This window comes from Dermochelys coriacea, chromosome 6 (assembly GCF_009764565.3).
Source record: "Dermochelys coriacea isolate rDerCor1 chromosome 6, rDerCor1.pri.v4, whole genome shotgun sequence".
Lineage (NCBI taxonomy): Eukaryota > Metazoa > Chordata > Testudines > Dermochelyidae > Dermochelys > Dermochelys coriacea.
The window spans coordinates 41,692,103-41,836,281 of record NC_050073.1 but is presented as its reverse complement, the minus strand read 5'-3'; the positions used below and the strand labels follow the sequence as shown (position 1 = coordinate 41,836,281).

Sequence of the window (144,179 nt, the reverse complement as noted above, 5' to 3'; positions counted from 1 at the left end):
TGTCTACACTGGCAAGTTTCTTCGCAGTAAAGCAGTTTTTTGCGCTCAAACTGCAGATGTGTACAAACTGCCAAACCACTTTGTGCGCAGAAACTCCTCAGTTGCAGTGCTGCAAAAAAAAAAAAAAGAAAAAGAAACCTCTATGAGAGTCGTAAGGCTATTTGCACAGAGGCTCCAGCACTCTGTTGCCAGTGTAGATTGCTTTCTGCACTGTAATTGGCCTCCGGAGCTGTCCCATAATGCTTCAAGTGACCACTCTGCTCATTGTTTTGAACGTGTGTGTGTGTGTGTGTGTGTGTGTGTGAGAGAGAGAGAGAGAGAGATTGTTGTGCAGAGAGCCCAGGGAGGGAGATGGGGGCTGATGTCAGGATTTCCCACTCCCCCTGCCTCAGGACTGGTTGCTTCCTGCCGCTGTCTGAATTTACAAGACAGCATGCTGATACACTCTCTCCCCCACTCCACACACACACACACACATTCCCTGTCATACACTCTGCTCCTCCCTGCCGACTAAGTGGGTATTCGCCCACGTAAGCTTATGCTCCAATACGTCTGTTAGTCTATAAGGTGCCACAGGACTCTTTGCCACTTTTACAGATCCGACTAACATGGCTACCCCTCTGATACTTAAGATGAATAGTACACTATGTCTCATTGGTGATGATGGGCCTGAGCCTCTTTTTAGTTTTTCTTAAGAGACATTAGTGCAGAATGAAGCTCTCAGCAGTGAGGGGGAATATATTGGATATTAGGATAAGAAGCCTGGGGGCATGCTGCTTTGAATTCAGGGAACTACTATAATTTATACCAGGTGAGGCTCTGTCTGAGATTCTTTTAGTTAGGGCATGGGACTGGGACAAAGGAGATCTGAGTTCCATTTCCATCCTTGCCTCAGACATTCAGTGTGGGTTTGGGCAAATCATTCAAGCTCTGTGCCGCAGTCCTTCCCAGCCCCCACAATAATAGCTGCAAATAAATCACAGAAAAGTAAAATGGAAAATACTTATTAACTCATCTTACCCATGCCTAGTCCAGTGTGGGATTGTTTCATGCCAATGTATGGGATCTCAAGTTTTCTGTTTTGTTGGCTCAAGTTACAGCTGCTTCTGCAACCCAAATAGAGTACATCATTATACAAATATTTTTAAAAGTGTTATTTTGTGGGAGGTCACATAATTGGCATCTGGACAGTAAAATATCATTGGCAAACAGTATCTTGACTAGTTTTAGTTTAGGATCCACTTTTTGTTCCTTTAAATATTAAATTGGCATCATCATCATCATGGGCTGAGTAAGAGAAAAGAGAGAAACGTTTTCCTCTTTGCATCAGTATCATTCCTATTGTTGCCTATTGACAAAGGAGGGCAAGTAGGTTACAAACTGTTGTAAGGAGCCATCAAACCAGTGTCTCTGTTGAGCACATGGTTTTTGCAGAGATGTTAATTGCCCACTTCATTTAACTGGTCTCCTGCAACATGTGTTAACACTTTATGATTAACAATCTGTCCCACCTCTGACACTCTGATTACTTTTTCCAGGCCTGAAGATGAGCTACACATAGCACATAACACATAACAGAAGTTGGTCCAATAAAAAATATTACCTCACCCACTTTGTCTCTCTAATATCCTGGGACCAACACAGCTATAATCCTGCAAACTACAAAGGAAGTCAAGTTGCACACTTGGGAGTATAACCCAAATGCCTTGACTCCCATTCCTCTACTTTAACCACAGGATGACTGGATTAAACAGAATCTGATGTAATACAAGGACAAATAGAGGAGTTCATAACAACACTAGAATGCCCCAAAAGGAGGGACTCGCAAGAAGGGCAAAATGTGTATAGTATAAATTGAATGTACAGTGAACCCTTTTAAAGAGCCTCATTAAATTAAAGTCATCTAGCAAGGCAGCTATTAGCTGTTGCACAGTTCATTGGTCAACATGTTAAATAAATTATTGATTAAAAATCCTGCTGGGAACAATAGTCGTTAGGCTTTGTCTCCTACTGTAGTTAGTTTTGAAGGATCTTAATAGAAAGAAGAGGCTATTGATGTATATTAGGATTATTTAAAAAATGTATTAAATTCTATCTTAATAATAACTATCAGCTGTCTCTTGGTCTACAGTAGGAGACACCTGAATTTTCAAGAATAAATTTACCTTCCAAGTATAGTGAATTGCTATTTGATATTGATTTCTCAATAGGTTTTCACTACTCTTTCCTGCCATTTCACCCATAATAATCTGGGATTGTTTGGTCAGCATATAGGCATGAGTAATTCAGATTTATACTGACAGTGCTAAATGCAAGCTTTTCAATTAGTCTGTGTTGCAGTGAAAATCATATGTATTTTTTAATATGTGTTTTCTCAGATGCAGATGACACTGGCATCTCTGCTGCCATGGAAACACAGGAAGGGAATGCAGGAAGAGAGAACACAGGAAACCCTTACTGGAACAGACCAATGGTCCATCTAACCCAGAGTCCCATTTCTGACAATGGCCAATACCCAGTGCTTCAGAGAAGGGTGCAAGAAAGCTCTGGTAGATAATTTGGGAATAAGCTGCTCGGGGGGGGGGGGAGTAGTTGGTTTATGCCATGAAGTGCTACTGTTTATATCCATTTTAATTTTTTTCCCCAACCCATCTATAGGTTCTCATTATGCTGATAGTTGGCAATACTGGGATTAGTTAAACTCCCATCCTCCTATAAGCTATTTTATTGATATGCCACTCTCAGCATCTAAGTTACACTAGCTCAGGCTCAGTTAGATCTCCTTCTACCCATTTACCAACATATATATATATATTCACTCCCATTTTTTAAAAAATTAAACTTATTTTGGCAGGCGGTATGGTCTCATGTTCCAAACTGCACTGGCTACAATCTCTGTGCAGACAGCAAATTGTCCCTTTTTATGTATGATTTGAAAGGATTTATATTTAGCTCTACATCTCTTTGGGTTTAGATTCAGGCTTTCTTATAAGCAAATACAAAGATCTTACTATCTCCTTCTCCTATTCTCCCTCCTCTGCTCAAATAAACTCTCCCCATCACATTCCTTTATAGAAGGAAATTGAAGTCTGAGGTTGCAGCACAAGCAAAAGCACTTTTTACAAGCTAGCCCATCACAAAGACAGCAATGCAAGAGATTTCTACAATGCACCCTGTGCAACATCCGTATTCTCAAGACCCAATTGCTCTCCTCAGTTATTTCCTTTTTTTTTTTTTGGAATCATCAGAAATCAGTGGCCTTGATTATGTGTTTGTCAAATAGATTGTGATGAGGTGAACTGCTTGGAAGGATATTTGACTAGTTCTGCATTTGTGCTTTCCAGCAGAAACAGCTCATCAGCTTGGCTGATATAATTCGGCAGTAAGGGCTGGACAAAATGTCATGATGGTGTACAACATTCTGTTGAATGACTTGAAAGGTTTTCTGACCTAATTCACTTTAATTTTCCTTTTTTTTTTCAAGTGGAGTCTGCCTTAGTAAACCTAATATCTGACTTACTACTGATTTGGAAGTAAAAATTATAAACATTACTTATGTGAATTACCATGAAATTCATTGAGTGGCAAGTCTTATAAACAGATACTGAAATAATCTTTCATTAAATGTATATTAGATGCTAAATTAATCCAAGACACACATTACACTTTGTATGTGTGTGTGTATGTATATGTCTGTCTATCTATCTATCTATCTGTATGGGGGGAAATAATACATAAAGTTAGGCGTTTGTAATCTATTATTTAAATGGAACATTAATGTAATAGAAGGTATTTGCTTGTATCAGCAAGACTACCATCATAAACTTTACAGAGTAATCTCTTGCCGTTAATAGCATTTCACAAGACTCATTACAGAGAGCACAAGAAATGTATCCATACACATGTAGAGTGATACCTCATGGATTTTCCCATCCCATAGAACAGATTTGTTTCAAAATTAGAAAGTGGCCTGAGGTGAAAAGTTCAAACTCCAGATTTGGTTTTGCATCTCCGTTTCCCCCAAAGCTTGAGGGTAGGGTACTATTCTGATCCCAGTTTTTGGTTCAACTCATAATAAAGATAGAGGACTACAGTGAAATTTAATCTGGTTCTGACCATCCACTCAAGTGGAGGAGTGTGTTCAGATTTGGGCTATGGATCTGGTTTCACCTCTATGGATAATAATGCACCTGATTCTCCTTTCATTTATACCTGCCAGTGCAGATCAAGAACAACTCCACTGAAGTCTGGGGCCAGATCCTCAACTGGTGTGAAACAGAGAAGCTTCATCGACTTCAGTAGAGCTACTCAGACTCACACTAGGTGAGAAGTTGGCCCACTGGAGTTACCCAGTGTGAAAAGTAATGTAAGTGAGAGAAAAATCAGATTAATTATGTGGCCTTTATGCTTGGCCTGACAAGGTAAAGTACCAAATCTTTGGTTTCAGAGTAGCAGCCATTTTAGTCTGTATTCACAAAAAGAAAAGGAGTACTTGTGGCACCTTAGAGAAATTTGTTAATCTCTAAGGTGCCACAAGTACTCCTTTTCTTTTTACCAAATCTCTGTAATTTTACCAGTCTGCATTGTATGCTCCCACTAATGAAGCTATGAGGTGCATTCAGCAAACTATTACCAAAACAAAATTTATTTGTATTCTTTCAGATTCTGAAATACCTAAACTCATTGCAGCCTGCTGGCTTTTAGTTCAATGTGGCTTTCTCATGAGCACCCTGGTGAGACATCCTGGCTATCACTACAGCATGGAATTAGCCCACAGCAAAATATGGAGAGTGTCAGGGCCAGATGTTCACTTACATTAAGGAAATGGAGGGAAGGGGGTGTTCCCTGACCTCTCCTTGCTTGTATTCTTTCCTGGGTTGCTTTTATGCTCCAGTAGGATTCCACAGGTAGCTGTGATGCCATGGACTGACATTACATTATTGTAATGACTAGATAGAAAATGTGCTAGTTATGGACTTTTGGGACAATAAGTGTTCAGTGGATTTCCTGGGGAATCCTTAGAGAGCAACTAATGAAAATTCCCCACCTCTGGTTATGCAAAAACCCAGCAAGTCTCCCAGTCTGGATTAACAGACTGGGTTTGCACTAGCGCTCTAAAAATAGCTGCGTAGCCAGAGTTTGAAGTTTCAGTTCAGGCTGGAGCTCGGGTTCAGGTTGGAAGCTCACGCCCCGCCCAAGGTTCAGAGTCAGAGCTCCAGTCTGAGCCACAACATCATCACAGATATTTTTAGTGAGGTAGTGCAAGCCCCGCAAGCCTGAGTCTGTTGACCCAGGCTAGGAGGTTAACTGCCACGGGCGATATAAACAAACATATCCCTAGACAGTTTGGCTTACTAGGGATATCACCATGTACTTCTGGAAGCTGTGCAGATTTTAAAACCCCAGTAGGAGGAAGTGAGACGTGGGTGACACCTGGGGTGAGGACTGGGAGCCAAAAGCCTCAAATTGGGTGCTCTTGGTGGACCAGAGAGGGGAAGTACAGGTTCAGTTGCATTGAAACTGTGAAACTTGGTATTTGGGACATTCATCCCAGACCCAGATAAAGTTACTGACTCAGCTTTCTATGGCACCTTTAAAAGCCCCTCAGGACAAGAAAATAAAACTAAAAGAAGATATTGATCACTCATATTATAACACTAGAGATTAATTATTCCTATGACACCTGGCTTGAAGATTGAGCCACCGTGCATATATCCTGGAAATTTCAACCAAAGAGTGAGAAATATTATTTTTGAATCTCATGGTCCTTTTGTATCCCATTTTATTTTGGACCAGGTTATTAGATTAGTTGGGTGGCAGGATTTTGAGCTTCTGTTTGTAATAAGCAGGGTGGAAAATATAGTTAATATAGGGACAATATAGTTTTATGGGAACAGGACATTTCAGAGAAGCGGGACAATAAAAACTACATGTGATTTGATGCCTTGTCAGAGAAAAGTTGTCATTGAACTAAAATTAACATTGTTCTCCTTCACCCACTGCCAGCTTTTATCTTTGTGTTAGTGGTCAGATCTCTCTAGTATACTAAATGCAATAAAAGATGATGATCTCTGTGATGCCTACAGAGTTCTCACGTGCACTGCAAACAGCAAGTCAAGATTTTAAGAGACTTTCTTTTAATTTACTTTGAAAGAATTAAAATCATTGCTGAAATGTATAGTCAACTCCGTTTCTTAGGCTTTCCCCAAATGCATTATTTTTTACTTGAATGAACTGAGATGAGTGAGAGATTCCCCTGCCTCAATTTTTACGCAACCATTGCCTATCATGTCTAATCAGGCATGGCTTTCACTAGTGACTGTTTTCCCACAAGTCCAGGTTTATTTCAATTTGTACTATATCCAGCTTTAGGGAAGGAATATGGTCTACTGGTAAAGGACACTGGGAGTCAAGACCAACCTAGTTTCAATTCGCAGAATCTTGCAGTCACGTTGATTGGATATTGGAGAGAGAGTCTATTCCGTCTGTCTTGTCTTAGATTTTAAGCAATTTGGGCTCTCACAAAAGTGTTTGTACAGAGCCTCGCAGAAGGGGGCTCTCATCTCTGTAAGGACCTCTCTTCACTACTGTAATACAAATAATAATAATAATTATAATAAATATTTCTCAGTACTGCCAGCAATGTGTTGTATACTTGGGGCAACCTATCAGTGCCATAGTTTCCCCATCTGTAAAACTGGTATAATAAAGTTTACCTACCTTATGGGGTGTCACAAAGTTTACTGTATTAATGTTTTTAAGAGCTTTGCACAAAACATCTACTGTTAGTAAACTTTTGTTATTTCTAAACAAGTATATGTGTAAAATGGTGACCCAATTCTATGTTGCCTCAAAAAAGGTCTTAAATCAGGTAATTCTATAGAACAAAGTGCCATGTCATAAATGAACAAAATGCTATTATTTTTTCCTTAAACGTCTACACTGGCTGAGAGAAGTAGAAAAATGTCAGATCAGTGCTAATTGCAGGTTGTTGGGAATTAGTATTTTTTCAATACTCAGGAATAGTAGGGCCAAACTGACCTCATTCCCACTGAAAACAAAACTTGCCTTCTCTTTTCTGTGACTTTGGACACACACTGAAATGCCTTTGTGCTATTAATGGGACATTCTTTTTCAGGTACACAAATTCCAGAATATTTCTGGATTAAATTTCAAGACAGTCATAAATCTATTTTGGAAAATACCTTGACTAGCTGTATAGTGCATGTGTCTACATAACACTAAATAGTGTTACATAGCAAATTATTGCTTCAAAATTTAAGGGCCACAATCAGGCTATAATAATCAGGAGCAATTTAATTGAAGTCAAGAAGGTCCATTTACACCACATCTTTATTTCATCCTAAAACTTTAGGAAATATGGATAAAATTTATGACCATGACACTCAGGGCCAAATCTTTAAAGGGATTTAGGCACCTAACGAGACATGTGCCTACATGTAGGTACAATACACCATGTAGGAACCAACCAAACTACCTGTTGGCATTTTTAAAGCAGCCTAAGCCTTGCTGCCATCCCACAGCTAATAAGCTGTTCAGAGCCGTAACTCAAGCTGAAGCACTGGAGGCCCTGGAATGGGATTTTTTTAAAGGCGTGTGCGTGGAGCAGGGGGAAGTGTCCAATCCTATAAGCATGCACAGAGGAGAAGCAGGCCACCGGTTCTTTCATCTTTAGGACTGAAATTTTCCATGTTTCATGTTTGTTCAAAGGTAATTTATTTTTGCTTCTTATTCTTGTACATTTGTGCAAACTCCCTTAAGCTTTTGTGGGACCAGATATTCAAAAGAGCTCACCTCCCATTTAGTTATGTGAATAAGGACCAGATGTTCCAAAGTACACCCAGCAGCTCCCATTGTGATACTTATAGCCAGATTTTCAAAAAAGCTTGGCGTAAGAGCTGTCCAGCGAATGGAAATCTGTTCCTGTGAAAAAAATTTGCATTTTTACAATTTTCTCTCACAAATCAAAATGAAAACTCAAAAATGTTGAATTTTTTATGGGAAGGGGTTTCTAGGAAAATCACTTTTTGGACAAAAATAAAGGTATTTCTCCCAGCAAGTGAAATTGGAAATATCCTTCCAGGCAGGCAGATGGGCAATCTGTGGAAAATTTTGATTTTCCAAAAAGAGCATTTTCTACTGAAAAATTATTTCACCAGAAAATTCCTGTCCAGTTCTGTTTAGCATGTAAAGTGCTGAACTCTGGATAATCTATCTGCTTCTTTGGGTGCCTGCATAAATGCCAGCTGAACGCTTTTAAAAATCCAGCCCTTAGGGTTTTTGCAAATGTAAAAGAACAAAGTTTTCCCATATAACATATATATATTTATTATATGTAATATATAAAATGTTAATCACATTGATCATACAAATACGCCTGAACCTCGAAACAAGAAGCTTAGAGCCTGATCCTGCAAACATTTACAAATCAATGCAACATTAAGGAATGCATCTAGTAAGAATATATAGGATTGGGCCCTTGGATTGTAAATAGTCCTCACTGAGACATATTTTCGTGAGTAAGTCTGAAAACAATTAGTTGACTAATAGTAATGTTTGACTAATGAAGCCCCAGTGCAATGGCAGAGCCTGATGAAGCCCTGTTTCCTTTGTGACATGAAGGTGCTTATCTGATCAAATGTCTGAAAGCACAGATGTTGCTGCTCTTCAAGCTACTGCTGCTGTGACAATTTATCTGAGGAAGACTGTAAATATCTCTCTGAAATACAAAGCAAAATTTTCCAAAAAACAAACAACAGAACAAACTCTGCCTTAGTAGTAGAAGCAGGAGATAATCATGTGTGCAAAATTGTCAAATACCTCCATTTCATGGTATCACCACAAATTTAGCTGCATTCTCTAATAATTCTATCCTGTCACTTAAAAATATTTCTCTTTTTCAGTTGCCAAACTACAGCCACATAAACAGACACTCTGCTAATGTAGTGTTTTAGGAAACTGTCTCCAGGAGGAGGATCCAGTGGCTGGGAGACAAGTCTTGGCCTTGTGAGGCTGGGTTCAGTTTCCAGCTCCGTGTGACTCTGAGCGAGTCTGTCTGTGCCTACATTCCCTGTCTATGAAATGGGGATAACAGTACTAATCTGCTTCAGAGGGGTGTTGTGAGGGTAAAAACATTTAAAGACACTGAAGTGCTCAGACACTACGATAATGGAGGCCATATAAGTACCAAAAATAAATGATAGGAGAACAACAGCAAGAGCAAACATGCTGCACACTTTACAGGGCTCCCTCACCTAAAGTAAAATGCTTTTGTTCTTTCCAGTTCTTTTATGATGTGTAATGCAAAGTACTCTACTTAGGAAGGAACAAATCAGTTGGACACATACAAAATGGGAAATGACTGCTTAGGAAGGAGTACTGCAGAATGGGATATGGGGATCAGAGTGGATCACAAGCCAAATATGAGTCAAGAGTGTAACACTGTTACAAAAAAAAACAAAACAAAAAACCTCAACCCCCCAACATCATTGTGAGATGTATTAGTAGGAGTGTTGTAAACCACACATAAGAAGTAATTCTTCCACTCTGCTCTGCACTGATTAGGCCTAAACTGGAGTGTTGTGTCCAGTTCTGGGTGCCACTTTTCAGGAAAGTTGTGGACAAACTGGAGAAAGTCCAGAGAAGAGTAACAAAAATTATTAACAGGTTTCAGAGAAGCAGCTGTGTTAGTATGTATTTGCATAAAGAAAAGGAGTACTTGTGGCTCCTTAGCGACTAACAAATTTATTGGAGCATAAGCTTTCGTGAGCTACAGCATTCATCTGAATGCATCTGATGAAGTGAGCTGTAGCTCATGAAAGCTTATGCTCAAATAAATTTGTTAGTCTCTAAGGTGCCAAAAAATTATTAAAGATCTAGAAAACATGGCCTATGAGGGAAGATTGAAAAAATTGGATTTGTTTAGTCTCGAGAAGACTTAAGGGGGGACATGATAACACTTTTCAAGTACATACAAGGTTGCTACAAGGAAGAAGGAGAAGAATTGTTCTTCTTAACCTCTGAGGATAGGACAAGAAGCAACGGGCTTAAATTGCAGCATGGGTGCTTTAAGTTGGACATTAGGAAAAACTTCCTTTCAGGGTGGTTAAGAACTGGAATAAATTGCCTAGGGAGGTTGTGGAATCTCTGTCATTGGAGATTTTTAAGAGCAGGTTAGACAAACACCTCTCAGGGATGGTATAGATAATACTTAGTCATGCCTTGCACGCAGGGGACTGATTAGAAGACCTCTTGAGGTTCCTTCCAATCCTAGAATTCTATGATTCTATGATGGAATTGTGGGGCAGTTTCTCTGCTGTGTCCAGCTTCTGCTAGGTAAAGCTGAGCAATTATAGCTTCCTGATTCCCTGTGCTGGCCCCAATGCAGGTAGGAGGAATCTGGAAACTGCTCTAAGTTGTGCCAATTGGGTATGGTTATACACCAGGATAGCTGAAGTGCATCGCTCCCTGACCAAAAACACTCCCTGTCCCCTGACCCAGGACTGCAGAGAGAGAAGGATAGGAGCTGGCTCTGTCAGTTGTCAGCTTGGTGGGGCTCCCTCGTGCTCTGGGTATCAAGTGGAGGACTAATGGGAGGATTTTGCTCCCATGAGAATCTGCAGAATCTGCTTTTTCTGCTGTTGTCTTACTGGTGTCATTTTAATGAACAAGCTGCATGCCAGGGATAGAGGAAGTTGTACTGCACAACCAACTATTATGGACCATTTTAGTCAATGACAGAGCAGTTTTGAATCATAAGGAAAGGAGGTACGCCGTCTTCCTTAGACTAAGAGCAGTGCCAACGACATGGTGTTCTGCATAATGTTTGTTCTGTCTCTATTCTGCCTTTGCTACATTCAAAGGTTCCAGAGAGGGCCTTTGGTCCTGACCCAGGCATGGGATGCTTCTTCCTCTCTTTCTTTTTGCTATATATAGAAGGAAGATGACCCCTAGGAGGCAGCAAGAAATATATGATCACAAAGCATTTGGAAAGGAAGCCTTTTGGGATGGGGGTGGGGAGTGGGGGGTCGGGGCTGAGTTACTTTGCCTTCGCACTTCCTCAAACAAAAGAGATTTTAAGTTTCAACCTTCTGTATATGTTATAAAGAAAACAATCAGTATGTCCTAAAATACTTCCATCACTGGCAGTAAACAGCAAATTGCTGATATGTGAGAAATTTTGCAAAGTTAATGTCAAATCAGACAATGGCACCTTGAGACAAACTGTGCCATAAAATGACCATGACAGTCCTCATAACAAGGCCTTTGTACAAAAAAAGGAGGCAATCATCCAAAGAGGCATAAACTCACATGGCAAATAAGGTGTAATGGGCAAAGTCGTACATGAAATTTTGCATTGTTTTTTTAAGCAGAACAAATTGTGTGGATTATGATTTATGCTAAAATTGATCAACTATCAAGTCTGAGTAGACTTGGGCTAACACCAGTCACCTTTGATGGAAATTTGATTCTATGCAGACTCTCTTTGATCCAGGTCAGGCCTTTAAAAGAAATTCAAAAATAAAAAGGAACATCCATTTTTACCCTGCAGTTAATGTTAAAAATTATTTGCACTGTATTACTAAACATAACTTTAAATCTAAAGAGGACATGTAGAGGGGAAATGTTAAGTAGTGTCCACCCCAAATTTGACCTACTTTAACGCTGACCGAATATCTTGACGAATAATTGCACATGCTAAATATCTTTCTGTGCTTGTCCGAATAAAATGGATAGATAGCATGTTGTTGGATGCACAAAACAATCAGTGAGCTCCCCTTGCTGGTTCTGCAGTAGCATTAAGCCAAGAAACACTTTCTTCAGAGAGCTGTCCACATGATGAGTGAGGCCAATGACCAAATAAGGAAGTAAACAAAACAAGCCCTTTTCATCTTAGCACCATTAGGAACACAAGGAAAAAATAACCATGGCCAGATTTTTAAAGGTTTCCATTTGGAAACACCACAAACCAGATTTTCCAACTTAGACACATACAACTACATGCATACCTTTGAAAATGCCTTAACCTTGCAAATACCCACTGGCCACATATGGCAAGTTTTCTCCCTATGTGGACATGAATAGAAAGATAAGATGATCATGTGGCTGACACTAGACATCTCTCAGAAGACCTGGGTTCAGTTGCCAGCTCTACCCCAAATTCCCAGTGTGACTTGAGGCAAGTCATGTAATATCACTCGGCTTTAGTGTCCTTCCTATAAAATAGGGATGATATATAGTATTTCCTTGGTTAGTATTGTCTATTCAGATTGCAGAGTAGCAGCCGTGTTAGTCTGTATTCGCAAAAAAGAAAAGGAGCACTTGTGGCACCTTAGAGACTAACAAATTTATTTGAGCATAAGCTTTCGTGAGCTACTGCTTACTTCATCGGATGCTTTCGGTGGAAAATACAGTGGGGAGATTTATATACACACACAGAGAACATGAAACAATGGGTTTTATCATACACACTGTAAGGGAAGTGATCACTTAAGATGAGCTATTATCAGCAGGAAGGAGGGGGGAAGGAGGAAAACCTTTTGTAGTGATAATCAAGGTGGGCCATTTCCAGCAGTTAACAAGAAGGTCTGAGGAACAGTGGGGGTGGGGAGGGGGCAGAAATAACATGGGGAAATAGTTTTACTTTACGTAATGACTCATCCACTCCCAGTCTCTATTCAAGCCCAAGTTAATTGTATCCAGTTTCAAATTAATTCCAATTCAGCAGTCTCTCGTTGGAGTCTGTTTTTGAAGTTTTTTTGTTGAAGGATAGCCACTCTCAGGTCTGTAATCGTGTGATCAGAGAGACTGAAGTGTTCTCCGACTGGTTTTTGAATATAATATAATTCTTGACATCTGATTTGTGTCCATTTATTCTTTTACGTAGAGACTGTCCAGTTTGAGCAATGTACATGGCAGAGGGGCATTGCTGGCACATGATGGCATATATCACATTGGTAGATGCGCAGGTGAACGAGCCTCTGATAGTGTGGCTGACGTGATTAGGCCCTATGATGGTGTCCCCTGAATAGATATGTGGACAGAGTTGGCAACGGACTTTGTTGCAAGGATAGGTTCCTGGGTTAGTGGTTCTTTTTCTATTCAGATTGTAAACTCTTGCAGACAAGGGCTATCTCTTGCTATGTGTTTGTACAGTAGCTAGCACAATTACACCATGTGGTTGGGGACTGTAGACATTATTGTAATATAAATAAAAATATTTGTGTTTAGAAGTTTGTTTTGAGCATATGTATAAACTACATTGCCTGCACCAGAAAGTTGGACCACTTGCTCTGAGACAACTGCCAGTATGTACTATGCATATTACATAATTCCAAGCTACTGCCTACTTGCTAGCTTTATATCATAAGGTGGGGATGAAGTGGGCACTATAGAAACAGGGCACATCTCTTCTTTCCTGGGTCCTCCCATCCATTGCCTCTGGCTTATTTCTGTTTAAAGCCCCTTCTTGGACCTTAAGACTCCTCTTCCTTCCCATACCTGAACAAAATGAGGAAAAACTACACTACACATAGCAGCTTTCGGTATATATTGCCAAAACTGAGAATCAACATTTCATAGAAGCAGTTCAGAGACAAATTGAGCTTCTGACGCCGCAGCATCTGGTGTATCCTGCATTGGCGTATGACAAAAACACAGAAATAAATCAGTTACCTATATCACTTTTACTTCTTAGCTGGAGATTACAGTGGAAATGTATATTTTCAAAGTCACCATTAGTGTCAGCACTTTGTTTCCACAATGGGGATGAAATGAGAAGAGCAGGCAAAGAAGAAACAGTGAGTAAATGGGATTCTTTGTAAATTGGGACAGTTTGAAATAGTTCCATTGTGTTTTCCTAAAAGGTTATTAGTCACTTGTAACAGGATGCACTTGATAAAACTGAGATTTAAGAGATGGGGAGGTTTGAGTTCTAGAAAGTCAACACTTCTGCTTTCACTTCCACAACAACAACAGGAAAAAAGTGACTTATCTGTCAAAAACTCAACACGAAAAGAAATCTGAGTTGCAAATGGATGAAAAGAACATATAAGAGCTAAATGGAGACCATATAATCCATCTTAGATTTAACCTCAATAGACTGATTCACACAACAAAAAAACCTTCTCTTCTTCTTGCGTACACTATAGAAAGGGATGCTATTTTTACTAATACTAGCCCAGCATTGTGGATTACAGTAAATTGGACCCATTCTATGCTCACTGCAGGCTCTATAAACAACACTTTTTGGTACATATCTAGTTATCAGTAGTCTGGGGATATCTGATGAGTACATTTATCAATGTCATCTAATTGTCATTTAAGACAGTCATTTAAGAGTATTACTAAAGTCAGTAGAAGAGACTTGTAAAGAAAAAAAACAACAGATCCTCAGAACACTGTTAGTGCATACAGACTATGTCAGACAGCTCTTCCAGATTAGAAACTCTTGCTGCAGGCACACATTGTCTGACTGAGCGCAAGCAGCAACCATCCTCCTAATAACATTTGAATTTCACTCAGGAAAGCACAAGGCAGAGGCCACCAAATTAACCAATTTCCCCTTTATTAGACGCTCCAAGATTTATTACTCACTTTTCAATTTGAAAAGGTTCCCCCAGGTAATTTCTAAGGAGTGCTTTATTATTAGTCTTTATTAAGTTGGACCATTTGACAGCTTGTGTGTCACGTTTGAATAACAAAATCTTTGATAGGAGAGGATCAAGTGACCTCTGGTGACTGATATAGAGGAAATCAATTTGATTTGAGCACAATGCTCCTAGTTCCATGTTAACAGAATACAAACAAGGCTAATTTACGATATTAGTAGGATCCCTGCACACAGTATGCACAAAGGAGTCTGTCTGGGTCAGTACTGCAACTTTCACTCATGCAAATACTCCTTACTTCCACAAGTAGACCCACCAATTTCAATAAGACTACATATATGAGTATGGATTACTCATGTGAGTAAGAATTGTTGGTTCCTAAACTTCTGTGTGTGATTCCACTGAGTACGATAGAAATCTTTTTAGAGCCTGATCCAAAGCTGACTGAAGTCAATGCGAGTCTTCACTGGTATATTTAAGGACAGGACACTGAATGATATGTATATTTGTATTATGTACTGAAGCCTATCCAATGAAAAATGCATTGCTCATTAAACCGAAGTTGAGTTTATTATGTCATTGGCAGTGAATGCATCAGAAGTTTGGCTAGTTTTATTATTATTATTGATACTCAATAAAAACAAAAATAGTTTGGTTAGTTTTATTATTAATTATTGATACTCAATAAAAAACAAAACCATGCAGTGAAGTGTTACAGCACAATTTCAATTAAGCTCCAGCTGGCCTTTGGGTAGACAAGTTATATATCTAATCAAATGGGCAAAATCTTCTGTCTTTTGTCTGTGCAGCCCCACTTCAGTGGCCTTGCCTGGACCTGACTGCTGAGTTTTGCAGAGAAGTAAAAGTAAGAAGCAACATGGTGAGTGGATGGCTCATTATACCAGGAAACCTGAATTCTATTCCTGGATCTGTCACTGATCTACTCTGTGACCTTGAGCAAATCATGTCACCCCTCTGTGCCACTGATTCCCATCCCACCTCTCGTCTGCTTAGAACATAAGCTCTTTAGAGGTGTAGTACTGCCATGTAAACAATAGTTGCACTGAAAAAACACACATTAAAGAATGTAAAAGTCAAACACATAAAATTAGGATATGCCAGAATTATAGGTGCTCATGCAGACTTGTGCTCCTCTATTATGATACAGGAAAAGACAAGTTTCAGGATCAGGAGAAGAAGAAAAGAAGAGTGTGGCAATGGGAGCTGGAGCAAGAGAGGCAGTCCCAGTTGCAGAAGGAGGAGTAAGGCACTCAGCTCCCCAGCCCCAGAGGCTTAAAGCATCATTATAATAAAAAAAGGCATAAAACACAAGGAGGGAAGTGAGGAACCTATTATCACAGGTATGACCACTGTTGTGAATGGCCCTCTCAGAACCCTGATGAGAGAAGAACAGGCACCAGTTATTGTGAAGGCCAATCCCAACGTGGGAGAGAACTGCAGTTCCTTCATCTGTCGTCTCTCCCCTCAGGAGAAAGTGCTACATGACTTCTCCTGACTGAGCCAGGAGGACAGGAGCAACATATCCACAAGAGTAGGAGACTGGTTTGTCACAAAACTACTTAGGTGCCTATGACATGCATGTCAGGCCCAGAAAGGAGCTTTGAGCTAGAGGTAAAGATGATGACTGCGTATGAATGTATGGAGATAATGGACACCCACACTGTGAAAGAAAGAGGGGATGTACAGTTCTGAGAGCAGCTCCTGAAGAGACATCATCAAGAACTAAGGGTGCATCCCAAACTGCCCCTCCAAACTGCAAACCTCAGGCAAGCATGAAATTTGCCCCCAACACACAGCCCTGTTGGCCTAAATGAAGTCCCCCCACCCAAGTCAAACTACACCTATGTCTCCATTCAAAGGCTGCTTAGCTGGCGGAGTGAATTTGGGCATAAAACCCTCCAGTGCTTGAGGGAATGATGAGGGAAATAAATCAGGACACAAAGACAGATCCAGGCATTGATTCAATTATAAAACCGACTCCAATATACAAAAGCACAGATTACATTTGGTAAGGAGACCACACACTCCAGGCACATGCACAGGCTCCATGTAGTCATGTAAAGACTGCACCAAGACAGTACATTGTTTTGCTAGTTGATGTTCCATACCCACAGGCTATATGGGCTGCCTCGAGACTTGTATCTTGTAGGTCTTCCTCATAGTTTACTGAATAATGACCAAAACCAGCAAAGTTCTGACTCCTCCTGGGCCAGCTGACTTGGGGTGGGATGGCTCTGGCAGCCTTGAAGGGGGTGAAATTAATGGGTTGTCTTTCTCAGGTAACAAACTCAATTCATTAGCAAGCATTTGAATACAGGAACTAACACCAAGGACTATCAGTCTGGTTACACTCTTTAGATCCTGTCACAAGATGAATGTTAAATAACAATAGCAATATAATAAAGTGAGAATGAGCCTCATTGGGTTGGAGCAGTTGGGATCAGGGTGCAAGACTGGCACTACAACTGTGAGATCAGGCAAAATGCAGAATGCCATGTCCTTCCTTTCTAGGCCTTGGAGAGAACAGGAAACTCTGCATTGCTGTCAACATGCTCCTAACACTTGCAGCTCTGCAAGCAGCCAATTACTATAACCAGATCTCATGTTTTAGGGCTACAGCTGCTCATTCACAGCATCAGCAAGGATTTTTTTCCCTCTGATGCACAATTGGCAAGATGCATTCTGGGGTCTTTCACCTTCCTCTGAAGCATCAGCCATTGTCCAGAATTGCAGGCAGACAGAGGGACAAGATGGGTCAATGCTATGTGAAGATACAGGGCATCCTGTGTGCCTAGAAGTTCTGCTGGATAAATCTTGCTCACATGCTCAGGGTCTGTGGATTGCCAGATTCAGGTTGGGAAGGAATTTTCCTTGAGGACAGCTTGGCAGGGACTGTGGTGGTTTTTCATCTTTCTCTGCAGCATGGAGCAGGGATCACCTTCCAGGATCATCTGGACATATTTCACTAATCAGTTCCCTGCCAATGAAGGGGCCTCAGGCACTCATGGCATGTTGGTCTCTCCTGTTCACACACTGTGGCACATAACAGTTTTGCCTTCTGAGGACTGGAAAATGGGCAAGGTATTTGCCTCTGATTTGGTCAAATAGTTGGAAAGATTCAGAAGTGAGTTGTCTTTTATCCCTATTTATTTCTAATGTGAGGAACAGAAAAGGCCAGGGATTTACCTTAAGTCACCCAGCAAGTGAGTGGCAGAGCTGAAAACAGAACCCCCAGTCCTGACTCTGAGATGCACTAACCTTAGACCTGGAGAATTATTGACAGGAGGAAAGAATATTCAGCATCGAGAAAGACAGAGGCAGTGGGAGCAGGAGAGAGAAAAGCTGCCCCATTGCATCAGAAACAGTCAGTATACTGGCAGTTCCAGAACCGAGAGAGGAGAGGGGACAAAAGCAGCATGAAAAAGAACAGGCACAGAATTCAAGGGGAAAATGTGGGGTGGACAAATACAGATACAGTCCTGCTATTAAAATGGCCCCCTTGAAACCTTGACAAGGGAGGGATGGATGGACACCAGTTAGTGGGAATTTGGAAAATTGTGTATCCAGTTCCAATGCAGGAAGGAATTGTGGGGCCTTCATTTCTCCCCACTCCCCTCAGGGGAAAGCTTTCTCTTCACTGAACCAGGAGGATGGGCATACAGTATCTATGTAAGTTAAAAATGGGGTGTTACAAAGATACGAAATACCCATGGAAGCTTATGGGAGACATAGTTCAGGCCCAGAAAGGCCAGGGAAAGAGTTCTGAGATAGGGACACAGATGGGGACCGTATGGATGAATGGATGGAGATGGTGGATGCCCACGCTGTGGAGGTAAGAGAGGATGTAGGAGCAGGAGGAGTTAGTGCAGTGGTGATTACACAGCCAGAGAGATGAGAGGGTATTCCAGCATGGTAGAACAGCACAGGCCCAAAACTCAACAGGGAAAATGTGGAGGCCCATGAAGGGACAATACCCTGCCACATCCCATTTTCTGTGCAACCTTAATTGGCTCCCTGGTATAAATGCATTATAATACAGTGTTTAATTACATGATCAAATACTTTTCCCACAAGACCCTGGCCTTGTGCAGTGCTCATGATTAGCTAATAAAGTGTTTTTTTATCCTCATTATTCAGTGTGTTCCTCTTAAGAATGTAGCTTAGTTGTATACTGTGCAAATAAAAATTGAAGAAAGAATTAATTGGCAGCAGATTGACTCATACAAGTGTTACAGGTTATTATATCTAACACCCTCTTTATCCGATCCCTTCACAGTTGTCACAGTATTGCCAACCCCAAGCATTCAAATATTGTGAAAAAAAATCAAGACTGTCTTAAACATCATGATGTTTTTAAAAAAAATTATAGATTTTGGGTGTGACGGGTTCCCCCGAGTTGCCACCTGGAACTGGGGTACCACTGAGCCCCCTGACCCACCAGCCTGGGCTCCCTCTAACAAGGTACTGATCTGACAAGCTGCAGAGCCCTCCAGCCTGCACTTTCACCAGCACACATACAGGTAGGGACATACCCAGCTGCAGTTACATGCAGGGTCTCTGACCATCCCCTGCATAGGAAGGCTACAGCTAAGGCAACTCCCAGCTCCCTAAGCATGCCCCCCTCTGGAGTATAAATCCAAAATTATACAGTCTTGTGCTGCACAGGGAGCTGTACAGCATAAGCTCATAAAATTCACTCCCTCTCTCAATGTGGAGAGGAATACGCAACAGTCCTTTGCCCCTGTGCTAAGATTCCCATACACTTCACTCCAATTCATTGGTTTGAATAAAACAAAAAAAAAAGTTTATGAACTACAAAAGATAGATTTAAGTGATTATAAGTGATAGCAACAGATCAAAGCAGATTACCCAGTTGTGACAAGCTCTGTCCTTGCCTTCGTGGGTCCTGCATTTCCGGGCAGATTTCGCTAGCCTCAGAGGCTCACTGTGACCCTCCACGTAACCCTTCTTTCTCTAGAGACAAGGGTCACAGTCTACTGAGCCATTTTCATCATAAGCCAGCGAGGGAGGTGAGGAGAAGTTATCCTTCCTTGCACAGTCTCTGTTGTCTCCCAGTCTCAGTGATTAATCAGGGGGCAAAGGTGCGGGGCGGGGAGCCCAGGCCCACCCTCTACTCCGGGCTCCAGCCCAGGGACTCTAATAGTATCAGCTATGGTAGCTGACCTTTTAGAAACGTGACATGTACAATTCCCTGGGCTACTTCCCCCACAGCAGCCCTCACTTCCTCAAGCTCCACTTCACCCTTACCTCAGGCTCTCCTTCCTTGTGCCTGATATGGTGTGTACTACTCAGCCTCTCCAACCGCGCAACTTCTTTCCACAGCTCCTGACATGCACACCCACCTGACTGACTTGGAGGCTTTTAACTAGTTTCAGCCAGCCCCTGATTGGCTTCAGGTGTCCCAATCAACCTAGCCTTCTCCCTGTCTTCTGGAAAGTTCTTAATTGGCCCCAGGTGTCTTAATTGACCTGGAGCAGCTGCCATTTCACTTATCCTTGTACCAGGGATTTGTTTAGCCTGAGCTAATATATCTATCTCCCACTACTCTTCAATAGCCATCTGGCCTTGCCCCGTCACACTAGCAAATAAACAAAAACACAAACTAAGCTTAATGTACTAAATAGATTTGATATTCTTACCCTAACAGATGATACAAGCAGGCTGCAGTTTCTTAAGGGGCAAGCTTCACTTGCTTTACAGCTTGGAATCCCCAGGTGTTTCATTCACAGGCTAAAAATCCTTTTAGCCTGGGTCCAGCACTTCCCCCAGTTCAAATTTTGTTCATCAGGTGATTCCAGGAGTCTTCTTGTGTGGGGAATGAAGAAAACCAGATGATGTCACTCCCTGCCTTATATAGCTTTTGCATATGGCGGGAACCCTTTGTTCCCATAGCTTGGTTCCTAGGCCATTCTGTGGAAAAATACTGACATTCCAAGATGGAGTCTAAAGATATGTGGTCTCATCACATGTCCTTGTACAGTCATAGTAGCCATTACCTGGAGATTGTCTGTAGCGTTCTCAGGAAGGCTCCCCAGGTAGGAGATAAGCTTCTCCTAAGGCCTATTGTTTTTTCCTAATGGCTCATTGCCCTGGATGGGCCCTTCCCCACCCACTATATAGACTGAAAGCATCTTGTCTAGTGGGCATTACCAACATGTAACTATATTTGAAATACATATACATAGTCAATATTCATAACTTCAGATACAAAAATGATACATGCATACAAATAGGATAATCATATTCGGCAAATCATAACTTTTCCAATGACATATCTTGCATAAAATACATTATAATTATGCCACAATCATATCATTATAATATCACTGTGGAGAATATAGGGTGCAGTGTCATATTGAGATTCTTTTGATTTGCTGTCTGGTTTCTGAGAAATGGGGTGCACATCAAGCTTTTCTCTGCAATTGTGAGGGTTAGAAACTTCCATTTATGAAAATTCAAGCTGAGATTTTCCTGTAATCAGGATACACCAGGATCTGGGATGTTAAAATTAATACTGCAAGACTCATGGTTATTGTGAGACGTGGCAACATGGCATTCATCCCTATCAAGGCTATGCAATGGGCCAAATTCATCCTTGGAGTAACTCCTTTGGATGGGGAAGGGTCATGTATTTTAGAGTTTGTTGGAGAAAATAAATTAGCGGAGAATATCTGTACACCTCCTCTCGGGAGTTACTGCTTCTTGTCTCTCTATATTGGTACAACTCCCCTGACTCGGGTTGACACATCCCTGATTTACTTCACTGGAATGAGGCCACAGTCTGGATCCCAGTGCCCTTCTTTCCTAACTGGAAGCATTGTGCCTGTCAGCCTGGAGTTGCAGGAGTCATATGCTTGCTGTGTCCTGGCTAATGGCAAAAAGTTAGCGAGTGGCTGTGATTCTCTAAAACAGACAGAACATATTATCTGCCATTTGCCCCCCCCTTCCCCCGCTCCAAAAAATGATACAATATTGCATTTCTTCCCAACAAAACTCTGGCTAGGCTACCAATAGGCAGAATAACAACTCAAGAGAGAATGTTCTGCAATGTAATGCAGTGCAAGTCTATTCATTACGCACTATAATGCCTCAGCGAATGAAAAAGACCAGGCATGAATGCCTTCTTGAAAGGTATCTAAACAAGGAAGCAAGGGAGGAACCACACCTCTTCAAATTAAACCAAATCATAATACCATCCTCAAAATGCTTAGCTATAAATGACTAGGCTTGTCAATTGTACCGGCATATTACGGAAAGCTATAGTCATTATGATATTGACATCATAAAGCAAGAACCACTCTGAAACTACAGAGCAGCACATATGATCAGGCCTCATTCAAGAATGATTGAATTACTTGCAAAGAAGTAAGAAATTACACAGGATAGCTCTTTCCAGGGACTGCATTTATTACTCATATTTTTAAACCCAAGACAAAGCCTACGATAATGTTGTGAAATATTGATTTAGAAGAAGTAAAAATCACTTTAAACCTGTTGGCATCAATACCCTGCACTACAGCCCTTTCACTCACAATTCAATGTTCGCTCTTCTCAGTGATATTTATTTTTTGGTTCTGCCTTGTTATTTAAGATGCAACCTCTGTTATCTAAAAATGAATACTTTGGACATTCTTCACTCTTTTTAGGTTTAAGTTTCAGTGATGTTATTAAAGGGCCAATCTGAGGAATTTGCTTCAACAGGAGTTTGGCCTGAGTAAGGATTTCAGGACTAGGCTCAAAGTGTCAGACTCCGATACCTTTACTCATGATGAATACTATTTTACTCCACATTTGTGGGAGCATGTAGGGGTACCAGAATCTAACCAATAGAGATAAGTTTCAGCCAAGCTGTCCTGCACAGACTCAAGAAAATGGGTACCAACCTCAAGGCATACTGTTAAGAAGGAGGGTACAAACCCCGAATTGTTTGTGAGTTCTATACTTAGATTTCACCAACCAATTATCAAGTGTGAACTCTTCAAGCCACTATAACTACCTTAAAGTGGAGTCACAGATAGTCCCTTGGGGTACTCCAAATTATCCTGCCCCGCAGATAAGCTTACTTTTGTGACAGATGGTCCCTAATACCAAAGATCATAGCAATATTCAGGTTACTCCCAGTCACAAAGGATCAATCACTGACCCAGGTCAATTGCACCTGAGATCTCTAAGTGAGATTGTAGCCAATTCTATAATAAACTGGCTAAAGATGTATTAACTAGGAATATGAAATAAGAGAGCTATTTACAAGGTTAGAACATGTAAACATGTATACACACAAATGAGTTCCAGTCTTAAGTTTCAAAAAGTGATAGAAGCTTCTATAATAAGCAAGCTCTAGATATCCTTTACGGCTAACCCAGGCCAAACACTGGGGATCTTTTGTTTATACTTAATAATCCTTGCCTCCCAGAGTCCACGCAGCAAAAAGTTACAGTTCGTTCTTGTTAGGGATTTTTATTCCCTTCTCTTCAGAGTTCAGGATGATGGGATGAGTTCATGCACACCTCTCCTCTTCATGGGGGAAGGGGAGGGAGGAATGCAAATAACAAAATCATTGTTCTTTGATGTTTCACAGTGGCTCATTTGGTTTCAATGGGCCTTCATGGTGGGCAGGACCTTATACCTTCTGTAGGAAGCCAGCATTTTACATTAATTAATGTTTTTTTCCTATTTGATGACTTACACAATTAATGAAGATTACATGCAAATGCTTAATATCACCTTATATCATGCCGTACAATTGTTAGGAGATTAATATGTGCAGCATCCTATATGCATTTCATAAAGTCTAAACAATAAACAAATTTTTATAATTCTAATATCTATTTTATCAACACTAACACACAGACTGGCTCCAGCTATGTATTTGTTAGTGTTCAATTGAGGACTAGGGGACTTTCACAAATTGGCACCTGGTCTGCCAGCATCATAGTTTCTACCACTGAGCTTGGTGGAAACTGGAAATTCCTTATATACTTAGAATTCAATTCAGGTTCAGGCAAAATGAGTGCAGACAAATGAATGAGTCTGATTTCAAAGGTGACATAAACAATGGGGCACATTATATGCCAGTATATTGGTATATGTGTATACTATTGCAACTTTCACCCTGAATGGGTCGATGGGTGAGATTGTGGGAGTAAAAGCAACCAACCAGAGAGTGTGACATGATAACAGAAGATATAAGAGAAAGTAGGGGGTGGGAACCTGCCTTGCTTTGGGTTGTTTTCTATATAAAACATGCTTCAATTTGGACAATTAAGGGAAAAATTAAATGAAAATACATCAAGTCTTCCTGACAGAGCAAGTACCCTCTGGAACAGCCATTTTGAAGTGATTCACAGAACCATCCTCCACAAGCAAGAAATGGGAGAATTTAATGGTGATGGACACTGAAAACAGAATCATAAAAGCTTCTTTATGTTAAGTTGAGGATATGTACCTCACTCAGTTCTTATTTAGATCCTTCTGTTGGAAGATATTTCATACCTTCTTCTTCCTGATCCTTGTTCAATCCTTGGCCTCTCTATTGGTCCAACCAACTAGACCTGGTTGAAAAAGGAGGCAGAGAGGGTAATGAACTTTTCTTTCAAATATTTTTCCCTGGGTCTTTTTGTCAAAATTTTGAAATATGTATAATTCCTGCTGTGCTACTAATAAGGGGACTTAGTAGTGCAAGTTATCAGGGTGGCTTTGTGAAAGTGAGGTAACATTCTCAAAAATGCCTCAGTGAAAGTTAATGGGATTTAGGCTCGTAAATAAATAAGTCACTTTTGAGAATGGGACTTGGGTTTTTTCAAAACTTGTACACAGTAAAGGCTGAACTCACTTCTCTTAAAGCATCAGAAGGCTGTATGTGACTTACTGTACAGCAGACCTGAAAGGTTGTTCTATCACTCATAAGCTGTAGATCCCACCTAAATCAGCCAATCTCCCTAAGCTTCCAAATTACTCCAGTAATTTAGAGCAAGAATGTGGCTTGCTTTTTGCCCTGATGCAAGAGAATAAGGAGGTGTAATACACTCACTTAGTTACCTGTGTGGGAAATGTGCACAATGGATCATACCACAGTGGGGAGAGCAGCCTCTTCCAAGCTGCTATTCTACGTCCTGTGCAGGTGGGGGGGACTGGGTGGGCAGGGACAGGGATGAGAGGACATTTGGCTCCACCCCCGAAGTACTAGCTGAGCAGGAGCTGAGAGGGAACTAAACTGTGGCAGGAATGGGTCTGGCAAAAATTATTTCCCTCTAGGACCAAAGAGATCAAATTGTGAATTTCTGAGTAATAATTCAGTCCCTAGTCTGCTCCTGAGTCAGCCAGCTACATGTTACCCTTACTGTGAGCAGATTTCATTCTTACAATCTAGCTCTTGCTATTATTATTTCATGAAAAACTTCCATACTTTTATTATTTGATAACAATGTCTGTATTAACTGTTTATTTGTGATATTTACCTAGATCTCATTTCATTAGAATTGTGACAGTTTTCAGAGATACTAATATTTCACTGATTATTATTTTTTTAAAAATACACATATAATAACACTTGAAAGCTGAAAACAAACTTACCACAGATAGAAGAACATATGACTGGTGGAAAACTTTATAGAAAGACATCCATTTGTAGGCCTTGATCCTGCCGTCAGGAGGAAAGACTTGCATGCATAAGGGTTTTCAAAATTAAGTCCATCGTTAATACACATCAAGGACCTGATTTTTAGAGATTTAAGTCAATGGAAGCTTTGGATGTTCACAACTGCTTAAAATCAGGCTCCAATCCTACTGAAAGGTGCGAAGTTTATCCAGTGTAAAACAATTATTATGGCTACTACTTCTCCCTCATGAAGAATCTTATAAACAGAACAGTAATGTGCAAAGCATTAGACAACTAATTTATATTATTATTGTTGTTGTTAGTATTAGAACTTGGGAGTTTTGTTACAGCTTAGTGGACTTAAGCAAACGTTGGGTCTATAATATAGAACAGGTTGTAATGTTACACAAAGTCTTCCATATTCATTTTCTTAGCATGTGAGCAAAGGTTCAGTCTAGGACCATATCATGTGTTCATTTTACTGTGCAAGTTTCGGTGTAGAGGCAGTGGTCCTTGGAGAATGAGCTGTGTGAAAACAACTGGAGAGTTTGCTCTCTGCTTTGGTCTCTGGTTGGTTAAGTCAATTCTTAAAGCTTTCTGGAAACTGTCATTGGTGTTGGGCTGAGTTTCCTGAAACAAGGACTTGCTCTTTGACTACCTTTGTTCTGAGATTGATGTAAATAAAACAAATGTAAGCAGGGTCTGAATGAGCTCTCCCCTGACACACCTAGTGAGGAGCCAGGGGAAAAGACTTCAGGAACAGACCCTGTTTGCATAGACTTGCCTACTCTGTCTAGCTATACAACATGATGAAGTGCCAAAATGATCACTTTTGTCTGGTGTTGGGTACTTGAGTGCAGGGGTCATGAACTCATGAAATATTGTTATCAGTGCCGGGTTTACAATGGCACCAGTGGCTCCCTGGAACCGGGCCCATGCTCAGACTGCTACGCTTGCACTGTGCCCCGAGACCTGCTGGCTCCCCCAGTGCACCACTTGCTCCTCTCGGCCCGTCTGCCGCCTGGCCGAGGTCTCCTCTCTGCCCCCTGGTCCCACTCCCCTACTCCTCTCTGCCTCCTGGCAGGACCCCAGTGCACCTGTGGCTGCAGGCAGTCTCTGCTTCCCACCACCTGTAGGGCCCTGCCTGTCTCCCCGAAGCTGAGCCGCTTGGGACTGGTGCAGAAGCCTGGCCAATCTCAGCTACGTGTGAGGAGGGACAGTGGGGTGGGGGTGGGGTGGGGGGATTGGCTGGGCCCCTCCAGGCAAGTGTGTCTTGAGGGAGCCCACCAGGTGCAGGCCCTGGCCTGGTTGATTGCACCACTCCCAAGGGGCTGGAGTGACTCCCGGCCCCGGGACTAGCCCTGGCTGCACTGCCAGCTCATCCCAGCAGACAGTCACCTCCCAGCAGGGTTCGTGAGTGCAGCCGGGAGGCAGGGCATGGGGGAATGGGTCTCTTGGAGGTCTGGGGCGGGGAGGGTGCTGGGCTGTGAGGGAGCACAGAAAATGTGTGTTGGGGCACTAGGGAGTGCGGGTTCTGTGGGAGGAGCTGGGCAGTTGTGGTGGGGTTGTGGGCAGGGGGGCACTGTGCAGGGGTGATGTTGTGCAGGACGTTGTGCATTTGCGTGTGGGGATTGGGGGGGGGGCGCTGGGCATAGTAGGTCCGGGGGGACTCTGACCATAGGGAGTTGGGAGGGGTATTGGGTGGGGGGGCTGTGTGGCGCGGCATAGGCCCACCCCTGATGGGAAGGGGCATGCTGACAGCACAGGGCCGGGTGGGCCACTATGTGTCTGACAACTTCTGATTTGTAAATAGTGACCTAACACTGGGCCAAGCGGGGCTGCCCCTGCCATGCCATGCCCCATTGCCTCTGGCTGGCCCCCTCACTCTGGGGACTGACCTCCCCACACCATGCTCCATTGCCTCCATAGGGGCCCACAAATATATTTGGTGGTGGGCCCACAAAAGGTTAATATGGCCCTGATTTGTTATACTTAGCCAAAGAGTCCTAGCCACCATTTGTCCTTCCCCTCTCCAGTGTTTAAAGACATTTGATTGAGAATCTTTGTTTATTTTCAGCAAGGACCAGAGCTGAATCATTGATAAGAAGGTCTAGGGGCTCTGCCTTAGACCTGGCGTCAGGACAGTGGTGAAAGGAAAGACAATGGGGAGGCTGTACTGGAAGTGAGATTCCCTGCTACCTGGTAAAATCACTAAGAGCTGAAATCACTTAGCAATGGAAGCTCAGAACATGGCATCGCAGAAATGGCAGTGAGTGTCCAACAGCGTCAGCATGCAACCAGCTGCAGCAGAGAAAAGAAGCGGCATCACGTAACTAACAGCAGCAGAGAAAAGCAGTGGTCGCGGTGGTAGCAAACACACACTTGCAGAGGCACACAGTCACCATGGAGACATTGATCAATGCCCTCCCCCGCCTTTTCTGGAATGGGAGATGAACACCTGAGAACACATTTCTGAACTCTGGGTCTTCGCTTACCAAGGACAGCCAACTGTAAATGGGGTGCAGTGGAGGGATTTGTTAAAAAGACATATGTTCATCAGACTTTCCCACCTGAAGGTGGGAAACGGAGGCAAAGGACACTGCCCAGTGCACTGTGGGGTCGAGTTTTTGCCTATCGTTGCATGTGTTTGAATGTGGTTGTGGTGTTTTCCCAAACTAATGCTTGGTTCCCTTTCCCTTATATTAAAAGTTCTCTTTTGCTATACACAGAAACAGTGCTTGTAAGAGGGGAAGTATTGCCACTTAGAGGCAGTTAAGAGGTTTTAGAGGTGGTGTTAAGTTTTCTCAGATTACTGGGTGGGGGCTCAAACTGGTTCTGTTTTCTATTCAGAGGAATCCCTAGATATTGAATCCGGTCCTTGTTACCGCCAACTCCCCCTGGCAAAAAGGTTACACAAGTCACACTTAGAGTATACCCAGACTCCCCTTCCCTGATTTCTCCTCCTCTGGGAAGCAGACTTGCAGGTCTCTGCATATCTGCTACATCTTGGCCGAAGGTTAACATTGGTATCAGAATGGGACACAGGTGTCAGAAGAAGGGGCAACAATATCTTTGTTTAGTTGGATGTGTCACCAACTTTCATTAAATAAATAGGAAGTGAGTGATATACTATATGCTTTGTTTTGTCCAAATGCAATAAAATACCTAATGAGATTGTATAGCTTAAAAATTGTGATAATAGGTTTGTGATTATGCATTGTGAGAGTGTCCTGTATATGAGCTTAAGCACGAATCCTATAAACGGATCTGTGGAGTCCTACTGGAGTACAAGTGTGTTTGAAGGTCTAATTTGATCAGTATATATATTGAGAGGGTTATTGTTTTCTGGCTGAGCCACTAAGCTCTTCACTTCATTTTAATACTCTGGCTTTTATACACAGAAGCCCCGTTCACTCTGTTCATAATCCTCTGTTTATGAAACAAATACATTACTTTAGTTGGTAGCCAGTAATATTCATATCCAGAACCAATATTTAACTAGCTATGTGTTCTTCATATCTATATGTGCACAGTTTATCCATCTATTGCCCTATGTAAATTAACAGACATAGGTATAAATAAACTCATATAAAACAAGACACACAGGTCAACAGATCCAGCCTCTACAGGAAAGTACATTTTCGTTCCGCCAGAGGGTGCTAAATACTGAAAAAACAGAACTATCCAATTTGAGACCAAACAGAGACAGATTAATCTTTTCACTAGAGGATGGAAAGTGAGTTCAGTAAAAAGGTGCAGCCTCTAAACTTTATGTGGTTAAATAGGCTTTGCCTATCAGAGCTTTGTAGATAGAATTTGGTGATTTGCTAGGGCCTTACCTTGCACTCAGTGAAGTCAATTGTTGCTTTTCTATTAGCTTCAATGGGAGCCCAGGCAGATTTCTAGTGTCCTATGAATACAGCCATCTAAATAACCCACCAGAACCTAATTCTGATCATGCTTGGACTAGTATTAATTAAGAATAGTTCACCTGATGTTAACGGAATTACATCAGTGTAAAAGTGATGTGAGAACAGAATCAGGCCCCATATGTTGTTAATAAATTATGAATATAAAAGAAACTAAATCCAGATTTTCCCCCATAAATGGACCTTTCTCTACCAGCGTGGGAGAGATGGAACCCACCCCCCTTCCACTCCATGGGAAATCTATAGGAAAGTGAATTACCTGGTGTGCCTTAGGGTTTCTTTTGTTTCTGTGGAACTTCCCCTTTTCAGGAGGTTCTGGAGGCAGCTGTGCACTGAGGACAGTCTTGCATACTCCTTTACAGCTCAACTTCAGTGAAACTGCAATATCAGAGAGCACAACAGGGACCTTGATCCAGAAGCACAAGACATGTGTGTAGATTCCCTTGGTATCTGGTGGATCTCCCATGATGTGTGTGGGTTTCAGGAGAATAATGAAATTGGGGTCTAAACCCCCTGGTTTTTTTTTCATTGGGGCCAATCCCTCACAAAGATATAATTCAAAACAAGATCTACAAAGTCAGCATCATATAATTTTCTTCTGCTGCGGGACTATGCAATCTGGGACTCTGCTTTCACTTAGATTGGTCACAGTGTAAATCTGGAGTAATTTAGGCAGAGAAGAATTTGGCCCATAAACTGAAAAACCATCACTTTACAAAAATCTCATTTTTTTCTTTTTGCACAATTTGTTTTTCAACCCAGAGCCAAGATCACAAACTGCCAATAACTGATCAACTGAAAAGTACTGACTTTGAAAAAAACATAGTGGATACTTATGTGCCTATAACTACCAGGAGGAACCCTTGATTTCCTTTGAGAGCTGTTTACAGCTAACTTCTCTTTATACAGGAAATCTTCAGTATGCACTGTCATTATTACTATTTCCTGTAGCTTACAGAAAGATTATATACTGTGGTACCTAATTTAAGCAGCTTTCTTCAGAAATGTAGCATATTATAAACAAATACATCTCATCAACACACATTACTATATTATTCCAGTCAGAATTAGTGTTTAAGTGTCTCTTCAGGTACTGTATATATTCAAAAGAACCAACAGGCTCATTAGGATCTCAAATTAGGGATCTTTAATCTTTTTGGTGGGAGCACATTCATGATATTGGAGTAGGAAACTATTAGTTTTAGCAAAAAGAAAAGGAGTACTTGTGGCACCTTAGAGACTAACAAATTTATTACAGCATAAGCTTTCGTGAGCTACAGCTCACTTCATCGGATTCATTTGGTGGAAAAAACAGAGGAGAGATTTATATACACACACACAGAGAACATGAAACAATGGGTTTATCATACACACTGTAAGGAGAGTGATCACTTAAGATAAGCCATCACCAACAGCAGGGGGGGGAAAGGAGGAAAACCTTTCATGGTGACAAGCAGGTAGGCTAATTCCAGCAGTTAACAAGAATATCAGATTTCAGAGTAGCAGCCGTGTTAGTCTGTATTCGCAAAAAGAAAAGGAGTACTTGTGGCACCTTAGAGACTAACAAATTTATTAGAGCATAAGCTTTCGTGAGCTACAGCTCACTTCAAGGGCCTGAGGAGGGAGTCTACATAGCCAGACAATCCTGCTGTCAGGGTGCCAATGCCTGAGATGATAGGGCGTCCAGGATTTCCAGGTTTATGGATCTTGGGTAGCAGATAGAATACCCCAGGTCGGGGCTCCAGGGGTGTGTATGTGCGGATTTGTTCTTGTGCTTTTTCAGGGAGTTTCTTGAGCAAATGCTGTAGTTATCTTAAGTGATCACTCTCCTTACAGTGTGTATGATAAACCCATTGTTTCATGTTCTCTGTGTGTGTGTATATAAATCTCTCCTCTGTTTTTTCCACCAAATGCATCCGATGAAGTGAGCTGTAGCTCACGAAAGCTTATGCTGTAATAAATTTGTTAGTCTCTAAGGTGCCACAAGTACTCCTTTGTACTTAGGGAGTACTGGCTGTGTAGACTCCCTCCTCAGGCCCTTCGTTACCAGCACTCCCAGCTATCTTCGAGACACCACCGATTTCCTGAGGAAACTACAGTCCATTGGTGATCTTCCTAAAAACACCATCTAGCCACTATGGATGTAGAAGCCCTCTACACCAACATTCCACACAAAGATGGACTACAAGCCATCAGGAACAGTATCTCCGATACTGTCACGGCTAACCTGGTGGCAGAACTTTGTGACTTTGTCCTGACCCATAACTATTTCACATTTGGTGACAATGTATACCTTCAAATCAGCGGCACTGCGATGGGTACCCGCATGGCCCCACAGTATGCCAACATTTTTATGGCTGACTTAGAACAATGCTTCCTCAGCTCTCGTCCCCTAATGCCCCTACTCTACTTGCGCTACATTGATGACATCTTCATAATCTGGACCCATGGAAAAGAAGCTCTTGAGGAATTCCACCATGATTTCAACAATTTCCATCCCACCATCAACCTCAGCCTGGACCAGTCCACACAAGAGATCCACTTCCTGGACACTACGGTGCTAATAAGCGATGGTCACATAAACACCACCCTATATCGGAAACCTACTGACCGCTATTCCTACCTATATGCCTCTAGCTTTCATCCAGATCATACCACTCGATCCATTGTCTACAGCCAAGCGCTACGATATAACCGCATTTGCTCCAACCCCTCAGACAGAGACAAACACCTACAAGATCTCTATGATGCATTCCTACAACTACAATACCCACCTGCTGAAGTGAAGAAACAGATTGACAGAGCCAGAAGAGTACCCAGAAGTCACCTACTACAGGACAGGCCCAACAAAGAAAACAACAGAACGCCACTAGCCATCACCTTCAGCCCCCAACTAAAACCTCTCCAACGCATCATCAAGGATCTACAACCTATCCTGAAGGACGAGCCATCGCTCTCTCAGATCTTGGGAGACAGACCAGTCCTTGCTTACAGACAGCCCCCCAGTCTGAAGCTAATACTCACCAGCAACCACACACCACACAACAGAACCACTAACCCAGGAACCTATCCTTGCAACAAAGCCCGTTGCCAACTCTGTCCACATATCTATTCAGGGGATACCATCATAGGGCCTAATCACATCAGCCACACTATCAGAGGCTCGTTCACCTGCGCATCTACCAATGTGATATATGCCATCATGTGCCAGCAATGCCCCTCTGCCATGTACATTGGCCAAACTGGACAGTCTCTACGTAAAAGAATGAATGGACACAAATCAGACGTCAAGAATTATAACATTCAAAAACCAGTTGGAGAACACTTCAATCTCTCTGGTCACTCGATCACAGACCTAAGAGTGGCTATCCTTCAACAAAAAAGCTTCAAAAACAGACTCCAATGAGAGACTGCTGAATTGGAATTAATTTGCAAACTGGATACAATTAACTTAGGCTTGAATAGAGACTGGGAATGGATGAGTCATTACACAAAGTAAAACTATTTCCCCATGGTATTTCTCCCTCCCACCCCACCCCCCACTGTTCCTCTGATATTCTTGTTAACTGCTGGAATTAGCCTACCTGCTTGTCACCATGAAAGGTTTTCCTCCTTTCCCCCCCCTGCTGTTGGTGATGGCTTATCTTAAGTGATCACTCTCCTTACAGTGTGTATGATAAACCCATTGTTTCATGTTCTCTGTGTGTGTGTATATAAATCTCTCCTCTGTTTTTTCCACCAAATGCATCCGATGAAGTGAGCTGTAGCTCACGAAAGCTTATGCTGTAATAAATTTGTTAGTCTCTAAGGTGCCACAAGTACTCCTTTTCTTTTTGCGAATACAGACTAACACGGCTGCTACTCTGAAACCTATTAGTTTTAGGAGTGCAGTTTATGAGCAGTAGAATCTCCGAGCAACAGGACTGTGGATGATTTAGCTATCTGGGGAGCAGTTAAACATTACAAGGAAAAAATAGCAAGCTGGAGATGAGACTAAAAGGGAAATCAGCTACTCTCCTGTTGCCGTTAGTTCTATTTCAATTCTTGTGATTACATTTTCTAAAGTATGTACAGATGGAGCCTTGCAACTTAGATTTGCACACAGTGCCTGCTTTGAAAATTCAGTCACTCTGAAGTTGACTGAGAAGGTATGATTAGGGAAAACATTGTTTCCAGGCCCCTTGGAGGAATGCAACTGTTAGAATGATTAATTCTCTGTCAGAGCTATGTTGTTTAAACTATACAATGTCATCTAAGATTCTGAGTGCACACAATACCTGGGATCCTGATTGTTCATGGTACTTGAGAAGTACAGAATGCATGAGATCTTGAGTTAGACACCCACACTCTCCTATAAAAGGCATGGGAATTGCTTAGGACAAGAATTGCATCCAGAAAAGCCAGCAGGCTGAGCAAGGAACTGCCCAAGCTAGCCAATAGAAAAGGCCAAGGAGAAGGTGTGGCCTAAGCCCCCTGCCACTGAGGGCCTTAGGTGCCTAATTCTAGGCCTGGAGGGAACTATCTCCCTTTGCTTAGGATTCACAGCCACATACTCTTTATTGGAGTTAGGCAGCTAAGCCCTTTCTTGCAAAAATCTAAGAGGGAGAAAGTGTTGGTGGTTACCTCGTATAACTCAACAGCACCTAAGCAGTTTAGATCCTAACTCCTGTGCTTTGAAAATCCCCCAAGCACCTATCTGCATCTCTAGTCACCTAAATAAGCACTTAGGCACTTTTAAAATTTTCCCCATAGAGAATAAGAGTCTAGAAGTTCTAACACTTAACTGAACTCCTCCTTTAGCTCACATATTTGAGGCCTCATCTATGACAGTGAAGGTCCCAGGTTCAGTCCTTGATGATATGTGATACTAGTGGTCATTATATATAATATACCCTGAGATTTTCTACTTATTTCCATTCTAAAACATACTTACATAAAGCAAATATATCTGCTAAAAATGTTTCAGTTAAATCCCACCAATTATAAAGGACTACAGCCTCTTTTAAGAGACTGGGGAGCACAGGGATTCCTTCCTCTTCATAATAATGGGGGAGTGAATCATGCCTCTTGTGGGGCTGAAGGATGCCCCACTGGTCTGTGGAACTGCCTGGCTATGGAGAGATGGGCAGGGAATGTCATTTTAAGGGCTGGTACAGCATGCACACTTTCCGGTGCTCTTGGAGATACTCTTGGATGGTACAGCTCTCTGCCTCCAGCATGGGACACTGTGTAATTTACACGATCTGGCCCCATACCTCAATAAATCATAAACAAGTTCAATTACAGAGGTTTATTCTTGGAATTCCAAATACAGTGTTTAGAGCTGTATAATAACATATGGATATAATACAGAACAACTTGCAGCACATGTTGGGTGGAGGAGGGAGGAGACAGCAGATAATTAGAAGACCAGCAACCTAGTTATAACCACTGGTATTCTTGCCATCCCTTGCTCTTGCTGAATCTTAGCATTATAATTGTGCCCCCTGTGTACATAAAACATGCCCCCTGTATTTGAAACTGTGATTAAATTAAAGGCTTAAAGAAACTGTGTCTTTTTAAAGAAAATATTTTGAGTCAGTGAATTGTAGGCAGTAACATGCAGTTTAATTGCCTTCCTCAACTCACCATGAGCGAGCAAAGTACTTAGGCAACTTTAAGCACATGAATAGGCCCGTCAGGGGAACTACACTTGCTTAAAGTTGGACACATACTTATATGCTTTGCTGAATCAGGTCCATAGTGCTTACTATTATGAATTTATAATTCATTAATTATAATTTATCACTACATTAATTAATTATTATTATTATTTGTATTGTGCTAGTCCTGTGAGGCCCCAATCAGGGCCCAGTTGTGTCAGGCAGTATATAAGCTTAAAATAAAAGACAGCCCCTGTTGCAACGAGCTTACAGTCTAAGTAGTGTGCTCAGTAACATTTCTAGTTTTGAGCCCTTATTTTGTATGGCATCCTTCACTGGAAGCTGTAAACAGATGTCTACATGGTGTAATAAAGCACATTAGAGGGGTGTGATTTGTAGAGCGCGCTAATGTGCTGTGCTCTAACTGACCCTGCTGGCATGAACTAAAGTGGCATAAACCAGGTACCTTTTAGTTCACACCAGCAAGCTCTACGCAGGACAGTTAGAGCGCAGCACATTAGAGCGCTCTACAAATCACATTCCCTAATGCGCTTTATCATGCTGTATAAACAAGACCGACGTTCAGTAATATTGAGCCATACTATGACGTCCATTTTTAATTAGAACAATATGACCCACAATAGAGATTAAATAAGGGAAGAGGGGAGAGAAATTAAGAGGTCTGAGCAAGAGAAGAAAGAGCATAGATTTTTCAGATCAGATTTGAAAAGGGATGGATTCACTGAGGCCAAAAATATAGGAAGCCTGTTCCAGAAAACAGAAGTGCAGAGAAAGTATACAGAGACACAAAAGAGATGGCTAATGTTATATGGGTGGGAGAGAGACATGAATAACAAGAGACTGGAATCAATTTTCAAAAGCCTAAGTCCCATTTTCATAAATGACTTAGACTATGTTTACACTACCACTATGTTGGTATAACTTACGTCACTCAGGGGTGTGAATAAGCCACCCCCAAGTGACATAAGTTACACCAATCTAAATGCTGGTATGGACAATGCTATGTAGGCAGGATAGCTTTTCCTGCCAACATAGCTACCACCACTCTTTGGGGGTGGATTAATTAAGATGACAGGAGAGCATCGGTGCAACTGCGCCACTATAAGCTTCTAGTGTAGCCATAGCCTTAAGCACTTAAGGCCAATTTTCAAAGGTATTTAGATGCCTAAAGTTACAGATAGGCAACCCCCAGGATTTCCAAAGCATCTAAGCTGGTTAGGCACCTAGCTCCCATTGAAATCAATATAGGTCAAATTTTTGAAGAACTTCAAGAACAAGCAAGCAATTTTGAGCTGAATCCTGAAATGAATTGGGCAGTAGTGGAGTCTGAGGATGGGGGTGGGGGAAGGGAAATGTGATTTTGCTTCTTACTATACAATGCCTTTATCTAATGCAGCACCTACAGTAAAGATTATATAGGAACTATCAGAACTGACTAAAAAGATTTGTAGTGCAATCAAACAGAATGCATTCCACATAATAATACATCCCACAGTTCCCCCACTAAAAATAATTATTCTTTTTGATGTTATCCACATTGACTTTAGAGTGTTCCAGTGAATGGTCCAGTGAATGTGTAGAACTGAATGGCTAGGGTAAAAAAATAACTTTGTGGTTACTTCAAATGCAGTAATGGTTTCAAGTAATGTACTGAAACATTAAAAATGGATTAATGGAAGAATTTTTTAGCCAAAATGTAAAGAAATATTTCACTTTCTTTCCCTTCTTGAAGCAAAATAGAGCTAATTAAGTCTGATGTTCATGAAGTCTTTCTTCTGGATAAATCTTTATCTGCTCTAGGCTTTGTTTGAGGTTGCTAGTATTATATTTTGACATTTCATTATGTACTTAATTGTAGTCTATGAGACATATAATAAATACATAGATAAAACTTTGTGTGTATCTTATAAATACCTCCCAATTGCACCTGACTTTCAAAGTTACTGAGTTATAGATAAGCTTCTTGGCATTCTCCCCTTAAAACAATTTTACTGGACCACTCCATTCCAAACAGGCATCTCAATTTATTTAATTAGTCATTTTGTAAGAGTCACGAATAATTTCAGATTTTTTCTTCCATGTATTCCCATCCTTCCATTCATATTTACATAGCATTTGAGGCCAGAAGGGGCCATTAGGTCATCTAGTCTGACTTTCTGTATATCACAGACCATTAAATTTCATCCATTACCCTTATATACTGAGTCCAATAATTTGGGTCAGACCAAAGTATTTCAGTCCTTGAGAGTCTAAACTGTTGTGTGACACAGGATAAGAACAGGAGAGACCAAGGAACACCAATGCTGAAGGCCCCTGCAATGGTAGGAAACTGATTAGGAGAAATATGCTGTGATGATCCTAGAACCTAGCAAGTGATCCACATTTCATGCAGAGGAAGGTGAAATCCCACCAAGGTCCCTGACAATCTGACCTGAGAGAATATTTCTTCCCACCCCCAAATCTGATGACCAGTTAGACTCTGTGTATGTGACCAGCCAAGCATTGACAAAGAAGATTCGCGGTATCACCTAAGAGCACTTGCCCACCCTGTTCAATGTCTCTGTCTCCAAGTGTGGCCATCCCTGATGCTTCAAAAGAAGGCAAACGCTCTCATTGCCAGAAAACATCTATCTAATTGTGCATCAGAGAAAAAAAAATCCTTCCTAACCATTGCATGTGAATAGTTGAAGCCCTGGAGCATGAGATTTATTATAGTCATTGTCTTAATGCAGAGCTGCAAGTGCTATGTACATGTTGAGGGCAATGCAGGCAATTGAGAGGAGGAACTCATAGATTCACAGGTGCACAGACTCCCAGGCCAGAAGACTCCAAGGTCACAACCATCCAGCCTGACCTCTTGCACACACAAGCTGTAGAATTTCTCCCAGAAACTGGAGTTAAGCACATCTTTTTTAGAAGGATATTGACTTTAATCATAAACACTCCCAGCAATGGTGGGTCCACACCCTCCCCTGGTAAGCAGCTCCAAGGTTTAGTCGCCCTCTCTGTTATTTCAGTTTATTTCAAGGTTGAATTTATCTAACTTCAACTTCCAGCCATTAGATCTTGTTATGCCTTTATAAGCAAAACCAAAAAGCTCCTCCTACTGTCAGACCACTATTTCTTTCAGGGGGAATCACTTCTCAGTCATTCCTACTAGCTCTGCTTGGTCTAGATCAGTGGTTCTCAACCAGGAATATGTGTACCCTTGGGGGTAATTAGTGGTCTTCCAGAGGGTAAAGCAACTCATCTAGATAGTTGCTTAGTTTTACAACAGGCTACACAAAAAACACTAGCAAATCCAGTACAAACTAAAATTGTATACAATGAATTGTTTATACTTCTCTATATACTGTACACTGAAATGTAAGTACAATATTTATATTCCAATTGATTTATTTTATAATTACTTTGTAAAAATGAGAAAGTAAGCAATTTTTCTGTAAATGTGCTGTGACACTTTTGTATTTTTATGTCTGATTTTGTAAGCAAGTAGTTTTTAAGTAAGGTGAAAGTTGGGGGTATGCAAGACAAATCGGACTCCTGAAAGGGTACAGTAGTCTGAAAAAGTTGAGAGCCACTGGTCTAGATCCTTTGGATAAGGATGAGAGCAGACACTGCATGATACAGGGCTTAGTCCTTTATTAGCTTCCAGTCAAACTCCATGTTAGTCCATTTGCAAGATCACCTGGTACAGGAAGCATCTGGCATAAAACAAAAGCCTTGAGGGGGCCATTTAGGGATCTAGGGCAAAAATTGTGGATTGGTCTTGCCTTGAACAGGGAGTTGGACTAGATGACCTCCTGAGGTCCCTTCCAACCCTCATATTCTATGAAAATAGCCCAAATACCATATATACATTACTCAGAGGCATGGCAGTCATGCAGGTTACAGGGTTTCCCTGTGTGGTTGTCTGCTCCTCCTTAATAGGTGCAGCCAAGAATAATAAATGTTTAATCCTAAACACATTCCACGTGCTTAATCCTTCAATAGTGTTCATCCTCCCTAAGGGGAAATTCATTCTAAGGGACTACACCAAACTGTAACAGCTTCTGTATGATGCCAACTTTCGGGCAGCACCATGGTATGATAGAGAAAAACAAGAGAAAGATCTATATTTATCTGCTCTGTTCTTTGATTTAATGGCCCCCACATTGCCCTGCTCCGCCAAGAATGTGAACCTTGGATACTTATTTGTCTACTTCTCCTATCAATATTTCTGAAGGTTCTTCCACGCGGGGCTTTACATAGCACAAGCTCAGGCTGAAAGGGCTTTCCTCCTCCAATCCCGCTTCGGCGTCTGTCAAAGGAGAATCGCCTGGAATGGTCTCGCTACATGTCTTTCCCGTTCACTGGCTAGTCTGCTTTCGCTTTGGGCCGTTGTAGTGAACAAGGAACCGCTTTCGATAACTCGGCAGCACTCCACGCACCTTTTACTTTTCTAGGTACCAACGTTTCAGGACACGTTTTCTCTGCTAAAACGAAGCTCGACCCAGACATTTTGGCGCAAGGAAAAAAAGCCAGCCGTATACGGCCGCTGCACCGGCTTCTGGGGTGGAAACAGCAGATGCATGGGATTAGGAGCCCGCGTGTGGGCAAGGAGAGGCATCCCGGCGGCAGCACCAGCAGCGGGCATCATTGCCGGCACAGGCGCCGCCCCCGCCCGCTCCAGCTGGAGCGGGGAGAAATGCGCAGGCAGCCTGTTGCTTGGTAACCCAAGCCCAGCCCCGCCGCAGACCCTGACTCAGCCCGCGCGCCCCCGCTCCCAGCTGACGGCGTAACCCGACACCCGGGCGGGCGCGGAAGCCCGGCGTCCTCCCGGAGCAGCCGCAGCCGGCGAGGGGAGGGGAGGGGAGGGGAGGGGAGAGGGAGGAGTGGAAGCGGGAAGCGGGAAGGGGGGGGGGGGGTTGCTGCTGCTGCTGCTGCTGCTGCTGCTGCTGCCGCCTTGCTCCGGGGTCTCAGTCTCGCGCAGGGCCCGGTGAGCGGAGCAGCCATGAACAGGCTGGGGAGGAAGGACAGCGAGACCCTCATAGAGATGGCGCTGGCCACGGATGGTAGGTGCCTGCCGCCGCGGGGATGGGCGCTGCTGTTTGTCTGTCCGTGTGGCCCCGCCCCGGAGCCAGGCGCTCACAGGGGCTGCCCTCCGGGCAGCGCTGCTCCAAAGCCGGCCCTGGTTGCGGGGAGCCCGGATCTCTGGCGCCCCGGGCTGGCGGAGTTCAGCGCCTGCCTGGGACCTAACGGTGCCGTGGGCGGCTGGGCGTGGGGCGCTGGGCGGCCGGAGCGAGCCGGGGAGCCGTGGTTGCCCTGCCGGGGGCTTGTGGCGACGCCGGGGCCCGAAAGCAGCGGCCGCAGCGGGGGGATTCCCGCAGGCCTGGGCAGAGAGGGTGCCACGGACGGGGAATAAGGCGTGGGCGGCGATGCTTTAGGCAGTTCAGGGGCCGCTGCAAGGCCCACGCGCCCCAGTAGGGAGCTGCCTCCTTCTCCCCTATGTTGGAGCCTTCCCCACATCCTTCCCTTCTTCCGAGGTGGGAGATCGCACCTTCCCCGTCCTGGTGGCAGCACGCTCAGTGCTTTCGGCACGTCAAATCCCGCATCTTGGCAGAGGCTTAGACCAGATGACCCTTGCGGTGCCTTCTGACCCTGTGGCTCCGTAGACCCAGGGGCTACAGCTTCCAGCTCTGGTGCAGAACTCTGCCTGGGGGCCGCTGCTTGCTGCTCCCCTCTCTCTGTGCTTTGCTCCGCTTTCTTTAGAGCTTGTCATGCCAATGAATGGACTCCCAGAGAAGCCCCCTGGCTTGAGCAATGATGGGCAGTGGGGCTGCAGCCTTTTGCAATTGGGGGACAGGATTAGTCTGTCATGGTGGTTTTCAACCTCTTTTCATTTGCAGACCCCTAAAATATTTCCAATGGAGATGCAGACCCTTTGGGAAATCTTAGACAGGGTCGGCACCCTCTGGGGTCCATGGACCGCAGGCTGAAAACTACTGTTTTATGGTAACCACCACCTTTTGCGGACCCCTTAAAACATAATCTGCAGACCCTCGTTTGAATACCACTGGTCTGTAATGATTTGCGATCCTGAAGCTGATTTTTTTTAGGTGCCCGGAGTACTTGTGTACACTCCCCCCTTTTTATTAAAACAAATAAACTTCTGGAGAAATATTTATATTTTAAATAAAACTCCTTTGATTTTGATTTTTTGTAATACCCTCTGTAAAGCTTGAAAAGGGAGGCTTTTGCCATATCACACTGGTCACAATATTTTTTTTCTTTTCGAATGCAGTTGAAATTAACATGGATGCCATTGTCTAACAGCATAACTTTCTTATTGCAACATCAGTCTGCTTCTACTCTCACTAAAGATGATAGAAAATATCCACTGACTTTAGTAGGTGCACGATGAGATCCATTGTTTGTGCACCAGTCTTATTGCAACATCAGTCTGCTTCTACTCTCACTAAAGATGATAGAAAATATCCACTGACTTTAGTAGGTGCACGATGAGATCCATTGTTTGTGCACCAGTATTACAGATTAATAGAAGAGGAATTCTGAAACTGGAGTTCGTTAGTTTAATGTTGCTTCAGAGTTCATGAGCATTCCCAAACCAACAACTATCAGGACTAAAAACAAACCAGCACCAAAACACCTTTGAGAATCTAGTGGACTTTCCTCATCAGATTCAAAGTATTGAAATCAATCACGTTTTGGCCTTGAAGGCAAGCATTTGACAGTATTGCTTTTAAGGAGTTTGATAGTGAGCAATATCAAATGGAAAATTAACTACCAGGAGCTATTTGCGGTGACAGCTTTTCTGGGTACACAGTTCAGATATCACTACGTTCATGGTGAGTTTGTGTGTTCTGAAGCTAATGCCCACTGAATATTTGCCCATATTCATATTTGATGGTACTGGAAGGAGTGGGGTATTTGAGCCTGCTGATCAGCAGTACATTATCGGAGCCATGTGGGGAATTCTGCCTGGCTTGTCTTTCCCCCAGTTCACCTAAGCACTGAAATTCATAAGATGTGCCTAAAACTGACCGACTAAAGTACTTCGTAATATATTTCAACTAGTTGTTTTTCTGTAGTAGCCTGAGATGAAGTTTTCCTCATGAGTAAAAGGAAAGATTAATATTTACAAAGTACACAGTAACTTTTTATGTCTCCTTTTATTTTTATATATATTTATATATATATATATATATATATATATATATATATATTAGTTAAACAGAAAATTTAAGGAGAAGCACACTCTTTTCCTGCTAGTTTTAAGTTTCCATGGTCATATAAAGAATGACAACCCTACCACATAGCAAATATTACAAATGAGAAACCGTTAATACATATTTTAGAAACTTTTTTGGCAAAATTGATTTGGAGTATGGTGAATCCTTTCATTGCTTTAGTTTTTTGACACATATGCAAAGCAACTTGTAACCATCAGATTCCTAGACAATTTTCTAGGGTTGGGTTTTAGTGTTTGTTAAAGTGTTAACATATAGCTAGTAAACTGCTTCTTAATTTTTTATTTTTTTTTTGGTAAACATATGCATAATTATCTAGCACTGGAGTATCAGATCTGGTAACGTTTGAGGTCATAATGTCTCCAAAAGTATTTTCTTCAACCAGTGAAAAGTACAGTTCTTGCCTCAAGTATTAGCCTTGTTACATCTTCTGTTGGATTGAGGACATTCTGGATGTACTTGTACAGTACGAAATGTCAAGTTATTAATCAATAGCCACAGCTGCTCACCAGTGAGGTAATTACGTAGGGGGTCTATACTTTCATCATGGTTATCTGAGTAAATGCCATGACATTAGAAACACTAATATATAAAGATGAGTTGCAAAACTAAAATCACAGATGAAGTTTTCCAGTAAGTTAGTACCACACTCTTAGTACTTCTGAAGGAAAAGCTAAGCAAAACCACTTGCCCACTCTTTAAAACAAAACAAACAACAAAGAGCAAAACACAGACCTTTTCAAGCCTTCTTCATAAAGAAGCAAACAGGGAATAAGACCAATTTTGACTTTTTTTTTTCAGATCATGTAAATTGTCCTTCCACTTCAGAACATTGAATTATTAATGTTTTCCCTAGATGTGCTGCGAAACAGATCTTGACCTATATGCACCAATTAAATAATAAAAGTGTAAGGAAACAGAAGTCATCCAAGGTGTATTAGAAGTCACAGAAAGTGGGTATGGGTTGATTGGCGCAACAGCTCTGCAGAATAGGCCCTATAGTAGAGACATTATGTATATTTTTACAATGCCTAGCATAAAGGGATGCTGAGCCTTGATTGGATTCTGTAGGGGCTATTCTAATGCAATTACTCATGATAATAGCTTCTCACTGAGCATGTAGAAGCTTTTCCAGCCTATAGGTATTCAGATACTACAGTGACGGGGTGACAGTATAAAACCCCTCAACTATATATCCTATAGGCCCTGTATGCAAAGGTCTGTGGGTCAGGAGAGGCAAAGCAAAGTGAGCAACCTGAACATATTTTCCTCTAAGCCTGGTTCATATTTGCATAGGAGTTAATGTGCCTTTGCACCTGTTGTACAACTGCAGTCCCTTCAGGCACTTGAGTAGTGGGAGAACAATGATAGTATAAGGGGAGGAAAGTTACAGGTCTACCTGGGACTGCAGCTTCCTATCTTTGGATTTGGAAGTCCCCCTCAAAGGAGAAGGTTTGGAGTGTAGCACTTCAAGGAAACTGAGTTTCCTAGACTTTCTTGCCTCACTCCTGTGGTTTTACCGCAAGAGGGAATGGTAATGGTCCCCTATCTTCATGGGCGTGACAAAGTTTTTTACTGAAGAATTTTATTTCTTCCTATTCTCGTAAATTTAAAGGCATGTCAGACATCACTTGGGAAATCTGAAACTAATAATAAAAGGCAGGAGACTGTGGGCATTGACTGGGAATATTTCTTGAGTAGCAGCTGGCTCTCTCCTTTGTTTTTTACATGAAAAATTAATGATAAAGTAGCATTGTTGTGGAGTATAGCCCCAAGGCTCTGGACCATGAGAAAGCTGGTATACAGTTCAGTGCCATGTTGCAGAATGTATTGCTTTCCTGCAGTAGTTCTTCGTATTTTGAAGAAGAATTGCATAAACCACATATACAGTTTGAACTCAGAATAATTAATACAACACAAAGAATTTGACAGTAATAACCTAAATTCCAGGACACTTATTTATATTGCTTGTTATCTTATTCGTCTTTTCATATCTGAGAAAATAAAGTAACAAAATGACAGAAGAAGCTAATGTTTTCTCTGAGTGCACTTGTAATAAGTTATTATAGTCTAATAACTAATCATTCTGGGCGATATTCTGATCTCATTTAATCCAGGGCAAACTCCACTTATTTCAGTTTAATCACTTGGATTTACACTGGAAAATGAAATTAGAATATTCTGTGTTCAGTCCTACAATAAACTTCAGTAATTTTCAGTAAAATTCAGTAATAGGAATAATAATTTCTTGTCCATGTATAGAAGAACTGAACAGGATATCCTGTTCTAGGAGGATTTGAACTAGAATGGGAAGATTTATTAACCTGAACAATGTTTGAAAAATTACCCTTATGTGCTGAAAAACAAGCCTGTAAGTTTAGAAACAGTTCAGAAAATATGTTTGTAAGAGGCAACATAAAAAAAACCTCCTTAAAAATCAGAAAACATGTAAATTGTGGATGGAATTTATTTAATAGAAAAGCTGAGATGTAACTGCGTGTGTCAAAAGTAGATGAACAACTTAAATAGATTTTGGCTAACCAAAAGGACAACAAAAAAATTCAGTGTATTTCATAGTAGGACAGTTTACAATTTGGAACTGGACCCAGCTAATTTCAATATTACTGGTTTATACAAATGCAAATACATATGGTAAGTGTTTTAGTGCATTTAATCAGAAAATGAATGTTGCCCTATTTCAACACAGCATTTAAGTATTGCGGAAATCTGCTCCCACTTGGCACAGCATCTAAAAACATGCTTAACTTTAAGCGTGGGGTTAAATCAATCTATTCAGCACATCACTACAGCATGACTTCAGTGGGATTTAAATACATGCTTACATGCTGTGCTGAATCATGGTCTAAATGCAGTTTGGATAATGTCAGGTAAAGTTATTAATTCTTTAGCATGTATGAATTATAGACTTGCTTATGGTAAGTTACAAATGGAGCACTTTCCATATAAAAACATTGTTTCAGGACAAGGAAAGTTGCATAAGGTGAAACTTCATTCAATTTTTTGGCCACAACTGGATTGTGTATTAACTTTAAAGTTATCGGAAAAATTAAAAGAATTTAAAAATAAGTTTGTATGGTATTCAATCCTGGATTTGGATGTCTCTGTTCACATGAAGTCTATTTTCCTCTGTTAATATTTTAATTCGATTTGGAAAGTGTCACTCCCTTGCCTTTTATTAAGTCTGAATGTACTAGCTCTTTAGCACTCTTAGGACTTGTCTGCACTTAAAATGCTGTAGCAGTGCAGCTACACCGCTATATCATTTAAGTGAAAACACTGATCTACACCAACAGGAGGGGAATCTCCCATAGGTGTAGGTAATCTCACCCCCCGGCCCCCCAAAGAGGCAGTAGCTAGGTTGAGGAGAGAATTCTCCCATCCACCTAGTGCTATCTACACCAGGTGTTGTGTTGATTTAATTGCATCGCTCAGAGTGTGTGAATTTTTCACACCCCACTGAGAGACAGTCAGACTGATGTAATTTCTAGTGTAGACCAGGTCTTACGGTATGTCTGCACTAATCAGAAGAGGTTTCTAGCTAGATCGAAGCTAACTAGAATAGCAGTGTAGCTGTAGCAGCATGGACTATGGTGCAGGCCTACTAGATCAAAGTTAGCTTGGATATGTCTACATTATGCCTTTGGTATCATGGAGATGAAGGAGCAGGAGTTAGTCTAGATATCCAGCCTGACAGTGCATAACAGAATAATTGGACCAAATTCTTTTCTGTTGGTCATTGGTATAGTTCCACTAAAGTCAATAGAGTTGTGCTAATTTACTCCAATTTGGCCCCATTATTTTAATACATTTTAGCACCCAATCCAATGCTCATTGAAGTAATGGAAAGACTCCCACTCACTTTAGTAGCTATTGGATCATGCTCTCAGTTAATTCTAGTTTAACCTTTGATTTCCATGGAGACATATTGTAATTTCCCATCAGTATCCAACAGTCTGGAGTCAGTATCAGAAACTTATCCTGTCTGTTCACCCCCCCTCCCCATACTGTTCCCAGTTTTGGGAGGCTCAAGCGGTCAAAATCAAGAGTCAGGTCTGACAATCATGAGATTGGTTTAAAACTCATGAGATTTTAACAAAAAATAATGCCTTTTGGGTTCTTTTAATTTATCTTTGGTTAGAGCCTTTATGGCACATACAGGCCATATTTTCTAGCTTTTCTATTCAACCATGAGGTTAGAAATTTACAAATTTTTTAAAAATGAAAGTTGAGATTTTCACATAATCCCAAGATTCCAGCAGTTGGAGTGAAGAAAAACTCTACACCCACAGGACTTCTAATAATGAGAATGGTCAACACTGAGTTCCACTCAAATTAGATGTGTTAATTTGGAAGGCAGCTCTTTAATTAGATTTTATTTTAGGGTTGCATCCACTTCGCTTGAGTTCAGATTGGATTCTTTAGAGCTCATCCGATAAAAACGAAAACCTATTAATTTAATTGCCAGTATTTTCCAATATTGAAAGGGTTCCCTTACAAAAACAAAGGGAATCAGTAAACTGAAAATTGCCCTTTTACCAGCCTGTGGAGTATAGTTATTGCTGCACATTTTACACATTTAAAGATTAGTCAATTCAGTGATTAAAGCCCAGTCCTGCAATGGGCTATACATGTGTCAGTTCAGGGACCATCCTTGTGGAACATACTGCAGGAGTGGGGCCTAAACCATATGCTCTTTTGCTTTTATGTGGTATAGTGAGGAACAGCTTGTGCTAACTCAGGGGTAAAATTGATTGCACACTAAGCTTAGACACCCATGTTTGAAAAGTTTGGCCTTAATTATCAAGACCCCAGTTCAGCAAAGCAGTTAAGCACCTGCTTAAACTTTTAGTCCATCCCTCTTCATCAGAGCTCTTAAAAGCACACTTAATGTTAACTTTAAGCAGGTGTGCTTTGTTAGCCTTATGTTATGTGCATGTGATGCGTTAGGTGACATGTTTGTACATACATTTTCACTTGACTGTCATGAACATCCGTTTGAGCAAAATTTTGTTTGGATGAATTTTCTCTGAAAGCAAATTATGGACCCCTAGACAACATTTGTTTAATCAAGAAAAAAAATTGTAATGAAAAGGAATTTGTCTTGAGGGGATGCAGAAGTATACTTTGCAAACCCTAAGTCACCCAATGAGGGAACAGAAACAACACTATGTGAGTTAGGTTGAATAGTGATTTCTGAATATTGAATAATTGTATATTTGCTATGAAGAATCAGCAAACCAACATTAATTGCACAATTTCTAATAATGAAGAAATCTGTATAAAATATGATCTGCTTGTGGACAGTTCATTCATTCAAGGCAGGGAGTTCAGAAGTGCAACAGTTAAAATTAATGAGACCAAGCAGCAGCAGCAGAAACACATTGGAGCTGTCTGTTTTGGTGTGCAAGTGATTCAAATCTGGATTTGCAACCATAAAGGCTAGAAACTTTTTAAAAAAAAAAAATAAATGAAAGCTCAGATGCTGCAGAGGTCAATAGCATTAGTCCCCTTGCTAGTCCAGGAAAGCTTCTTACTTGCCCTGAGATGTGGATTTTTCACACTCTAGTAATTAGTTATGGAGCAGAGGAGAAAAAAAATAAAAAAAATAAAATTCACATTTTACTTTTCCATCAGAGCCCGCCCCCCCAAAAGGCCACCAGCCTTTTCTGTGAGATTTCTACCATTTAAATAACACTTTAAGGTTATGAGAGTGACTGATACAGATATATAAGTAAAGCTGAAGTGTGGAATGCTGTCAGCTTGTACAAAATAAATTTGTATTGATGGTGTTGTATTGTTGACACTCCTGTTGGGGGGAATCTGAATACACATCAAGCTGGAGAAAATATATTAGAGAGCATTTTCAGAAGAAAGAAAAGGAGTACTTGTGGCACCTTAGAGACTAACAAATTTATTTGAGCATAAGCTTTCGTGAGCTACAGCTCACTTCATCGGATGCTTTCGGTGGAAAATACAGTGGAGAGATTTATATATACGCACAGAGAACATGAAACGATGGATTTTATCATACACACTGTAAAGAGAGTGATCACTTAAGATGAGCTATTACCAGCGGGGGGGTGGGGGGAGGAGAAAACCTTTTATGGTGATAATCAAAGTGGGCCATTTCCAGCAGTTAACAAGAACGTCTGATGAATGGTGGGGGGAGGGGGAGAGATAACATGGGGAAATAGTTTTACTTTGTGTAATGTCCCATCCACTCTCAGTCTCTATTCAAGCCTAAGTTAATTGTATCCAGTTTGCAAATTAATTCCAATTCAGCAGTCTCTCCTTGGAATCTGTTTTTGAAGTTTTTTTGTTGAAGGATAGCCACTCTCAGGTCTGTAATGGAGTGACCAGAGAGTAAATTGTTCTCCGACTGGTTTTTGAATGTTATATTTCTTGAATGAAATTTACAAACTGGATACAATTAATTTAGGCTTGAATAGAGACTGGAAGTGGATGGGTCATTACACAAAGTAAAACTATTTCCCCATGTTATATCTCCCCCCACACCCATCCCCCACTGTTCCTCAGACATTCTTGTTAACTGCTGGAAATGGCCACAAGGTGCCACAAGTACTCCTTTTCTTTTTGCGAATACAGACTAACACGGCTCCTACTCTGAAACGTGTCATTTTCAGAAGGAGATGTTTTCCCATGTGTGTGGTGGGACATGAGGGTATGGGCGTGTGATGAGAATTTCCAGAGGTTTGAAAGGTTTGCTGTTACATACTTTGAAAGCTCCTCAGCCAATCTGGGTCTAAACTTTCACATTAAACCCTTAGAAGTCTCTAATACAACACTGAAGTAAAGCAGTTAGTTCAGTATCTAATGAACACTCAAGTGGCAGCTTCCTCCAGAGAAAAGGGTGCGGAATCTTTTCTGCAGCTTACTCTTGCCAAATATAGACTGAGCTATGCAGCTGACTCATATACATACAGTACATCCGATGTGCCCGTCACTCCACAGTGCTGCAAAGCAACTCATGTGTTTTTTAAAAAACCAAAGCCATTGTAAACATTTCAAACTGGAGTCTTACCTGGCATAAATTGTTATAGTTGCTTCGAAGTAAGTCTGTGTAGCTCCATTGACTTCCATAGAACTAGACCAGATTACACCATTTGAAAATCTGTTTTGAGATTTTTAGTGCAAGATGGTATCATATGCAGTTATCTTTTGCAGTCTAGCTAAAGATGTAGAGAACTATAATAGAAATAAAGTAGTTAAATCAAAATCCACTTTGAGTTTAGAAGCCAAAATTGTTAAGCAATTTGTTTATCAATACATGTAAATCATAGTATGCCACATCCATATTAAATCACTTATGATTCTATTATATAAATCCTGTTAATTTAAAGAAAAATGCATTGTGTCCCCAGCACTTTTCAATTCTTATCTGGCTTAGCAAACAGCAGCATGCTCTGGGGCAGAATACCAGTACAGTACACATCTGCATTAGCAACATAATCTTCATACTAAAGTACTTCATTATGTAATGTAAGCCATCAGTTGTGGCATTTGTGGCTATTACATCCACATAGTTCACTAACAAATAAATTTGTTAGTCTCTAAGGTGCCACAAGTACTCCTTTTCTTTTTTGCGAATACAGACTAACATGGCTGCTACTCTGAAACATAGCTCACTGGTTACTTCACAGTCTTACCCAAATGCAGTGCTGTTGATCGGCCCAGCACAAAACCATTCCACCATTTATGACCCTTAACTCCTCAGTTTATAAGTGACACATTGGCCAGGGCTTTTTGAATAGCAGTGAATTTCACCCACAAAGAGTTGCAGAGGAGTGTTGAATTCCCTTCTGTGGCTTCTGCTGTTTAGCTCCCCTCACACAGTAGAATCCTGGCATTTTCATTTCAATTTGAGTCATACACAGCTGCAGAGGTGCCAAGAATATATCATGTAGCTAAAGGGGGAAAAAATCTTTTCTGATTTACTAGGGTGCAGCTGCCTCTACATTCCTCTGAGCAAATCTTTTCATACTACTAAAACATTCAAATACTTTAGAGATAAAGTCTGAAAAGCACTGTAAATGCAGACTAGTTGGCTTTAGTCAACACTCCTTAACTACAGGATGTTGGACTGGAGCATGAGAGGTTTGTTGCTGTTGCCCCGGAGAAAAGATTAAGCACTGAGATAAACTTTTCTAAATGAGCGTATTTCATCCATCAGACATTCTTGGCTGTTCTTACTGTAGAAAGTTTGCACTTCTTGCTGCAATACTGAACAGCTGCTACATAAAATGGAAGGGCAGTGTCACGTGTCTAGATGAGGAGGCTTGCAATGTACTCTTTTTCAGTTGATTGGATATTATCCTAAGGAATGATAACTACCAAAAATGCTTTTAAAAATTATACTAAAATGTCAAATATTTAGTTGTTAACCCAAGATACTTTAATAAAAGATATTCACAAAAATAATGAGCCTTCTAAGGAGTTGCAAGTGGTTCTGATCATTGTTAAATAAAGGTACGTAACAGTAACATTATCTCTGACACACGACAGCTTTCTCTACAGATTTATGTTGTTTGAGATAAATAGCAATTCAATGAACATTGGTACTAACTGTTTTATTATCAAGAGGCTGAATTAAAGGAGGATGTGATTGCCGGGTAGGCTTCATTGCATCGCACAGTAATGCCCTAGATAAAGCTAATTAAATATTCTCAGTTGTTCCTGTGTATACATGTAGGGAAGGAAGAAAAAAATAATCTTGTATTGTTTGGATATTTGTTGCAATTATAACAAGATCTCACCTTTGGAATGTCAAATTTGTTTTTCACTGTAAGGCAGTAATATGCAAAAAGGTCAACAGTGTGAGTCAGGGATAATATCTAAGATGGATGGAAACTTATTTTTTAAAATACTGGTTAAGGACTTATTATTAGGTGTACTATACTCCCAGTAATATGAACCATTTGTGATAGATTTGGTTAAACATCGGTCATAAAAAAACCCCTATTTTGTTTGCCAGTTCTACACCAGGAAAGTTACCCATTGCTGATAGTGAATGTTAGCATGGATGCAGACAAACTGCTGCCGAACACAATTTAACAGGAGCTGTAGACCAGAACAAACCACGTTCAGCAGTATTTCAGAAAGTTATGGGGACAGATTTTAATGCTAGTTTTCTGAACCAGAGGTGAACAAGGTAAGTCTTGATCTACAGTTGCAGTTAAACTGTGTTCAGCACCAGTTCAGCCACACACATTATTGACTTTATATCAGCAATGGGTAAAGTTTTAGCGTCAATCAGGACTTGAATGCGATTAGATGAAGTCAACATACTACAGTAGCACTGTTAATTTTTGGCACTTTACAGTATCAGCAGTCATTAATATACTAAAATCTTTAAAATATATTAGATGTTTAAAATACTAGTTTTAGTGTATTTAATTGAAAGATGTCTTATTGACATACCCATGCATTTGAACAAAGTTAAATATTAATGTTATTATATAGCTTATATTAAGGCAATGGAGTACTGACAGTTTTGACCATAATATACTGTAGTTGTCAATACTTGCTTCCAAACAGCTTTGAGGCTTGTCCAAATTAACTCTCTCATATCACCAAGGTTTAATAAATGATAGGCGGACCTTAACCAAGTCTACTTACTGCTAGGCGCCCCTCTCATGGCTAGGCATGGCAGCTCCTCACTGGGCTAGCACTTCCTAGCTGAAGTCACTCCAGTGCTGTTGCACTTCCTATGTCTGGAAACTCATTCAGCAGCTCAGCTGCTCTGGCTAGGTCATAGTCTTTAGTCTACCCTTCCTAGGTCAGCTGTCCAAACTGAAAATCCAAAACTGTTTTTAATAGAAACAAAAATCCTTCTGCCTCTCAGTGTTTCTATATCGTGATGCCAACTTTTTCCAACCTAGTGCTAAAAATTTCCCAAATCTGGTGAAATATTCCTAGACTCTGGGAATTTTTTACCAGTTTGGGAAATTTCTGGCACTAGGCAGTGCTTCTATATCCTGGGAAATTTCCCCAAATCTGGGAATTTGGGAGTAAAATGTTTCACCTTGGGAAATTGCAGGGCAAATTGGGAAACTGAAGAGCACATGCTTTTAAAAAATTCCCAGATTTGGAGAAATTTCCCAGGATATAGAAGCACTGCTGCCTCTCTGGGGCGCTTCCTCAGAGAGCCCTCCATTCAACCTACAGCCTCTTTGCTGGACTCAGCAACCATTGTGACAGGTTTGTAAACCCATTCTCAGGGCTGGTAGGGGAATCTAGTCCAATTCTCTACTGTAGGTTCCAGCCTAAGGTCCTGTACTGCACTGCTAGGGTCAGCTTCTTGACTCATGTTGAGGTTTTCCCTAGGACACTTCCTACCTCACCTCTTTACTTTCTCTCTGAGGTGCCCACTCCCTTCCCTGTTTGTTGAGAGTCTCTCCTAAGCTTCCCTGGAAAGCTTTCTTTTCCTGCTATAAGAAAAGGAGTACTTGTGGCACCTTAGAGACTAACAAATTTATTTGAGCATAAGTTTTCGTGAGCTACAGCTCACTTCATCAGATGTATTCGCTTCCTCCAGCACCTTCTAATTCCCTGTCTAACTCTTCACTCCAGCCAGGCCCTCTCAATAGCTAAATCTGGTTCCTTTTATACAGGAATCATCTGATTCCTTTCATGTGGGGCTCATCCTGTAATTAAGGTTGGCTTAGCCCCAGGCTCTCCAGCTGATGGGGCAAACCATCGTGTTATACTGACTTGTGAGTCAGTAATGGTTAGCATTGTGAAAAGAAAAGGAGTACTTGTGGCACCTTAGAGACTAACAAATTTATTTGAGCATAAGCTTTCGTGAGCTACAGCGATGAAATGACCTGTAGCTCACAAAAGCTTATGCTCAAATAAATTTGTTAGTCTCTAAGGTGCCACAAGTACTCCTTTTCTTTTTGCGAATACAGACTAACACGGCTGCTACTCTGAAATCGGTTATCATTGTATTATCTAACCCAACTCTTCACAATTATGTTTGAATATGACACAATTTTATAATGTAGTCTAGGTCTTGCAGTTGGGATCTTGAGGGAAGATCCTGAACTGGATCACACCTTCCCTCCTCACTTACCCCAGGCATTATTTCTAACAAGAGAACTTGAATTCATCATTTCTGAAACTCCCTTTTTCTCACCTGCAGAATATCACATTTGAGGTCTATCTTGGTACACTGAATTTTCTGTACAAAGTGCTCTAATAACTTTTTGATTGTTTTTGGTCCCCCCGCCCGGGAAAAGCCCATGTAAGCAGACTTTCTGAGTCCTCTCTTACCAGGCTGCAAAGCACTAATTCCACTCCTGTGTTGTCACATTGGCTGCTCCCTTGTCCTTGTTGAATGTATGGAGAAGGATGCCAATGGATCCACACTCACCTGGAACATCAGAGCTGAAGCAGGTCTGCTTTTAGGCCTTTTACTCCCTGGGTTGGGATTGATGCAACATTTACCTCTTTCATAATTCTCAAAAGTGTGTAGAAATTACTATGAACAGAGATGGTAGAGCACTTGAGCCCTCCTTATTATGATCCTTAGTAATATATTACATTTCAGAAATCTGCCAAAAGGTCTGAATGGATGACACAGGCTCATTTTCCTGTGCGTGGTTCCATCATACCATTCATATACTGTGAATACTGATTTCAGAGTAGCAGCCGTGTTAGTCTGTATTCGCAAAAAGAAAAGGAGTACTTGTGGCACCTTAGAGACTAACAGATTTGTTAGTCTCTAAGGTACCACAAGTACTCCTTTTCTTTTTGTGAATACTGAGCTGCAGAAATAGGTTCTGCAATTCTGACTTCTGTTTCCTGTATTTAATTGCTACTGAATTTCTAGTGTGTTATCTCTTCAGATGTGCACACAATAGTCAGACTTTGAGGTTTGATTTCTTTGGGTTTTTTTTTTTTTAACCCTTCCATTCAGTCTTGATTTTTTTAAAATTTTACTTTGAAGTGAATTTAAATCTAGCTTCAGAGTAGCAGCCGTATTAGTCTGTATCCGCAAAAAGAAAAGGAGGACTTGTGGCACCTTAGAGACTAACAAATTTATTTGAGCATAAGCTTTCGTGAGCTACAGCTCACTTCATCGGATACATTCGGAAATCCACTGAGTTCAGGTTAGTGCCAGTTGTGGTGTTGCTGCTTGTAATGTGGGTATTTAGATATCATGGTCAGAGATGCTGCAAAATACCTAAGATGGATGGGGCTGGTTTCTATATAAGTTTTGGGAGGTAACCCTGCAGGTGTGTGTGTTTCTCAAGAGCAGGTAGCAGAAACACCTCCTCTCACTCTCAAGATGAAGTGCCCTGGGTGGTGCCTGAGCCTGCCTATTTAGGAACAAATTCTGCTCTCTTTTACATTGGTGTAATCCAGTCTAACTTCAGTGACTTCAGTGGAGTTATTCTGGATTTACATTGGGATGACTGTGATGTTTTGGGGATCGCCCAAACTGGTCAGGAGCTCTGTCACCACCTACTCTGTAGCTTCGGGGTGTCTTTGTGCCTTGTGGCTATGGTTCAGATCCCTGCCACAAGTAGCCAGCCCATAAGCATAAGGTTTCACCCTGGCTTTCATCAGCCTAATTACTCTTTGCGGGGTGACACCAACAGCCCTTCCAGTCCTGTGTGTTTCCAGATCCATCCTCACTAAGTTCTTAATTACCAAACATTTGGACCGTTCCCCTGTGGTTCGTCACGCCGAAGGTAAGAAACCAATCCACCAGTTATCTGTTCACTTGGGCATACACAGTACACACAGTTTTCATACCAGAGACCTGCTTGTGGTCTAAATAAACAAACATTTATTTAATAGAAGAAACACTCAAAGATGAAATAATAAGAAAACAAGCATACACAGGTTACACAGAAAATAAACATAATGACTTTACACTTCCATATTAGATAAAATCCTTTTTCTAATATAAGTTACCTATTGCTTTTAAAAAGTTCCCCAGAAAAAACCCCTATCTATAGGGGGGATCCAGTATTCCATAGACAGTTTCGCTCCTAGAGGCTGTCCCTTGGTTTCTAGATAACTTTCAGTACAAACTCCTTCTATTTTAAAATAGTTTGCAGTTTTTTTTCCTCTTCAGTCACTGAAAATATTCAAAGGGGAAAACTCCCTCCTTGCTTAGTTTTCAAAGACTGGGGTTTTCTTTTCAGTTTCAAGCTCTTCCCATGTGCTTTGATGCTTTCTTGAGCTGTACAATAGCTAGGTGCTTGGAGTCAGTTTCATCTGGTAAAGAACAAAAGAGCTACCATGCTGGGGTCAGACAGCGGTCCATCTTGTCTGGTATCTGTCTCTGACAGTGGCTTGTACCAGAGCTTCAGGGAGAGTGCACAAAACAGGGCAATTATGGAGTGATCCAACTCTGCCTTCTGCTCCTGGCTTCTGGCAGTCACCCTGAGCACAGGGTTGCATTGCTGGCCATCTTGGCTAATCGCCATTGATGGACCTGTCCTCCATGAACTTATCTAGTTCTTTTTTGAGCCCAATTATATTTTGGTCATTACAGCATCCCTGGGCAATGAGTTCAACAGGTTTGTTTGTATTGTGTGAAAAGGCACTTCCTTTTGTTTGTATTAATTTCATCAGGTGACTCCTGGTTTTTTATTGTGTGAAAGGGTAAATAACTCTTCTCTATTCACTTTTTCCACACAATTCATGATTTTATAGATCTCTATCATATTCCCCCTTAGTCCTCTCTTTTCTAAACTGAACAGCTCTAATCTTTTTAGTCTCTCCTGGTATGGAAGCTGTTCCTTACCCTTGGGAGGTAGCCTCTTCTTGCTTGATTGTTTCATTGCCCTATTGCAGTGTTTCCCAAACGTGGGATGCCGCTCATTCAGGGAAAGCCCCTGGTGGGCCCGGCCGGTTTGTTTACCTGCTGCGTCCGCAGGTTTGGCCCATCGTGGCTCCCACTGGCCGCGGTTCGCTGTGCCCGGCCAGTACGACCCTCGGCCCGCGCCACTTCCCGCAGCCCCCATTGGCCGGGCACAGCGAACCGCGGCCAGTGGGAGCCGCGATCGGCCAAATCTACGGATGCGGCAGGTAAACAAACTGGCCCAGCCCACTGGGGCTTTCCCTGAACAAGAGGTGTCCCAAGTTTGAGAAACACTGCCCTATTGTGAGGTGATGATGAAGGTGCACAGTTACAATTATAATCTATATATGATACATACTAATGGTTCTCAACCTATTTCTCATTGTGGGCCACATATGCAGCTCTCTCTATGGACCACATCCACACACTATATATGCAACCTGTATGGCCCTGAGGACGTCACATAGGCTGCAGCTGTGTGCTGATTGGGCTGCGGATTGAGAACCACTGATGCATGCATATATACATTCATAACCATAACATATATACATATCTCATAATGACTATTAAGTTCAGAACATTACAAACGTTCATAAAAAATCTTACTTGATATACTTTTATAGTAGAATAATACAGTTTGCAATCAGTTGGTTTAACTGCTTGTTTTTGGAGTTTAAACCTTCTGTTCTCGCCTTGGGGTGTCTGGATCCTGATTGTCACTGAGAGCAAAATTTGGGCCATTGAGTTCATTTTCACACTCAGTTATATTAGGGCTAGATTCTGGTTGTAGATTCTGTGCCTGGTTTCATCCTATCCTCCTGTGGGGATCCATGTACCACTATGAATTTTATACTAGTGGAGTGCTTGTACTTCCCACTGATTGTTGCTGGCCCCTAGTAAGTAAGCAAGGAGGAACGGTCTGCTGGTGCCCTTTTACCCAGTTGTAATCTGGACCTTATTGTGCAACCCTTAGAATGTTTGTTTTTACATTTGTAATGCAACAGTAACATACGGATCTATAGATGAAGAATAAATATAGGGTAAGGAACTAATTATAGTATTTTCTCAGCCAGAACAGCGGTCACATTTTATCTTGCTAGTGTAAATGGTGATCATTTCAGGCTTCAGTTTGAAAACAGACATTTTAAAGGAACATATGGGTTACTCATGAACATAACCGTGTAATATCAAAACTTTGTTAATTTACCACACTGATTATTCTGCATGGAATTCTTGATTATGGTCAGAACCTTTTTGTATACCCTTTTGGGTATCCGTGACTGATTAAAAGCTTCCAAGCACGTATGCTCTAATAAATTTGTTAGTCTCTAAGGTGCCACCGGTACTCCTTTTCTTTTTGTTAAGAAGCAAGAATCTCTTTAGGTGTGGTGCAGTTTTATAACGGAATCTCCGGAGATGACGTGGCCTTCTCAGCAAGGTTATAGGGATAACTGAAACTTCAGCATTATCAAATACTTGGCAAGAGAGCAGAACACCATCAAGCCATGAAAACTGTAGGTGGGGCACATATATGCAGGCAGCACATCTAAATATATCATAGGCAGGCCTTTAATTTTTCTACAGTCTGTCCTCAAACTATAGAGTGCCTGTGGTTTGCTATTCAAAGAGGTTTTCTTAACTATGAGTTAGGCTATTGGTGAGCCTGGAGTTGGCAAATTTGTAGTGTTCTGTAAATGTATCATGCTGACAAGTAAAAACTGTAATAGACACGTGTATAGTAAATATCCATTTTCAAGGCCATTGTCAAGTTGGATGTCTGTGCTCACTTCGCTTCGTTTTAAAGACTAATGCTTATATCAGATACTGTAAGCACTGAGGACCATGGTCCATTGCCCAAATCATCTTATTGATTGATGGGAAACATTTCTTTCTGTGATGATCTGGGATCTAGTGCTAGTTCCCAAAAAGGTATCCCATCTTTGTTATAGTATCTTGGGCACAAAACATGAGCTTTCCAAATTGGGAGTTCACAAAACCAAATAGAAATCAGTAATGAGACTGTTTTAAAAAAAAAGTCCAAAACAAAACAATAAAAAAATTTTCTGGTGTTCTGTTTTTGTTATGGCTGCTTTGATTATAAGCATAGAAGGTGAAATCCTGGCCCACTGAAGTCAGTGACAAAACTCCCAATGACTTCCATAGGTCCTGTATTTTACTCATATTTCTGTAGAGATCAGGTAAAAGAAATGGAATAGATCACCAAACTTGTGCCTGGGAACCAAAAAGCGATGAAAATTACAAATATAATGGGAAACTGAGCAGCTGAATTCCAATGTCGAAATGGAATGAAATTCAAAAAACTTGTCTACTGAACAGTAAATCTAGGGCCTGGTTCTGCCTTTACTGCTTCTGATCATCTTATTACACCTACAAATTGTACACACACCTAGTCTGTGTAAACCATCTTATTATTGTTATCCCATTCACTCTGCTTATTAATTATACCCAGCTGTTACAGTCTTCAAGACTGTCAGCTCTTTGGGGCAGTGACTGTTACTTACTTTGTACAGTAGCTAGTGCATAGGGTCCCCCACCAGGTTGAGATCACTATATACCAATTTAATACAAATAATAAATAATAATAAAATTAACCACTGTGTTACTTCAATTTTACACCAATATAACTCCAGTGATTTCAGTGGACTTCGGAGTATGCAGTATATCATGGCTGCATGCTCATGCAGAACCTCTTCTCTTGAATATAAAGATTAGGGTGGTCCTTGGCACGTCTCTATGTGTGCAAGTTAAGCAGGTATCCAGAGCATTTTCATCTTCTTGTGCAGCCACATAGTAATGGAAACATCTGGCCCTGAGGGTATAGAAGATGTAAACAGTACACTACAGTGAAAACAAGTGCCTAGTACTTGTTACAGCTGAAATGCACAATTAGATCGGTTTTCAGGAATTTCAGAGTTTGCTATTTTGCCACTCCACCCTTGGGAGGCTTCTTCAGCATCTTGTTTCCTCTTTATTTAAAATACCTCCTAAATGTCTAGCAGTTTAAAAATACCATAGGTTCTCCCTATGTCCAATACCACAATTAAGAATATTCCTTTTTGGAACTGTCATTGATAAGATTATCAATGTAGATGTGTATCATTTTGCAATATGATCAGCTGATGATACCTGTGACATATAATATGTACGGAATGATATTCATTATAGCTCACATTGGAAAGAACTCCTAGCACTGCTAGCTATTCAAATACTTGTTGATGTTGAAAAGAGTTGCCAGCACCACCACATTAAAATACCATTTAAGTAATGTGCCACTAGACCCTTGTTTGTGGGTTTTTGCTAAAAACAGACCTTTTCCAAAGCTGATGCCTTTTATACCAAAGGGAAGCTTTATAATCCTTTGAAAGAGAGAGACAAAGGGTCAAATCCAAGGTCTCTGCTAAAATCCCCATTTATTGTAATGGGAACTTTTCCTGAATAAAGATTGACTAAAAACTGAGTAAGGATTTTAAGATTTGACCTGTACTGTGTAGGAGATCGAAGACATTGCACAATGATAGACTTTTTCTTTCTGACATATTGTTCTGGATTGCATCAATTTAACATGTTGGAGCTGCCCTTGGCATTCTTTCTAAAATGACAAATGAGATTTTGTTAGCACTGGGAATAAGGCCTCTGTCTCTCTCTGGTATGTTGATTCTTTGTTACACTTATTATTATTCTTGTAAGTTTTGTTTCTTCTATGTGAGTAACACTTTGTTCTTTGGAACAATTCAGGAGGCTTGTTTGTTGCAAATTTTAAAAATAAAGCACTTTTTGTAAATGAAAGTGTCAGTGCAGCAGATAACACTGGCTACATCCTTTAAAAGGGAGGCACAGCTCCTACTCCAGCATGTTCACCCTCAAGGCCTCTTCCTGAGTCATCAGGGATGCCTCCTGCTGCTGCTGCTAATGGAGTTACTCTGGATTTACACTGATGTGAGAGCAAAATTTACCCCTGCATTCACTGTAGAGAGCGAATATATTTAAGGTTAATTTGGGCTTGGTTTTTAGAGATGGGACATGCAGTACAGTACTAATATTGCATTATAAAATAGTGGAACCAATGTAAATGTCTGTAGCAGCATCTTATTCCTAGCAGCTGAGGAAAACGGGTATCTCTAGCTAAGAGAGGTTTTGCATCAACTATCAGAGTACCAGCCGTGTTAGTCTGTATTCGCAAAAAGAAAAGAAGTACTTGTGGCGTCTTAGAGGCTAACAAATTTATTTGAGCATAGGCTTTCGTGAGCTACAGCTCACTTCATTGGATGCTCAAATAAATTTGTTAGTCTCTAAGGTGCCACAAGTATTCCTTTTCTTTTTGCATCAGCTATGTTATCATGAATTCACATGAGGAACATAAGAGGTGATTTCCGTTCCTTCCTTACACTTTGTTTATATTTCTGCTGATTTAGAAACATAACATTTTCTTGTAGCTTATTTACGTACAATATTAATGTATTATCTGATAGCAATTCAGTTCTTTTGATACAAGGGCCCTTTATATGAGGCTTTATTATTTTTAACTGCTGTGTTAACTGGACATCTCTGCAATCCCTAGAAAGAGGGAGAGAGAAAACCTGATTAGCAATAAATTATTATTTATCAATTATAGATTATTTATAAGTGTCAGTTCAGATGTGCTAGCTTCTTAATCATATCTTTAAGGGAGGCTGTGCTACTTGCTCTGTCTCTTTTGTGTATGTATTTGTTTTTATTCGAAAATTGGGCCAGCTTTTCAAGAATATGATGATTGCTAATAAGGGGATGTGCAGGAGCTTTTAGGGCTGAACAGTATGATTTATAAAAAATTTACTTTAGGAGAGTAGATCCAGTACCTCAGTTTCTGTGTGTGCATGTGAAATTGAGTTTGGGGACACGTGCTTAATTTAAAGGGCTAAATTCATCCATAGCTTTATTGATTTCAGTGAAGCTGTACCAAGGTAAGCTTGGCTCTATGCCCAGCAAGACAAACATAATAAATCATGTTGACATCACTAAGAACTCAATGTTTTTTAAATCTACTAAGAAATAGATTGTGTATTTAGGCACAGCTCTGAATGTGTGTAAATCATCAGTTAGAAGTAATCCAAGGAGGTATTGTGTCTCCGAGACATGCTTCAGAGGTACAATTCACTCTTTGCTTCTCCCTTGCAGAGATTCAGATAGTAATTTATTGCTTATGCAAGCAGCAAGTTGCAACACTCCCCACATTAACTTAAGTGTGCTGGTCAGCATGCTGAATGGAGTCAGAGATCCACCTCTCCCAGCCCACCTGCTCTAGAGGTCCGGGGTGAACTACCTGCTATGCACCTGGACCCAAAGTCCAGGTAGCCTGTGAAAGGGGGCCCAGGGTGTTCTTTTGCAGGCAGATACTCCAAGTCACAGTCTAACCCTTTGTATGTTTAAAGATATTTATAATAAAAGGATGCTACATTTGATTGACCCTCTTGAAAGGAAGGTACATATTGGGGCTCTATCTGGTTGTCAGTGTTCTTTTGATTTTTGGCCATTTCATTGTATCTTTATATTAGCCAGTAATGTTTTTTTTTTTCTCTCTCTCTCAGTACTCAGAATTGTGGAGTTAACATTTATTGAATGATCTCTGTGCATCTGGGTTTCCTATAAACATTTATATTAATGTTTTTCTAGTAACCTTAAACCTGAGCAATGTTTGTTGGGCATGCCTCTCTTTTTGAGTGACAATGCTGAATCAGACGCCTGGGTCAAAGATAGAAATGAGTCAGACCATGACTCACTGGTAAGTTTGGCACAGATTCCACTGTGATCCTTACTGCACAGAAGCAAACTATTGATAAATAATTTATTGACACGGTAAGATATCATGATGTGAATTTTAATTTACTTTTTGATTCAGAACAGGCCATGAAACTAGAACGATGAGTAGGATTTGGTAAGGTTGTTACCTTAGAGACCTTCTAGGATAACATTCTATCTCACTAGTTGAGCATGATGATAGCTAGGGAGTGTTGTACAAAGCAATTATTTCATCCTAGGTACATTACGTTTCCCTTTCCTCTAAAACATCAAGTACTGTTTGTGATATTGCACTCCATGTGTTTTATGGAAATATGCTTAAGAGTGTGAATATATTGTAACTGGAATATGCTTTATACAAAAGGTGTCTTGTAAGGTATCATTACAAAGCTTATAATCTACTGAGTGTGTTCATCCTATTTGTATGTATGTATGATTTTTGTATCTGAAGCTAGAAATATGAAGTATAACTCTGAAGTCCTATTGTAATTATGCAAAGCGTGGGCCATTAATGGTGGTTTGGAAGCTTGATGTCTCCCATTGACTAGGACAATTGGTTGTAAATAGCTCTGTTTACTTGTAAGCCTTCCTTCCAGCCAGTGAGTAATGAAATCTTAAAGGACATGTGAACATGTCACATGATACTGGAATCCATCTTAAGCCTGGTGCTTTTCCATTTAGAAGGAAGGGTGGGAACCCAGAGAGAGACAAAGGATTCCCGCCTTGTGCCAAAAATATAAAAGGGGGTAGAACAGAACAAAGGAGGCTGCCGGTCATGAGAAATCCCCAAGTTACTACCTGAACTGGAACTAACAAGGACTGTACCAGGGGAAAGGATTGGGCCCAGACTAGGAAGGAGTCTAGTTTGTGAAAGAAGCTAATTGGAACATCTCTGAGGGTGAGATTTCATCTGTAATCAGTTTCTTAATGTATTAGGCTTAGACTTGCGTGTTTTGTTTTATTTTGCTTAGTAACTTACTTTGTTCTGTCTGTTATTACTTGAAACCACTTAAATCCTACTTTTTATACTTAATAAAATCACTTTTGTTTATTAGTAAACCCAGACTAAGTGATTAATACCTGGGGGATCAAACAGCTGTGCATATCTCTCTATCAGTGTTACAGAGGGCGGACAATTTATGAGTTTACCATGTATAAGCTTTATCCAGAGTAAAATGGATTTATTTGGGGCTTGGATCCCATTGGGAACTGGGTGTCTGGGTGCTGGAGATAGGTGACATGCTGAGCAGTTTTTGGTTAAAGTCTTTGGGGGCATGGACCAGACCTGGGTCTGTGTTGCAGGAGGCTTGCATGTCTGGCTCAACAAGACAGGGTTCCGGAGTCCCAAGCTGGCAGTGAAAACGGGCTCAGAGGTAATCTCAGCACGTCAGGTGACAGTCTCAAGGGGGTCCTGTGACCGAACCTGTCACACTGAGTATGACCAGAGACAAGATATTGCAGTAGATCATCCAGTGGATAGCATGTGGGGTGACAGATATTGTGTGCACGTTCTTCTGTGTTTTGCCTCAAACCCAAAACTTTCACAAAGCAATATGGCAGCTAGACTAACGTTTTATCCAGCAGTTTTTTGCTCATTCGAAGGGACAATTAACTAACTGTTAAAATTAACAGGTATAAAAGGCAGCCTACCTTGACAGCAGTCCCAAGGCTTACCTGTATTATTATTTCCATATGTTATTTCTGCTAAAGGGTGATGTGGTCTGAGCACAGGACTGGGAATCAGGAGCTCTTGCATCTTAATCCTGGTTTTGAGTATCTCTTTCTTAGTAGGCATAGGGCAGTCATTTACCTCTCTACACAGTTTACTCATCTGTAAATTGAAATGGAAAGTACCTGTAATTCTATGGGTGTGCATACATACAGATAACGAAATATGCCCTGGGATTTGGTTGGCAATACATTTCTACTATTACCTTCTGCAAGCAATGGCTGCTTGTACAACCAAAGTGCCAGCTTTGGCCATGGGAGGGCGGGAGGAGGTACAGTAATTAAGGAGTAAAATTTTCTAGTGTCTATGTCCCGTTTTCATCAGTCTCATTGACTTACAATGGGATGTAGGGTCCTGAATCGCTCAGGTGTTTTTGAAAAATTGCAGTGGGAAGTAATTTCTTTCAGAAACCCCATGTTGCTGACTATGGAGCAGCAATAACATTTACTCATATTTAAATGTGGAAAAGTGTCCTTATCTTTCTAGAGTGTATTTCTATAGATGTAGTTTATCCTGTGATTATTTCCCAACTGCTTGAGCCATTGCAGAGGCTGACAGCAATTTATTTGCTTGAATTCTGCATTGTAAGGTGAATCAGTCTATTTATTTTCCAATAGATGTGTTCATTGCATACTCCTTTGAATCTGCAGTCATTTTAGATCTCTGTTTACCTTTATTAGACAATCTAATGTTGAACAGCAAAACAGGGCCTCTGCTGTTGTTGTACTCTGTATGTGTGGGAAAATGCATTCTCTTTTGTCATCTTTGGCAAGCGGAAGTAATGTTTACTGCAGATGTAACTGTCCTTTTCTTGCCGTTGTGGCTGTCATGCTGTTTTAGGCTGCTGAATAAGATACTTGTGTAAGAGGATGGAGATTTTTCTTTTAGGAGGTAGTCTTATAAAAACCATGCTGTTTGCTCAGTTGTTAACCCTTTATCTCTAATGGCTTGTTCTGGTTGTGGCAGCTTTGTCTGCTGCAACAGGAGAGGTCTATACTAACTGTATCAAGATATAAAATGGATGTGACTTTCAGGCTTTTGGTTCTTATTGTAATGTTTTTTCCCTTAAAGATAATATCACAGTTCTCACCAAGTTCAAGCCATCAAGGTCAGAAGGTATTGTACTAACCAGCAATATGCCTTGTTCTCTTTTGTGTGTGTCATCTTTCAGTTTCTCTCTTTTCTTGACATTTGGAATTTAGATCAGTTGTGTCATAGATATTTCATAAAACCAGATCATAGCTCAGTGAGATTGATGGAACCATGTTAAATTTATAACATGTATCTCATACATTCTATTGTAAATTCTTGATTGGAAATAGAGATTGTCCTTATTAATACTATTAAGGAGAGACACTTTTGTTTAAATGCAAATGCTGCCAAAAACAGATAGAGCTCTTTTCACTCCCAGCATATGTAATCAGCTACATTACTGATAGATCAGTTCAGTATTAAAACTCCGAGATATAGTTTCCCTTGAATTTAGCGTTAAACTTTCCAACTCTACATTCATGATAATACAACATGATTAAAAATTGTAAGGTTTTCATCCCAGACTGTCATTGTCTAAAGTTCCAGCTTTCTCTTTAGGTATTTTTTGACATGAACAGCTATGTTTTTCAAATAAATGGGACAAATATAAGAAAACTAATTACTTGTTATCAACAACTATCAAGCAGTCAAATGTTCTTTTTTGTGACATGCCTCTCATGTTAAATGCAGGTCTGTTTTCTGTTGTGTGTTGAATATTTGTGCTGGGCTGAAGATGTACTGAATTAAAAGGTCAGTGCTGAAGCCTTTTTCCTTGTCTGTACTTCTGAAAATCCAGTGTTATTGTTTTGAAACAAATATTCACCATGGGGATTATGAATCTCTATTTTGAGAAGAGCACAGTTTTGTCTGGTCCTCAAAGTGGTACCTAAAGGATAGTGGGATATGAAAGGAAGAAAATAATCCTATTACTCCTGAGCTGAATTTTCAAGGATGCATTAACACTGGCATGTAAATTTGCACCCAAAAAACGTACATGTGCAGCTCTCCAAATTTGTATGTGCAAATTGTGCAAATATCTAACTACAAATTTAACTATGCTGGCATAACTGCATCGTATAGACAGAGCTTGCACCAACACTGTGGGAACACCACCTCCCTGAATGACAGTGACTCGGTCAGTGGAAGCATTCTTCCATTGATATAGCTGCATCTACACTGCGTGTAGGTTGGCATATGGATTTTTCACACCCTTGCCTGACATAGCTATATTGACCTAAATGTTAAGTGTAGACCAAGTCTCAGATAACGTTTTATGGGGAAGCTTCTGGATATGATAGTAAATTAATGTGCCCGTTGTTTAGTATCTCCTCATCTTAGATGGTGAAAATATAAAGAATGTATTTTAGAAACAAGCTTAAATGGACACATATTACTTTAAGAGCATTAAGTTTGCTCCTAAAGATAAAATAAAGAATTTATTTTTACCCTGAATTGCTTGTCATAACTTTTGGAGAAAACCAGATGAGTGCCAGATGAGATTTTGGCATCAGCTATGGTTACGTTTGCAGGCACGAGAAGTGTAGTAGATTTGTTACTTAGTTTATACTAGTGAGGAAAAAAATACACAAATAAACCAACACTGAGATTTGGAACAGTTTGTGGAAAGGAAAAAGGCTGATAATGCAGCACTTGATGTGAATTGTCATTCCGTCTTGTCAAGCAACTCAGTGAAATATATGTTTGTCTGTGGTGTTTCTTCAAGCGCTTCTGGTAAACTGCATACGCTTGATTTTAGATGTGCTAAGCCCTCACAGCTAAATTCAAATGAATGGGAGCTACAAGTGCTCAGCACCTCTGAAAATCAGACCCTGTGCACATCTATGTTCTTGGCAATGGAGGGAAATAATGATGATTTTCCCTCTCTATAAATACCCCAATGTGTGGATCAAATAATTCTCTTATTTCTGTTGTTTCTTTTAAAGGCATATTTTTCCATGGACAGCCAAAAACAAACTGTCTTGTTAACCTTGTGCATGAATGCCTCTTTGTAAAAGTGAAATGCTGAATTGACACTTCAACCCTATAGTGAATACTTGTTTCGCTATATAATTATACAGTTTCATAGTAGCAGAATGTGGAACACACACAATTTTTCTATGTTTAAGTTTTTTTCCTAATACAAGGAAATTCTATAAAATGTATTTTATTTTTTTTTAGAATAAACCTGAATATAATAAAATTTGACATTTAAACCTTTAAACATTAATAAAAGAAAAAACTCAAACAGGGACAGAATCCACAGCCTCCTCATTAGAGTTAGGGCCAATATAAACCCTAGCTCCATGGTGATATTTATTAACTCTGCCCTTACAGAGCATCTAGCAAGGAGAGGCATTCAGTCATTATGGTATTACAGTTCAAGCACAGGTGTGGGTGCGATAGATGACAGTGATATCAACACCAAGCAGTAGAATTGTGGGCTGAGTATATATGTGTTGGTAATGCTAGCGATCAGTGCTGCTGTCAAAGTAACACCATGAAGTCCCTTTTATTTTTTTTTTAAACGACAAAGAGTATGGTAATCTGAGCTGTAGTTACCTGTCCTGAGTCTGCCGCCATATCTCCATTACACAGACATCTGTGATTCATAAAGACCTCTTGTGAAGTTTCAGAGCTGTACTCCATTGTTTCCCCAACAATGACAGGCCAATTTCAATTTCTAGCCAACATCCTCAGGGAAAATTGAATTTTCAGAACTCGGGCAGCAGGGTTCCCAATATGTGACCTTTATAGATATGATCCTATCAGACATTCTGTTCAAGAATGGATTTTATCTTCTGAGATTTCTGACATTCATTTATCAGAGTTAAATTTATTTCTGTGACTGCAAGGTTACAATGAGCTAGTGGAACTTCGAGTATTTTGTCTCGGAGGCTACAGGAATCATTTGTGAGGGAAGTTTCTGGTTGTTGTTGAGAAGTACAACTATTTCCCAGCTTTGGCTTTTGATTTTTTTTAATGTAAAATTAGTATTTCTAGCTTGATGCATTGAATTTTTGCTTCATTTATACTTTCAAATATAAAAAGGGTTTAAATAGTAAATATATATTTTGATGTGATTTTTTTTTTCCCTGCGCTCTTTAGGGGAAGATAGCAATGGACCTCTGTGTGAAACTATTTCAAACACTGAATCAGAACTTCCAAGCAATTCTGAGGTAAGATACAGGATATGTGCCATTCACTTTTCAAGTTTGTGTACATCAGTTGTAGACAGTAAAGGGAGCACCGCTTTGGGAGATGGAATTAATCTTGATTAATAGTCTGCCTTTAGATGTATTGACATTAGTTTGTCTATCCTGATATAAATACTAATAATATTATCTATTCAACACTTTCTTCCTTCACTGGTTTTGAGATGAGCAAATCCTACCTTAATATTATCCCTGTATGTATCATGATTATGTATTGAATCTTGCAAAAGAGTGTTACAATATATCAACATTAAAAATATGGCAAGCAATTTGGACTGAAAGTATTTCCAATACCAATCTGAAATGAGAACTACAGTGCAGTATCTTGGCAATTGGGAAAACACAAATGCTTCTGTATAAGCACAACACAGGATAACAAAGCACATTGCTTTATGTTACTAAACCTTATGATATCGGCCTGTTAAAGAGACAAAGGCGTATTTGCATTCCTCTGCTCTAGGAATTATTTGAGAGGCAGATGTTGAACTTTGTTATGAAAAGGATAAAGGAAATTGTCTAATTTGGACATGTGAGCCCAGCTGTTTAGTATAATGGTGTACAGTTCCATATAATGAAATAACAAAAGGTATAATTGGTTAAACAAAGCTCACAGTTTTTCATTTTTAAGTATATACAGTACATTGTTTACTTGAAGACGAGGAAGGGCATGTTCGCTATTTTTTAATTCAGGTTTAAAAAAAAATCTAAAAAGACAATATTGAAGATGACATTCATTTTTTGTAATGGTTTAATGATTTTTAGGGGATGCTTGGGACATCTAATCCCCCAAGAGTTTCAGGTGTCACAGCAATAGAAATGTGTGCCCTAGGAATGTATTCACTCTCTTGCTATGAGCCACTAAGCTGAAACCATATCCTTCAAACTTCGGGCTTTGGTAGGTCTTTTGCTACTATTGCTGAACCACTTAGTTGGTGAAACTTCTCTGTTCCTATCACTAAAAGGCTTACACAGAATTGCTTCCATTTTCTTTGCACTGGTCCCTCAAAAATTGTTATGTAGGAAAATATTAATGGTCCCACTTAAAGGCACAATGCAAAAGGGTTTAGAGAAAGGAATTAAATCATAACATTAAAGGAGAAATGAGAAGACAGCATACTCCTTACATTAGACCTATCAGCTTTGATTTGGTTTAGTTTACAAGCATCTCAAAACATCAGGGTTTAGCTGATTGCCATATTTGGGGTCGGGAAGGATTTTCCTCCAGGGCAGATTGGAGAGGCCCTGGAGGTTTTTCGCCTTCCTCTGTAGTATGGGGCATGGTTGACTTGAGGGAGGCTTCTCTGCTCCTTGAAGTCTTTAAACCATGATTTAAGGACTTCAATAGCTCAGACATAGGTGAGGTTTTTCATAGAAGTGAGTGGGTGAGATTCTGCGGCCTGTGCTGTGCAGGAGGTTGGACTAGATGATCAGAATGGTCCCTTCTGACCTTAGTATCTATGAATCTATGAATCACTTCCCTTGGGCTGTCTGTTTTGTTTGGAAGGGAACAGAGGTACACATTTCAGGGACAGCATGACCAACCATGATCGCTGTGGAAGAGTAACCTATGGGTTTGTTTTTGGTCAGTCATCAAGATGAGCTATTAGGATTTTAGGTTTTCTTATGGAAAGATAATCTTGTTTGTTTTGGTTTGGTTTGGTTTTTTGGAGGGGATTGCATTCATATGGAGTGATTTTTCCCCCTGTAATTTAGACCAGTACTTTTATTAAAGGATGATTTAATTAAAAACACAAAACAAAAATATAAACAACTCAAAAAAAATCCACTCAGAAGCTCATCTGGCAACAAAAATCTACAATATTTATTTTTTCTTTCTTACCCACTTTGTTCTTATTTTTCCAGTCTCCCTGCATTTGTGACCTATTTTGGCATTTCTTCCCCTCTCATTTCACTGGGTGGTGGGAGTCTTGCCTAATTTGCTTCTTTTCTCAGTGTCTCCCAAGCAGGATGCAAGCCTAGTAACATTTGAGTGGAACTTTCTAATTCACGGTGTTTATGTGGGTTTGATATTGTGCAAAACATGTCCTTTCTTCAATTCAGACCAGTAGCTTTCAAATGACAGGCACTAAATTTCATGAATCTCTCAGGATGCCTTCAGTGCAATGGGAGAAGAAGATCTTAGCAGTTGCCAGAAAACAGCTGATTGAGGAGGAAAGGGATTCTTGTAAATAGCTGCAGCAGGGAGGACAGTGTTTCAAATTGCTTTCTATGGTTCTGTCATCTGAGACTGGATGCAATCATAACATGGATTAGAATATAACCCTGCCTACCAGTCATGTCCAACGTTAATCTTTGTAAACAGACTGCTTGGCAGATGCTCAGGGGATTTTACCTCGATTATCCTTAACTCTCCAAGATACACATAAATAACTCTGAAGCACTCAAGTGACAAACAGGGCTGATTTAAGTTATAATGAGCCTGATTTTCTGATGCATTTTATCTTATCTCATCACTTAGATGAGTGCAAAGATGGTGGAAAGTGAATATAAAATGCTACCATTCCAATTTGGTAGCATTTTACATCACTTTTCACACCTTCAATTGATGACGCAAATTGTGAGGCAGCAGAAAATCACTGACTTTATGCTTTCCAATTCTTTCACTTCAGAAGTAGAGGAGAAAAGGGCACAAAAGAAAAACAGTCAGAATTTTTCGGGTTAGAAGGGAAGTTTAAAGGGAATTTTTAAATTAATGCCCAATTCAGGTATTGTTGCACAGGGCAAATCAAATCAACCACAGTTCTTTGACCTCTGTGATAGCTGAACAATACGTATATTGGGTAGTTTACAGATAGAGCTTTAGTCTAATCTTTGTCTGTCTGCTACTGTAGATTCAATTAAGGGATTAATGTTACTTGAACATAACATTTTTTGGTTTGTTGGGTTTTTTTTTAAGTTCTTCACCACCGTGGAGGGCAATAGCATTAGTCACATAAATCAGGTGGTGAACCTGTTAGAGCTGTGTGAAAATTCTGAGACTTTTTTTTTGCAAATTTATGGTCCAAAATGTTAATCATTTTGGGTGCTTTTGTGTCTAAGAAATTTTGACTTTTGTGAAGTTTTTGTGAAATTAAAATTTCCGTCATGAAAGGCTCTCAGCACCATCATCTCTTACTAAACCAGATGATCAGCTAGTTTAAACTGCTGTAGTTCCATTGTAGATAATGATGCTACACAATTTACACCAGTTGAGCGTCTGGCCCACTGACTTCAATGAGAGCTGCAGGTGCTCAGCACCTTTCGATATGTGTCCCAAAATGAGTTGAATTTTATCTGAAAGAAATAGCAAATGCCCATTACTTTCACGTTTTCCCATTTTAGACAGACCTATTTTCAAGTAGAAAAAACGCAAAATACCACTTTTTGTAAGTGTGAAATCAGATCAGTTTCAAAACCTGGAAGCAAAATTTTAAAAATTGTAATTTTTTTCCCCACAATTCTACCACATGTATCAGAGAAACACTGCTAGAGGAATACTGTGTATATATTGAATTCAGAAAACATATAAGGTCAGATTTCTAAAGCACTCAGCATTGGAGTAATTCTGCTTCCACTGAAGTCAATGGAAATTTTATCTTTAACTTCAATGTGAGCCAGTTCTGATTAGTTTTGAAAACCCCATTCATATTTCTTCCTGTTATTTTTTGTATAGTGACAGAGCCAAGGTAACGTGCACAGACATGTGACAAGATCTATGCCAAAGATCTTGCACATTAAGTATATGAGGAGAAGGTATTTCAGCTCTCTGACCAGTTTGACACTTTTGAACTCCAGTAATGTCAGTGAAATTATTCATGGTTTACATCAGTGTACCATGAGAGCAGACTCAGGTCCCCAGCTTGATGAGAAAGTCTTTTTTAAATTATGCGTGTGTGTTTCTAAGGACCCGGGAGTCTCTCGGAATCGGGCCCTATCTCCCGGAGGCTACTCAAGCCAAACCAAGAGATTTTAGGTACTGGAAGTCCAGCGATGCAGTGGGGCTAAGGCAGGTTCCCTGCCTGTCCTGGCCCCATGCCACTCCTGGAAGCAGCAGTCACATTCCTGTGGCCCCTAAAGGAGGCGGGGGTGCCACGAGCTGCCCCTGCCACCAGTGCCCATTGGCCGCAGTTCCAGGTGCTGGCAGTGCGCACCATGCAGAGCCACATGGCCATGCCTCTGCCTAGGTGCCAGACATGCCAGCCACTTCTGGGAGCAGTGTGGAGCCAGGACAGGCAGGGAGCCTGCCTTAGCCCTGCTGCATCACCGACTGGGAGCCACCTGAGGTAAGTGCTGCCCGGCCGGAGCCCCCACCCCGAACTTCCTACCCCAGGTCAGAACCCCCTCCTGCACCCTAACTCCTTCCCAGATCCCGCACCCGTGCCCCAGCCCTGAGCCTCCTCCCACACTCCAAACCCCTTGGCTCCAGCCCGGAGCCCCCTCCAGCACCCCAATCCCCTGCCCCAGCCCTGAGCCCTCTCCAGTATTCAAACTCCCTCTCAGAACTTGCACCCCAAACCCCTGCCCGAGGCTCAGCCCGGAGCCCCCTCCCACACTCCGAACCATTTGGCGCACCCCCCAGCCCAGAGTCCACACCCATTCCCGCACCCAACCCCTTGCCACAGCCTGGTGAAAGTGATTGAGGGTGGGGGAGAGTGAGCGAGGGAGGGGGATGGAGTGAGCAGGCCGAGGCCTTGGAGAAGGGGCGGGTTCGGGCAGAGGGCGGGGCAAGGGTGTTTGGGTTTGTGTGATTAGACAGTTGGCAACTGTACTAACTACACTGAGTTGATGGCTTCATCCTACTCTGTTTCATCTTTGTTCTCTACTATTATTTTATCTCTGAGGTTTTTTTTTTTTAAAGTCAAGATTGTATTAAAACAAAGCAGCTGCAGAAGCCAAATAAAGGATGGTATGGGGCCTAAAACCCATGTTGACAGCTGATCATGGAGGAGATGAAAAACGTGTGAATGCAAATGCAGAAAAACTCAAAAGGGAGAGCAAGTGGAATTGTGCAAACTTGAAAAGGGAGGGCATTTTTTAGATGAAGAGGCTGAAATCCTTAGGGGAACAAAGAAAGGCAAGAATAAGCACTTCCATTGTTCACAAGCTTTCACAATACTTTCAATTTTTAAACACATTAAGTATGTAATCAGGGGAAACTTTTCCGCTGAAGACTGAACTACAAAGATTGAATATGCTTCTCTAGCCTTCTTCCACGGCTGCCAATAATGGGGATTGGCGTTAACAGCAGCAGGATCAGTCCTCAATGCAGAATTGAGTCAAGGTTAGCATCTCAAGGCATGGCATTTGTTTGTATTTGCTCTTTTCCCTTGTGGAATCATTTTAACCATCAAACAGATTGATCTACATAATGTTGTTTAGGTGGGACTTCGTTATAAGGATTTCTTTTTTCTTGTTTGAAGAAAATATCAAGAATTAGGTTCATTAGCAAAGTAAAGAAAGACAAATATTTGTTTCTTGACTTAAAATTTAAATGCAGACAAAACTTTTATGTTTGCTTTAAATAAATTATATCGGTATTTCTGTAGTTTTCCCCAGGTAGAATTCTAGTAAATGAAAAAGTGAAAAGTAATAATAAAAACATTGTTTCATGTCATTGTAATTTCATTTCAGTTTTCAAAATTCCGTGTTTATTCCAATTGACTGACAACAAGGTGTTTTTGTTTGTTTTTTTACTTTATTTTAATGCACATTAGGCAAGATGAGCTATGGGAAATCCATTATTGAAATACTGTAACTGCACAGTACTAACAAGCAAGGATTTTATGTGAAGTAAATAGGCTACTCCGTCCAACATCAATTCCAGTTGGCAGACAACTGCCATATTTTCACATCATGCGTCATCCTCTGCAGTTGCTGGACCACTTATATCCTACCACATCCCATTGCTTATCTCCATCTTTATTCTGTGATTTAACTTTTGAAACAGATTTGTAAAATGACAGTACAAAAGATTATCACATATTAGAAAAGCATTTTCTATAGTTGTTTTGCAAACTATTATCTTTTCCATTTTTACAGGCTTGATCCCACAAACTGTCACTTGCACAAGCAATGCTTATTCACACTGGTGGGATCAGGGCATGTGGTTAACTTTGCTCTCATTATTTATCTTGCCTTACTCACATCAGAAACCAAATCATTTCTCTCATCATACTTGTTTTCATTGTGAGGTGCATGTTGTGCTTCTAGTTTACATGGGAAAAATAACTCTAGATGAAGGACCTAAATAACCCTTTCCAAAATTAAGTAGGAAATAGTCTATTTCTATAAGATTTTCCTTTATCATGTGGTAGACTGTCATGAGTTCCAAAATATTTACTGATTGATTATCATTTTTACAATGGAAAAGCTTAGATATTGGATTGACACCTTTTTCTAACTGTGCATTTTTCTGTTCTACTAAACCATGTAAAACATCAGTGGCTATAATCCAAACAACCTGTTTCATCTGAAGAAGTAAAGATGATGAAATGATTTAGTTAATCTACAGTTTCCTTGGGCTGAAATCCAGCAATCACTCTGCACAACTTTTGACAAAAACAAACCCAAAGCTTCATTGTTTCTGCTGAAATAACTTTTAAAACGTCCTGCTGTCTTTGCATCATCACTAACATTATGTCTTTCCCATGATGCCACTGGCAGGGCCTAAGCAGCACTGAGACTACTTTACTCATCCCTGATCATCAAGTGGTAAGCAGCAAGCAATATTCATGCTTCCTTGCATGAATTTTTAGTGTCTTCTATTATTGTGTGCCAAAATATAGCCCCCTGAAAATTTTCCAGTTTTTCAAACATGTCCTCATCCTTTAAAAGCTAATCATGTTTTCTCTAGTATGTGAAAGCAAATGTGGATTTGAAGCATTTGGATAGTAGATTGGTCTATGGGCATTTGTTGTGTTTGGTTGCAATCCATAAACCAAGCAAGTTGAAAATGATTATATAACTTAATATGGACAAAATGCAAACATTAAATGAGAGAACTGGAAAGTTTTTCTTTTATGTTTGTACTCATTGTTTTGTTTGACAAAATAATCTGTATAGGGTGTGTTCTAATTCTGGTGTTATTAGTCTATGTAAGTTTGTTTCCTCCTACCGTAATGATCCGTAGTTGTCAGAGTCAGCATGATACTTTATAATGTGTTAAAGATCAAGAAATAATCACTAACATAATTTGAGGTATTTCATGTGCTTGTTTCTTATTGCAATAAGTTGGAAATAATAAGTATAGGCTGCAAATGCAACTAATTAATATTGAAAAATTCTTCAACCTGTTCCTTGTTTGCGTCACCAAATATACTACAACACCCGATATACATTCTCCCTTCATAAAGCAAATAAAATGTTTAAATATAATATATAATATAATAAATATAATTTAAATATAAATGGAGAATGACACGCTGAGATGCACTGGAATTGTATACTTACTTATACTGGGCTCTGGTGTCTTACATTAACACACATTTTCTCTTTTAGCATAGTTTTTTTCTTTGTTTGTTTTTTGTTTAAATATTTCCCTGTATCTTCCTTGTTTTTCTGTGTATTTTAACTTCAGACCAAAAAGTGCAGGAAATACTAATAAGCATATATTTTTTAAAGTGAAAACTTATTGCAACTTTGTGCTGCTTGCGTGAAGCAAACCTTGAAATTGGGACATTCATGGTTTTAACAAGGTTTATATTACACTTTCCTGGCAAACTGATAACAACCAGTTAAATTATATTGATTCCTTACAGCAAGAAAACACTACAGAACCTTATGCTAAATGAATCCCTCCTGTAATAATTCCATTGGAGTTACTGGAGAACTATACCAGAGATGAATGAATTGGCTCATTGATTTTTGGTGGAGCACATATACATTTGCATGTGCCGTGTAAGTGCAGTTACAGAATGTTTTTGTTCTTTGGGAATGACTTTCATTTTAGAGGGGTTTTTTTTAGCATAGAAGAACTTTAATCAGTATCTCTCTCTCTTTTAGTTTTAAGAAAATGTTTAGCTAATTCTGTTAAAAAGGTGTTTTTTCATGAACATCAGATTCAAAAATTAAACCTAATAAGCTCCTGGTGCAAACTGTGTTTGCTTTATGAGCCACTGGAGTTTTTACCCTTATGATTAAGGCTACGTTTTAGTCATGGGTATTTTTAGTAAAAGTTGTGGACAGGTCACCGGCAATAAGCAAAAATTCATGGCCCATGACCTGTCCATGACTTGCTAGAGCTGAGGGGTGGAGGAGGCCGAGACTGCCCCAGCAGTGGCCTGTGCGGCTGACCAAGGGGCCGCCCAAGCTGCGCTGGCGGCCCTGGGGTCAGTCGCGTTGGCAGCTGCAGAAGTCACAGAGGTCCCAGAAAGTCACGGAATCCGTGACACCTGTGATAGACTCGAATCCTTACTTATGATTAGAATGCTGATTCCTGTAATGCAGCTTTCACATCTTTCTAATTTTCATGCATTTCAGTATCCACAGGGAATATTTCTGCAGTGGATTGTTAATTTGTACAAATTAATAACTAAATTATTTATAGTGTATTAATTTCAAATTGCTATGATAATTATCTCAGAGATAAAAACCTACAAACCAGGCTAGAAGTAAGACAGGCATAACTATGCAATAAAAACAAACAAACTAAATCATCAGTTTTTAAACATCATCCTTACAAATCTGCAAAATATTCTAAAATTGAATTTATTTTAGGACAGGTGCAATAAAGATTTCAATTCTGAGGGATGTGAGATATTGGCTATTGCCTTCTCCAGCAATGGAGGCCAATGATCGTACAACTCCTAGAGCCAAATTTGAGAGTAATGTTATTGGCATAATTAGCTAGTAAACTTATAAATTATTTTCATATCCTATAGCTCTTCAATACAGTACAACTCTGATTAAGCTAATTGATAAGGCGTCCTTCCTAAAAATTTGAAAATGACTGAAGTATTTCTTGGATTACAGTTGATTTAGTGCCCAGAAGTAGCCATACACTGTGAAAACAAAATGGAACATTATAAAACTATAGATTGGAGGAGCAGAGTTTGAATCTTTTGTCCCAAGTCTGCAATGTTGGGGCTCTGTGGGATGTTAGGGAATGTGCTAAGGTTGGAAGGGAATCCAGGCTGGGAAGTACTACATTCCAAAACGTGCTCCTCCCAGGACCACACAGATTTCTGAGAGGAAAAAAATGTGGAAATGAATGCTCAAAGTAGAGTTCCCTCTTTGGCTTCTACTGTGTAGACACGTAGGTGGGGAGATGTTTAATGGCAGGATGAATTCTGAGGAATTACTATGTTGCCATTGGAAAGGGAGTGGTGCATACAGCAGCATAGACAGGTAGTCCTTCCATGTTAATGTGTTGGAATGCAGGATGTTAGGATTTTCCTGAAATCATACAGGATTCAATCATCAGTGGCTGTGACAACATCACCTGCTAAATGGTATTGAATGTGTGTGTCTTTTACCTCAGTAATGAGGAATATTTGACAGAATAAGTTAAGGTCAGAACTCTGCATGTTAGTGGGTACTTAATGTTAAGTAAACATTTACAACAGTCACTATCACTTAGTGTGAATGCCAGGTGGGAGCCAAGTCATTTTTATAAAGCACCTTCTGTTATGATTTTTCAGTGGTTGATGCCACATCCAGCAGTTTGCTTTCCCCTCTTGTATTAGTGGTGGCTGGTTTGTTTGCTTTGTATCTGAGGAATGGTGAGAGGTGGTCAGGACTTGTACATAAGCTATTTAGTTGTGTGACAGGATTTAAATGGGTAGACTGCAATTAGTGGGATGGACCCACTATTAAAGCGTTTAGTCATTTTACACTAATGCATCAAGGCAAAACAGAATGTGAAATTTGTTTACAGTTGTCCTTAGTTCGAGGGCAGGTTTTGTTTAATTCCAGACCCATATTTTAGTCCAGTTTATAACCTTTATTTTGGATCTGAAGTCCCTGGTATAGGGCTTTAGCTCATACCTAAATGAACACTGCAACATGCTGCTAGCAGGCCCATTATTTGAAGTAACCGTTAAGACATAGTCCCTTCTGCCAACTTCTGGTGGATGGTTAGATGGAAGATAAAGATTTAGGATTAAATTATGAATTTAGTTAGAGCAATGTAACTTTAATAGGCTTGCCCTGGCATAATTACATGAAAGGGAAATTTTGCCCTTAATAATAGATAAGTGATAATGCTCAATTACCTGACTGGTCCAAATTTCATAAAATCACATTGCTCTCGTATAGGTTATTGGACTGTATCATTGGAGAGTTACTGTAGGTGAAGATTGAAAATCAAAAAGTCAAATTTTTTTTTAAAGAATAGTTTCTATTCATCAATCTTATAACTGTTGGATTTATCAGGTTCTTGTAGGCAGTGGTAAACTATGAACATTCTAGGTGACATCATTTCATAAGCCTCCACCAGTCATCTGTAACACTTATGAGGCACCTTGTAATTCAGTTATAGATTCCTCCAAGAGCCATATTAATCACATGATATAATAGATGCTAAATTGTGTCAGGATATTAATGAATGTAATAGATAGTTTGTCTCACATCAAATAGATCTGCCATAATTAATAACAGAACTGTTAAGAAAGAGAAAATATGAATCTGTGCAACTGCTGCTTCAGAATATACAGCTGATGCAAGTTACTTTACAGTGGTTTTATATGTGAGCCACTAAATTTGCACATGCACATAGTGGGCAAGAGTGGTCTTGCTTTTGCTGCAAAATCTAAAAGCAGAAGGTTGGAAGGGCATAATTAATGTGCTAAATAAGAAAGTGTTCCACTAACTGTTACAGGTAATTATATTTGTGCTGACTGAGAGAGAGAGAGATTCATATGAGTATTTTCCCCATCCTAGATTAGATCCAAACAGAAATTATAAGATTTTTAGATATCTAAACTGATACTCAGAACTTTATGGACAAGAACAAATTTAATGTTGTTCAGTACCGTGTACTGTGGTCAGAATTTGGTTCACCTGTGAAACCTTGTGGATGTCACTATAATTGAAGACCAAATATAGTCGTAGGTGTATTGTAATACCTGAACACTGCTGACCTCAGTGGAAGTTTTGCCTGATTAAGGATTGCAGAATTCAATTGATTTTCTTTGTTTGTGTAGATTTTAATCAGGTTATTTGAGTCAAATACTGTTCAGTGTAGTCAGCTCCCTCATAGGGAATTAAAGGCAGAATTTAGCTCCTAGGGCCTGATTTTTAGAAGAGACTTCCCATTCTGAGAGCATAAAATACTGCTGGTGCACTTTTTTCAGGCCAAATATGCATGTGTGCAATTGAAAAATGTGGACAAATTGGGGAGAGTCCAGAGAAGAGCAACAAAAATGATTAAAGGTCTATAAAACATGACCTATAAGGGAAGATTGAAAAAAATTGGGTTTCTTTAGTCTGGAAAAGACTGTCAGGAATGGTCTAGATAATGCTTAGTCCTGCCTTGAGTGCAGGGGACTGAACTAGATGTCTGCTCAAGGTCTGTTCCAGTCCTATGATTCTATGATACCATTTAAATGGCTATCTGATTCAAATCAAGTATTATATGTCTAAATAACAATAATTGCATCTGTAAGTATTCACCCTCTTATTTATTTGTACCTACAAAATTATAAATGCAAAAAAGCATATGCTACTCATAAAATTCAGATGCAAAGTGTCTTTTCTTCCCTTTCTTGGATTGCATGTTTTCTGGGATCTTCTCAGTCTTCAGGGGTTGTGGATGCAAAATCATTCTCCAAGACTCCCCATGTTTCTTCTCTAATGAATTAGTCTAGCTTAGTTGATCTGGTGTAATTATTATACACAAAAGTATTGCTAGTTAATGAACAAGAGGACCGGGGGTGATTAAAGAATAGTTCTGAAAAAGATTATATTGTCACAGTATGTTTCTCTAATTTGAAATATATGGTCAATAATTCTCTGAAAGGTTGGCATATTCTAAAGAATCACAGAAATTGCTACATCGGAAGAAATGAAGGGTAGCTGGTCCAGTATCCTGTCTCTAACCAATACCACAAGTAAAAAATGAAGACATAGCCCCTCGATTCACTTTTTCTATGTTGTAGAACATAAGGGACATCTCTTTCTTGATCCCATTTAAGATGAATTTATGCCCTGAAGCATAATTTTATCAGATATGGCATTATATAGCTACCCATTTGCTTTTTGTGTGCTGCATGACTCCAAAATAAAGCAAGCCTAAGAAAAAGATGCTTGATCTTTTTATGAGCTACTGCTTGGTTTTGTAGTTACATTTGTGTGCTGATGACCTTTTCTTGGCCTGTTGTTTTGATCTGCTTGACTTTAAGTGACCTCATAGTTAGCAACTGGTAGTATTATAGAAATAAAATAAAGAAATTGGGGATCCTCATTTTTACTTGATGAATGCCAGTTGCTGCATTAGCTTTGTTATAATTAAGGATGATATATTATAGCCATGTAGAGCTTGTTTTAATCCCTTCCCCATATCCTTGGAGCCTTTGATTTGGACACAGAATTCTCACTAACTTCACTGTGAGTTCTGTGCTTGGAACAATGTCAAGATTTGGGTCCTTGAAGTGGATGACATGCTTGCTAACTCCTTGCTGGTTGTTTCAACAGACTGGAAGGAGATACAATCTGTTCCTGAAGCGACGTCTTGGGGTAAACCAGTGATGAATGATACTGCTAGTGGCTTGGATGGCTGTGGTTATAACATGCTTCACTGCGTCATGTCTTTTGTTAATTGGGAGCAAAGTTCATACTCAGATAACTACTTTGCAAGTTTTTAGAGAACTTTTTATGTACTTTGGGGTGTAAACTAGGGCAGAATTTGATCTATAGTTAACAATGACATACCTCCTTTGTACATGATTCCTTTTTCAGCACTAATAAACTGTAGAATTGAGCCCTAAAAAACAAACTCAGCCCTTTTGTAAGCACATGCAACTCTTACTAAAGTCTATGACACCTAAACCCTTTTAGGCCAGTGTTGAATTTAGCCCAAAGTGTCGGCCTGTGTAGATTGCTTTATTTTGGTAAGGCAGATTTTTTGGAGTGGGATAATCAGAAAGATCCTGTTTTAGAAAAGTTGTTGTTTCTAGACAAAACGTTGTGTTGGATTATCCAAGCCTAACAGTATTGACAAGAGCAGACATGCTGAGGTAGTGATCTTTATTAATTTGAAAGTATAATTTCAGTAGCTCAGTTACACTGATAGAGATTTATGCCATTCTAGCATGCTGCAAATGAAAATGTGAAATTAACTATTAGATTTTTTTTTAAGTACAATTTCCCTGCTCTCCTGGTCCATTGGTATAGGAGATTTTTTTTAAAAGGACGCAAGTAATAAATTATGTAACCTGTTTAATGTAACCCATATATTCTTTGTGTTCTAATTATATATGTGATCATCTAAGTATTGTTGCTTAGCAATGTTTCTGGACAACCGCTGCTTTAATGAGCCTTGTTTTGAAATGGAAAGTGCATGTACTTTCTTTACTTTCAGAGTTGCTGTAGTGCAACCTGCTTTCAGGTTTTTAAACTGTGCTCTTGTTTGCCTTTGTTTAAAGGGGCATGCTAATATTTTACAGTGGACATCATACTCTCAGACACTAAATCATTTACCGTGATCATTTTTTCAGAAAAGTGTTAAACTGAAAAGAGGCATTTCAGAAGATTGTGAGTGACCTTTAACCATAGCAGTATTGCCAAGCATTGCTATGCTAATGTATATCATTGTATATTGTAGTGTATGTAACATTTGTGACACATAAGGTCTGTGGATGGGCCATGCATATGTGCAGCCAGTTTTGAGATCACTTCATAACTTCATATGTGGAGCTATTGTTCAAATTTCTCCTGAGTACAGATCTTTTCAGGTCTGAAAAGACTGAAGAACTGAACCAAACTGAGGAAACAACCCTCTCCTCTGCCTGGTTTCAGAGCAATAGCAAGATTTGATTTTTAATTATGTTCCTTATGTTCTCCACAGATTAACAAGAGACACCAAAGCAAAGATTCTATTTTCTTCAGGGATGGTGTCCGACGAATTGACTTTGTACTTTCTTATGGGGATGATCCAAATAAAGAAGAGGAAAAGAAGGTGGTAAGTTTCTTTTATGATATCTTCTGAATGATGACCTAACGTAGACCTGAACCTCCTTACTAAACCCTTGGAATCATTTGCATGAATTGGACTATGTAAAATCTCATAGCTTGGAAAGAAGGTTCATGCAATGTACTGAAGTTTTTGGTGTGGAATTTTGTTGTGAATTAGGACTGAGCCTGCAAACTTGTGATCACTCTCAGATCCTGAATATGCTCAGCACCTTGCACGATTGGGTCCTAAAGCCTAACTAATGATTTAATGATATTGCCCTATAATTAGTATACTGATGGTGAAAAGTTTCTAAGTAGTTATAATGAAGCCTTTCTTTTTTCAAGAAGCATGATCTGTGATCAGACTGATGGATGGGAGCAACTGAAATACTTTTATACAGAAGAACTGCAGCCTGATTCTTCTCTCATTGATGACAATAGAATTTTGACTTCTGTTAGAGTAGGACTAGACCTGCAGATGCTGCACTGAACTAGCTTGAGTGTTCTTTTAATACCGATAATGGGACAGCAGTCAGTGTCAAAACATCAGAAGCTGAGTTAAAACTAAAAAATTACTTTGCAAACTCAAACTCTAGGTTCCTGGAGATTGAATTATAAATCTCAGATTTCTTTGAAATTGCTATCTTCAGCTACCTTCAGAGCTCCAGATACTCTTCCTCATTATAAGGCTCCTCTTTAAACACTTTATCTGAAATAATAATATCTAGCTTCTTGCACTTGGTGCTAAATCTTATCTGTCTGCCCAGAGTTTATTACAGGGGATGCCTCTCTTCTCATGTTTTACCCTGGCAGTTGTGATCTATTGATGCTTGACCTTCCTGTAGAAGGCCCTTGAATTTGGAACTAACTCTGCTCATTGGTTTATTGATCTTTGGAGCATGCTGCAAAACCAATCTATTTCACAGGCTTATATAGTTTGAATGGGGTGAGTGGGGCTCTGGCGAAGGGGTATAGTTTTGTTGATTGAGAAGGATAGTGAATGTGGCCATTAGTTCAATCGAAAGTCTCGTGTATGCTTTTAAATGGTATTGTACATGAGCCCAGAGACATGGATTAGTACATTCAGTAAATCTTAAAGAAATGTAATAAATAATTACATAAATAAATGTAGGCATCTTTTCCCTTGGGAAACCAGATTAAATTGCTGCATTTTAATAAATGTTTGCTGCTAGTCCTAGTAGCTTTTTGTCTGGATTTCCTCATTTGGAAGCCTAGTGTAAAAATCATCTTATCTTATAAGAGTTTATTGAAATGAAGATGGCTGTGTCCTTGGAATTTGGAACTTAAAGGAGCAAGAAGTTCTGTTAAAACTTTTAGTTTAGGAGTGGAAATAATCCACCCTGAACCTATGAGGTAATTTTTTTCCCCTCTGCTTGTAACAACACTGAAAATGCTTGGCTCCTGAGGGTCATAGTGCACAGAGACTAAAGCTGACTTAGTCTTTTGGTAGTCACTGGAAGGGGAAGGAATCTTGATTCAGATTTTCCACTATTTAAGAGTCAATTTCTAATGCTTTAAAGGGAAAAAATCCAATTTTGGAAAAATTAGTGGCTTAGCCAAGTACTTTTATGTAAGCAGGTGTGAGATATTGGGGACACCATTTATTCCTGGCACTATCATTTTTATAAATACCTTAGTAAATGCATTGATAGTGTGCTAGCTTGTTAAAAACATTGATGTTTACTCTTTACAAATAGAATAATGTTTTAGTGCACTGGTTAATAGGAACCATCATTTTATGATGAATGACATGCCTGGGGAGAGACAAAATAAGGCAGGCACCATGAAAAAAGTAACACTTGATGATAGAGTCCAGGTTTGATACTGTTGTCCCTACTACTGTGAGTAAAAGCTGCATGACTGGGTCCTGCCTTTCCACAGCTGTTGGACACAATCTTTTTGTAACAGTTAAAGTGTCTAAAGTGTAATTTTAGGGTTTCACCTATGGGCATTCCTGTATTAAATTAATGTGGTCTATTTACTGGTGTGGTTCATTGATGACTCATATTCCCCCACATCCTCCTGAGGTTTGTGTGATGGATGAGGTCTGTGTGAGGCTGTTAGTGGAAGAGCTTTTATTCCTAATTACTTACTTTATACTCCAAGTACAACAGTCTCAGCACCTGCCCCTTCTAAGCTCTCTGCCTGGCATTTTGCCTCATTGCCAAAGTACTTGTAATTTATTTCCTTTTATTTTTATTATTAAAGCATTTTCATTCCTTTAAAAGCAAGTTTAAAGTGTCCATGAAGATGGAATCTTGCATACAAGAGGTCATTGAGTGCGAGCGTGCTGGGTGTTGCTGCAAAGTCCCAGTTGGAACTCAACACTCAAGTTCCCAGCAAGGCAAAACAGCAAAGGTGGCGACTGTGGGCCACATTTCAGGAAAGAATTAATAAGTGACTTTTCTGTTTGTTTGGTTGGTTGGTTTTTTTTGACCTACTTTGATATTTTGGGCCAGACTCAGGCTGTTTACATTGTAAGCTCTGGTTTAGCCAACCTCAGGCATTTAAAAAAGAAGTCACACAATTGGCATAAAAATGCTAATATTTTTAAATATAGTAAGCTTGGGGTTATTTTGGCTTTTTTAATATGTCTTCACTTTCTTGAGCCATTAGAGATTGCATTTGAAATAAGAAATAGGTCTTAACAATATTTTTAGGCATGCTGTACATTTATGGTGCCAAAAATGTTATGTAAGTAACACTAGTATTTTTTCTAAGAAAGGAACAGCAAGGCTGGGCTCTTTAATACATTATTAGCTAAATTTATACTTTCCTATTAAGGAAATAATGCCTTGTTTAAGAGTTTGTGCTCCCTGCACTCTTATGCAAATGTTAATCCTCCTTTTAAACAAAAGAGTCCTGTGTTCTAGTTGTAGGAGGCAGAAAAGCTGGAGAGATCAGTCCCTGACTTCCAAAACCCTGGAATTTTATAATCTCAATAAACTAAAAAAAAAAATCAAGAAAATAATCAAAAGAGAATGCCCTTTCTTCTGATATCAGCACATCTGTTCTGCACTTCCCTGATTTTACAATCTCGCCTCCTTAGCAGTCCCAACCCAGCCAAAGTGTCTGGAGAGAGTAGAGTTTTTATTACAACAACAATCCTGTAAGACCATGCTTCTTTAAAAGCACTCTATTCTATTCTCATATTGATCCTTTGGCTTCTGCATATACAGCAGTATGAATCCCCAGCCAGGATTATCAAGAGGCTCCCTCTTCTACCATATAGCAAAAGGAATAAAAAGATGGAAGAGGAGGCCAGTCAATAGAGAAAAGAAAGAAACAGATATACATACATGATGAATGGTTCAGCACTTCTGCTATAAACACAAACCCCTATGCGTTGGGCAGCAATAGTCAACCTCTGGAAACAAGAAAGAGGAGAGGGAGGCTTAAATTACCAAGATCACAAGTGGAAAAAGATTAAATAAAACCCCAAGGTAATAGTTAATTCAAAAGCACAATTGAAAGACTGCACACAATGTGTTCTCTCTAAGAATATGTCTACACTGCAGTTGGGACCCTGCTTTCCAATGTAGGTAGACAGATGTGCTAGCTCAGCTCAAACAAACATGCTAAAAATAGCAGTGTAGCTGGGGTAATATGGGCAGCAGCTAGACCATGAGTGGGCAAACTACAGCCTGGGGGCCACATCCAGCCCTTCAGACGTTTTAATCCGGCCCTCAAGCTCCTCCTGGGGAGCTGGACCGGGGCTTGCCCCGCTCCATGCATGCTGTGTCTCCGCAACGGATCCTGGAAGCAGCAACATGTCCCCCATCTGGCTCCTATGTGTAGGGGTAGCCAGGGGGCTCCACACACTGCCCCCGCCCCAAGTGTGGGCCCCACAGCTCCTATTGGCCAGGAACTGCAGGGGTGGTGTCTGCGGAAGGGGCAGCGCGCAGAGCCACCTGGCCGCGCCTCTGTGTAGGAGCCAGAGCAGGGACATGCCACTGCTTCTGGGAGCTGCTTGAGGTAAGTGCCGCCCAGAGCCTACATCTCTGACCCCATCCTGTGCCCAACCCCCTGCCCTAGCCCTGAGCCCCCTCCTCTCCTCTGAGCCCCTCGGTCCCAGCCCCACTCCAGAGCCTTCACCTCCCAGCTGGAGCCCTCATCACCACCCCCTGCACCCCAACCTCCTGCCCCAGTTTGGAGCCCCCTCCCACACCCTGAACTCCTCATTTCTGCCCCCCCAGAGCACTCACCCCCCTGCACCCCAACCCCCAATTTTGTGAGCATTCATGGTCCACCATACAATTTCCATACCAGATGTGGCCCTTGGGCCAAAAGTTTGCCCACTCCTGTTCTAGCCTTACACTGGGAAGGCTACGGTAGCATGCTGCTTCATAAATGTACAACTCAATCAATAGAGCAATGGAAGAATCTTAAGTAGTTTGTCCAAGAAAATACAGTGAAACAAATGCATTCCGTAGTGAAAGTCATTGATCAGCGGCATCTCTTATCCGTGTCCTGACTGAAGATACCACTTTGAAGAGTAATAACAAATACTAACTAATGTTCAAATGTCTGTGTGAGGTAGGTATTATAGCTACCACCCCCTTTGATTAGCTGGGGAAACTCAGGCACAAAGAGTTTAGGGGTATGTCTGCATTGCAGCAGTGAATCTCAGAGTGTGGATAAACTGATTTGGGCTTGCAAGGCTCACGCTCCAAGGCTAAAAATAACAGTATAGATTTTCCCACTGGGGGTGGACCCTGGGCTCTGAGACCTCCCCCCTTTTGCTAGGTCTTAGCTATTCCTTTTGATAATTAGAATTTTTACTTCACACTATTTTAGGTCTCCTCCCACAACCCCCCACCCCACCCAATTATGAATTAAAGCACAGATATGCACTATAGGTGTGTAAACTCACTCAAAGCCAAAATTTTCACTGTAAAAGTTGCCTCGGTACCTAAGTTTTGTCTCTGGGCACGTGCACTGCTGCCTCACACCAATGTCCTACCTAATCCCCAGAGCAATCCACAAACCAGGGAAAACTAGGAAGAGAAGCATCTTTCTCACTTGTGGCACCTGATCCAATGGGTGTACTCAGATACTCACAGGGCCCCACGCCTCTGACTCATGTTGAGCGGAGTAGCCTGGCCCCTTTGGAACAGACCTCTCCAGATGCCGTCCATGCCTGAAGCCCTCCAGGTGGCCCGGGATGTTCTGTTCATGCCGGTGCCCGGAGCGGTGCTAATGTTGGCCCCGCGCTCCAGAGGCAAGCCACTGCTGGGATCTCTGCAGTCACCTCCGGCCCGGTACCAGTCTCAGTTGAAGGAACGTTCCCGATGCCGGACCTCTCGGGGCAGAGTCCATGTGGATTGCGCTTGACGCCGACCAGACTGTCTGTTTGGGTTCCGGCCGGCTGGGACTTGCGGCACCGCTCATCCTCAAGGAGCAAATATCGACGGGACCTCAGTGGGCATTGCCATTGGTCCTCGTCTCATAGAGGTTACTGCAGTCATCATGGCATGGTCGTCGACACCATTCCCGCTTGGACTCCTGCTCTAAGTCTCTGCCAAGACGTCACAGCCCTGGGTGTCAATTGCTAGCGTCTCACCATCGCAGGTCCGCCCATCAAGGCCATTCACGGAGCAGCTGTTACTGTTGGTACCGGTCCTCCACGTCGAGATCGCTGTCCTGTGCCCGTCGTAGATCCCGGCACTGTTGCTTCTCCTGGTCCAGAAACAGCAGCAGATCTTATGCCAGCCTGGTCTCCATTCGTAGCCGTCCTTCGATGGGCCAGGCCACCCAACCCAAACAACTAGCCCCACCGGTACCTCAGCAGGTGCAGTGGCATTGAGCATTGTGGCCAGCCCAATGGTACCAGTGGGCACTGTGGCCTCCGGCTTAGCCACCGGTGGGAGCTCGCTCGGTGGATGGAGCTTCGGAAGCACTGTTGGCCTGCCTCTCCAGATCCCTGAGAAAGGAGTTGGTGGGACGTATGTCCTTGGCACCGTGCCTGGAGTCCGACCAGGTGGTGGACCTTCTGTGCCAGCTGACACCCAAAGCATCGCATTGGCCTCTTCGCCCCTCCCGGGGAGGCGTTTGTGACCCTGCCCCCCTCCACCCGAAAAGGGACTTCAGGGCCCATCAAGAACTCTTAAAGAGAGAGGCAGAGGAGATGGAGGAGCCCTCAAACTCCCTGTTTAACATGTTGTCCCCATCGGCACTGGGTAGAGTTGTCTTGCCTCTCCATGAAGGGGTGGCTAAGATTTCAAATGCCCTGTGGCAAACGCCGGCATCGTTGGCCCCCATCTCTAAAAAGGTGGAACACAAGTACTTTGTACCCACTCAGGGGTATGAGTACTTGTATACTCACCCGGTGCCCAACTCCCTGGTGGTCGAGTCTGTCAACCACAGGGAATGGCAGGGTCAGCCAGCCCCGAGCCCAAAGAACTCTCGGAGACTGGACTCTTTGGGAAGGAAAATTTATTCATCTTCGAGCTTCCAGTTACGAATGGTAAACCATCAGGCTCTCCTAGGCTGGTATGAATTCAAACCTGAAATATGCCCAACATCAGTCTGAGTTTGTATGACATCCCTCCGTGTCTATTCCACAATAGAAGATAGGGAACTCCTCAGGTGGACCTATTTGTGACTTGGCAGAACCAATGATGCCCCGGGTTCTGCTCTGGGGGGGCGTGGAGCAGAGCACTACCTCCGATGCCTTTCTCCTGTCAGGCCGGCTTTTCTACGCCTTTCCCCCATTCCCTCTAATCAGCAAGGTCCTGGAGAAGATAAAGGCAGACAAGGTCCGGGTCCTCATGATTGCTCTGGCGTGGCCCAGGCAGCATTGGTACGGGACCCTCACAGGCCTGGTGGTTGCTCCACCGTGGCCGTTGCTGCTCCATCCGGACCTGCTCTCTCAGGACCAGGGCTGCTCCTCCACCCCAACCTGACAGCTCTTCACCTCATGGCATGGCTGCTCACTGGTTAGGTGGAGAGAAAAGGACGTGCTCAGAGCAGGTTCTGCACGTCCTCCTCAAAAGTAGACAGCTCTCCACTCACCACGCTTATTTGCTAAATGGTCCCGGTTTTCTAGGTGGGCAGCGGACCGGGGTGTCTCTCCGGTGATCACCCCAATCCAGCTTATCTTTGATTACCTCCTCCACCTGAGGGCCCAGGGCCTAGCACCTTTGTCAGTCAAGGCGCACCTGGCAGCCGTATCGGCCTTCCATCCACCAGTGCAGGGGCTCACGGTATTTTCCCATGCTATGACTGGCCGGTTCTTTAAGGGTTTGGACCGAATTTTTCCATATTCCAGACCTCTGGTCCCACAGTGGGACCTAAACCTGGTGTTGCTCGTCTCACGGGGCCCCTGTTTGAACCACTAGCCACGTGCTCCTAGTGTCACCTCTAGTGGAAGGTGGCCTTTCTGGTTGCAATCTCATCGACCAGGCGAGTCTTGGAACTCCAAGCCGCCATACATGGTCTTTCATAAGGACAAGGTGCAGCCCCGCCCACACCCTGCGTTCCTCCCAAAGGTGGTCTCTGCCTACCACATGGTTCAGGACACTGGGTCCTCTGCCCCAAGCCTCACGCATCCAGTGAGGAGCACCATCTCCACATGCTCGATGTGCGGCGGGCTCTGGCTTTCTACCTCGAGCGGACCAAGCCATTCAGAAAGTCCTCACAACTGTTTGTCGCCTCGGCTGAGCGCGTGAGGGACCAGCTGATATCCACTCAGCAGCTTTCCAATTGGATCACTTCATGCATCCGTTCCTGTTATGAGCTGGCGGGTGTCCCCCCACAACCCATTGTGAGGGCACACTCGACTTGGGCGCAGGCCTCATCGGCTGCCTTCATGGCCCACGTCCCCATCCAGGACATTTGTAGGGCTGCCATGAGGTCTTCGGTTCACATGTTCACCTCACACTATGCGATCGTCCCCCAAACCAGGGATGACACTGGGTTCAACAGGGCTGTCCTCCGTCCTGGGAACTTTTGAACTCCTACCCACCTCCAACAGATATAGCTTGGAATCACCTATTGTGGAATACACGAGCAATCACTCGAAGAAGAAAAGACAGTTACCTTTTCCATAACTGGTGTTCTTCGAAATGTGTTGCTCATGTCTATTCCACATCCCACCCTCCTTCCCCGCTGTCGGAGTTGTCTGGCAAGAAGGAACTGAGGGTCGGGGGGAGCGCACAGCTCCCTTTATACCATGCCAGACAGGTGCCACTCCCGGGCACCTATGGGTACTGCTAAGAGGAAAACTTGCGCCACTGGTGCATGTGGTGAGCACGTACAGCTATTGTGGAATAGACATGAGCAACACATCTCGAAGAACACCAGTTATGGAAAAGGTAACTGTCTTTTCCCAAAGGTAACTCTTTCCCAAAGTAGACATCATTCAGATGTTTCCTTTTTTGTGCCAAAAATCAGTTTGTTTTGAAAATTTGGCCCTAGAAGCACAAACATAATTCAGCATGGAGATAGGGTGAAATTCACCCCTATATTTAGGGCTAGCACAAGGCCTATGTGTACAACTAATGTCCCACTTAAGCCCTATGACGGATAGGTGCTAGGCTGCTTTCTGCTCAGAATTTTATCCACAGAGAACAAATCACCATCTGTGGTTTCGTATGAATGAAGTACACACTCAGGCACTGGATTTTGTTTGAAAGGTTATAGAAATCCAGTTCAGTTTGTTGTTGTACGATAATCTCTGGGCAGAGATGTTCAGTGGTCTTACTGCAATACAGTGACTTGGCAAAATTGTACAGGCTAAGAATAGAAACATTCTTAGGAAAGGAATAAAATCTGTGACAGCAGGTTTCTAATGCTCATTCTTGCTTCAGGGAAACAGTTTGTTTTGCATAAATAAGAGTGGGATTAACTTCTTCATGGCATTTCAACATTGCTATTCAGACAGAGGCACTTTAGATGATAAAGGATATGTGCATCTTTTGTCTTAGCTTCATGTAGAACAAATCCAGATACTACAGACTTAGTGTTTTGCTGATCTCTTGCTCACACTAGGGAATCTGCCAAATGAAGTCTTGAGAAAAATATGCTGTTAAGAAAATGGTCATACTTTTGAGGCCAAGCCCTTAAAATGGAATCAGTTTGTTCACAAAAACAACAAAGAGTCTGGTGGCACCTTAAGACTAACCGATTTATTTGAGCATAAGCTTTCATGCTACCCCCTGATACTTGTCACCATGCAAAGCATTAAATTTAGCCATATGGAGTAGAAGTCCATCAACCTCAACCAAAAACTTGCACGGATACAGACAGACATCATCTTCCAGCTACCCCTGATACTTGTCAGTTTGTTCATTTCAGAGTTAACAGGGTGTTGTCTTGAGATAAATCCTCAAAGTTACCCTTTGAAACAGATTTGTAAATGTTACATCCATAAAAGGCTTTCTTATGAATAGAGCTTTCCTTATCGCTCATGGACCTGAATAGCAAAGTTTGGATATGTATGCGATTCAAACCCTCCCAAAGTCTGGATCTGTTTGTATCTGGGGTTTTGACTCAGGCCTAGTTTTTTCCCCATTTGATCTCCCTTGCCTGTTGATTCCTATTATCTTTACTATTGATTCTCTAATGGCTGTTGTGGAATGCTGCGGTCTATGTAAACAGTGCTTTTTAGTCTCTGGATTCAGTCCAATTCTGAGAAGTGTTCGCGTCAGCTGTCTTGGAAGTTAGACATTTATTTCTAATACTGCTTTGTCTAGGTGATTTTTCAGCAGGCAGCCATCTGGTTAGCTGTTTTAATTTTTCAAACCAAGCTGTCTGATGACGCAGGGAGATGCTGAGTATCCCTACATGCACTGAAGGCAAAACTAGATAAAGCCCTACGATATTGAAATTTGGAGGGCAGTTTTAGTAAATTTTAATCAAATATTCAGTCAGGCTGGATATATTTAATAAATCTATTAGTGATTTATATTCATCACAGCCTTACTGTATTCATTACAGGTTTCCAATGATCTAGCACGTGAAAAGAAAGATTTAAAAATAATTGGTATTTTAGGGGAAATCCATAAAGTTACTGATTGATTGCATTACCTTTTTCACCTTAATGCAAATGAGTTTATTAATGGGATTTCAGTGTATTTATTTTAAGTGCAAAACAGAAACCCATTATCTTATACATAGCTATATATAACTTTTATTCACAGGAGAATGGAAAAATTTAAATGCAAAACATTCAAATGAAAATAATCTGTGCAGTAAACCGTTTTTCTATGTATTGTACTTGACTATTAAATAAGCCACGTGACTGAATCCTAGCCATAAAGCTTTTGGTTAACAGAAGTCTAAATTATGTTGGGGGGTTCAGCAATTTACTTTATATTTCTATTCAATACCTCTGACAGACAGTGTTTATTTTTCTGACTGATCTCACTGCTGTTTTATTTTTATACACACATATTTACTGATTTTATTGATCAAAAAGAGCAATGTTTGTTTTTTTAAAAATTCTGACTAAACCTATTTATTTGGGCCTAGAGCAGTGGTTTTCAACCTTTTTTCATTTGTGGACCCCTAAAAAATGTCAAATGCAGAGGAGGACCCCTTTGGAAATCTTACACATGGTCTGTGGACCCCCAGGGGTCTGCATGCCACAAGTTGAAAACTGTGGACTAGAGCGTGCTCTTTACCACCCCATGGGGAGCACCCCAAACTTTGTGCCTCTGGGAGCTCTCATATGGGGAATAATTTATCACACCATTTTATGGGATGCAGAATCTCCCTGTCTCCAAGGGCTAGCCTGAAGGGACAGAACTATAGTTTTACCCACTGCCTGCCCAGTTTTTGCCCATTTGCTCTAGGGAAGAGCCATTGATATGAAACTCCTGCGTACCCCTAAACACTGTGAGCTATGTTCTGGGTAGCCTTAATATCGGTTGTGCAAAGGGAGATCCTTACTCTGTCCTATTCCACAGTGCATGACTATGGTACAGATAAACACAATCTGGCCTTCTCTGCATTATTACTTGGAGATTACTATTAAACGTAACATTTTATTGCCTTTTTAAAGTAGAAAAAGTAAATACATTTCCAAAATGTAGGTCTTGGACCTGCATTCCTTTCACACTCCAAATTCAAATTGCCTCAGTGGGAGTTTCAGGAGCACAATATATAGGGGACTGACCTTTTGTATTTATGGGTCTGATCCTGCCAAGTGCTGAGCACATTCAGCAAAGTACTGAACACTCTGTTGGGAACTGAAGATGCTCAACACTTCATAACATCTAGCCCCTAAATTCCTAACTGAGTGCCAAATCTACATCAACTTATGCCCTGTGCACTTCAGTTAAATTAATGGGGTTGCATGAGGCTTAGATTAACACAGAATTTGGTCACATATTTCATTATTTTTTTGATATAAGAATGTTTGTAATTTTTCTTAAAATTGCACAGATGGACTTAAGTCGAGACAGGAGTGGATGTTCTGTCACACACCAAACTTTTTCAGCATAACAATCTGTTGCTCAAGAGTAGCTTTTTAAAATTTATCTTAAGGGATAATGTGCTGTAAAGTTTAAAAATTAATTTTACTCTATTACCCTTTTTTATTTACTGATTATTGTTACTAGCAAACAGCATTGTTATCAAGAGATGGATTTATCTTTATAATATGTGTTTATCTTTCTTAGATAACTGATATTACTTATGTATGATATGAAACCTGCATTAGTCCCCCTGTTCCCGTTGGACTTCGGGTCTAATTTAGGTAATCTTATCAAATATGTTTTCAGATCTAAGTCTGCTTTAGGCAGTATATTCATACTGGATCACTTCAGTGTGTATAGGGAATGCACGATGGTGTGGTTTGAAATGAAAGTCATATTAGCATAGATGCAGGATGGGTACACCTTGGTCACGAGAAGCAAAGCTGGCAGTGAGTTTTGTAGATCACTCCATGAATGCTGATTTTAGTTTATCCCACCCTCACACTGTCATATATTCTGCATATGCTGCAGAAAATATCTGTTAGAAACACTTAAGAGAGTTTTTAAATTATTTTTTCACCTCTGCCTGTCAATCCTGGGAATGTCATAGTGGTGGTGTAAAGCTAGTGTAACTGTATAAATTAGTTTTACTATTCCTCTGTGGTTCTGGGATGACACAAAGAGTCTATAGTAGAGGCAATAATATGGGCCCCCATTTATAGTCCTGTGGCATTATGAGATAATGAATTTTTAAACTGTGACATTTTTATGTCTAGAAAAAATATTGCCCATCCTAAGCCTGGGACAGGGGACATTTTGGGGAAATTCCATACTTGGCAGGAGAAGAAAAATTTTCCCTGGCAAGTTGACATTTTTTTTTAAAAATAAAAAAATTTAAGATGGTTTATTTGAAACTTTGGAGGAGTACAAAATGCCCGAATTAGTTTCAGAGAAGAGGAATTAGTGGACAGAGGACTGGTGAGGTGATCAATGGAGCATAATAATTTCATTTATCCTATGGTACTACAGTTTATTTCATGGGGTATTTTATATAAAATATATGCACATGTCACTTAGGGCTAGACTCTCCGGTCCTCTGTATACCTGAACCTCCTGAGCAGCACAAAGGATGAAGAGACTGTCCGTAACTTTCCCACTGATGATTTTGCCAAGATGTTTGAGTCCCCAGTGGGCATAGAACCAGCAGAATTGGCTCCTAATTCTCCTCTTCACACAGGTTCTAATGCAGGGGCTAGGGAGAATGAGGAGTTGTTGCTGGCTGGTCCTGGAAAAAATTTTGAAGGAGAAATTAGTTAAGGACATTGAAGTCAATGGTAAATGGGACAAAATACAACATGGTTTTACAAAAGGTAGATCGTGCCAAACCAACCTAATCTCCTTTTTTGAAAAAGTAACAGATTTTTTAAATAAAGGAAATGCAGTGGATCTAATTTACCTAGATTTCAGTAAGGCATTTGATACCGTGCCACATGGGGAATTATTAGTTAAATTGGAGAAGATGGGGATCAATATGAACATCAAAAGGTGGATAAGGAATTGATTAAAGGGGAGACTGCAACGGGTCCTACTGAAAGGCGAACTGTCAGGTTGGAGGGAGGTTACCAGTGGAGTTCCTCAGGGATCGGTTTTGGGACCAATCTTATTTAATCTTTTTATTACTGACTTTGGCACAAAAAGTGGGAGTGTGCTAATAAAGTTTGCAGATGATACAAAGCTGGGAGGTATTGCCAATTCGGAGAAGGATCGGAATATTATACAGGAGGATCTGGATGACCTTGTAAACTGGAGTAATAGTAATAGGATGAAATTTAATAGTGAGAAGTGTAAGGTTATGCATTTAGGGATTAATAACAAGAATTTTAGTTATAAGTTGTGGACGCATCAATTAGAAGTAACAGAAGAGGAGAAGGACCTTGGAGTATTGGTTGATCATAGGATGACTATGAGCCGCCAATGTGATATGGCTGTGAAAAAAGCTAATGCGGTTTTGGGATGCATCAGGAGAGGTATTTCCAGTAGGGATAAGGAGGTTTTAGTACCATTATACAAGGCACTGGTGAGACCTCACCTAGAATACTGTGTACAGTTCTGGTCTCCCATGTTTAAAAAGGATGAATTCAAACTGGAGCAGGTACAGAGAAGGGCTACTAGGATGATCCGAGGAATGGAAAACTTGTCTTATGAAAGGAGACTTAAGGAGCATGGCTTGTTTAGCCTAACTAAAAGAAGGTTGAGGGGAGATATGATTGCTCTCTATAAATATATCAGAGGGATAAATACAGGAGAGGGAGAGGAATTATTTCAGCTCAGCACCAATGTGGACACAAGAACAAATGGGTATAAACTGGCCACCAGGAAGTTTAGACTTGAAATTAGATGAAGGTTTCTAACCATGAGAGGAGTGAAGTTTTGGAATAGCCTTCCAAGGGAAGCAGTGGGGGCAAAAGATCTATCTGGTTTTAAGATTCTACTCGATAAGTTTATGGAGGAGATGGTATGATGGAATAATGTGATTTTGGTAAGTAATTGATCTTTAAATATTCAGGGTAAATAGGACTAATCCCCTGAGATGGGATATTAGATGGATGGGATCTGAGTTACCTAGGAAAGAATTTTCTGTAGTATCTGTCTGGTGAATCTTGCCCATATGCTCAGGGTTTAGCTGATTGCCATATTTGGGGTCAGGAAGGAATTTTTCTCCAGGGCAGATTGGAGAGGCCCTGGAGGTTTTTCGCCTTCCTCTGTAGCATTGGGCACGGGTCACTTGAGGGAGGCTTCTCTGCTCCTTGAAGTCTTTAAACTACGATTTGAGGACTTCAGTAGCTCAGACATAGGTGAGGTTTTTCGTAGGAGTGGGTGGGTGAGATTCTGTGGCCTGCACTGTGCAGGAGGTCGGACTAGATGATCAGAATGGTCCCTTCTGACCTTAGTATCTATGGTGCAAAATTAAAGCAGACCCCAGCCTGCTCTAAACTGTATGTAGGGCTGAGACTCAGGGACTGACAGTCTCCCCTGTGCTCTATTTAGCTGAGTATCTGCCCCATAACATGGCATCATTTTTAGATAAACCACCTGAATGTAATGGCTGTCGTGCTATCTCACCTTTTTAGTTGCACTGTTTTGTGTTGATCGGATCATCAACTCAGTGAACTACAATTCTGTGTCTGTGCTATGCTCGTATGGAAGACAGAGAAAATGTAAAGGTCAAAATGATTCCAGCTCAATACATAAAAAGAGTAATTAACCAAATCATAAAAGTCATAGAAGGAAGATATATTTTGTCTCAATAGGAAATCAGTTTCTAGGAACATAGGACTTGCCATACTGGATCGGGCTGGTAATCCATCTGGCACAACACCTGGTGTTTCAGAGGAGAGTGCAAGGCTACTGTGATCAGTAAACATACTGATCTATTTAGCATATAGTACCATAAGACATGGGATCCCCATTTGACACACAGTCAAATGCAAAAGGAGTATCCTGCATTTCCTTGTGTTATATGGCATTCTTGCTTTACAAACTGCCTTCATACAGAAATAGTTATGTCTAAAGAAAATTCGGTTGAAAATTAATTTTTTGATGAATGGCCCAAAAGTATGCTGTAGAAATATCTATTCAGTTAAAAAAAAAATCTAATTGTAGGCCTGATCTTGAAAGCAGTAAGAGTTTTGCCAGTGATTTCTAAAGGAAGCAAGATTGGTATTGCTTATTTAGTTTAAATGATAAATCCAGCGTGTAGTGCAATTAGCGACTGTCACCAGGGCCACGCTTCTCCTTTGCTCCAAAGCGTGCATTGCCATGCTCAATCTTTTGCAAGGAGGTTTATTTGCTCAACAGGTTAACAAACAAACCAAAAAACTGTATTAATTCATTCCTTAGCCTCACGGTCACCCCTCCCAGGAGTCTCTAGTTCTCCTGCTTTTGGCAGTTTACCAGTGTGTCAGTGCTCCCTTCTTAGAGCAACAGCCCCCAGGGGTTGCTCCAGGGACCCACCACTCCAGTTTGGCTGTCACAATCCATCTCTCCCAGTTGCCCACTAACAGTGCATTTATAGGCCCAGGTGTAGCCGAGCTCTCTTTAATTGGCTAGATTGGGCTCACCTAATCTGGTCTGGGAAGCTAGTCTTAGTCAATACACAGGGACCAGCTACTCTGTGACAGCAACTTTGAAAGAGATTGGTGATCAAAAGGCAACAAGTAGAATTTTGGAAAAATTACTCTTTGGCATCCAACCTTGCTTCTATTTAGGCAATCACAAAACTCATATTGACTTTGATGGGTACAAGATCAGACCCTATACACAGGGATACAGGGAGGGTTAACGTTTTTGACAGATGAAGTAAAAACTGCCTCCACTTCATTTTTTATTTTTTTTTTTTTAGTAAAGTCTCTATTTATCCTCAGGAAAGAAGACGAGAATTTGAGAAGAATCTACAAAAGGCTGGTCTGGAATTAGAAACAGAAGACAAAAAGGTAAAAAAACCCCAGTGTTCTCGTCATACAGAGCAAATTAGGCCGAAATACCTGAATTTTCAGGTTGCTAGATAATACATTTGTTGGTCTGTTCTAACAAGATTTTATCCACCATTGTATCAGTGGTTCTAAGGGATTTCAGTACTTCAAACTATGTGAGTAACTGAAATTAAACAGGCTAATATAGGAGCAATTTTTCTTGATAAATATTTTAAGCACTGAGAGAAGAGAACTGTTATTTTTCAGGAGGAAGTGATTGTGTTTTACTCAGTAATGAAAAGGAAATGGTACCAAAATAACTGAACTATGAGTTCATTTACACAGGGAGACCAGCATAAAAAGGAACTTCTGCTTGGGCCAGATTCTTCCTCCACACAGCATACCAGTAACATCTGTTGAAGTCAATGGGAATTACTCATATCCTGTGGGGGATTAGGATCAGGATGGGGAAAGGCTTGGGATGGCAGTTGTTTTCATTTGTTTAGTGTTACTTTTCTGCCTCATATGATTTGTGCAGCGGGGGAAGCGTTTCTCTGATCAACATTATCCTTACTCTACTTGAGAATAGGTGGAGCAAAATAACTTCTGACAGAACAGACTCCATGAGACCAGAGATGGGGCTCCAGTAAGCCAGTGATTAAATATTACTGTTTTAGAGTCGGACCCTCACATATACTATGTGCAGAGAAATTCTTAGGGATGTGTGGTACAGGAATCATTCCTTAGCCTCTGCTACAAGTAACAGGGTTGCATGCTTCCATGACTGCTGATTTACAGGGTGTTTTGCAGGGAAATCTGCATACTTGTGGATTCCATGGTCTACACACCAGCAGTTTCAGTAGACCAATCCTAAAACTGCCATCTCTGCTTGGGAGATGGCACAGCACTGTTGCATGCAGGATGTTTTGACTACTGTGTGGGTTTTCTATACCCTGAATAGCCTGCTCTGTAGAACCACACCATTTCCAATTCATTCAGTGTTCTCTGTGGCCTTTAATTAGGCTGGAGAATTTGACCTTTAATGTACAGGTTTGATGCAGTTTGAAATGTCCTCATAAGCCTCTAATCAGTGCAAAGAGTACAGATACCCACAACCATCAATCATACAAGCTTTCTAGTGGAGGGAAATTCTTCCTCCTGTTTTTTCAGAATCAATGTAAGCCTTTAAGATAATAAAAGAACAAAGAGAGAAAAGTTCTGGATACCATCTCACTTGATTTTAATCTTAAAAAAACCCCACCCCACCTCAGTTTGACCCAGGTTTAACTCTTCTTGTACAGGAATCTGAAGATGGCAAAACTTATTTTGTGAAGATCCATGCCCCATGGGAGGTTCTGATCACATATGCTGAAGTGCTGAACATTAAAGTGCCCATCAAGGAAAATGATATTCCCTCTACTGTAGAGAACCCATTGAACTGTATGCTTGAACCATTTAGGCTACCAGAGAAGGTGATGCACCCTGAACCAGACTACTTCACGGCACCCTTCAGCAAAAGTAGGCAGGAGCTTTACCTCATTGACAATGAAAGCACCTTCTTCTCACCATCCATGAGAAACAGAATAGTACGTATCTCAACCCATCTGTTTACATGTGCATGCAGAATGTAACATAGGCCTATGGGTGAGTGGGTGACTGGGGATGTGTATGGTCACATATCAAACACTAAGCTGAGACAGCCATTTGAGTTCTGAATCTACAGAAGGTCTATTACTTTGCTGCTGTATGGTACAGTAACTCTGGATGTTATGTGATGAAATCTGATGTCTATGTATCTTTAAGTACAGATTGCATTTGAGAAACCAGTTCTCACCTAGGGTGGGGCAGCAGGGGCATCCTTGTTCCCGCTGGAGCCTTGAGGATCCTCTCATTTTCCCTATATTGCAGCTACTGCAATGCGTTACCTTTGAGGGGGATTGCACAGTCCCATCAGCAGTGCTCCTTCATCCATCAGTAGAGTGTGGTCTTAAACCATATTACAAAAGAAGAGGAGTAAACTCTCTCTGTGTTTGCATTTTAGGTGTACTATATTTTAACACGGTGCCCCTATGGAACAGAAGAAGGGAAGAAAAAGTTTGGGATTAAAAGATTGTTAAGTAATGGCACCTATACAGCTGCTTACCCTCTCCATGATGTAAGTATTTTAGCTTTGCTTTCCCAAAGATATATCACAGTTCAGTTTTCCTCCTTCATTTGCTTTGCCTGCTGTGATATTACTGTTTTCAGTTGAAATGTATTTGGTCCCCAACCCCTTCAGCTTTCATTAGGCACTCTGATCTCCTGCCCTGTAATGTACAAGGAATATCTGCCAGCGCTATTATGCTGTTTCCGTATGCACTACAGTGCTTTTCCATATGCTCAAGTGTATTGGGTTTACCTAAGTATTTCAGTCCCAGAGTTCAGCATTGTGACTTACACTGCAATGTATTTTATAGATGTTTTTATTTTACATTGTGACATAAATTATTATAGTAATATATTACAAAGACAGATGAAAACAAGGAAATGAATAACATTTTTAGCCGAGCCCTGTGGGTCATATCTATGTGTGGTATAAAATGCCACTGAAGTAGTTATACCAGGGATAAATTTGGCCCTAAAGTTTTGTGCAGTCATTTCTCCACATCAGGATGCCCTCTGGTGGCATACTGTCAGTATTGTAAAGTTCGTAAGGACTGTAGCTTTCTCTGTTTTGCTTTAGGGCAGTGGTTCTCAACCTATTTACATATGCAGCTTTCTGTGTGTTATGTGGGCTGCATCCACACAATATATATGCTACTTGTATGATCCTGAGGATGTCACATGGGCTGCAGCTGTGTGTGCGGCCATGGGTTGAGAACGACTGCTTCAAGATATGCTTTAAACGGAATACCTGCATAAAGCCCTACAGCCCCTATTAATGTAAACAGGAGGGAGCTATGCTACTAAATACCAGTGTATTACAGTGGAAGTTTATCTCAGAGTAGCATTTTTAATTTATCGTTTTTGTGAGGCTCTAATTTAATTCCTTATTTTTTTTTAATAATTGTTAGAGGGCTGTAGCCCATGAAAGCTTATGCTCTAATAAATTTGTTAGTTTCTAAGGTGCCGCAAGTATTCCTGGTTTTTTGGGGGGATACAGACTAACACGGCTGCTACTCTGAATCCTATGATGCCTAGTGGTATTTTAAATCACTTGTTTATTTTTTGACAATTCTTTGATAAGTTTCTGTCACAACATAAATCTGAGAAAGAAATGCTCTGAAAACCAGAAACTTCTGTTGAAAGGAATGATACCAGCTACTTGGGTGAATGGGAAGTTTTCTGGTGGTTTTCAGATTTTAAGCTTGGCAGGGTAGGACCTGTGCCATTTTTATGCTTGGCAAGCAGCAATTACAATGTGGGCAACATCAGAAACAAATAATAACAACAGCAGTGGTGCCAAAATACAATTTTGATGCCTTTCCACACAATACCAGTATTAGCAACCTCAAGAGTTTGAAAATTGAGTGAGGCTCCCAGAATAATTATATTGACTTAAAAATCATGAGCTATTTAATATATAATATTTGGGGTTCTTTTTATCTGATTTATCTTTCTGATTTTTGAACCTGCGGGGTACCCTTCAGTCATATTTTCATGCTTTTTCTGAACAAACAATGAGACCTTAAAAAAAAAAAACCCAGAAGCAAAAATTCTCAATAAGGGAATGTCTAGAGCTGGAGGTGTGATTCCCAGCTCAAGGAGACATTGCCACTGTGCTTGCGCACTAAAAATAGAGGATAGCTGTGGAGGTGTGAGCCCCAAGAGGGGCTAGCTGCCCCAAGTGTGTACCTAGAGTCCTGGATGAGATTGTACTCAGGGCAGCTAGCTGCTCCCACCACTTAAACTATGTAGCTACATTCTATTTTTAGTGAACTAGCTCAATTATAACTAGTGCAGGTATGTCTCCTCGAGCTGGGAATTACACATCCAACTCAGAATGTAGACATACCTATGGTCATGTGACTCCAGGAGCTGGGAAAGAAATGCATTTTAAGAAATGCAATAAAAACAGAAGAAATGACAACATTCCAGTACTTCCATCCTATTGATTTCATAGGAAGCTGAAATGCTCAGAAAACTCTTCTTATTCCTAGTATTCTGTCATACAATAGGAAAGTCTGTGAAAGTACAGCCTACCAGTGAAATGAATTAGTGTGGAAGTCTTATTTTAGTGGCTGTTTGCATTATAGCGACAAAAACTGCAGTGATAAACACAGAATAATAATCTCTGAAGAAACAGAAAATAGCTTTACTTTGTGTTATGTGTATATCTTTGCATCTCTCAGTGGAAGGCTCTTGATTGTGGAATTTATCAAAAGAACCTGATTCTGACCTACAAGGGATTTGGACTTGTTTGTTTCGTGAGGTGGGAATTGTTTGTGGCTCATCTACATCAGGAAAATTTGCACTGATGTAGCTTCACCGCTGCAACCTCCTAATGTAGACAGGCTATACCAATGGAAATCATGGCTTGTACTAGTGCAACTTACTCCAGTAACTTACTAGAAGAAATCAGAAGTGCAAGGCCCGTTTTCCAAGAGTGTGGCATCCCTACATTAAGAGTTTACACTAAATAGCTATATCAGTGCAATTTTCCTTAACGTCTAATGTATACAGGCCTTTCCTATTGACAAGTGGTCTATGGGTACATATATTTTAAAATATTGTGTGCTGAAAGGGCTATTCTAGGGTTGAGTTATGATGTTGAGCACCAAGTAATGTTAGGTGGCCCTAAAACTCACCCAGGATGAGTTGCTGTTAAGATTTGTATATTTTAGTGTAATGTGTTAGTCTCCTGACGAGTTTCTTTGTCTCTCCTCTAAATCTGTGCACATCCACACAGTGCCAATACTGGAAAAAGGCAAATAATCCAAACTGTGACAATGAGAGATACACATTGTACATGGAATGGGCCAGGTTTTTACGGTTTTACAAGGAGCAACCTTTGGATCTCATTAGGTAAGGTATGGGTTGTGAAGTGTTCATTGCACATGGCCACATTTCATTGGTTTTCACTGCATTCATTTGTGATTTATTCCTCCTGGGGCTTTTTTTATTCCTTTCTAATGTTTGAGGAAAAACAGGTGCCTAAACAGGCACATGTCTCTGAGAGTACACAATGTATGTTTTATTAGAGATCAGCAAAACTCTTTACTTCAGATCCAAAGCCATTCAAACCAGCCAAATGTAGAAGGACCAATTTTCCAGATCTGCATCAGATGCAGAAAAAACATTTGTGGAGTATCAGGTATTTTGTAAAATCAGTTGATCTCTTTCACCACTTAAAATAGAAATGTTTCAAGAACAGTCAATAAGATTTTGGCACATTGAATCTGAACCTGAAACTTAACTCTAATAAGCCTAAAACCCAGCATAAACCTGCCTGAGATTCAATCAGTGTCTCCTTAGTCCATCTGTTCCTTTAGTAACGCACCTTGTTGCCTTTGTTATGATAAATATAGAGTTCTTTTAAAATGATCCATTTGGAGCCACTGTGAACCATTAAATTTTATACTCTATTATCCCCTTTTGGTGCATAACACAGGTAAATCTGCATTTTCATTATGTTGAGAGTAGAGGAAAGAGTTCCTTAAGCAAGGTATTCCTGGAAGGGAAAACAAGGGGTAGCTTCATCTTTTCCCTAAACAAGTTCCATCTTGTGCTTGTTCAACATGTGTAACTCTCATTTATGGGCTAGATTCAGATCTCATTTATACAGCATAAATGATTGGATTTACTATTCAGTGAGGTCAGTTGTCCCATTGTCTTTAGTTTTGCTTGGGTCTTGCCAGTTTTGCCTTTTGTGATTTGCAGTCTTCCTATGTTTCCCTACCCAACTGTATTCTTTGTGTGTAGAAAGTACTATGGAGAGAAGATTGGAATCTATTTTGCCTGGCTGGGTTTCTACACAGAAATGCTGTTCTTTGCAGCAGTGGTTGGATTAATCTGTTTTCTGTATGGTTGGTTTACAATGGATGAAAATATGAGCAGGTGAGTGCAACTGCCAAAATTACACTGAAAGAGATATCTTTACCTCGTTTGTTAAAAATCAGGATTATAGTTTTAAAATGTCTAGTTGCATAGTGTGTTTTTGGAGTATCACATTTTCATAACTGCTACGTTCAGTATTTTTTGTATATATACAAGTCATAATTTGCATTAACATTTACCAAAAAAAATCACAAGTAAGAATTAATCTGAAAATACAAAGCCAACTAAAGAATTTAGTTTTGCTCATTATACAAAAATAGCAAACATAAAATGTTTTTAAGCAGAGGGGAAAATTCTGCTCTGTTACACCCCGACAACCACCAGTGGCTTAAATGGAGTTGCACAAATAGAGCACAACTGTCCACTGTAGTGTAAAATCTAACATATAGTTGGAAGTTGAAATTTTTTGTTTTAATTTGGCAAACGGTTTTCTCTCTGTTCGTATTTGGGCAACGCTGTGGCTGGTAGGGTCCTCAGGATTCAGCCGTTTCTGCCTGTTTAAGCTTCTCTCCCATTAAGATTGTTTATGTATCACCTGTTCATTGTTTCCTTAGACCCTCCAGTTTTGATCCATCTTGTAGTGAAAGCTATTTTTGCCTGCTTCAGAGGGCCCGCAATGGTGAATAATTACCCAAAATGTCCAGGAGCAATGCAGAGAACATGCCCCATCAGAGATGAATAAGGCTTCACATGTAGTGGACATTCCAAGTTTGTTTTGGTGTCTGACATGTGTAGCTAAAAAGTATGTTCAGGAATGGGTACCTGTGTGCCCTGTTCTGCTGAATTATGCCAGTATGAGACTTGTGTTATAGTCATAATATCCTATATTCTTCCTGAAAAATCCCTATGCACATTCAGACTTAAATGGTCATTAAAAAGTATACACACAGGTCACTTCACCTAGCCCTGCAATGCAGCTGCTTATGATTAAAAAATGGAAGCTGCTTAATATCATACAGCAACACTGCACAACAATATAGAACAGTAGTAAAAAGAAGAAGCAAGTTGAAGTTACAAAAAGTGCAATGAGATCTTTAGTGACCGGATTAGAAAGAACCTTTGTTTATATCTCATCTGAAAGACTGTACATCCAGCACAGTGCCTCCCGAACAGAATGCTGAAGTACTAATTCAGTACTGACACAGAGGGAATCATGGCACCAAGTGAATCACCAACTCCATTTCCAGGAGCAACTGAAGGTTTCTCTGACCCTGTTACAGTTGTATCAGTGGATGTAACCTTGACACATCATCAGCAAAGCTAAAAACACTTAAGTTTGAACAAATGAAGCTTTGATCTTTTTCCAAAAGAAATGTCACATTGAGCTTCTGAAGAAAATGTAAAACCATCTTCTTCTCCTCAGCAAAGAAATCTGTGCCACTGCGATTGGAGGAGAGATCATCATGTGTCCTCTTTGTGATGAGAAGTGTGAGTACTGGAAGCTAAACACCACATGTGAATCCTCAAAGGTCTGTATCCAACTCTGCAATTATTTGTCATGTTCTGCTTTATTTAAAACTGTTCTGTCACTGAATTGTGCTGTCCCTGTGTGTTTCTGTTACAGTACTCCCATTTGTTTGATAACGTGGCAACACTTTTTTTTGCAATTTTCATGGGCATATGGGGTGAGTATATTTGATAACAAAGTTTAAATAAAGCAATTTGGTAGATCTTGACTAAACTTTTCAGGGACATTGGGAAAGCCATTTTGTTTTGCCTTAAATCTAGAAATATTTACCCCATCAAAGAATAAAAATAATTTAAACTTGTGGAGGAATTGCTCTTTACAGAAAACATAACCTAGTGCCTTAAACAACCTACACACTTGCTGCAATGCAATTAAAAGACTGTTTTTGCAGAATTGTTTATCTGAAGGTTACTCCTAATGTTACAATTATTAATTTTCTTTTAATAACCTAATTTGTAGTGAACACATCGCTAGTTTCTTCCCTACATGACAACAGGTTTTATACAGTTCAGGCTGTGTTCTCTCTTTTCGCCTAATCCTTGCAATAAAGTTTCTCTTTCTGACCCTATGAAGCAAATTTCTTCTACTTCTGATTGATGGCTGCCACAAGCAGAAAGTAGTACATAGGCTCAAAGAATGCATTATTATAGGTAGCCTTAGGGCCAGGACCCGTACATTGTCCCACTTTTGCACCAGAGAAATCAGACGACGAGTGTATTTTGAAGAGGCAGAAGGCAGATGTATTTAACTGAGTTGTCTTCTCTGTGATGAGACTTCCTGTAAGCAAGTACTTGTCATTGTTTTATTCATACCATTTAACATTTTAACAAAATTCTATTGACTTCAATGCTTGTTCTTTTGTTAAATTTCATATGCATCTTTGTAAATGTCTGTGAGAACCTGCTTATTATTTCCTATTCTTTACCTTAATTAATGAATAACCTTCTTTCCTGTTTGGGTGATTAAAGCATGAAAGAATGTATCAAATGTCTTATCCCACCAGAAATAACCATATTACAGAGCTTCCATTATCCCACAAAGGTCTGTCTGTCATATGTCTATTTATCACCTTAGCATCTAGGCACCATCTTTTACACTGGGATCTTTCAGGAAATTTCAGAATAAATAGATTTTTAAGCCTTCAAGCTCTTTCTTACATTTAAACATTGTCCCTTGAATGGCATAAATAAGTTTGTATTTCCAGAATGTTCTACCAAGGTTTATAGAGCACCACAACATAAACTCTTGTGTGTGTTTAACCCACAAACTCTTACCAACTCAGATACAAACATTTTCAGATTACCAGAGGTTTACAGCATTTTAGATCAGTTTGTAGAAGGCCTCATTATTTTTTTATATAAATATACACACAAACCTCTACACACTGCTATTTCAAAAAAGAAAGTTCTTAAGCCAGGCACTCCCTTGACTTTCTGAGAAACATGAAAAGCTCAGTATCTTCAAAACGCCATCTTATCAAAATAACCCTCAAAAGAGCATCTGATGCTTCATAAAAAGAAAAGGAGTACTTGTGGCACCTTAGAGACTAACAAATTTATTAGAGCATAAGCTTTCGTGAGCTACAGCTCACTTCATCGGATGCATTTGGTGGAAAAAACAGAGGAGAGATTTATATACACACACACAGAGAACATGAAACAATGGGTTTATCATACACACTGTAAGGAGAGTGATCACTTAAGATAAGCCATCACCAGCAGCAGGGGGGGGAAAGGAGGAAAACTTTTCATGGTGACAAGCAAGGTAGGCTAATTCCAGCAGTTAACAAGAATATCAGAGGAACAGTGGGGGGTGAGGTGGGAGGGAGAAATACCATGGGGAAATAGTTTTACTTTGTGTAATGACTCATCCATTCCCAGTCTCTATTCAAGCCTAAGTTAATTGTATCCAGTTTGCAAATTAATTCCAATTCAGCAGTCTCTCGTTGGAGTCTGTTTTTGAAGCTTTTTTTTGAAGGATAGCCACTCTTAGGTCTGTGATCGAGTGACCAGAGAGATTGAAGTGTTCTCCAACTGGTTTTTGAATGTTATAATTCTTGACGTCTGATTTGTGTCCATTCATTCTTTTACGTAGAGACTGTCCAGTTTGGCCAATGTACATGGCAGAGGGGCATTGCTGGCACATGATGGCATATATCACATTGGTAGATGCGCAGGTGAACGAGCCTCTGATAGTGTGGCTGATGTGATTAGGCCCTATGATGGTATCCCCTGAATAGATATGTGGACAGAGTTGGCAACGGGCTTTGTTGCAAGGATAGGTTCCTGGGTTAGTGGTTCTGTTGTGTGGTGTGTGGTTGCTGGTGAGTATTAGCTTCAGACTGGGGGGCTGTCTGTAAGCAAGGACTGGTCTGTCTCCCAAGATCTGAGAGAGCGATGGCTCGTCCTTCAGGATAGGTTGTAGATCCTTGATGATGCGTTGGAGAGGTTTTAATTGGGGGCTGAAGGTGATGGCTAGTGGCGTTCTGTTGTTTTCTTTGTTGGGCCTGTCCTGTAGTAGGTGACTTCTGGGTACTCTTCTGGCTCTGTGTAAAACTTTGGAAAGCATTCTACTGAAAAACAGTTCTGCTTATCTATAGTAAAGATGTTTCCATAATAGATTCTTGTACCCAACAGCCTGATCTGAAATATCCTATCTTATCTGTTAGTTCTGTGTAGCTGCTTGTGTTTTAACTAATCATTGTAATAAAATGTGTGTCTTGTCTACTGTGGTCATGAGGGCTTGCTACTTTGTCATCCAGTGCTCTACTCACATTTACAGTTCAATTTACCAGTAAATATATCTAATTCATATGACAGCTCTTAGCAGTGAGCTTTCTTGTGTGGTTGATATCCTGAATGAACATCAGGCAAATCACATTGATAGAAGAAGTAATAGAATAGCAATCGTGAGACACAGGAGAGAAGGGTTGTTTAATGTGGGTGGTATCTAGAACCTACCAGTCAGTTCACTTTTCATAACAGGGCTTATTTGACACTTTTCACTTACAGTAACACTTTTCTTGGAGTTTTGGAAGCGGCGACAAGCTAGACTCAAATATGAGTGGGATTTGGTTGATTTTGAAGAGGAACAACAACAGCTCCAGCTGAGGCCAGAATATGAAGCCAAATGTACCCACAAGAAAAAAAATCCAGTCACTCAGGTAATTTAAAAAAAAATGCTTAGTGTGTAAAGATGTCTGTTGAGTGGACACCTAAATGAATAAAACTTTATGCTAAAATTCCATACTAACACTTTTTTGTAATGTGATAGTTCTATCTTAGGAACTAGCTAGTATTAAATTGCTGAGTAAAGATCTGTGACACCATGGTGGCAGTGAACCACTTGTATGAGGACAAAGCGGACTTTTAGGTACTGTGCTACACGAAGCAATGAGGCACATTCTGCTGTCTGTTATACCAGGAGCAATCTAGAGTAAATCCACTCAAATCAGTGAAATTCTCTCATTTACTGTGGTGTCTGACAGCTGGTTGAAAAATGGATAAGCACTCCAGAGTTATGGTGATGATGGTTATAGAAGAACCAAGATATATAGAGAGCATCAAAAAGATGTTGCAAACACTTGGTAAAACTATTTTCCTTGTTTTTCATCAAAATGATTTTGTAGATGAAATTTTTTTCAACAAGCCCTATGTCTGGGAGTAGAGAGTTTGGCATATAGAACTTTATAGACTAAATTCAGCCCAGACCTCGTTCAATCTCATTGAACACAATAGAAACACATCAGATTTAAACTAGGGCAGAATCTGGCTCCATAACTTGTCATTTATTATTTTCTTGCAGCAGGTAGCTCCATGGTAAGTACTGAAGTTTTCACTCTTCACGTGAATGTAATATGACTATAAATATATATATAATACATACACAGAGAGAGAGAGAGAGAGAGAGAGGGGGGGAGATGTGACAAAGTTCCTCCTCTGCCTTCGTGGGTCCTGCACTTATTGGCAGATTTGCTCTCCTCAGAGGTTCACAGCAGCCCTCAGTTTGGCCACTTTCATGGCTCAAATCTGCCATTCACTCAGTTAGCCTCATCACTGGCCAGCATGGGGAAAAGGAAGAAGAACAATCCCCACAGTCTCTGCTGATTCACCTAGTGAATCGGGGAACAGGCTAGAGACCTTCCCCTCTGGTGGAATCCACGGTCCAGGTCAACTCCTCTTGTGTCTGATCAGGAGTTGGGAGGTTTGGGGGGAACCCAGACCCATCCTCTACTCCGGGTTCCAGCCCAGGGCCCTGTGGAATGGAGCTGTCTAGAGTGCCTCCTGGAACAGCTGCGCAACAGCTACAATTTTCTGGACTATTTCCCCATGGCCTCCTCCCAACACCTTCTTTATCCTCAACATAGGATCTTCCTCCTGGTGTCTGATAATGCTTGTACTCCTCAGTCCTCCAGCAGTACCCCTCCTCACACTCACACTCACCACAAACTGAAGTGAGGTCCTTTTTAAACTAAGGTGCCCTGATTAGCCAGCCTGCCCTAATTGATTCTAGTAGCTTCTTAATTGGCTCCGGGTGTCCTAATTAGCCTGCCTGCCTGAATTTGTTCCAGCAAGTTCCTTCTTGTTCTGGAACTGCACCGGTACCTTACCCAGGGAAAATGGACCTGCTTAATCTGGGACTAATGTATCTGCCTTCTAAGACTCCCTCTCCTGTAGCCATCTGGCCTGACCCTGTCACAGTGCACACACACAATGTAGCTAAGGAGAAATGACCACTCAACAGATGTTTGCTGTCTGCATGATAAGGAATACTGCAAAGCAATGGAAAGTACTAAGTATAGAAGAGGAAAAGTCTGCTGTACAGAGATAGCAAAAGTCATACTGGCTTTCGGGTTTCCGTGCAGTAGACATTTTTGTTTGCTTAAAGGAATGTTGAATACAGAAATAATGATACAGCACAAACTGAAGTATCCCTCCTCTCTATTTCCAGTTGAAACAAATCTATACTTTTTCCAAATTAAAGAAAACACATTTGTTGTTTTCATTGCAGAATGCAATACAAGACAAATAACTCCTCACATAGACAAGATGTAAAAAAGGTGGCTCGGTGTTGTGTTTGTCCTCTGTTAGCTAAACTTGCTTGTGTTAAGTGCTGGGGAAGTAAGCCTTGTGGAGGCCCATGATATGAGTCTGAAGTTTAATTAGGGATGCAGTTAGATAGTATGTGCTTTTTAGTTTTTCCATTATCAAATTTTTTAGGCAGGTGTTAATTTGCAGGTTTCTAGAATATATGATTGAGATTTCTTGCATTCTGGAATAGCCTCTGTCATCTTAAAGTGGACTGTTTCAGTCACACTCTTTGGCCCTGGAACTATGTTTTAAATAGTTCCTTTTCACCAGCCATGCAAATAGATACATGAAAGTAACACATTATTCAGAGGAAAAATTTCAATTTAGCCATGGCTGTTAAAACAGCATACTGTTATATGAACAACATGGCCCTTCCCTTCAAGCCTCCTTACTTTTTAGGAGAAATATACGTTGATTTTTTTTCTCACTGAGAGTTTTTCTGCTTATGCCAGGGCACCATTGTCATTTTTATGCCTCAGTGTGATATGCAGTCCAACAATGAGATAAATATCTCTGAAGATCACCTAGCATGACTCCTTGAGCACAAGACCATGGGTGTAGCTCTGTGGAGGTTTTGTTTTTAGATTGATCAAAAGAACATTTCAGGCAAGTACCTGTTTTTGACTACTGGATCAAACTAATTGGAAAGGAACATCTGCCTGTTTAATAATATATGTTGACCTGTGTCCCTGTCTGTGCTTAGGGCTAAATATTTTCCCTTCTTGTATAGCTCCACAGTACCCACAAAGCAGCAGAACCACTGTGGTTCTACTATGTAGGGAGGAAAGGCTATGGGAAAGTCATATAAATCTTGTGTCTTGCAGAGCTGCAGCCTCATTGTCCATGAGAAAGCATAGTGGGTTTTGGACAGGGAAATAAGGGCATGACTAGTGGGCAGTGATTGTGTACATCTACTGGCCTAAAATCCCAGTGTTGGGTCATGGAAGGTGAAGCAAACATAGATGCTTATACAGTTACATATAAGCTATAGTTGCAGCATATCTGGAGTAGTTTTGCTGGTGCCACTGGACTCAGAAAGGATTCCATCACCTCAAAAAGCATAGTGGACCCCTGTGCAAAATTGTTTATTTTGTCTTTGTACAGGAGATCAGGAGTTGGCCATCAATGTATTTTCTTGTCTCAAACATGAAATATAAGACAGAACAAGAAATCAATCCACAGCTGTTTTTTTCTTTGAGCATGTATTGACAGTTGCCATTAAAACCTCAATTACCTTGTGATCCTTTTCTTTATGACAGAGAGCATTTGTTATCTTTGCAGATTTTCAGAGGCTTTTGTAGCAATCCCTGTCAGTGCTCAGCCATAAAAAACTATACAGGTTAGCCACACTGTAGCTTCATTTCCTTTCATTATCTAATGTGTGATACTGAAAGTGTGAAGGGACATTGGTTTCAAACAGATTAATTTTGCAAACTGAAAAGGTAATATAGATACAGTTCACTGAATTTACAGAGCACTGAGGCTAGCTTTGCATCAATTGTAAAACCAGTTTCTCATCACTGCTTGCAATGATTCAAGGTCTTTACCCCTCACTGGATACACTGATACAGAAATTACCCATTGTGAGAAAGTAATCTTCACCTTGTTTGCTATTTCTGCTGAGTTAGCATCACAGTAGTTGATGGTGAATATACTGAACTAGTTCATAACAGGTCAAATTCTTCTTTCACTGGCTTCAGTATATGTGCAAATGAAGGAGAATTTTTCCCTGAAATTTTAAGGCTTGGTCACTATACAGCATCAGTTCTTAAGCAGTAAACTAACTATGTGTCAAATAGCCTAAAATGGTTCGGAGACGGTCATTCCTAAAACAAAATTGTGTATCCCTTGTCAGAAATGCTTGCTTGAACTGCATATTATGGGCCTAAATAAATCCACTAATATTTGTATACGTCTCACATTAACTTCAGTTGTTTTTATAATTCCATTAAGGAGGAAGCCTTTTATTGTATATTATCACTGAATATAACTTATGCCAATCAAGCTGCAAGAGTGCTCAGAATTATTCATTGATAAAAGTTTAAGTACATTTTAGACAGTCATATCTCTCATCCATAAAAGTACAACACTATACACTTCAAATACAAATTGTGTCTTATGGACAAATTGGTCTTCAGCTGGCTAAAGAATGTTGTCATTTGTCTCAGTTATGAATAGCCCTCACATAAAATGATTGATACTATGTGATTGACCCAAAAGAAAATGCTTTTCCCAGTTACACTGAGATAAATTCACTTAATCCAGTAAAATTACTCTGCATTACATCTGCATTACATCAGGGTAACTGAGAGCAATATTCTGTCCAGTATTGTTGGTTTTGTGTAACAGAAATAAAGTAATTTCAAGAAAATGCCTGAGTTCCAATATCACCTTATTTCAAAACAGACATCTACCTTGTCTCAGTAGTTATATGGTATTATTATTAGTAGTAGCAGTACTAATATTTGTATTGTGGTAGTGCCTACAGACCCCAGTCAGGGATCAGAGCCCCATTGTGGAAGGCATTGTACACGGACATAATGAGAAAACAGCGCTTGTCCTACAGCAGGGATGGGCAAACTATGGCCCGGGGCCACATCTGGCGCTTCAGACATTTTAATCTGGCCTTCAAGCTTCCACTGGCGAGCGGGGTTCAGGACTTGCCCTGCTCCACGTGTACCGTGGCTCTGCGTGGCTCCCGGAAGCAGCGGCATGTCCCCCCTCCGGCTCCTACGCATAGGGGAAGCCGGGGGGCTCCGCACCTTGCCACCGCCTCAAGCGCAGCCCCCGCAGCTCCTATTGGCCTGGAACCGTGGCTAATGGGAGCTGCAGGGGCGGCACCTGTGGACGGGGAAGCACGCAGAGCCACCTGGCCGCGCTCCAGGTATGTGCCGGAGGGGGGAAGTGCTGCTGCTTCCAGGAGCTGCTTGAGATAAGAGCCCTCTGGAGCCTGCACCCCCTGACCCCCTCCTGCACTCCAACCCCCAGCCCTGATCCCCCTCCTACCTGCCAAACCCCTCGGTCCCAGCGTAGAGCACTCTCCTGCACCCCCAATCCCTCATCCCCAGCCCCACCCCAGAGCCTGCACCCCCAGCTGAAGCCCCCACACTCCAACCCCCTGCCCTAGCCCAGAGCTCCTCCTGAACCCTGAACTCTTCATTTCTGGCTCCACCCCAGAGTCCGCACCCCCAGCTGGAGCCCTCATCCCTTCCCACACCCACACCCCCAATTTTGTGAGCATTCATGGCCTGCCATACAATTTCCATACCCAGATGTGGCCCTTGGGCCAAAAAGTTTGCCCACCCCGTCCTAGAGAGTTCCACGCTATGGAGACTATATGATTAGATGACCCTTGTGATCTCTTCTAACCCTATGATTCTATACCAGCGGGATAGCTTTGTAGTGTAGATGCAGCCTATACCATGGAATATTTCTTTCTGTAAGTGTAGAAACACCACCTCCCTGAATGAAATTATCTATGTCAGCAGGAGCTGTCTTCTATCAACAGACCTGTGTCTACACTGGGGATTTGTTGGCATAGTGATGTCAGTCAGGGCTGTGGTTTTTTCACACCCTTAATCAATGTAGCTGTGGTTTTTTCACACCTTTGACCTGTATAACTTTTTCAGTGACCATGACTAAGTAACATAATTAACAGATTATATGTGCTGTACTAATTTCTCTGCCCTTGGTATTAGCATCCATCTTGTTAATCCATCTGATCTGATATTTTAGGAGTTAGAAATGGTTGCTAAAAAGAGGACTTTACATGAAAATGGGAAACTGTTCTTGTGCTATATGGGAATAATCTTTTGGGTAAGATATAGCTGCATGATAGTGCAGTTAGATTGGCAACTAATAAACGTAACCATTTCTTCAACTGAAGAAAAGGATTTGAAGAAGTGGAGTAAAATGCTTTGTGGCTGTGTGGAACAACTTAGTACATCTAAGTAAACATTTATTGTAAGAAACCTTGACTTGAAAAACACTGAAAACAGTAATGAAATTTTGAAGCCAGAGCTGTATTACAACTGACCTGGAACTAAAGCAGTAATTCTCTCTTGTTCTCAAAATCAAATACTGTTAATTGCAGGAAGCAAACACAATCATCCTTCAGGCACTGTGACTGATTTTGTTTAATCTATTCTTCCTGGTTATTGGCTTTATTATTGATACTGTTTATTGGCCTCTTCACTTCTGATTTCTTTGCTACCACATGCAAACCATGCAAAATACATTCTTCAGAATAAAAGGGGTTAAAATGATTTTCATAGGATGTTTGCTTTCACACAGCTGTTCCAGGCATTGTGTGCTGCTTGGGGTCCAAATATGTATGTGGATTGTGAACTGTGCTGTGCTTGCTTGACTGTTGCAGGAGATGGAGCCTTATTTGCCTCTAACTAGCCAGGCTGTACGGTTCTGCATCTCAGGAACTACAGTGTTGTTCTGGGTGAGCATCTTTTTGAATCATCACTTTAACATGTATTACAATCGCTGATCTTCACTATCACGTTAACTTGTATTACAGTGGTTGTTTTAGATCTCCCAATTAATACTATCCTGCATGTTTCCTACTGTCATGCAAAGTACCCTTTAATTTATATGGAGAAGATAAAGATCTTGAAGAACTATCAGTAACTAATGATTTGGTGAGTTTTGCTAGGTTAGAGCCAACTTTCACCTGGACTCGCACCTTAGTGTAACCAATTATCTTTGAAAAAATCTATTCTTATACAGAAAACTGCATGAATTATCATGCTTAAAAATAAAAGGGGAATTTTTTGGCTAAGATCAAATGTAGTGTCAGTTTGATAGATATATAAACAGATAGCGAGTTTGCAGGGAGATGGACTACCTATTTCTATTATAATTATTATACATTATTTGTATTACCATGTACATAGGAGCCCTAGTCATGGAGCAGAACCTTATTGTGTTAGATGCTCTACAGACCCAGAACAAATAATTTAACAGGTGTTTTCCATCTCTAAGTCTACAGTCTAATGTCTTCCCACATATGTATTTTGAATAGAATTATTAAATTTCAAACTTCTATTCTGATAAAATACTTTTGGTGGATTATGTAACTAATAACAGGGTATTTCATCTGTGTACTTTGCATTTCAGTGCTCCTGAACTCATAGCCAAAAGAACTAAAGAAAAAAAAAATCTAAAGCATGACCCTATGAATTTCCATTCTTAAAGTGCATGTGTGCAACTGTGTTGTAATGTAAATATACTCTACATCCCTCTCCTTTCCTTAGATCTCTCTGATCATAGCTAGTATGATAGCTGTGATAGTGTACCGTCTTGCAGTCTATGCTGCCTTTGCCAGCATCATGGAGAATACACAAACTCTACAACCCATCAGTGGATTACTGACCCCACAGCTGGCAACTTCAGTTACCGCATCATGCTTGAACTTTGTCATGATCATGATACTGAATTTCTTATACGAGAAAATAGCTGTCTGGATCACTGATATGGGTAAGCAACTTGCAAGAGAACAAAATTGCCAGGGAGACATTCTGCTCTATAATGGAGTCACTAAAAGTAGAATCTATCTGTTGGGGCCTGATACTGCTTTCCTTGCTCATGCACAATTTCCATTGTGCCCAAGCCCTATAGGTTTTTGGTGAGTCTTTGTCTTGTAACTAGGGCTATGCTGGACAAAGTTGAACAATTTCACTCAGTCTACTTGTATCTGAATAGCTATTATCATAAGTGGCTCTGTCTTGTTATGTGTGTATCTTTTTTTATAATGTCCGCATGTGCTGGAATTATCCTGACACCAAAGCAATCGTGTTTTGAAGTCTAATTAAAAATTATAATTGTGTATAATATTAAACTCTTCAAAGCAAGATCAAACCATTTTGATTTAGCAGAATTTCCTTTAGAAGTCCTGAATATGAACAACCTGTGATTCTAAAAATGGAGCACTGTTTTCTATGTCAAGTAGGACAATTATACCAGTTAAATAAGTGTGCTCCTTAACTTAATTTTATTGGGTACAATTGTCTCACCCAGATTTGTACACCTGGATCTCCCTTATGGAAAAGGAGCAGGGTGGGGAAAGATTCCACAGTACTGGAGTCTGCAGATCCAGCATTCATACAGAGAAGAGAGTGGAAACTAGACAGACTGATGGCAGGAACAGGTGGATTTAGGACTGTATCATCTTTTTCTTCATGACTGTGACAAGGTGGGGGTCCCTGATAGTGCATCTCCAATAGAGCCACGCTGCCCAGGAACTGGAGGATGTTGCTGGAGGCCCATTGCCAACATGGGAGTGTGTATGGTTTTTTGCATGATGAGGTGCTTGTAGAAATTTCCTCTCCCAGGGCCCTCTCTGTGTGTTTTTCTTCAGAGGGAACGATCTGGTTTCTTATTATTTTTCAGCCCCTTGAAGTTGCTTTGCATTACACAGAGAATGAGTATGATGCCAAATGTTCAGTTTTAACAAACAAACTAACTAAAAAAGTACTGTCCACTAACATGTTAGTTTGTGAAACTAATGCTAAAGTATTCAGATAGTCTTAATCCTGGCATCATACTTCTAGATTTAAGGATAGGGAGGGGGTCTGTCTTGGAGTATGTCAGTAACACTCTGTGGATTGGACTGTGCACTGTGAGAGTTCAACTCACCTTGCTCCCGCCTGTCTTTGTGTAGTCAGAGCTTACCTACTCCCTATTTGTAATAAAATCACAGTGCGAGTTTTGCCATTGGCTTCGGTGTGAGCGGAAGAGGGCCAAGAAAACCACATCTAGAACTGTAGTTCTGTATTGCTTACTTCTCTGGGATAAATTTGATTGCCTGGCTCTTAACTTTTATTCCCCTTTCTGTCCAATAATGGGATAATAGGCACAAATAAACTACTAAGATAATCATTTGCATAGAAGAGAAAATGATTCCTATTTAATTTGTTTTTTCATCTTCAAAATGAATCCTGCTAAATCCCACTAATACATGCATGAAAGCTCAAACAATCATTTTTTTTATGTCTGCACATTAATGTGAAGGACTAATTCCTTGTCTGTGAAATACCATTGACCTCTGTAAATTAGCTCACACTGTTTTGTGGTGATCAGCTAAAATCAGAAAAGATCATCCACTTCTTCGCTTTTGTGTGACTACTGCCCTCTAATGTTGAGAAGAGAATCTGCACTCTGCTGAGACTCTTGAAACTTTAGTGGAAGGAATATGAAACATTGACTATATCTGTCAAGAATGTGTTTTTTCCACCTTCATTCCTGAATTATATGTAACAATTAGGCCAAATTTTGCTCTGAGATGCACAGGTTTAATTACCAGTGGAGTTAAAGTTTGAGAGCAAAATTTGAACCCAAATGCAAAATGTGTCACTTCAGTAGTTCTAAGACAAGACTTCCCAAATATTTCCCTATTGTGACTCACCTGTTTTTGACTGTCCAATTACTTGAAAACCCTTTATGGACTCCATAAATTATTTGTCAGGCCAAATCAGTAACATTCGTGAAGGGAAGAGTAAAGTAGCCCTTTCCCGAAGCCAGCTTTGTCCAGTGTGTCTGCTGCGAGATTTGGCCCATTGCTGCAAGCCTGAGTTCTTGTGGTTTATTTTTCTCTCTCCTCCTGCTCAGAATGGCTATTTATCGAATGATATTTTACAGTTTATTTTACCAGCGGTGGGATTAGTGCTTTCCGCTATTGAGAAAAGCAAACATGATGGAAAACGTGATTATGAGTGGAGCAGAATCCTCAGTAGCACCTTTGTGGTGTTCACACCAGCATATTACCTCTTTGCTTCAACTATCTTCCTGACAAATAAGAATCTTTATTTTGCTCTCACCGACCTTTGGCCTTTCTTTGAAAGGTGCTGAGTACCGAAAGCTCCCACTGACTTAACTTAAAGTTATGAGAGCACAGTACTTTTGAAGATCCGGCCCTATAAAACTGCAGGAAGTGATTCTCTTTCAGAACACAAGAGATCTTCTCCATCTCTGCTAGGTTTCTATTTTACTGCCAAAATGGAAACTTTCTCACCCCACGAGGGCACAACCAACAGTTTGGGAATTGCTGCTCTGAGGAATTAAGTGATGAAAGATTCCAAGGTGGAGCTGGTGACAACAGCCGGTATGTGAAAAGAGGGAAATCTGATCTGATTAGCATTTCTAGAATGAGTCCCATGTCCCTCCCTGCTCAGAGGTGCATAGAAGATATACTGTCTGACAATAGGAATGCCAGCTCCTGACCGTAATGTTGAGACATTAGAGTGCTGAGGGTGACAAACATTTATGAATCTGCATGTTTGAAATGGGCTAACGGGAATCTAAAACTGTTTTTTTTTTTGGTTTCACAGAGATCCCAAGAACTCACCTGGAGTATGAGAACAGACTCACTATGAAGATGTTCCTGTTCCAGTTTGTCAACTACTACTCATCCTGCTTCTATGTGGCTTTCTTCAAAGGGAAATTTGTGGGATACCCTGGCAAATACACATATATGTTTAGTCGCTGGAGAAACGAAGAGGTATGCATTCCTCTGGACTTTAGGAGGAGGATATGTAATAAATACAGTTGGCCAGATCCTCACCACCACCTCCATCCCCTTGATACCAGAAGTTTTCTAGATGTAGGAAGGTGCTTGGAATGAATAGTCTGTTGCTGCTCTAAACTGGCACAGGGACCGAACCAGCCCTTGACTGTTCCCAGGATCAGAAAGATGAAAAGATAATAGAAAGCTACCTAGGGCCCCCACCCCTTCTCCTGGGGGACAGCAAGTGGAGGTCAGGTATATCTGAGGATCTAGAGCTAGATCCTTAAAGGGGACTTAGGGTCAACATTGCAACACTTAACATTTAGGCACCCTGCCACCCAATAGAATCCACAGCCCTACATTAGCTGCCGAGGCTCCCTATACAAGGGGCGAGTTAAGTAGTTAAGAAAAGGAGTACCGGTGGCACCTTAGAGACTAACATCTAACTTCATCCGATGAAGTGAGCTGTAGCTCACGAAAGCTTATGCTCTAATAAATTTGTTAGTCTCTAAGGTGCCACCGGTACTCCTTTTCTTTTTGCGAATACAGACTAACACGGCTGCTACTCTGAAACCTGTAGTTAAGAATGGGATTCAGAGAAGCCAGCAAGCTGAGAGGGGAGATACCTAAACTACACTATAGGAAATGCAGAGAAGAGGGATGTGGCCTAAGCTCTGCTCCTCAAAGGGAGTTAGATGCTGGAGGGAGATGCTTGTCTCCACTCAGGATTCCCAGCTGTGAACCCTGTCCTGGAGTTAGGCTCCTAAGCCAGCTCAGCTCTTTCTAGCCAAAAAATGATGGTGATGGTGGCAGCTCTCTTACCCCCAGCCGTCTTATACCCAGTGGTTAGAGCACCTGACCCACTGGACCAGAGAGTGAGAATAACTCTATAGAGTAGCAATTAGTGTATTCTTCTGGAGGACCTGGGCTCCATTCCCTACCCCAATGACTATTTAAGTGTTTTACACAATGTGAAATAGTTTCAGCAGGAGAGATTGAGAGAACCCTCACCCAGAATAACTCATAGCTCATTGGGCAAGTCACTCACCTGGAAGATGGGAGACCTGGGTTCAAATCCCTGCTGTGAATCAGGCAGAGTGGGGATTTGAACCCAGGTCTCTCATAACCAAGGCGAGTTCTCTAGTCACTGGACTGTTAGTATAGTGGTGACTCTGGCACCATGACCACCTCCAAGGCTGTTGTCATAGTTTGGGGCAACTGCACCTGTACTTCACCTCAGTGGTTCAGACAGGGAACCCATTCTTGGTCTTTCAGCTTCACAGCCATTGCCTTTCTTGGAGAGAGATGTGTGTCTTTCTCCCTCCTGACCAGGGTATTTCCAGGGTGAACAGTTTCCTGCTTTCATTGTTTTATTCCCAGCGAAAGACAGGCTGCCTAAGCAGATTTCTTTTTCATTCTCTTCTCAGAGACGGTACGCAGTGTAATTGCCACAGTTGTAAGTTTCAAAAAAGTTCTTTCTAAGCAAGCACATATTCTTCGGGTAAAAGCACTATAGAGAAAACATATTAAGACAATAAAACCTACACACATGCTAATAGCTTACCAGAGATCACCCCAATTACAACCTGGGCTCTGGCAGGAGCAGTCCTTCAACCTGGGGTTTTCCTGTGGTTTCAAATTCACCATACCCTTTGCTATGAACAAGAACCCTCAAGAGTAAGAGTCTCTCAATTATCCAGCATGGATCTTTGAAGAGATCATGATCATGTAATTAGCCAATGGGTCTCTGCTCAAAGTGCGGCTTCCGAAGGATGGATTTGAGGTGGGGAAAGGGGGGGAAGCTGCTGCTGGTGATGGCTCATCTTAAGTGATCACTCTCCTTACAGTGTGTATGATAAAACCCATTGTTTCAAGTTCTCTGTGAGTGTATATAAATCTCCCCACTGTATTTTCCACCAAATGCATCCGATGAAGTGAGCTGTAGCTCACGAAAGTTTATGCTCAAATAAATTTGTTAGTCTCTAAGGTGCCACAAGTACTCCTTTTCTTTTTGCGAATACAGACTAACACGGCTGCTACTCTGAAATTTGCCAAGAAGATTAGTCTTTAAAATTTCTGCTCTTACGAGCGCCACCATGAGAATTTACTGTCTAAACAGAATTTTCCCTAAACAGCATGAGGACCTTGGGCTTCCTTTCCCCATGAACAAGATTATTTTTTATAAATCATTGATGGGCACCTTACTTATCTCAGTGATGGTTCTGTTTAGTGGGGCCTCTGGCTCTGTGAGTACTGTATGCGGGTGAAGACGGTGCTCCTCTGGGCAGATTAAAGCCATTGTAAATGAAAGTGCTCACTGACATTAAGGTTTCAGAGTAGCAATGCATCCGATGAAGTGAGCTGTAGCTCACGAAAGCTTATGCTCTAATAAATTTGTTAGTCTCTAAGGTGCCACAAGTACTCCTTTTCTTTTTACTGACATTAAGGTATCTCCACCAGCATTTTGAACACTAAGGTTAGCATCAAAGCAGACTGGCCTTCTACTGAATGCAAAACACTTCTAAAAGTTCTGGTTTTGGATATTCATGCATGACTCCCAGTGAAGCCATGTGTAGGAAGGCAATACCTCTGAAGGCAATATTGGGTGTTAAATGTTGCCTGGAGGGAAAGAAGGAGAAAAATAGCTTAAGGCAAACAAAGGGCAGCTATCTTAGCAAAGTTAGGGACTGAAGTCTTCTAGATGTTTTCAGGGCTAGCGAATTCTCATAGTGGACCTCATAAGGAGCAGAAATTTTAAAAATCTACAAACAGCGAGGCCAAATCCTGAGAAGTGCTAAATACATCCAGCTCTCTATGAAGTGAATAGGAGATGCAGGAGTTCAGTAGTTGGGATTTGGCCTCTGGTATTTCGAGCTAAATGGTGCCATGTTGGCATCTCACTGGACTCAATGGGAAAGGCAGAACTGTTACTGGAGGAAGTTAGAAGACTGCTTATGCCCGACTCATACGCACCCGTATAGGGTATGTCTGCACACAGCTGGGAGCGTAGACTAGGTCTGTTCAAGCTAGCACACTCAAAATAATAGTGTGGACGTTGCTGTATGGGCAGTGCCTCAGGCTAGCTACATAATCCAAGTCCAACTGGGTCCAATCTCAGGGGGTCAGCCCAAGCCAGTGTCCATGCTTCTAGATTCACACTGCTATTTTTAGTGTGCTAGCTTGAGCAGAGCTAGCGCGAGTCTGTCTCCCTGAGCTGTGAGGCACACTCCCAACTGCAGTGTAGATATACCCATAGAGGCCAGTCTAAACCCTGTTGAGTAACTCTGTCTTTCAAATGGTCTGTATATTTCAATTTTGAAATATTTAACCTACCATATTTCCTTTTTGGATAAAAATACAACACAGTTTAGCCTTTTGTAACTGTCTCCCTGAAGGTGAATTTTTAGCTGGGAGCTGAAGTGCAAATTACTTCTTTCCCTGAGCACTTTAAGAACTCTTTCTTACATTACATTGTATTTTATTGGGGTAATGGCCAATTTAGTAACTTGCATTATTGTTTTCTCCACAACTTTTTTTTTGGGTCAGTGTGATCCTGCAGGCTGCCTGATTGAATTGACGACACAGCTCACCATAGTTATGGCCGGCAAACAGATTTGGGGAAATATACAAGAGGCCATTGTACCGTAAGTGATGCCTAACATTGAGCCACTGAGTTTGTAGATGGCTGAAATTAAGGGTGATGAGTAGCATCATTTCACTGGCCAAACTGAGAGAAATGCTGTAGATAAATGAACTGCATAAGTGCTGAAAAGTAAATCAAATTTTTAGAGTTCTTTTTGGCTTCTTTTCTGTAGAAGATGTTTGTAAAGACTGTACAGTATGGGAGTGAGGAGTTGGTTTCCTTTGGGGGACACAGGTGCTCATGAATCAATTTATAGTGCATAATATATTCTCTAATCATGACTGTCTTTCCCCTCCCTTATTGTTCCCATTTCCCCTCCCCACACAGCTGGATTTGGAATTGGTGGGGACGCAGGAAAGCCAGATGTAATCCAGAGAATTTATATAGTCGCTGGGAGCAGGATCATGATCTGCAGAGCTTTGGAGCCTTGGGGCTATTCTATGAATATCTAGAAATGGGTGAGCTGAAAACACAACTTTGAAAAAAAGATAAGAAGCTTTGTTATTAGGTTATAAGAACAGAGCTTTCCAGTTAAAAGTTGGAATGTTCTCTGATAAGTATTGTAAACAGCATAAAATTCACTGATAGGAGTTAAATAGGTCAGCCCAATAAATGAAGCTGCCTTTATATTATTATAATCCATTGAGCAAAGTTCTTGTTCATAGTATTATATATCCAAGAACTGTTTCTCTCTCAGTTGGATGGTGGATCTGTTATCCACACTGCAGTTCTCTAGTGCATATTCTGCCATTCTTCCTAGGCATAACTTCCACTAATGTCAGTGGAAACTCTGACCATGGGATGAGTGCCAAGTATGCTATAAGAATCTGCACTGCAGATATGAGACCCACAATGTGGATCAGAGAATCCACTGTGTTTTGGGTCTGCACTGATTTGTGCTCTGATACTACCCAACTGACCAGCAGAGGGAGCATGAGCTAACCAACTGGCACTATTTCTAAAATGATGCCGACATGACAGATGAAACAGTTTGCAAACAGCTAATTAAAAAAACAGAAATTAAGCCCATGAAAAATCCATAAAACACTGAAAAAAAAGTGTTTGTCAAATAGAAAGGACAAAATTTGTTGAAAGGGTTGCCTGGTGGTGTCCCTCTTAATGCTACTCCTAAACTGTACATATAAATCTGTAAATCTTGTTTGGAACTATCTAGCCACATTCGTGTCATGTAGCCATTTCACCTTGGCCTCTGATCTTGTCAAATCTCACATGCCAACCATGGTCCGGCCTGATCACTACTTGGATGGGAGACCCGCAAGGTAAAAAATAGCTGCTGTCGTAGCTGCTGGTGGTAGTGAAGATGCAGTAGATGTCTTTCCTTCTCCTGAATCATAATTGAACCATTCCTTCAGCATGATTCAGCGACCACTTGTTGTTGGGGATTATGTTTTTTGGCTGTGATGGAAAATTGAAGTCCTGACCACATGTGGTCATGAGATCTCTAACAACAGTTTTGGAACAGTATTTAACGCCAATGTCTTGGTGAAATGTTATGTTGTTTTACATTCTCGTGGAGCTTTAAGTAGATATTATATACCTTTTCACTTTCTGTGCCTAAACTAATGTGGGGTAGTGTTGGCACAACTGAAAAGGCTGCTACATACCACACCAGAGGAGGTTTGATTTTGGTGATAGCTAAAGTGATTATTGACAGTTCATTACATACGTGTTTAGTGCCATTGGTAAATCTTAATATGAATTTAAAAATTACGAACTATATATATAAATAAACTAATGAACAATAGGGTCACAAGGGGAGAAGCTAAGAATATATGTTTCTTGTTTGGGAATGAATTAAAATTAATTAAAAACTAAAAGAGGTTGGTCTATAAAATAATTGTATAAATTGGAGAGCCAGCCTGTAAAGTCTTGCATCAGTAAAGGCTGATCAGTCAGACTTTACTGCTTTGTGTATTCAATCTCTTCTCCAAACTGCTGAGTCTTTCAGTTATAACACACACATGCTTTTCTTTCTTGAAAGTATTTGGATACTATACTTTTATTAGCACACTGTTGTAATTTAGAAAATTGGTGATATGAATACATTCCACTAGAGTTGTTTTTCACTTGGTAGGGTTATCTTGAATGCTCTGGAATTACAATAGCATGAATTGTGAACTTAAAGATAATTTCCCTAGAGTTCAAAACAACTGTTGTTCATTTCCCTTCCTCCCATGCAGTCATTCAGTTTGGATTTATTACTCTGTTTGTGGCCTCTTTTCCACTGGCTCCCCTTCTTGCGCTGATGAATAATATATTGGAGATTCGAGTAGACTCCTGGAAGCTTACCACTCAGTTCAGGAGGCCTGTTGCTGCTAAAGCCCACAGTATAGGAGTTTGGCAAGAAATTCTAAATGGAATGGCCATCTTGTCTGTTGTCACTAACGTAAGTAAACTAACTGTGCTAAGTCCATTTTCTTATCATTCTTTATATTTCCAGGATTTGTAGGTTTTATAATCAGCTTCTACTGTTTTTCATTCTGTATAGAACCAATTCATTATGTGTATAACACCACCATTTGAGTTGCAGTGCTACCAGGGTGTTGATCGTAGAAGATTAGGGTTGGAAGAGACCTCAGGAAATCATCTAGTCCAACCCCCTGCGCAAAGCAGGACCAACCCCAGCTAAATCATCCCAGCTGGGCTTTGTCAAGCCAGGCCTTAAAAACCTCTAAAGATGGAGATTCCACCATCTCCCTAGGTAACCCATTCCAGTGCTTCACCACCTCCTAATGAAATAGTGTTTCCCAATATCCAACCTAGACTTCCCCCACTGCAATTTGAGACCATTGCTCCTTGTTCTGTCATCTGCCACCATCTGAGAACAGCCAAGCTCCATCCTCTTTGGAAGCTCCCTTCAGGTACTTGAAGGCTGCTATCAAATCCCCCCTCACTCTTCTGCAGACTAAACAATCCCAGTTCCCTCAGCCTCTCCTCATAAGTCATGTGCACCAGTTCCCTAATCATTTTCATTGCCCTTCACCAGACTCTCTCCAATTTGTCCACATCCTTTCTTTAGTGGGGGGCAGAGGGGTTGAAAACTGGATGCAATACTCCAGATGAGGCCTCACCAGTGCCGAATAATCACCTCCCTCAATCTGCTGGCAACACTCCTACTAATGCAGCCCAGTATGCCGTTTGCCTTCTTGGCAACAAGGGCACACTGTTGACTCATATCCAGCTTCTCGTCCACTGTAATCCCCAGGTCCTTTTCTGCAGAACTGCCGCTTAGCCAGTCAGTCCCCAGTCTGTAGCAGTGCATGGGATTCTTCCGTCCTAAGTGCAGGACTCTGCACTTGTCCTTGTTGAACCTCATCAGGTTTCTTTTGGCCCAATGCTCCAATTTGTCTAAGTCACTCTAGGCACTATCCCTACCCTCCATCATATCTACCTCTCCCCCCAGATTAGTGTCATCTGCGAACTTGCTGAGGGTGCAATCCATCCCATCATCCAGGTCATTAATGAAGATGTTGAACAAAACCGGCCCCATGACTGACCCCCGGGGCACTCCGCTTGATACCGGCAGCCAACTAGACATTGAGCCATTGATCATTACCCATTGAGCCTGATGATCTAGCCAGCTTTCTATCCACCTTATAGTCCATTCATCCAATCCATACATCTTTAATTGCTGGCAAGAATACTGTGGGAGACCATATCAAAAGCTTTGTTAAAGTCAAGGAATAACATGTCCACTGTTTCCCCTCATCCACAGAGCCAGTTATCTCATCATAGAATGCAATCAGGTTGGTCACAGGCATTACTTGCCCTGGTGAATCCATGTTGACTGTTTCTGATCACCTTCCTCTCCTCCAAGTGTTTCAAAATGGATTCCTTGAGGATCTGATTTTTCCAGGGACTGAGGTGAGGCTGACCAGTCTGTAGTTCCCTGGATTCTCCTTCTTCCCTTTTTTAAAGATGGGCACTATGTTTGCCTTTTTCCAGTCATCCAGGACCTCCCCTGATCGCCATGAGTTTTTAAAGATAATGGCCAATGGCTCTGCAATCACATCAGTCAGCACTCTCAGTTACATTGCATATGGCCCCATTGAGTTGTGCTCGTCCAGCTTTTCTAAATAGTCTTTAACCCATTCTTTCACCACTGAGGGCTGGTCACCTCCTCCCCATACTGCGCTGCCCAGTGCAGCAGTCCGGCAGCTGACCATGTCTTTGAAGACCGAGGCAAAAAACGCATTGAGTACTTCAGTTTTTTCCACATTATCTGTCACTAGGTTGCTCCCCCTTCAGTAAGGGTCCCGCGCTTTTCCTGACGACCTTCTTGTTGCTAACATACCTGTAGAAACCTTTCTTGTTACCCTTCACATCCCTTGCTAACTGCACTCCAGTTGTGCTTTGGCCTTCCTGATTACACACCTGCATGCTCGAGCAATATTCTTATACTTCTCCCTAGTCATCTGTCCAAGTTTCCACTTTCCGTAAGCTTCCTTTTTGTGTTTAAGCTCACCGAAGATTTCTCTGTTAAGCCAAGCTGGTTGCCTGCCATATTTGCTATTCCTTCTGCACATCAGGATGGTTTGTTCCTGCACCCTCAATAAGGCTTCTTTAAAATACAGCCAACTCTCCTGGACTTCTTTCCCCCGTATATTAGCCCCCCAGGAGATCCTGCCCATCAGTTTCCTGAGGGAGTCAAAGCCTGCTTTTCTGAAGTCCAGGGTCCTGCTGCTCTCCTTTCTTCCTTTTGATGACATGCAGGTCTCGATTTCCATTTAACTGGAACCAGATGGTTTGTTCACATGACTTTCCCAGTGTCTGGCCAGACTGAGGCATGGATGGGAGTTAGTTTACTGAAGCTCAGCTCAGATATGTCATTGGCAGTACCAACTGGCTAAGGGAAACCATAGGAGATGCCCAAGATAATTTCATTCCTTCTGTTGAATGGTTAATAAGATTCACAATCGATGGGTTCAGTTAGATCCTCAGCTGCTTCTGGATGTCCAGATAGCAGCAGTGGCTAAAGATACTTTTTACAAACTGAAAACGAATAAACTGCTGCATCTAGTGTTCCAACTTCACATTGGACTGTCAAACAGAATCAGATATTTCATTTCAAAGGAAAATATTAAGCAAGACACTGAGTCACTTATGCAGCACGATCTCAAGTTCTGTTTCTTTTTTCAGGCCTTTATTGTAGCCTTCACATCTGATATGATCCCTCGTTTAGTTTACTACTATGCCTATTTTACAAATGAAGATTCGCCCATGTCTGGATATATTAACAACAGTCTATCCGTGTTCCAAGTCTCAGATTTTCTAGGGGGAAAGGAGCCTAAAAATAATTCAGAGAACTTTCTCACATGCAGGTTTGTGGTAATTTAAAAAAAATTGTCTCTATGTTTTACATGCAGTTTTCCAAGTAGATAGTTGAGACTTAAATTAATTAGAAAATAGATAGGCCTAATTCTTCAATGTCAGAACTAGTGCAGAATCTAGCTTCCTTTAGAAAATGATTTAGATAATCCCACTAACCACCAAAAATCACTTTTTTTTCATTTGAGTCAAAGGGAGTCCAAGTTGGTGTAACTAACAAATGCAAAGGCATGAAAAAGGGTGTAACACAGAAAGCAACCAACAGGAGAGACTAAGAATGTATGATTTCCAGCCCACTTTGGTAATTGCTGGAAATAGGTCTGAAGGTATCGAACTGAATCTAAGGAACCCAGATACTCACCACTCATTATCACCTCTGAATTTGGCTCAGTTTCTAAAACTGATTTTGGTCTATATAAGGGGTGATCAAACTGTGGCTTGCAAACCACGTGCGGCTCTTTTACTGTTAAAGTGAGGCTCACGGAGCTACCCTCACTCTCTCCCGTTCTCTACCTACCAGACTGGTTGTGGGGGGGAGCTCAGGACCTCTGCCTTTCAGCGGCGTGTGGGATAGGGACTTCTGCCCAGCGGAGAGGTGGGCCTGAGCTCCAACGCTGGGGGGTGCACTTGCCGGGGCTTGGGCCTTCAGCAGGAGTGAGGCTGAAGCCCCAGCCCCCGGCAGGCAGGTCCCAGCTCTCAAACTAATGAAGATTATCATATGCGGCTTGGAGAGCCAGTAAGTTTGGCCAACCCCGGTCTATGTATTGGTCACAAGCAGTTTGATGCAAGTATTCAAAATCCAAGCTCAGCTAGTCAGTTTTGATTGAGCACACAATGCATATGGTATGGTTCTGTTGCCTGATTGGATACAAGTAAACGTCCTAGAATCAGGTTTAGAATGGAGGCCAGAGGTTTTTTTGCTGGATTTCACCAGTTGTGAAGGGAGGCGTTCAGTTTCACGGGTAACGAACCAGACAGACATTCTTCAGAGCTTTTCTTTGGGTGTTGAGATCACGTTCTGTCACATGTGATGGTGTTCCGGTGTCGTTACTTTTGTCTCAGGATGGCCCAGTCTAATTGTGTTGATTTTGTCTTTAAAGTAAGACGAGATTTCTTTGCAATGGACAGGACTTGTGTCTGGTTGTGTATAGACAATTAGCCAGTTGACTGCACCAAAAGGTTCGTCTGCATATGACTTGACTATTGCAATTCTCTGTGAGAAGCTTCTTTTGTATCTGTACATATGTTTGTAGGTGGGCCTGGAGCTGTTCTCTGACTTTTGCTGTGCAGGTTTTGCATACCGAGACCTCCAGCTTTTTTGACTTCTTGCTTAATTTTGTGCAATTCATGAAAGAACCTGGGTGACCTGTGTACGTGGTGTGGAGGTTGGGGTCACTTCGTGGCTAGCTCTTTGATGGTTTAGGTCAGCAGTTGATTATAAAGTTTTTCTCTAACCATAGAGTTTGAAGGATCCTGCCTCCATTTGCATGGGCTTTGGACCAATTGTTCATTATTACAATATGCAAGAAGTTCTGTGCACAGTTCCTGCTATGGAAAATGGGTGTTGTGTTTACCCAGCCATAGTGGAAAAAATACCCAAAGAATAAGGCCCTGGCATGCCACAAGTTTCTCAAGAGCAATGTTGTGCTTCACGCTATCATGATGGAGCCCTGCATTTTCAAAATGACTCTAGTGTTGTCTTCTTCTGCCTGGCTTTGCCAAGGTATTTGACATTTTATACAGCAGGGTCAATATCTGCATACACATATTGGGACATATTCTTAGCTGGTGTACATTAGCATAGACGTATTTTACCAATGGCAGAGGAATTTATGTCCATAAGGATTCAGTGTATTGGTGAAAAAGCATGAATTTGTCCATAGTGAAGGAATTGTGGATTGGAGAAGGAACTTCAGAGACATCCATAACAAAAGGGAAACATAAGATTGGATACAAAACAAACCCACTACAGATAGATCATGACTCAGAGTAAAGCTCCAGTAGTCTGACTTTATCCTGCCATAGATATTAATGCTGAACACACACATGCCTGCTCACCCATTGAGCCCTTGATTTGTCCAATAAATCTGTCCATTCTGATACCATTCAATCAGCTTCCATTGTGCTATTCAGCAACGTCCATTATTTGGTCACCACCCGGATACAGTAATAATCCACATATAAATTTCACTTTTCACACATCCTCAGCCATCCTATGTTGTTGTTAATAAGGGTGCCTGCACAAACTGGCAATAGAAACAAGTTATAAGGGCTAACCTGTTCCTGCCAAAGAGAACAGAACATTTAGAACAAAATCAAAAGGTTCCTTAAATGACAGCTGTATTGCATGTAAATGTCACTGAGCTTGTAGTCTGTCTCCTATTAAATACGACATTTCACCTTTACGTTTATTTATATCTAACAGGTACAGAGACTACCGATACCCACCAGGCCATGAGAAGAAATATTTACACACTATGCAGTTTTGGCACATTCTTGCTGCAAAAATGGCCTTTATCATTATAATGGAGGTATGTGCCAATCAGTCTTCTGAAATCAATACATTATACATTCTGTATGTAGTTACTATTTTTTATGAAAGTCAAACAGCTGCTGATAATATCCTGTATTCACTTGCATAAGCAACACAAAGAAAATATCAGCTGTACAAAATAAAGACCAAACCCTTAATTTTCACTCAGTCAAGACTCCCTTTGAAATCAAGAGATTTGGTCCAAAGAAAAGAGCAGAGTTAAATCCTTTTATGCAAATAAGAAAATAACTAAACCACTAGGCCTCCCATATGTATAACTCCCATTGATTTAGTTGGGAGTGCTGCTTGTGAGAGGACTATAGTACTGCCTTCTAAAAGTGTTTTAAGATGATGAGCAGCAGCTAAAATTGCTCAAGTCAATCATTTTGAGTAGAAAGCCAGCCTTTTGCAGGCTGTCAAAGGAGTTGGGGATTGTTGATGAGCTGTATCCATGGCATTTCCCACTGCTTTCCTGTCGGTTCTCACAAGTTGAGCTTGGTCAATATGTAGATGGGATATCTACAAGGAAACACCTAGATGCAGCAGAATGGTGCTGGCAATTCAGAAGGTATCACTCTTCCTCCTGAACCTGTTATGAAGCACTGTGGGATCAAAGTTTGTGTTTAAGTGTAAGGGTGTTTTATAATCTTTTTACTTGTACATAAAATCCAAAAATAGCAGCATGTTTTTTTAACATGATGTGTATTGTTCCAGGACAATCATATTACAGTATGCCCAGTTTTAAAGGAAAAGAGAAAAAAAAAATAACTAGCTCTTATGTAGTGGTTTTTTAGCTGAGATCTAATTATTCCTTTATTCTATATTACATCATCATCACTTTCCCTTGCCTCTTTTTTTTTTTTTTGGCAGCATATTGTGTTCATTGTCAAATTCTTTGTGGCCTGGATGATTCCAGACGTTCCAGCAGAGGTAAAAGCCAGAATAAAACGTGAAAAGTTCTTAACACAAAAAATCCTGCATGAATATGAACTCAACAAGCTGAAGCAGAAATTGTGTGAATGCAAGACATATGAAAATATGGAAAAGGAAGTAATTGCCACAGAAGGAAAAGTAGAGTTATCCCAGGCAATGTAGCTGGAGGAGCTATCTGATAGATTTTAGTCCCTGAAACTCTGATCCTTATTTATCTGTGATCTGCTTAGTATGCAATTTGTTGAAAGCCATATGATAGTTTTAACTCTTTGCTTTCAGTCCAAAGATTTTAAACATTTGTTTTTCTAAAAGACACCTGTCATTGAGTATTGTAGGGTTGGTAAATGCTATTTCTCAATTTCCCTGTTTTGTAGCTGTTTTGTAGCTACCCTTTGGACTGGACAATGGATAAATCTCATGGGTCTAAAAATCAAAATATTATTTGAAAATCCTGTGACACTGGTTCCCAGCGTAGGGGTTGTGACCCCAAGAGGTTGTGATCAGGTGTATGAGGGTCATGACTACCCTGAGCTTCCCATACTTCTGAACGGGAGAAGGAGGGACAGTGCCAACTAGCTCCCAGCTAGATGGCAACGTATATACTGGACAGCTCCTGCTATGGAAAAGACTGAGAGTGAATGTCTATAACATCACAACTTAATTAGCTAACATTGGAGGCAGAACGATCTTTTTTTGTATCCACTACATATCATATATATAATATTTGTTCACGGGCTTGCAGCTTTTATGCTTTTTGAGGAACATGTGTGTTAAAGATATATTGACTTAAATCTTCTTTGGATTTTTTAAGGCACAGAATTGAGAGGCTAGTGAAGAAAAAGAGTTTAATTTATTTTCAATTTTTTACTCCTAACAATCCTTATCTGCTAAAGAGTTTTCTCGCAATAAATTTTAAATATTGAAAGTTTGTGGAATAGTCTGCTAGTTACAGCACTTTTGCCAGGGTTTGATAGTTTAGTTTAGACTACATCATTTAAGGAAACTTAGCTGTTTTATTTCTTAACTCTAAAAGACATCATGTGAAAAACTATACTAAGTTAGTAGGGGCATGTCCCATCATATGACTTCTGATTGTGCACACGTTATCTCTGAGAATGACAACAAAGAGAGAAAATGGTTTGAACTGTCTAGTCATAAATTCTTCAGGAATTAACCACAGGGCTGTGAATTTTGAACAGACCCCAGTATGGGGAAGCTGGACTGTAATACAGATTGATCTATGTATGTCATTGTGTTTGTATGTGAATGTGATTTTAAAGCGATAAAGTTAAGTACTCTTAGTATTTTAAAAATGCCAAGCAATGTACATTTATGTAGCCATTGTCCTTATAGTAGGAACCCTTTAATTTTTTTTATTTTAATCTTGCCAAAAAGAAACCTTTATTTTGCCATGGGGCTATTCTGCAAAAGGTATGAAGTGTATTCATTGTCAGCTATTTTTGCAAGTTAGCTACAAGTTGTTTATGAGCAGTGCCCTTGCTATATAATTTTAATTACAAATATTTTACTGATTTTACTGTATTTTAAAGACATATCAACCTTACAATGTTTAGTGCCTTGTTTATATGCATTTGACACAAGATATGAAAATGCTAGCTGTATAATTCAATGATATAGCATATCTTAAAAGTGAGCCTGCAGGCATCATGAAACTTTGAACCTCCATATGGCAGTGCATAGTGTTGGCTTAGCAATGACTGCATATGCAAACTTCAGTTTGTCAGTACTAATCAAAAGAGTGGAAAGCACTGTGAAGTGGACTGCGAGCTGAAGAAGCAATGGACTTGCTGTACTCTCCCAAAATGAAGTATGCTAGATATTCATATTTGGAATTTTAGTATATCTGCACTTTGAAAGTTAGTCACTCAAATGTACCAGACCAAAACCCCCATCATCTATTTTGCCTTTCAGCTACAGAACTCGTTGTTTACTAATCCACAAGTTTTTGGTTTCACTTTTGGTTTTAGCAAAGTAAACTTGTAAATCAGAAAAAGAATATAATAAATATCTGGTTAATTAGGTGATTATTATAATAGAGTTTTAAATTTGTGTCTTGGGCAGAACTAACATTACTGGTAGAATTTCTAATGGTAAAATATTTACCTCTAATAACATCACATGATTCTCCTACCAGCCAGGAAAGATAAGCAGATGTACATCTCTTTCCATTGTAATTCTGCAAGGTATGCTTTAAGAGCAGAGTGGCAACTGACCAAATTTGATGACTGAATACTTACTGGGCTTTCTCAGCCAGGCTTCCCAGAATCTTTCTTGGCTTGAGAGTCCCCAGGGCTACTTTGTTAAATCTGCAACATTGGCGATTAGTATATGTGATGAGCTGAGATTGCTCTGTAACATTCATGTGACTTTAAAAACTCTGAATCATTGTAGAAGGTCATGTACAGCTAAGATAAGTCTGCTGCTTAAGAACGTATGTTATATTATGAAGTGCAATAAGCCAAAGATTCATTATAATCACTGTTATTCTGTATACTGTACCAAACCATAGTAAACAATACAAGCACTTTGCTGCTTTTTACAGATATTTTACAAATACTGTAAATTAAATGGAGAACTTGCAGTTTTTGTATTATTTTCATGTTTAAATTATTTTTATAATTTTGTTACTGTTAGCAACTGGCAAAGCACGTGTAAAGTAGTAAAGTGAAAAGATACAACATGGCAATGTAACCTCTGAACAAGATGCGCAAAAGATCTGCTTTCAAGTTAAAAACCAGTAAACTCAGTATCAGATGTTGTATTCATGCAGATTTAAGAGAATGTCAATTACTCAAAGTCTTTGTAGTTTAAAAAGAAAGTCTTAGTTTGCCACATTTGAAAAATTTCCAGCAATGTAATTGCGTTGGCAATGGACAATGCTTCTTAAAAAGCAACAAGGAGAGAAACAAATAACTTAAAGATAAGGATGCAGCACTGATGTGCAGAAGCACCAGGTAGTAAAACAACAAAGTTGATTTAACACGTGGCCCCATTTCTTACTTCTAGTTCATTTTCTGAGAGAACTTACTATGTAATCTTATACTCTAGGAACATTGTGTTGTTTTCTTCACATACTGTAGTATATATTAAAAAGTGAAAAACTCTGGGATCAGCTTTAAACATACACATATTTTATACTTTAAAGCATCACTTTTTGGCATGCACAAAAAACTATTTAAAAGACAGTAAATTGTCATGAAATTAACAGCAAAATTTACAGAACAGGTCGGTCTAAGCTGTCTCAGAATTTAACTATTTACCTTTTCTTTGTTAGTAGCTAAGCACTGTTTCAACAAACTTTTATTAGCATAACTAGGGTTATAACCTTTCACAGATTATATTTTTTTTCCTGAAAGGTGTTGCAAAATGACAAAAATAAAAGCCATACTGGGAATCTGAAAGTATTAAATATTCTGTGTTGGGTTTTTGTACATTTGAATACATTTGATGTTGAAAATTAATACTGAATGTACAAAATATATACTATGACTGAATATATGTCTCTAAAAGTGTCCTTTAACTGCAATGAAACGAGTTTGGTGTTGTAGCTACTGTAACTTTTAGGCAACAGTGGATTGCTTCAATAGAATTAGTAAATGAGGAAGATTATTGGCTTTTAAGTATAAAGAATAACACAATCAGGAATTTTTTTCCCCCAATATATTGGTTATATTTGTGCTATAGAAAGATTTAACATGCGATGATATAAGCAAATGACCATGAAATAAGCATACAACCACAAAAAACTATACTGTTTTTCTAGCAAATTTTATTACTGTGGTTTATCTTTTTTATGTAAATTGTTTAATAATGTTGCCAGTTTCAGTCTGCAGGAGAAAGTGTCAGGGAAGGATAGATTTTCTTACTGAGCTGTTTGCCTCTTTTGCTTCCAGCTGATATTGTCATGTAAATGGACTGGTATTTTTGACTGTTAAGTATCGTACTGATGTATATGATTCACTAATCCTGGGATAATTTTTTAAACATTGCATTAAACTAACCTATGTGTACAATACTGAGATTTAAAATGTGTTGGTGAATAAAGCAATGTTTATTTTTTAATTCTACTGCCAACTTTTTTTTTTCATATTGCTTGTTTTGTTAAATTCGGAGTGTGTCTGGAGTTAAAGGGCTAAGTCTGCGTTCACAGTGCCTCAAAAAAGGTGATATTTGTATTATAGATGATTAATCTTTGATCATTGATTTGATAGTGTATTTAGATTCAACAAAAATACATACCACTGATGAATTCCTTTTAAATACTAAATGCTATAATAGAGAAAGAGTACAGTGGACCTATATCTTGTTTGAAAGAACTAATACAAAATCACAAGATAGAATGATTTATGTAGCTTCATCGTGATTCATAAGAAACCAATTGTAAGGGCCAACTTTTTCTTGTGTTGTATGCACTTCCCCTTGACTGATAGGCACATGTACATCATATCTAAGAGGAGTATATCCCTGAATAACTTATTTGCTAATTCCGAGAACCCTGATGACATGAAAAAGCTCACCACATCCTCCACATTCCAATAATTTTGCTCCTGGTGCAAACAGGACTGTACACAAACAGGTTGTCATCTCAGACAGGCTACCTTTTTCTGCACTATTTGAAGCAGTCTCTTTTCTCCTCCTGAACCCAATAACTTAGATGGCAATTTCCTCACATGCTTTCAGCTCCCAGAGTCTGTCTCCGCACAGATACCACTAGTAGAACCAGTGGACCACACATTTGGAATTCTCATTTTTAGAAGTATTTTTGTTAAGATATTGGATCAACTTGTGGTCTCAGTTACAGTTGTATAACTCCCATTGCCTCTGCAAGAGGCACCAGGATTGACCAATAACAACTGTAATTACCCCTTCAGTGCTTGAGAAAGTATATGCCGTTAACCAACTTATGGCATGAGCATAGGAAAGAAGTGATACAAAAGGTAAAAAGTTCCTTATCAAGAATTTTTACAGTGCTTTACTCAATGGATTTGTAAACATGAACATATTTTATTCTCTTCTTTCAAACTCATTTGTGACAACAAGCATTCATCATAGACTGTATGTTTGGCACTCCCACTGGTGATCTGGAGTCTGGTCCACCATTTGCCAGAGAATTCACTTTATTTTCAACATTCAGCAGATGCTGCCACTATTATTAAACAAAAGGCAACAGGACATCAGACGTTATCAGATGCTCTCTGGGGAAAACTGAAGATGAGTCACAAAAAGCGCTTGGGTTGAATTCCATCCAGACTTCAAAGGGGTTTAACTCTTAAGAAATGAATAAGTACAGGTGCAGTGACAATATTTTAATGCAAACATACAATGACACTAGCTTGGGAAAGAATGCTGTGCAAGAGATAAAATAGACAATGTGATTATCTACCATGCTATTGACTCTGCAACCTTATGTTTGGTGGGTTCCTTAACTGGGTATCGAAAGGTAAAGTAAGAATAGTAGTAGGAAAGTAAGGGGGAGGAAAGCAGCAGCAGAGAAAGAGAAAAATAAACAGAAAAACTAAGAAAAGATGAGCAAGGTAGAAGCAGATAAAGTGTAAGGGGATGATGTAGCTATGCCTTGATACATGATAGTTATGTTTTATGATAGGGTATCTTTCAGAAGCTCCCAGAAGAATTAATTATTAAAGCTCATTTGACACTCTCAAGAAACAATAGCCTGGCCTTGAAGGCCAGCAGTATGGACACAAAGGGTCAAATCCTGGCTACATTTAATTCAATGACAAAAACACTCATTGACTTCAGTGGCTCTAGGATTGGACCCAAAGAGGAGTACATTGTAATGGGAAAAATTCATAAAGACTTGTGAGACACATTGTTCAGTCATACAAACAAATCATGGGACCTCACAGAGGACCCTAGTCTACTGTTGTAACAGGTATGGCAATGTCCTGCAATATCCCTGAAAAACATTATTGAATTAAGATTAAGTATCTTTGGAGTCCATTGTATTAAATGCAAAGGTTATGTATTTTTGTGGGCTGGGATGATCAAAGGACTATACTGAACAATGTGCCAGACAAGAATGGTCTTTTGGGACAATATGTATGAAGTGGATTTCCTGGGAAATATCTAGGAGGAGGTGAATACAAATTCCTCCCTTTACCCCCAAGTTATGCAAAACCCCAGCCTTTTGAAGCTACATCCTGTAAAGGGAGCCATTGTCTGCTGATCACCTGTTACCTAAAGCCAAGATCAAACGCCCAAGGTGTATAAAGTGTGGAAGAAGGGAAAAAAAGAGAGGGTTTAAGTGCAGCCATTTAAGTGTCAGAGACAGAGCAGTGCAGAGTCAGTGTGACCTAGCCTTGAGATAACGATGTTTTGAGAAGTGAAAGTGAGAAAATGCTGGTTTAGACAGGACATAAACAAATTGCACATGTTTTTCATTAATGCATGCCACTAAAATGTATAAATGCTTGTGTGATATTGCTTGTACTTTGAAGAAACTGAGGCAGAGATGCTCTCTGTCAGGTGTATTCTTCCCCTGCAATTGATTGAATAAAGCTGTCTCTGATTTTGTTGCTTCCAACCTGAGAGTGGAGTTCATTTTCTTCCACAAAAGGAAGACTGAACTATTCATGGGTGTGTGCATTTTGACCTAAGGCTGTTATGAACTTTTAACTACAGAAAAACCCCTTGGGGGCATTTGAAGGACTGACTCTTACCAGAGCCCTTGTTGAAATTGGGTGTGGGATGATCTCTGGTATGTATATTAATATTCACGTAGGTTCTTTTGTTGTTTTAATATCTTTTCTCTGTAATGCTCTCACCTTAAGAATAAATGTGCTTGATTATATGGGGCTGTGTGGTAACTTATAACTGGTAGCAATTACAGTGGTTCATAGTCTCTGGAGAGAAAGCAAAGCACAGGCACTGACCTGTATAGGCAGTCTGGCTTGCTGGGGATTGTCACAGTCCAGGGCAACTTCACTTGTATTTCTCATCAGTAGTCCAGCTGCACAGTTCTCTGCACAGACAGGTTGCCAAAGGACACCTGCTTACTTTCTCTTCAGAGATGGTTAACAGGTCTAATTGCTACAGTTATAAGGTACCACACAATACTTCCTATGGAAGCCTACTTTATTCTTAAGATAAAAAGCACTCCAGAAAAAATATATTATAAACAATAAAAGGACCAACACCCATGCCAATAAACACACTGGACTTAACCACAGCTGTAACATAGATTCTGGCAGGAGCAGTTCTTCAAACCCCCACTCAAGGGGGATTCCCTGGAGTTACAAATTCATTGCACTATTGCACAAGTTCAGCTCAGTAGAAGCACTCACTCTTATGAGACCTTGGTAGGTCCCAGTGTTTTCAACCCTACCTCAAGGAGGGGGGTCCTCCTTGGACGGGGAGTTCTGGCCTTTTGCTGGAACAGAAAGAAGGCCATGAGCCTGTTTAAAACCAGGCTCTTTCTCCAAAAATTTTTTCTTTGTCTGTTGGTCCCTAGAGAATCCAGTCTGAACTAGTATATGCGCACCTCTCCCTGGGGTGGCTTTCAAGGATTGATAATGGAGGAAGTACATAAGCATCCCCCGATCTCCACTAGAGATGGTACAATGACACACACACACACACACACAATTGCATTTTTAATGCCACGTACCCTAAAGGTATTAACCCTAATTCAGTAAGGTTTAACTTTATAAACTAAAATTTAACTAAATTCTACAAACTTTGTTCAGGCTATTACAGGGTATTGTCAGTCTGCCAAAGGGATATCACAGTGTAAGCTGGGAACTGTGTACCCTGGAAAAACTCTGATCAGGAGGGAGAGAGATGTGGGTGTATACCCAAGACAGATGGCGGCTGAGGAGTCAGGAGCCTACAGTGGGTGCCCTTGGCAGACCGCAAGGGGGAAATACAGGTGGAGGTGCCCTGAATTGTGACAACAGTCCCATACCGCCCCCATTAATGTAAATGGCAAATTTTCAATGGGGGAAAATATCAACATTTTTATTTACCAAATACCCAATACCAAGGGCTGCACTCAGAATATACCTCTTCTGCTTTACACAGGGTACAAGAGGAGAAATAGTGCTAGTGCTAGTTTTGTCCAAAGCACCTGTGTATGGCTAGTCAACATTCTTCCTTTATGTTCCTCATTTGTCCTATGCAAAAATGGGAAGGGTGTTCTCCATGTATTAGGATGTATTCGGATGTCTGACAGGATGATAGACAAAATGTAATGAACTTATATTAAATATCAGCCACATTCATATTATACATAAATTAATTGTCATTCAATTCTAGAAATGTGAGTGTCCCATTAGTAGGTATGTGGGAAAGCAGCTGCTACAGCTACGGTCTGGGAGGTAGCATGCTACCTCATCAGAATCTGCACAGAAAGTGCTCAGGAACAGTCAGCATGGATTCACCAAGGACAAGTCATGCCTGACTAATCTAATTGCCTTCTATGACAAGATAACTGGCTCTGTGGATGAGGGGAAAGCAGTGGACCTATTATTCCTTGACTTTAACAAAGCTTTTGATACAGTCTCCCACAGAATTCTTGCCAGCAAGTTAAAGTATAGGCTGGATGAATGGACTATAAGGTGGATAGAAAGCTGACTAGATCGTCGGGCTCAACAGGTAGTGATCAACGGCTCCATGTCTAGTTGGCAGCCGATATCACGCGGCGTGCCCCAGGGGTCGATCCTGGGGCCGGTTTTGTTAAATATCTTCATTAATGATCTGATTCTGGAGGATGGCGTGGTCTGCCCCCTCAGCAAGTCTGCAGATGACACTAAACTGGGAAGAGTGATAGATACGCTGGAGGGTAGGATACAGAGGGACCTAGACAAATTAAAGGATTGGGCCAAAAGAAATCTGATCAAGTTCAACAAAGACAAGTGCAGAGTCCTGGACTTAGGATGGAAGAATTCCATGCATTGCTACAGACTAGTGACCGAATGGCTAGGCAGCAGTTCTGCAGAAAACGACCTAGGGGTTACAGTGGACAAGAAGCTGGATATGAGTCAAGAGTGTGCCCTTTTTGCCAAGAAGGCTAACGGCATTTTGGGCTGTATAAGTAGGGGCATTGCCAGCAGATCGAGGGACGTGATCATTCCCCTCTATTCGACATTGAGGCCTCATTTGGAGTACTGTGTCCAGTTTTGGGCCCCACACTACAAGAAGGATGTGGAAAAACTAGAAAATGTCCAGCGGAGGGCAACAAAAATGATTAGGGGACTGGAACGCATGACTTATGAGGAGAGGCTGAGGGAACTGGGATTGTTTAGTCTGCAGAAGAGAAGAATGAGGAGGGATTTGATAGCTGCTTTCAACTACCTGAAAGGGGGTTCAAAGAGGATGGATCTAGACTGTTTTCAGTGGTAGCAGATGACAGAACGAGGAGTAATGGTCTCAAATTTCAGTGGGGGAGGTTTAGGTTGGATATTAGGAAAAACTTTCACTAGGAGCGTGGTGAAGCCCTGGAATGGGTTACCTAGGGAGGTGGTGGAATCTCCTTTGAGGTTTTTAAAGTGAGGCTTGATAAAGCCCTGGCTTGGATGATTTAGTTGGGGTTGCTTCTGCTTTGAGCAGGGGGTTGGACTAGATAAACCTCCTGAGGTCCCTTCCAAGCCTGATATTCTATTATTCTATGATTTCAAATCTGTCTCAAAATGGAGCTCAGCAACAAACTGAGAAGATGCACTTGGAAATTGCCTTGTCCAAAATTAAGAGAAGCTGCATCCATAAAGACAGGGGCTTTTTTGGACCTGACACCCTGGAAGGGTTGGAAGTCAAAGGAGCAACACGAATTTTCAACAGTTGAACATCTAGCCCTCTGTTTTTAGGCACTGTCTTGGTGTCTTTAAATGGTGACACTGAAACTTAGGTTTTTGTTCTGGTTTAAAAATAGTTAATTACCTACTCTCAATTATGCCCTTATATAAAATGCTTTATGAATTGCATTGCAATGGTTCAAGGCTGTACTTTGAGAAACCAGCTAGGAGATGAGTGGGGTATGAAATTTGGCAAGGAGATCTCTACTTTGAAAGATGCCTAAGAACAGTCCTCTGCCCCAATAACTGAGTCTTCTTTCTTAATGAGAAATGATAGTCTAAAATGTGAATTAAATGAGTTCGATTTCTTTAGCTGTTGGACAAAGCAGTGCTGCAACAGTTAACCAAGAAATAACACCTTTTTCTCCGAGATTACTAATTGACCTTGATTTGTCATTTTGTAGTCACACAGTCACAGCTGTTGCTTAAGAGTACTGTGCACTAACTGAACAGCCTGGGTTAGGAAAGGAATAGAAATCTGTACAGCTCTGTTCTTAAATGTGGAAAATCTATGGAGTATATATATGAACATAAACAGCTTATTATTAAACTCAGATGGATTTTTGATAGTCTTTTTTGTTTAAATTGGACCATTGCTGGCTGCAGGATACCAGACTAGAAAAGCCAATAGTCTGATATGGTATGGATGAAGTGAGCTGTAGCTCATGAAAGCTTATGCCGAAATAAATTTGTTAATCTCTAAGGTTCCACAAGTACTCCTTTTCCTTTTGCGAATACAGGCTAACACAGCTGCTACTCTGAATCCTGATCTGGTATAGTAATTCCTATGTTCCTAGGTACAAGAGCTCCTTGTGGAATGTTCTTTCCACTCACAGGGGCCAGATGCTGATCTGGTACATGGTCAAATCCAGGGTAATCTCATTGATATCCCTGGAGTTACTTCAAATTTACACTGGTGTAACTGAAATCTAACCCAGCCCAGGATCCTTAGATCCAGCTAATACATTGTAAAAGCTATGAAATCAATAACAGGGTATTTAAAGTAATGACTGGTTACTTCTAAATGGAAAATAGCTATGTCGCTAATGAGACCTACTAATGTAACATACTACAAACCATGCTGAAAATGTACACTTTGTAGGGTCTGATTCTATTCTTTACATTGGTGTTAGTGAGGCGTAACTCCACGGCAGTCACTGGAGTTGCACTGGTACAAAACTGTTATGAGAGCAAAACAAACTCCATCTATATTGATCTACGAAGAGTCGAGTGCTAATGTTGTACTGGTAACCACACTCCAATCTTTTGCCTATGAGCACTCATTCCTGGCCTCCTAAAATACTATCACTAGATCAAATTCTGAGCTTATTGCTGGAAATCTGAAATAACCTAAGTGAAGTTTAACAGTTGGTCTTGTTTTACATGATCCTAACTAAGAGCAGAATCTGTCCCATTGAATCCCTGCTCCTTGTAGAACGTATTTCCACAGGCCTATGTGACCTTCTCACATAAAAAAGAAAAGCCTCTCATATTGCTGAATCCCTCCTATGCAAATATTTCAGCTCCATCAGTTTCAGTCCTGCCAGTCACCTATTTTTAGCCTAGTGAACTCCAATATGCTACCCCTTTTCCAGCCAAGACAGGACTGGCATTTCTCACCTTTACACACAACCTACTTAACATAATAACCTTGGAAGTCTTCACTGGCATCCCATTTCCAACAAGCACAAATGGAATTCGGCATAGGAAGATGGCATTGAAATATATTGGGGCTGGGACATCATAAATTTCTACTGACATTATGTGCATTAAGTAGCTGGATCTTTTATAGAAGGTTCATGTTTTCCTCCCCCATTTCGGCATACCTGACATGCTTGCCATCAACGCTGTGTACAGCAGCTAAACTGTTCTGCACTCCGCAACAAAAACCTTTGGTTCAACAGCCCTTATTCCATTTAGCTCTTATCACATTGGCCTGTGATGATTTCCCACAACCGTTGCTTTGTGCAATTTAATAGAGAAAAAATGTTCCAGAAGCATGGACCATATGCTCGCTGACTCTTTGTATATATTTTCAGGAGTAGTTTATGGAAGCGGTATAAAAATACCCCATCAGGAATGTACTAAAATGAAAGAACTGCTCGGAAGGTAGAGAGAAGTCTATGTTGTGTTGCCATATAATCACAATGTAACACTTTGCTATCAAGGTCTCTTGAATAAACACTTCAGTTGACATTATCCCATTAGCAGAGTATCAGTAAACATTGCAGTGATGTAGACAGTTATTTGTTCCCAGGTATTGCCATGTATTCTAGAAACTCTTTGGGTGAAATCCTGACCCCACATGTAAGAATTTTGGCCCAAAGGGATTCTGGTCTTCCTTCATTTCCACATCACCACTGGAAGGTTAGAGTAGGGGCTTCTGGAGGACCATATGCAAGTAGACTGTGGGAAATACCACCCAGCAGGGCCTGTGTGGGGGGCCTTCACACCCTACTAATTGGCTGATGCTAGTATTTAGACCAGGAAGCCATTATGGGCAGCTGCCTGAGCAACAATGCAGACTGCTCCAGAATCTGCTCACTGTACACCCTAGACTCTGGCTTCTGACCCTGGTTTTTCCTTGACTCTGCCTGCACCGTGGTGCCTGACCCTGAGTTCTTGGCATTCTGAGCCAGCTCATTCCCAGCCCTGGTACTCATCTCTTGATCACCTTTTAGCAGCGGACTGGTGCAAAAAGGCTGCCCCTGGCCAGCTCTAACACCATCAAAATACAGCTGTATGAATAACAGATTGTTCAGTTCAATGGCCATACCAAAACATCTAACTTTAAAAACAAAATTTGTTTCAGATTGAAAAAAACCATATTTCATTTTAGAGATTTTAAAAAAAAACCTCTTTTTTGCATAAACTTGAAGTATATTTTGACACAAAAAGTCTTTTGAACATTTTCTAAATGTAATGTTTTAAATTCTTTTTATTTGAAACAAACATTTTGATTTTTTTTTTAAATTGGGGGGGGAGTTAGAGTGGAGGGAGGTTTAAACCAAAACAATCCTGCAAA

At 40.6% G+C, this 144,179-nt stretch overlaps 1 protein-coding gene across 7 annotated transcripts; it reads left to right on the top strand.

Moving 5' to 3' along the window:
* Positions 1-39,468: 39,468 nt before the first annotated feature.
* Positions 39,469-135,407, top strand: ANO5 (anoctamin 5). 7 transcript variants are annotated; one of them, XM_043516679.1, is made up of 22 exons: positions 39,469-39,915; positions 64,566-64,610; positions 67,632-67,702; positions 74,402-74,449; positions 81,741-81,854; positions 97,713-97,781; positions 99,062-99,346; positions 99,802-99,915; positions 102,649-102,764; positions 103,662-103,796; positions 105,160-105,265; positions 105,361-105,421; positions 108,276-108,427; positions 114,730-114,804; positions 115,619-115,841; positions 118,691-118,860; positions 122,413-122,510; positions 122,837-122,967; positions 124,711-124,916; positions 127,670-127,851; positions 130,284-130,389; positions 131,262-135,407. In XM_043516679.1, the coding sequence occupies exons 1-22, from the start codon at positions 39,855-39,857 to the stop codon at positions 131,484-131,486; spliced, it is 2,793 nt and encodes a 930-aa protein (XP_043372614.1). In that variant the 5' UTR covers positions 39,469-39,854; the 3' UTR covers positions 131,487-135,407. The 7 variants fall into 7 exon arrangements, with proteins under 7 accessions (XP_043372614.1, XP_038262637.1, XP_038262636.1 ...); XM_043516681.1 differs by having other exon boundaries at positions 39,791-39,915; positions 64,566-64,602; XM_038406708.2 differs by lacking the exon at positions 64,566-64,610 and having other exon boundaries at positions 39,579-39,915.
* The last annotated feature ends 8,772 nt before the right edge of the window (positions 135,408-144,179 follow it).

Bases quoted from the DNA above. Each gene is read 5' to 3' on its own strand.
- ANO5 (XM_043516679.1), top strand. From the start codon at position 39,855: ATGAACAGGCTGGGGAGGAAGGACAGCGAGACCCTCATAGAGATGGCG. The intron at 102,765-103,661 runs GTAAGGTATGGG...CTTTGTGTGTAG, and splicing joins CAACCTTTGGATCTCATTAG to AAAGTACTATGGAGAGAAGA. The intron at 103,797-105,159 runs GTGAGTGCAACT...TCTTCTCCTCAG, and splicing joins ATGGATGAAAATATGAGCAG to CAAAGAAATCTGTGCCACTG.